The following is a 143,065-nucleotide window of genomic DNA, read 5'->3' as shown; positions in this document are numbered from 1 at the left end:
CTCAGCCCTTTAGTCCTTATGCTGCCCAGCTCATTTTCATACTTTGGCAGATCACTGTTGCCTTCATTGTCATGATAACAGTTAGTTTTGATTTTTGATTTACCTAGAATTTTTCTAACATCACAAAGGGCCCCCCCCAAAAAAAATAGTAGTGAAAGCAGACTATGCTTTGATAGTCTCCTGTTATCTTCCTTGGGGCCAATACTTGGATACATGACGTTGTTTCTTTACAAAAGACAGAATTCAGATTTTTAAAAAAAGAAAAAAAAAAAAAAAAAAAAAAAAGGTTGGGGTTAGAAGAAACTAAGGTAAGAAATTACTTTTTTTTTTTTTTTGGTCTTTTTCAGATGTGCAGTTCGTATACTTCTTATAAATCAAGGTCTGTGACAAAACAGAATTAGAGAAGATTTTCTAACATAGATTTCATAAAAATAATAACAACTTTGGCAAGAAATGTCCCAAACTATTGCTCAATCAAACATAAGTCATCCATACTAATAATTACCTTCCTCAGAACAAAGTCCTACATTATTTGTGCAAATGTAATGCTGTTCTGATGACTAAGGAATCTAGAGTACTTATGTGATACAACTGAAAACATGTTGTTAAAAGTAAAAACATAAAATTAACACTTATTCTATACTACTACATAACTGGAGCATTTCCCATACTTGCTGAAGTGCTAATTAAATTCTATTTTAATAGGTTTATCTTATATTTTCCTTAAAGTTCTGTCCATTTTACTATAGTATTTAATATTGTGTTGGCCAACAAAATGATGATCATAAGAAAAGGAGTGTGTGCATATGCTAAGTACATATGCCAGGATATGCATAGTTACAGTGCTCTTTAGACGCTACACTTTTCAGAGGATTCTCTCCTTTTTTTTCAGACAGGCTTGAATCTAATTAATTTCATTATAGACCTGGGAATGTAGCCTTTAACTTTTTTTTTTTTTTTTTCCCCAACTATCAGGGTTTGTTTTTTTTTGGAAAGAGCACCACTTACAGGTGTTAAATATGGCTAATCTGTTTGTGATTATATATTCTGCAGCTATCACCTGATGAATATTATAGCTCCTTGTGCAGAAAGCAGCACTTTTTTAATAATCAGAAATTCTGGTACGTATAAATTACTATTTTTATTATGAAAGGTTAATATTTTAATAAAAACACTGACATTTAAAAAAATGAAAATGGAAGGGGTGTGGTCTCTTATACATCCCTGGAGTGATGAAAATGGATCTTCATGGTATCATTTCCACTGTATAAATCAATTAATCTAGCTGCAGGTTCTGCCAAATGAACCCTAGCTGAGCTTCTGTAGTGGTTTAAGATGCCTTTAGCATCTTCATTCATCCTTGTACAGCATAGTGATGGACCAGACCTAGCTGCACAGCTCACAGCCTGAGAGAGGGTCTCAGTTTTGCCTTTAGAAGATGGTGCATGATGATGTGAACTGTGGGGACTGGAAGTAGCCTCTTACACCTGCTCTGCTCTGGGGGCAGCCGTGCCTGTTGAAGAGGTGAGATGGTAGTAAGATGAAGAGCTGGGATGGTAGTGCCTGGGCATTTTCAGAAGAGATTTGCTGTGAGTCAGGCTGCTGGCCAGGAGGCTGGTAGTGGTGGTCTCGGTGCTCTGGAGGATTTTGTGCTGCTCTCAGTTTTAATGTCTGTGTCCCTGGGAGAAGATTTACATATTTCTAGGAGCTGAAAAGGATGCAAAGAATGACAACAGCAGTAGCAAATCAAAATACATTCTGTCTACAGGGTAGAGCTCAAGGATGTAGAGCTGAATGAACAATCAAATGAAAACGCAACATGACTTAATGAAAGGTAAATTATGTTAACCTTGTTCATTGGTTTTCTTGGAAAAGAGAATTGTTTGGTATGGTGTCACCTGGGGTGCAATGGAGAGTATGGTGCAATAACAGAAAGTGACTGAAGGGACACAATGCATCATACCAGGCCCAAAGAGCTGTAAATGGAGTTAAAGCCAGTTGGAGGCCAGTCACAAGTGGTATTCCCCACGGCTCAGTATTGGGGCCAGTTTTGCCTAATATTTTTATCAACGATCTTGATGAGGGGTTGAGTGCACCCTCAGTAATTTGCAGACGATACCAAATTGGGTGGGAGAGGTCATCTGCTTGGCAGTAGAAGGGCTCCACAGAGGGACTGGAATAGACTGGATTGATGGGCCAAGGCCAAGTGTATGCGGCTCAACAAGGCTATATGCCGAGTCCTGCACTTGGGTCATAACAACCCAGTGCAGTGGTATGGGCTTGTGGATGGGTGGCTGGAAAGTTGCCCAGCAGAAAATGACCTGAGGGTGCTGGTTGACAGCTGCTTGAACATAAGCCAGCAGTGTGTGCAGGTGGGCAAGAAGGCCAATGGTACCTTGGCCTGTATCAGAAATGGTGTGGCAAGTAGGACTAGGGAAGTGATTGTCCCCCTGTTCTCAGTTCTGCTGAGGCACCACCTCAAGTACTGTGTTCAGTTTTGGGCTCCTCACTACAAGAAGGACATTGAGGTGCTTGAGTGCATGTAGAGAAGAGCACCAAAGCTGGTGACGGGGCTAGAGAACAAGGCTTGTGAGGGGTGACTGAAGGAACCAGGGTTGTTTAGCTTGGAGAAGGTTGAGGGGAGACCTCATCACTCCCTACAGCTACCTGAAAGGAGGTTGCAGTGAGGAGGCTGTCAGTCAGTTTTCACAGGTGACAAGTGAGAGGATATGAAGACATGGCTTCAAGTTACACCAGGGGACGTTTAGGTTGGACATTAGGAAGAATTTATTCATAGAGAGGGTGGTCCAACATTGGAGCAGGCTGCCCAGGGAAGTGGTGGAGTCCCTGTCTGTGGAGGTATTTAAGAGATGTGTGGATGTGGCACTAAGGGACATAGTTTAGTGGTGGGTTTTGTGGTGACGGTCGGACTTGCTGATCTTTTTCCAACTTAAACTATTCTACGTTGGGAGCAGGAGCAGGAGGAGTTACAGACGTGTTGGGAACTGATTCTACGAGACACCTCCATCCACGCCTTTGCCACAGGCGGGTGCCCTGACACCAAGCCGGGGATCACCGCCGTGCCGAGGCGGCACCGGGGCCGATCCACACCGCCCTAGCGCCGGCTCCTCGCAGGAGGGCGCTGAGGCGCTCGGCCGGGGGCGGCGAGGCGGGGCGGCCCCGTCCCCTCCGGCCGGGCGGAGCGAGGCACCGCAGCCACCGCCCTCAGCCGGCCCCCGGCGCCGCGGCCTGCGCCTTCCGGGGGGAGACAGCGGCGGCGGGCGGGTGAGTAGCGGCGCCTCGCCTTCACCTCACGCAGATAAGCTGCGGAATTTGTGTAGCCGGGAGGGTTGAAGGCAGGCTTCGGGGAGGAGGTGGTGGCAGGGGCAGCGCGGTGCTGGTCGCGGTGCTGGGCGTTAGTTTGTTCACATCCACTTGGGTGCTGAGGGTGGGTTAGGGGGTGAGGCTGGGTCTGAAACCCCTGCTGGTAGTAAGCCTGCTTAATTTTGCATGTAAAAAGATTATTTATTTATTTGTTTTTAAAGTGAGTTTGGGATCTGAAGCTCAGCCTCTGTCAACCTCTTTGTCTCAGACCAATGGGTGAAGGGTCAGGAGGTGGAACTGTGCCCCCGCTGCCTACTTTAGCTCAATAAAAAGGGAAAGCAGGGGAGCCCTCCTGTCAGGAAAGGTTTGTGGTGCACCCGGATGCTAATTTTTAACACCGTTTACTTAACCAGGTCTGTGCAGAAATGCTATTTCTTGAACAACTGCTGTGGTCGCTCTGCTCACAACTCTGAGACTCTTTTGGACAGCGCTGAGCTCCAGGGTGGCTCTCTGTAGCTTTTGTTCCAGCCTGTGTGCCAGCACCAGCAGAAGCTGCGTTTGATGCTTTGCTTTCCCCGTGGGGCACGGTTTCGTGTCCTTCCTTCAATGCCCACATTTGCTGAAGGAGTTTCGCATCGTGTTGGTGCTGCTTTTTATACTGCATCACAAAACGGCTTTTTAGGTGCCTGTGGTTGTTAATCTGGGATGTGTTGTAGCCAAATAGTACTTCCCATGACTGTAGTGCTGCTATCTACCAAGCTGCATGTGGCTGAAGTGACGGAAGGCATTGATGCACACTGGGGGAACTTTCAGAGCAGAGGTGCATGAGATAAGTTTTGCTTCTTGGGATCTATATGAAAGGAGATGAGTGCTGGCTGCCTTAGGACACTTCCATGGCTTGTTTCTGGTTGGGTTTTGCTCTCGGTAGCAGACGTGTGGCAGATGCTGTCCTTTCAGGCATGGCATGCACAGACCTGCTGTAACCAGCTGGATGTCTGGGCTGTCTCATGAGTGGAAAGCTGTGGTGGGGTTTAAATGCACATGCAAACCAAGGCCACTCACCTACCTTCATCCTATATCCCAGAGGAAAACATAAAGGAAGAGGCTCCCTTTTTATTGTGGGTGTTGACAGAAAGTTGCAAGGACCCTGAAGACCTGTGATGTTAGCAGGATGCTTTGTTTTTGTGATAATGATTGGCCTAAGCGCTTTAAAAGCCAAACCAAGCAAGAACACATAAAAACACCTTCTCCTTCTTCTCTTCCCTGCCCCCCCCCTCCCCTTTTTTTGAGATGAGTTCCTTGGGTTTGTGTATAGAAGGTACCAAGGTGGGAGCTTCTATCCATTTCTCCACAGACGTGGGGATGTGAAGGCTCTTTATCCTTTCAAGGCTAAAATGTCAGAAGATCCTCTAATTATGTGCCTCTGGGCTAACTGGGATTTACAAAATATTGTGATACTCCTGATGAACAGAGAACAGGCCAAGATGAACACGTGCAAAGGATTTACAGGTCTACTAATAACTTTGCTACAAATTTATTTTATGTTCTAGACCACAATGAACGTGGAACATGAAATTACCCTCTTAGTTGAGGAGATTCGGCGACTGGGAACCAGAAGTAAGTATTGTATACCTCTGAACATGCAAATGTAATCATGTTATACCAACCTGTTGTGAACCTGGCAAATTTAGTTAAGCAGGTTCAGGTAACTTGAAAATATATATTCCATATATATGTATTGCTAGATTGTGCGGTGCTCCCTGTGTCTTATCCCTTTAAGCAGTCCTGTTGTGAAGTTAAACATTTAAGCCTTTGCAGCAGAGAAGAAGCAGACCTGAAATCCTGCCCCCACTACATTTTTAGACAAATCTAAAATTACCTTTTTTAGACAAAGATACTTGCTGCAGTCTTCAAAGAAATGGCACCTTTATATTTCACCTCCTTTCTTTGTAACTTCTGTTTTTCGAAAGTTGTGTTCTTCAGTTATATTCATCACAGTGTTATTTAGAGGGAATTGATCTGTATGCCTGAAACTCTAATCCAGGAGTTACAGTCCCTAACTTTGCTTAAACTTATATAAAATATAGATTTTTATCTTAAGATTGCTTTTCATTGTTAAAGCTCCACTTTCTTTACAAGTATTTGTGCAATTTGTGGATGTAGGACCTGCTCACATATTTAAATTCTGATGCAGTTTCATTTAATTACATTTCTTTTTCAAAACCTGATACATAAATCTTGTACTTGATATGACTGTTTAAGAGTTTGCTGCTTAAGAAAAACCTAGCTAACCTTTTAAAATTCTTTCTTTGTGTGATAAATGACTTCCCATTATACCTTCTTCATAAGGAACCTTAAATATTAATAGGTAGGGGAAAAAAAAAGTATTTAAACATTTTAGGTATTCAAGACAATTTTCCTTCTTATGCTTCAAGGAAGTTTGATAGCCTGCATTGTTCATAGGCTCCAGAAAGACATCAGTCTTTCATAACATAAACATAGCAGATATGTTCCTTGATACAAATTTCTGGGGCGGGGGGGAAAGGAAAGTCTTGACAGGCCGGACCTTTGTCTACCATTAATCATCAGCATTCGTAGTATGTTTCCCATTATGAAGTCAAACCTTGTGGAAGTGAAGTTAGGTTACTCGCAGCTGGGAAATACTATGGGGCTTACCTTCAGCACTCTGACTGCCTATCAATTCTGTTCCCCCAGTCATCTCCTAACTGAAAGAGTATCTGCATGTGCTTTCATGTTGTGTCTTTGATTTAGATGCTGATGGACAAGTGAGCGTGAAATTTGGTGTGCTCTTCGCTGATGAAAAATGTGCCAACCTCTTTGAAGCCCTAGTGGGAACTCTTAAGGCTGCAAAACGACGAAAGATTGTCACTTATCAAGGGGAACTGCTTTTACAAGGTGTTCATGACAATGTTGATATCGTACTACTGCAGGACTGATGCAATCTGCATTTCAGTTGTGTGCTAATTGGATTGTTTGAGACAATGACTTGCAACATCCTCTGAATCAGGCTGATCATTCTATAGTGTTTTTGATGTATTTTCTATGTCTTTATAGTTGAAAGGAAATGATCCTATTTTGGAAAAACATTCCCTTTTGTAATTCTTCCTAAAACAGTACTGTACACGATTAAGGTAAAAAATGCCAGTTCTTTTTTTTTTTTTTTTTTTTTTTAAATCTCAGGTAATACTCCTAAATGTACTTGATGGTTATTTTCAATATATGAAGAAATAGAACTGGTGTCTTAATGTTTACAAATCTAAACGTGCCATGAAAGTATAAGATAAAAGCACATACTTCGATTTATATAATTATTGCAGTGGTTGATTCTCTCTTTATTTGCGATCGGAAATGAAGGCAAACTGAATTTCTATAAGCATCATAGTTAAATGACTTCACAGGCAGCATGCCAGCAAGATAGAATGTTCTTTCTTTGTTACTGCTCCTCACTCCAAAGAATGGGCATTCTTTGACTGAATCACGTGGCAAAATTATTTCCAAGAGTTGGATGTGTAAGTAGTCTGGCTTCATAACAGGTTTGTAAGCAAACTGAGCACGACATATTCAATGAAGCACAAACTAGTAATAATTTGCTTCTGTGTGGCAATCACAGTTTACTTCCCACACTGCTGAATTTCCTCAACAGAGTTTGCTGTAACCTCCAACCCTTCCTGCCCCTTGATGTTCCTCCCCTTAGTGTAAGGAGGAGTGGCTAAAGCAAACCAGTGCTGCAGCAATTCCTCATCACTCCCAGCTCTGTCAAAGCAATGGCAGTGAGGAATGCAGTTTAAGGCAGATGTAAAGCTTCTTCAGTTTGACAAGGGAAAGAGCACATAAACGCACAGTAAGCACGGGTTGGTTTTCCAGCTAGAGTTTCCAAACTCATTGCCTTTTAATTGCAATTTTTGGTATTGTCTTGAATTTTTCTCACGGATCCTTAAGAGACAAATGCTCACTTGCTTGCATCGGATTTTGTTCAAGGACCAGATTGTGCACAGAAAGCCATGAATAATATTCCACCTTGTTCAACTCTAGCAACGTGGCAATGTAATATGCTTTGTATTTTTTCCTTAGACTTCTGGAAGAAGTGGGTGTGGAGCTCCCTGAATGCTTTCATGCAGTCTTCACCAAGAGGGGTGCAGCAACTCTAGGTTGTGACTATTTCCCCTCACAGAAATCTTAGGTTCTTTAGATCCCTCCAAGAGAGGAGAGGGGAAAAAAAGCCATTTTGAAGGTTTTCTAGCTTTCTGCTAATCCTTGGCAGACAAAAATACTCCGTTGTGTGGGGAGAAAGTTGCTGCATGGGGAAAGCAGCAGTGGGTAAGCAAGCAGTATGCTGCTCTGTGCTGCCCATCCCCACAGCTCTTGCAGTTATTGAGTGGGTGAGTTTCATAGAATCACAGAATGGTTTGGGCTGGAAGGGACCTGGAAAACCAACTAATTCCAGCTGCCCTGTCCTGTACAGGGGTTTCACCCACTAGACCAGGTTGCCCAGGGCCTTGCCCAACCTGAACAACTCCAAGGATGGGACATCCACTTTTCTGGGCAACCTGTTCCAGTGCCTCACCGCCCTCTGAGTAAACAACTTCCTCGTATCTAATCTAAATCTACTTTTTTTTTTTTTTTTTAACTTTAAAGCCATTACTCCTTGTCGTATCATGACACTCCCTGATGGAGAGTCCCTCTCCAGCTTTCCTGTATGCACCCTTTAGTTGGTTTGTGTTTTGTGCAGTCTTTTACTTGTCTTTTACAAGTGCAAAATACTTTGAAAAGTCTTTACTTTCAGATGCAGAGAGTGCATGCATGATTATGGATTCTCCACAAAGCTGTGTAAGCTCAGCTGCTGTCCCTTTCATCTCTGTTTGCTCTGCTTGGTGCAACAGGAAAACAGCTGAGATCCTGTGTGCAAACAGATCTGGGCTGCCTCTGCCTGTGCTGGCCTCAGCATCTGGAGAACGTGGGGAAACTTGAGCTGGGCTGGGTACAAGACGGCTGTGGTCAGAAGCAGCGTGGGCTGCTGGCATGGCTCGCTGGTGTCAGCGATTCTGTTTGCAGACCTGAGTGCATGAGTGCACGCACTGCTGTGCCCTGCTGCTGGGAAGAAGCGGGGCAGAGGCCAGGACCCCCGCATTTGGGAGGAGGTCTGGCAACTCTGTGTTACTGGATAACCACAATTGTTTTTCTCTCTGTGTTTTGTCAAAAGCCTGAGTCATTGTCTGGCTTCCCAGGATAGCCTGAGTATGCTGACAAACTGAGTGCTTTGCGGTGTTCTGAGAAGTGAGTTTTGGCATGGAGAGCAGCAGCTCGCCCCAGCCAGGCTATAGTTCTCTGTTCATAGCACCTCCTTAAGCACAGAATGGGCCTCCCTCCGTCTTAAAAACTGAGGCAACTGTAGATTCAGGGCTCAGTGCTGGGCTGGAGCTGAGACAGGATTATGAAGAGACTTTTATGCCTCATTTTAGATTTATCCTCTTAACTGTGCTGATAAATGTATTCAGTGCATCTGGGAACACTTGGTAGCAAGAGACAGAGAAACTTGACACTAAAACAAACCCGGGACAACCAGAGCAGACTGTGACTATGTCTCAGGGGAGCTGAGACTCATTGTCCCTCTGCTTCTCAAAGCAGACAAGGAACAACGTGAACAAGAGTGCATCTCCAAGAACTAACTGCATTGTGCAATGTGTCCAGTGGCCACAGAAGCGTGCAGGCTTCTTTAGGCTCTATGCAAGTACTCATGGCTTCATTTCTAATTTTTTATTTATTTTTTCACGTGTGGGACCACACCTCTGTGAAGGAAATAATTACCACAGCTGACTGCCTGGATACAAGATGTGGTTCCTGGAGTACTTGACACAATAATAGAGAAGCTAAGTATGGGAAAGCCATTACCTATTTTTGCGAGCAACAGGATGATCAGCAGTCCCCTGTGAGGGGTTCGTGACCTTACCAGCTGTGGGTCTGAGGGAGGTTTTGTAGGTTGGCCAGGAGCACCAGTGATTCCAGAACAGCAAGTGTCATCTCCTGACTGTCCTGAGCAGGAAGTCTTTGACAGCAGCATGAAAGAGTGACCAGTAGAGTGGTTGCCTGCATACGATGATGTTAGGAAATTTAAAGAGTGGCTTAACTAATTTGGTTTCCTATCTGTGTAAGACATGAGTGCATGGTGGAATCTGTGAGCAAGGTTAGACAAACAAATCTAGCTGTTGCAATTTAAGATGTTACTACTGTATGTCTTCAGCAGGGACTGTTGGAGTAATTGTGGAGTGGAGCGTGTGCAATCACCTCAGCTGTTTCCATGCAAAATCCAGTGACTGAACATAAACGTGCCTTTCAAAGCAGTTTTGGCTAAGCTGTAAATTCGCTGAGGCACGGGTTGTATAACCTCTGGCAATGGGTGGTAGCAACTTCAACTGTCACAGCTATTTCTCATGTGAGCGTGTTTTTTTTTGCTGAGAACTTGAGCAAACAAAGGGTCAAAATATATGCCGTAATATCTTTCCTATGCAATTTTCAAGCTGGAACAAATTTTGAAAATGCGTGTTGTTTTTGCTTATTTCTCATCTCCCCTCCAAAGCTTTTCTGGAGGTGTTCTTTCCACTTCAGGGGATTCCTCTCAGTGACAGCCATGCCACTTTTGCCATTCATATCCGCGTAAAGCTGGTTGTCTTCACTTGGTTTGTCACAAAAAAACACTTGAATGAAAGAAGAAGAGTAGGAGGAGCAGGAAGTTCGTCTGTGCTAAAAAATGATTATATTGCCAGTCACACTTAGCAGCTTTATTTACACATAGCTGGATGTTTCAGAAACAGGCTGAGATTCTCTTCTCCTCCAGCAGCACCGAGTAGTTAGTAAGCAAGTTTCAACAGTTGCAGAGCTTTTGTTAGGCCACTGTAGCATGAACCAGTGAATGTCACAGGCCTGGCCTTATGACTCGATATCAAAAGATTAATCAGTAATGAGTCATGTTCACCACTGCCTGAAAATCCTCCATCTGATATATGATGTCTGGTGTATGGTGGGAATCACGGTTTCAAGGATTTAAAGCAGACCAGCCAACTAAACAACAACAACAAAAAATGAATATGCTTTTCTTTCGGAAGCTGGCAAAATGTTATGAAAGTGTTCATGTCCTTCTCAAGCAAATACAGCACGTGTTTGCTCTGTAATAAATGGATTTTTTTCTTATGGAGTGTAAGAAAGCAATTAATCCTAATGTCAGCTGTGAAGGGTAGACTTAAATACAAACAATTTAAAGGAAAATGAGCCCCTAGACCAAAAATATGTTTCAATGTCTGACAGCTGTCTGGAACAACGTATGATCTGCCTTGATTAAAAATTAGTTTGGTGACCTGATGACTTATTTAAGTCTAAATACTTCTCAGTACAAAAGTCGGTATGGTATAGTTTGTTTCGCAACCCAGAAGATGATGATATATGCCAAAATACTCTGTTTGTGCTGGCCTACAGACAAGTCTTTTTTTTTTTTTTTTTTTTTTTTTTTTTTTTTACTTTGGAAACCATCCTCTAAGCTAATAATGAAGACCCAAATTTACCCCTTTGATGCATTTAATGAGTATCGCAAAAAAAAAAAAAAAAAAAAAAAAAAAAAGACAAAAACATGAGAACACGAGGACAAAGGAAATACTTATAGTGCTCTCAAATATGTGCAGACAGGATTGAAGTTAAAACTGTTGATGTCACAGTTGACACTAAAAAACAAATCTCTTCCTTGCTCAAAGATGCAACCCTTGTACCAACTTAGATCTTCTGAGGCTTGATTTTCAAGGAAAGGTATCTTCTGCATTTTTAAACCTTCAGCATTCTCAAATAAAATCAATAGTAGGCTGGAGTAGCTCCAGTACAATGATTTCAGAGAATTTGTATGGTCAATATTTCCAGGTACTCCTTTTTTAAAAAAGAATGGTATGGGTTAGGCAAGGGTAAGTGCTTAACAGTGTTTCTAAAAAGCCAGTACGTTTAAGATCTAGTTACATAAACTACTCAATATGAAGTTGTTCTAATAAAGTTTTCCAGAGGGTGGCAGTTCAGTGTAGTACTCTAAGTACAGCTTTAGCCTCAGATACAATACAGATGCATATTTCAGTAACTGAAGCTAGGCTTCTGGCAGGTATTTTGAATAAAACACCTGAAGTCCTATCTTGTGATGCAGCGTAGATATCATGCAGATGATGCTTATTTCAGGCAGAGCACCTGCATGACTCCAGAAGGTCAAGTACCAGGCTGGTACCCAAGAAGGGAGTGGTACCACTTACAGAAGCACCTCCGGACTCTTGTCCCATCAGGTCCAGACCCAACATCCTTTTGGAGAAATGCTTAAAGACAGGTACGGATGTTTTCACAAATGCTGCGGATTCATTTTCATGACCTTGTTCCTTTTTGGAAGTCACTCACATACAACACTGCATGACACTGAAAGTCTTACAGCCACCTTGCCATCCTTAAAGTTGTTTCTCCAGACAGGATAATAGCATCTACCATGTATTTGTATATGCATGTTATGTAAACGTATTGGCACGTACTCGAGAATGGACTGTTTTTTCCTGATGGGGAACTGCACAGTAAATGACAATTATAGGAAAAAAAATATATATGTATAGTGAGCAGCATTTACTGGTCTTTTCTAAGTCTTCTAAATGTTGCAGAAGATCACTCTGGAGGAATTTAAATAATCTGGATGCAGGACTCGAAGGTAAACTAAGTAAGTCTTCAGATGACACCCAATTGGGAGGAGCTGTTGACTCCCTCAAGGGTAGAGAGGCCTTGCAAAGAGACCTTGACAAATGATAGGGCTGGGCAATCACCATCTGCATGAAGTTTAACAAGGGCAGGTGCCAGATTTTGCACCTGACATGGGGCAACCCTGGATATACATACAAACCAGGCAACTAGAGGCTGGAGAGCAGCCCCACAGAAAGGGATTTAGGGATTCTGGTTTTGACATCAAGTTTAACATGATTCAATATGGTAACCAAAGGATCAACCATGTCCTGTGGTGCATCAGGCATGGCACTGAGAGCTGGTCAAGGGAAAGGGTTGTCCAGCTCTGCTCTGAAATGATGTAGCCTCACCTCAAGCAGTGTGTGCAGGTTTGGGCACTAAAATAGAAGGACATAAAACTATTAGAGAGCATCCAAAGGAGGGCTACAAAGATGTTGAGGGCAAGATATATGAAGAGAAGCTGAGGTCCCTTGGTTTGTTCAGCCCAGAGCAGTGCACGCTGAGGGGAGGCCTCATGGCGGCCTGCAGCTCCCTCACGAGGGGAGCAGAGGGGCAGGTGCTGAGCTCTGCTCTCTGGGGACAGCGACAGGACCCGAGGGAACGGCATGGAGCTGGGACAGGGGAGGGTCAGGCTGGGGGTTAGGGAAAGGTTCTGCACCCAGAGGGTGGTCAGGCACTAGGACAGGCTGCCCGGGGCAGTGGTCTTGGCACCAAGCTGCCAGAGTTCAAGAAGCGTTTGGACAACACTCAGAGGGTCTGATATCTGGGTGGCCCTGTGGCCAGGAACCCTCTAACTCAGAATATTTTATGATTCTGTGAATTGAGAGTTTATACCTTGCAGGTTTTCTGTGAAGCTTTGGTGAAAGGTGACATACGATTGCCAGGTCTTTGTACTAGTTAAGAGGCTCTTGTCTGTCTCTGTAGGTCATGTTCTAAAAAACTTTATTTAAAAAATGGTAATTTGAAACATAGTATGATTTTAGTGGATGTCTGCTTTCAGTTTTCTTAGAAAAAAAAAAAAGAGAGAGAAAGAAGAAAAAAAATAAGAGAAAAAAAAAAAAAGAGAGAAACAACTGAAGCTGAAGACAATCAACACCATCTCATAGGAGTTCAGCACTTTGCCACAGCAGAACAGAAGTCAATTATGGAAATAACTGCGTTATTGGTACATTTGGTTGTATTTGAGTACTTAAATTCAAGAATGTGATTCATAGCATCTACATGGTACTCAGGCAGCTACAAGTCCATAGGCATCTAAATTCTGACTGGAAAACTTTCATGGGAACCCAAAGTCGCATGAGACTCCATATAGCCAGAGATATTGCCACCTTATTTGTGTTAGAATATCAAAGTGCTTGTTTCAGATCTACGTCTGTGAGGGATCAGCACACACTCATGCCTGAATTCCCCCAGGATCTGTGCTGGGAAACATGGACACTCATCCCCATACAGAAACATCTGTAATTTTCTTCATGAGGATCCACTAAGAGACTTTTCATTACCTGGGCAAATCATTCTGGTTTGGAGGGGGCAGGAGCATGCTTGGAGCAGGTAAGCTCAGGTAGCTGCTGGCCCTACGTGCTTACCTCCTGCATGGCACGGAGTGTGCTGGAAAACATGTCAGCAGATGGAGAAAGAGCACTTTATAAAAGCTTGTGCCTCAGGCTCCTCGGGGAGTTGGTCAGGGCTTCTCTGCTAACCGCACTGAAGGAAACAACTTGCTCAAGCAAATGCACCAGGGTGAGATTCCCGAACCCCCGTCTTACTTTGCCTTGCAGAAAACAATGCACGCTTTGTGTATTTACATTTGTATTGTATTACGTTTAAACAAGCCCAGGCAGCTGGCTAGATAGAGGGGAACGGCCATGGTGTGGCTTCTCAGAATTGTTTTCTTCTCTATAAACACATTTGGCAGCCTGCAGCCTGCATAAGCCTGGTTCCCTGTCAAATACCTTGCACAGTGAGGAAAAGAGCTCCCAATTGTCCTCGGGACCCCATGCATAAATGCATGCCCTAATAAGAATCTCAACAGTTTTGCTGACATTATTGAATACAAGTCTAACAATATGCAGGCTAGAAAATGAAAGGTTAAAAAAAAATGACAAAGCCACAAGTCGCATTATCATCACTTTGTTTAGGCCTATAGCCAACATACTTCTGTTACATTTTTAAAACAGCCAAACACAGCTGGCTCTGCTTTTGAGTTTAGAAGTTACGCATTCCCCTGAGGTCTGCAGCCCGAGCACAGTCAAGATGCACTGCTGCAGGAAAGCTGGGGTGAGACATGAGGCACTCTGCAGTTCTGCAGAAACGAAATCGAAACCAGCTTATTTCTACAGAAGCAAGAGGAAATAAATGGTATAAACAATGCAAAGTAAATGATACTGTGAATTCTTCCTTAATACATACTGCTAGCAATCAGGCAAGCGCCTTTTTAAAGTTGCTATGTTAATCTCAATTTTAAGTGAAAAAAGAAACATAGCTGAAACTGTCTACAAAAATCCTGATTTGTGCCATACCTTGCAATGTGTGTATGTGTATGTTGCTGTCAAGCTTTATGACAGTCTCCTTTAAATTTAAGACGGAAAACTAATCATCTTTGCCCATCTATGTTATTACAGGCTATAGATGATAGCAACAATCTTGGCCAGTTAATGATGTCTTGAGGGTAAAATGCAGACAGTTGGTGTTTTATCTATTTATAATCATTTTTAAAATGGCAGTGCCATCCCTTCACTCCCACTCTACCTCTCCCACACATACTCAGCATTTTATGAGTCAGGCCGTGAAAATATGGAGAGGCTGATGTAAAGATGAGGTTTTAGAAAGTTCTTTTGTAAAGAGTGGCTGAGTCTCTTCTCAGCTATCCTTTTTTTTCTGACTGCAAATGGGTCATGTCTTCAAGCTACTGTCTACAGGATGAGGGCAAGGTTTTTAAAATCTAAAACCTGAGAGTATTCTATGGTTAAGGTGAGGTCACAAGAAAAATACATTTTTTGCATCAAATTTCTAAGAATATTTCTGGATTTCACAGGACATTTATTTTTGCCAGTGTTTAGCAGTCAATGGGGCCATTCCTATGTTACAAGAGTATGACCATGGCTACAGAAGCAAGGGGACAGTCAGAATGAAAATCACAGATATAATAACTGCATTCATTGTTTATGCATGTCCACATCCTCTGCACAAGTAGTTTGTGAGACATCCAGGCATAATGTCATGACCTTATGGCTTCATGGCCAACCACAGTTAGTGGCACCGTACTATGGATTAGTGACACCATACCATGGGTGGTACCAAGGCCACAGCTCAGACATTAAATAATGTTCTAGATGCAGTCTTTTATTGTGATTTGAACCCCTGCCACGTGAGCAGCCCAGTCCTGCCCGCAGTGATGTGGTGGGGAAGTGGAGTGGGGGACATGGTGTGGGGACACTCACTCTGCTCCTCCTTGCTTGGTGGCATGCAGTGTGCTGCTTCTCCACCACAGCTCTGAGATGTGGCTCATGGGGTGACTGCCCAAAAAGGTGGCTGTCTCTTCCCTCACTGGAAAAAGTTAAAGGTAGCTGATCAAAGAGACAGCCATCTGCCTTTCTGGGTAGCACCAGGGATTTTTGCTGGAAATTCTTTGAAATAAATATTGTTTCTTTGATAAGTCTATGCATGCAGACCTGGATGCAGTACCCCAGGTGGGACCTCATGAGTAGAAGGGGACAAGTGGCTTCATAAAACAGTCATTTTAATGATGCACAATAAAGAGAGGAATATAAATAGTGAGTAATTGAGATGATAGACACCAGGTATTTATGCAGCATCTGGCAGGCCCCAGATGGATTTTTCCACAACATGCTGTGCAGATCCCCTCCATGGAGAGGTTCCTCCTCTTTGGCCCTCTGAAATATTTTCTTTACAAGAAAACAACCCTATTCCTAAACCATGTTCTTATGAGAACTTGTTGCTGCATTCCCAGTCAAAGGCAAGACCACGCAGGTGGCCTAATTGCCAGCAGTGAGTGAGAGATGCCTGCAGGTTCCTCTGCTGCGGCGAGGCAGCCAGGTTTGTCCTGTGGCCTAGGATGTGGGCAGCGCAGCCCCCAAAATCACTCTGTACGAGCAGCACAAGCAGCACATGTGCTGTTGGACTGCTCAGGTTCACTGATGTGGGTCACTGAGTTCTCCACGTAGAGTGGTCCCCTGGTCAGGAGCACTGCAGAGATGCTTTCAAGTCTTTATCTCTTACCGAGTGCTATGAACAGCTACTTGACTCACATCTGATACAGTCTTCTATCTTACAGGTGGTTATAGCAAGGAGAACTGGGGAAGCACTTTCTGTAGTTGTTTTCAAACAAAGTGACTGGTCTTTCAGAAAACTTGCGTGTTTCATACATTACCGTGGAGCTTAGAAGATGTCCCAGGGGAATTTTGCCAACTGCAAATTTTCTATTATGGAAGAACTGTACCATATCACATGGAGTTAGGATATTAATAGCTACATAATCCCACTTGGTGCTGTGTCCTGTTTTTGTACCTTCCTTTTCTTAGATTCAGTCTTGCATCTGACAGATGCTGCAATACTGGCCCATATTATACTGACTCTCATACTTCTTTGCCCTGTCTAAACTGTAGATTCACTGCCAGTGAAAGAGAGTGAGGGAGCTGTGGTTATGGTTGGGGAGGAAGTCTGTAGTAGTTGCAGGCATACAACTGAATTTTATTTTGAAATATTCACTTGCTTTATTCCAAAAGCCATGCTCTCTATTGCAATCTCCTGCTTTTGGTCTTTGCAGAAGTTTCATTTCCTACACGATGGAGCAAATGAAGCAAGGAGCATCATTACTTCCCAGTCTTGCTTCTATTCCTTTTCACAGTTCTCACCCTATGACAAGATCCCTGTGGAAAATATTAATAATAATAATTAAAGGTTATCTCCCATTGCACGTATACAAGAAACTGAACTAAGGCTGTGTGGAAGGTATCATTGATAATTCTGACATGTTTAACCTCAGTTTAGAGCACATTATGTAAGTAGTGTGTTTAGTAAGAGCATATATACATATCAGTATCAACAGTTACATATCGATAAGCATATATACACATGTGCTTACGCGTGCACACACTCACACACAGGTATATTTAATGCATATGCATTTCCCAAGGATATAAAATATGCAATTTCTTGTCTTTGATAGGGCTTCTGCTCAGTTATTTCAGCAGGATCTTGTGTGTGCAAATGCTGATGGCAGAAGGTCTGTGGCAACCTAGAAAATGCTGCTTGTCATCCCAGCTTGAATGGAGCTCCGTGGAAGGCAGGCAGAGCATTTGTCACCATTCCCCTCCAAACTTGCAGAGGCTTGCTACAAGGCAGCAGTAGCGACTGAGCTCCTCCAAAAAGGTCAGACATCTTTTGCAATAGCAAATACTAACTGAGCTGAATACACAGCTCCTCACAACCTGCACATACAAGTCCAGTTTGTTCTCCTACCAGCTTTACTGCTGAACTAAGTCATGGCAAAACGCAGGGAAACTTGTTCAGGAGAAGAATGATTTTGGTATGCTTAGAAATTTGGTAAACTTAGTCTTCTCTGAGGATAAACGATGGTTTTAAGAAGTGAGTGTAATGTTTAAAGCATCCTGTCTGATCCACTGTCACTAATTACATCATACTGAGCATCAATAATTGACAACTATTTGTTCTTGAATCCTGTTTAGAGCTTTCCTTTCTTAAAATTTCCCATTAGCACACTAGAGCTCTCAGGCAGGGCAGGTCTAGCATAAATAACACATAAAACAGTTGCAAGCTGTGCTTTCCCTGCAGTTCTCAAGACTGACTGTGAGCAAGGTTAAAGGACAAAACAGTAAAGATGATGATGTTTACCTGTTCTCCATCTGATGTTACTAGTGGGAGTGAAGCTGCTGTGCTTCCATTTTTTCTACTTCCATTTTATGTAACTTCCACAATTTTGCAGGCATCCTTCGTTTTGCCATCTTTTCCTGCTTATTATAGCCTGGCAATCTTGTGGAAGTGAGAAAAGTGTCACTCTAACTTCTTTCTCCTTACAGAATAAAAGCACTCGTTCACCATGGCTTTGCACCTCACAAAGATGGCAAAATGATGTACAATTATTACTGGATCAAAAGAGGTGTTTTATGCTCAGTTTGCACAACAGTGGTGATTACGCCAAGCGCAAACTGCTGTACAATTAGGCCCAGTGTTTCTAAATACATGCAGAGCTAGAAAGGCTAAGTTTTACTGAAAGTTTTCCAGCAGAAAGTATTTGATCTCACAGCTTGTGCTTTGATGTTTGTTGCATATGTCTCAATCAGAGCTGGAGGACTGGGCTCAGCATATTCAAAGTGGTTTGAATCTTTCAAGATCACGCCTTTTTTCCATTTCCAAAGCTGATGGTTTCGAATCATCACATTCTGCTGTAGCTGAAGTGATTTATATCCTTCAGCAGTGCTGCAACTGCAGTCTTCCAACCTGGAACTCTCCCCACGAGGTATTAATGCTCCCCAATGAGTTCAAATCACTTCGCACGCTGTAAAAAGGGCTATGTGATTAACACTCTTAAAAACTCCTACGTTTGGCAAAGATTTACATTTAAATCCTAGGCATGCAGAAAGCCAGGCTGATACAAACTACAAGACATATTATTTTGTGCATTTGAATGTGAAAGGTATTTCCCAAGCTTTTTGCTCTATCATTCAGCTAAATGTGTCTGAGTCTGTAAAATCGCACTCTGCCTCCTTACTTCAGCAAGTTTTAGTTAAAAAAAAAAAAAAAAAAAAAAAGCCAAGAAAACTGGTGGAAATCTTTTGGCATAAATCACAAACACTGCCTCTGCTGTATTATGCTTACCTAAACCACACAGTGCCTCTGTTTCTCGCTGCCCTTCCTTCTCTCCTCGTTCCTCTCATGGGCAGGATCGAGTCACCCGTTCAGCATGGGGCATTGCTCCTACAGGCAAGGTGGGTCAGACACCATACAAAGCAGATCCAAAGCTGCATTCAGGGATTAAAGTAAATCTCATGGATTTCTCCCTCCTCCTCCCTTTCTATGATCTGGTAAAATGAAGGGGCATAAAGTAAGAGCACGCAGAGCTGGATCAGGGGGTGTCGGTGTGTTGGCTGGAAGCAGATGGACCTTGGGGATTTGTTGCCAATGGATACAAAGGTATTTGCACAGGTGGCCTAAGAAGTGTCCAGTGTGGAAATTCTCCAGTTTTGCTTTTTTATTATTTTAATTTTTAATGCAGAACAGGGTGCCTTTTTTACTTTCCAGAAGGAAATAGGCAGAGCTGATAGCCTTCCCCAGCCAGCTGCAAGCACAAGATGTGTCCTCATTGTCCTTGTGTACACAAACGCCACTGTCACTTGTGCTGGTTCTGTCTGGAGGTGGACTCCTCAGGCCAGGTTCAAATCCCTGTCTCTACCTCATATTCCCTTTGTTGTATCACATTTGTTTTCTCATAGATCCACAGAGTTTTCCCACTGAGCTACTAATATCCACAGAGACCTCCTCATTGTTGTTAGCCCTCCCAAATGTGACAGATTATCTGTACTTGCCTTATCCCATCAAACCGGGGCTAAATTCTGCTGTTGCCACATTGCTGGCTCATTGCTACAGCCAGTCACCTAAAGGGTATCGTGGAAGGGCAATATCAGCTACGTGCAGTACTTGCAATGCAAAGAGCACAGTTTTTTTGATAAAGAGATTCCTTCCTGAGGATGTGGCTGGGGGATTTCAGCCCCAAAGCCAGGACAGCAAACAAGCTGAACCGGACTTTTTTTTGTAGCATGGAGAATTATTGATGTGTTAGTAGGATAAATCAGCTGGTGTCTCCCTCAGAGTTCCAGGCTTGGCCAAGCATTTGTTTTCTCTGCTAAGTTTGATGTTTGTTTGTCTGTTTATTTATTTATAATATTTTCTTTCCTTGTTCTGTTGCAAGAGGGAAGCACTTCAAGGTGAACACCTGCTGGCTTTTTTCAAGACAGGCAGTCTCGTGGGCTTACAGGCAGCAAGTCTGCAGGGCAAGCTGACTTACAACTTACAGGGGCAAGACGTTTGCGTTGGTCTGCCTTTGAAAAGGACAGGGGTGGATATGGGACCTGTGAAGCATCTTCTGTGACACTTGAGTTGAAGAAAAGTCCAGGCTACTGTTATTTTTTATTTATTTATTTATTTTTAATGAGAAGCATTAATCTGCACCTAAGTTTGCATGCATGTATGCAAAATTCTGCAAATTAAATAGAAATGAAACATTAGCTTGTCTTCACAGCTTGTCAGTGTTATTTTTTGTGCCTGCTGCTTTGGTTTTATAGATGCAACTGGAAGCCTCTGTTGCTACTGCATGGGGCTGCAGGGCTAAAAGGCGGGACTTGAGTCATCAAATGTAGACTCCCATGGAGAGAGGCAGGGACCTGCACTTTTATCCAGAATCCCTCACAGAGCATGGACTGATGTGGCTCCTCAAGCCCTCAGCTCCTCCCAACAAGTGATGAATGATTGAGGAGAAGCCAAATGCTAGGAAGCACAATGTGCTCCTGGCAAAGAGGGGGATTCTGCAGGGTCCTGCTGCCCAGGGCAATCCATGGGATATCAGGACAGGTTGGCTGCAACCTTCCTCTGCTGTAGAGGAGCCAAATGGAGTCTGACTCCATGGGAAATCAGTTTTGTTGTCTGAGAGAAGCTGGGCAAGCGCCAGCAAACTTGAGACTCTGGATACCTGTTTCTCAGTCCTGGCACTGGCCCCAGCTCTTTTGGCAATAGCTTGATGACTCGTTTTTCCTGTAGGTAAGGTGAGGGTAACAGTATTTACTAAGGTGGCAAAGTGAAATAATGATTATTTGGTCTTTTTTAACTGTCTGATGTGCAGAGTGTGAGAGTCACAACACATGCATACATCCCCTGGGCTGCTGCTGGCAGTGTGAGCATGAAAGCCAGCAACAGTGGCCAGCCTCCATCCTTCATCCTCATCCTCCTTCATCCTTCATCCTCCTTCCTGCACCAGGGAGCTGCGGGCAGGGGGTGTCTGCATCTTCCCTTCCTCAGTCCTGTGCAAAGGTCTGTGTCTGCCTTTTATCCAAGGGATTAGTGCAGACAGGGGTATTTTGAAACCACCGGGTTAAACTCACCCTATGCAGAGCGATTAAGATAGAGCGGGTGTGAGCTGGCAGCTTTGAGTGCCAAATTGTATCACAGGTTGCCCAGGAATATCATGCTTCCAGCAAGGGCAATGTCTCTCATGAAGACAAATTTCAGTCTAATTGTAACAATATTCAGTGAATATAATGAAACAATACCAAAAGATTGTGATGACAACAATATAAATCAGCACAGCAGTTAATGAGAAAACGCTACAGGCCGTTCATGCATATACTCCCATTAGCTGGTCTTTGTTCTGTAACTTCCTTTTTTTTTTTTTTTTTTTTTTTTTTTTTTTCTGTTTCACTGCAGAGGATTTACAGGCCTGGATGTTAAATATATTTGACTTTTGTACCGGAGCACTGAACAACACTGCAACCTAAAACTAAACTCAATACCTGACACAAGTACTCTTGCTTATTAGAAATGAGAAAACTTGGAGAGAAAAAAAGCTCATTTTTTCCAAGAAACTTCAGCCATCCTCAGTTTTTCCAAAGACTGAAGGTAACTCTCACTCTCTCTGCCCTTCTGATCATGTACCTGGGGTTATCCTCCGTAAAGCTCTGTGGAGTCTTACCACAATGACGGAGACCGCAGCATCCCCATGGTTCCCAATGCTGAGCTCACTTTCCTGTGGTGCCTCCGCCTATATGACAGCAAAGAAAGGAGTCTTAATGATCCACCCCAGGGTCACTTGGAGAAATCAAGGAGTGATGGCATTAGAGAATGAAAAAGACCTCTCAATTTTCTTCTAGTTTCTCCTTTTTGCCTGGTACCAGATTATTTTGGGTTCTAGAATTTATATCTATACTGTGTTTTCCCTATTTTCATTTGTACTGAGTTTGTGCATGCTTCCTGGTGAGATCATCTGTGACACATGATCCACTTTTCCTCTGGAGTTAAACAACAGGCTTTTTCTTGCAGCAACACAGAAGGTTCAGGTTGCGTGGAGGTGTGTTGAGACCCAGCAGTGGCTGCTGTGTGAGGCCGAGATGCTGCTGATGCCTGTGGGAAGTTATTGACCACCTTTACCCAGCACAACCCTACATGCGTCATCCCGACCCACTGCCTGCATGGTGTCCCCATGAGCCCTGCCTGAGAGCCCTGCCAGGAGGGATGGCCAAGGACACGTTTTGGCCTGGGAAAACCTCCCGGGGTTGGAGCTGCCCCTTCTGAGTGGCCACCTCCAGCTCACTACAATGATGTCCACCTCTCTTATCATTAATTGCTCTTCCTGACATAAAATAACTACAGAATCTGGAATTTTGGCTAAGGGTTAGGGTTAAAAAAATAGAAAAAAAAAATAAAAAAAAGAAGAGGAATAGTAATTTAAATGCATGAGGTGCATCTGGTTCTCTGCAGGCATCCTGCAAGATTAATTTTCTTTTCCTCCTTACCTCCTACCTGAGGCACCCATTGTCTACAGTGCATGATTCACTTGGGAATGTAATTATTTTTTTTGAAACTGTCCTTCTTCTATTTCTGTGTGTTTTTTATTTTGTTTCGTTTTTGTTTTCCTTTCCTTGGAACATCCCAGTTGCAGGAAATATTAATCACTTCCGAGTTTGCTCTGATTTGGTCCAAAACTGAAAATAAAAATAAAAAGGCAAATTATAAAAAAGACGTACTGGAAATGTGTTCTTTTCAGACAGCTTTATCTAATTAGAATATTCATGAGTGAATGTGTGTGTTTTTGTTTAATTTTAGGATAGCTTTTGGAGGTTGTTAGAAATCTCTGTGTAAATGCATACTGTTGGTGATTTTTCAGTGTTAGGTTTGACTTCATACACAGATTTCAAGGCATTTTACAAGGGACAGCCACACAACAGTCCTTATTTTAAGGAAGGGGGAATCTTAAGCTAGAGAGAGAGGTTGGCTTGCTCTACACCACACTGCAAACTTGTGGAACTGCTGAGATGAGAACGCTGACCTCCCGTGCCGAGAGCCAATACTCACAGAAAATAGCCAGCGGTCCCGATTGCTGTGTCTCTGCGTGAACCGACAGTTTAATGGGCTGTGTGCGCACATCTGAGTCACGAACACAAGGTCTATTAAAACTGAAGCTGTTTCTGAGTGGGCTCTCGAAGCTGGTGGCTTCATTTATTCAGGGGGTTTATTACTGTCTTTAGGAGCATACTTTTAGTCTCTTTTTTTTGTTTGTTTAGCCTGTAGAAGAAGGTAACGTGCTACTCTGCAGACACCTGAGTCTACACAAAGAACAACAGACTATAGGCAGATAAAACTGGAAAAATACAAAATAACTAAGCTAGCTTTGGCATCTACTGGTCAAGTTAGATTAGCAGGGACAGAAAGGTCGAAGTACTGGCAAGTTCCTTCTCTTAGCTGGGGGAAGCAAGCAGAAATCTTAGGAGCAGAATTACATCCCTTGGTGGGGAAATTTGACTTAGAATAGAATAGACTGAGTTGGGAGAAGGAAGAGGGGAAGGAAAATCTCCACTGGTGTAAGTTAAATTTAACTGGCATAGCTATAAGGCAGTAGGTTTTGTTTCCATTTAATATTCGTGCAAAAGGTTTGGAAGGAAAACTACTTGAAAAATTAAATTAAAAGCAATTAGTTGGAAGACATCTGTCAATGACATCATTGCCTAAGATTTTCCCAGTTTAATTTCTGCCCCCCCCCTTTTTTTTCATTGTTTTCCTACAGCTGCAAATTATATCTCCACTTTTGTTACAAAATGTCTTGTTCAAAGCAATTTTCTAAAATCTCACACATAATGTTTTGGTGAACAGCAGAACTTGAAACCAGAACCAGAAACTCTCTGAAAACACAGTCTTATTTGATTTTTAAATGGGAAACTACGGATTTGATTCTCCTTAAAGCAAGTGACTAGAGACTGGATCTCCAATATGGGCTTCAAAGTCCTCATGACACCAATTTTATTTTCTTTCCTTTGCCACCCATTCACTAGGAACTCCTTAACAATAGCACTATCTCCTCTTTTTGGTCCGTGTCCATGTAAGAAGATGCCCAAATGGGCATTGTCCTTGGACCTTCAAGCTGCCCCCTGCAGACTGGTATTTGGGCTCGTAAGCAGGTCCAAGGCAGGGGGTTCCTGCTGGCTAGGGGGTCTTTGTAGAGCTGGGATGTAGTGCAGGCTCTTTTTTTGGCATCCACCTGTTTTTGTCAGGTACTGGACTTGTGACTGCTGTCACTTGGGATTTAAGTCACGGTTTGAGCCATATGCTGGAGCACAGAACGTGATGGGCGGCTACGGTAGGTTAACAATCCACTACTGCTAATTATTGCATCCTACCAACCCACATCTCCCATGGGCCTGGAGGGAAAAAGAAAAGAAAAGCTCACAGATTTACAAGCTATTCTATGAGAGATTTAAAGCCTGGAATACACATTTCTACAAAATATACTTACCCCTTGCTATACATACACATGCTTCCAGAACAAGCAGTCTGGATGAGCTCTTAAAATAAAATTAAACTCGCAGCAGCAGCCGTAACAGGGTTCTCATCAGCAGGACCCAGACTTGGTGCATGCTGAGGGGAACAGCTGGTGCAGAGAAATTAATAGCCAGGCATTGTCCTTGCACCTGGCTGGTACCAGTTCTCACAGCCGGAGACGATAAACAGGGTGACCACTGAGATGACTGGTGCATTTTTCTGGAGAGGCATAAATTAAATGATAATTGTGGCAGAAATATGAGATGTGTAAGAATTATGCATCAAAGAGCTGTGATGAACACGATCTTTTGCCCTCCCATGAATGAAAGCTTTTTAGCGCTCTTGTCTGAGGGACAGACAGCCGTACATGTGCGAGTGGGGTGCTGCTTTCATACAAGGGGAAAAGGGGAGCAGCCAGACCAGGGAATGCAAATGAGCCTCCCGGCACGCTGGGCTGGACTCTAATCCTCATTATTCTTTGTAGACATGGTGGTGATTTCGGTCATTGCTTTTGATAGCTGAATGCACCCGAAACCTAACTTGTGCATACGGCCCATCTGTTTGCAGGAGCGAGGGTGCTGGGAGCATAGCGAGTGCTGCCCTGCTGCTTGAAGAGCAAGGTGCCCTTACTTACTGCAAAACTCGGCGGTGTCTCCAGAAATGCAGCATGCCATAGCTGGTGGCTGTTACCAACAGGGCTTTCCCTTTGTGCTGGGAAGAAGGTAAGCCTGCTGCAGTGGCTGCGCTCGGGAAAACCCTGTGTCCAGGATGCAGCTGCAGCCACCTGGTCACAAAGCTGGGAAATGCAGCAGGTACCAGGCTCGGTACAGGCTGAACCTCATGCTCCTGCTTTGCTGGAGTCAGGTCCTTCAGTTCTGATTGTCAGTGCTCAAGCTCACTTGAGCACAAGGGATTACACACAACAGCACTTCTCTTAATTTCATGTAAAGCTCCACAGTCCTCTGTAGTTTGCCTTCCGCAGATTTCTAAAACAATCTTCCTGTTCAAACGAGTAACAGCAATTAGCAACAGCAGAACCCATCTCCTGAGAGCTCAGCACAAACCCCCAAACCCAGATGTTTACACGTAGTTAGTTATGGCAGGAGGCTGACCCTGTGTCCCTACCCTCGGAGCCAGAGCCAGACAGCAGGGGTGGCAAATGCTTCCCCACTGCATGTTTTGAAATACATCCCTGTTTTTAAGAAGCAAACACCACAAGAGTAATCTTTGCTGATTCCTTTGCAATGGTTGTTGGTGTGGCACCATCCTGCAGATGCCAAGAAGACTTGACTGTGCATTGCTTGGGGCCTTTGTGAAAAATAGAATCCATTATTCAAGGAATGAGTAACAAGTAACAGCTTACAGATTACATATTGTGCCTTTTTTTTTCTTTTTTTTCTTTTTTTCTTTTTCGGGGGGGGGGGGGGGGGGGGAAGGGGGAGAGGAAGGGAAGGGGGGCAGGCTGTCTTGTTTTTGTTTTGTTAAGAAATGACCAGAAGAAATGCTAACAGAGACATGGAAAACCTTCCAGGTTGTGGATAATTTTGTGTGTTGCAATTTCCTACAATAAGGATATTTTTCACAGACACGCAATATTCCCTTGGAAAATCTGTGAACTGCCTGTCATCTCAGCAATAACTATGTGAAATTGATATAATTTCCTCTAACTTCATCACCTACCCTCTTCTGAATAGCAGCGGTGAAGGTTACAAATGCCACCAATTTTCCCTCAGTAGTTGCAAAAGGCTTGAATGTGCTTCTCTGGAACTGGAGCTCCTGGGACTTAAAAAAATACTCAGGGCTTCGCAAGAGGCTCCATTCAGTCAGCTGCCACAAATCATTTCTGAGCTGAGGCGCTCATATTTTCTGATTAAGCCACTTTTCCCTGGCAAACTTCACTGACCAACTGCAACTAGAACAGCCTGCTCACCATTATTCCACATTAAGGAGAAAGATGCTTTGGGAAACACAGCTCTCATTGTCTTTAACATTGGAAGGACTCGTATAACACTACTTGGGAGAAATTATAAGAGCAGAAAAGAGAGAGCAGGTTGAAAAACCAATGTCATTTCATCTCTCACATCCGCCGTTGCATTTCTGAGTCTCAGCCAAGGCCGTGGAGGACAGGGGAGCTGCTGCGCAGGCGTTCCTGGGCAGGCACCGGGTGCTTCAATAACCAAGGATGGGAGGTGATGCCGAGCACTGCAGTGCCAGTGGAACCACACATGGGGACTGCAGAGGCAGAGGATGAGGGATCTGTTTGTCTTCTGCGGGAGGTTTTTTTTGAAAGAAAAAAATTTCCTGGAGCCTAGCAGTGACTTTTCAGCCACCTGGGTGAGTGGCATCCTGGTATCTGGATAGGGGAAAATGAAAACTAGCAGTAAAACAAACAGTTCAAATTAGACTATTTTGTCTCCTGCAAAGAACCTTTTATTATTTTTTTTTTCTTGGTTATGAGTGGTTTTATTTGATCAGCTTGAAATTGGACTTGAGTGAGCATTTTAAAGTTGTGCAGGAGAACTGCAGAGGTCTGGGTTTGACTTTTCACTGTTTTAACCTTAATCTAATTTTTTCTTTGCTATCCTATGCTTCCACACAAGTGCCTAAATAACAATTTTATAATGCAGTATATTTGTTTTGAGTATTTCAGGCAGGAAGATCACAAAATGATTCACAACCTCTTCCTATTAGCTCCCTTACTCTTTCTGACAGCCATAGAGTAGAATATGGCTTTCTCCCTATGTCAGCAATTTAAGTAAAATGGCACTATTTTATCTACTCCCATTTCCTGTCATTTGAGTCTCTTCTCAGAGTATGACCCTGATTTCAAGCGTGTACTCTGTATCCATTGAGAAAGTTTTGCTTCCTCCTATACCATCGCGCTGATTAGGCGCAGTCATTTATTTCTGTTATGGATACTTTCAGCTCATTTTTAACCTCAAAAGAGATTACATCAAGAATGAAATACCGGCCAATACCAGTAAAAACAAAATATACTACTTATGGGAATTTTTCTTCTCCACAGATGCAGTCTTCATACATTTTCCCAAAGTCTCTTGATCCTTTCTATGTACATCTTTTTTGAAGTACAAAAATGTGATAGTTCTGGCTACTGCAGCTGGGTGTGAAGGTGTTTTTTATGTTCCAAATAAAAAGTCAGTGTGACCAAACAATTTATGAACACCTGCAAATCAGTTAAGCCTAGGTCAGCTAGCCTTTTGTATAGGGAAAAGAATAAAATATCAAAAATTAAAACCATATAAGAATAAAAGGCTGTAAAGTTTTTTTTTTGTTTGTTTGTTGTTGTTGTTTGTTTTTTGTTGTTTTTTTTTTTTGTTTTTTCATGTGTGAACAGCTGTAAGGTTAAGTTTTTCAAAATTTGTGCAAATACTGTAACTAGTTATCTGGCTTTTAAATAACACGTTTCGGAGTGAAATGGTCGGAACTACTCTGTGCACAACTTCTATCACCTTTAAGAAAAAAGGGTGCTTACTTCCTAATTATGGAAAACAAAATGTCTACAAAGGACTGGATCGTGGAGGGGGAATTCGTACTACTGAGTGGTATGGACAAATGTCAGAAAGCCACATCTCCAGGACAAACCCCAGCTGAGGATGCACAGTAAAGACCTGTGGAGCTGAGCAGAGCCAACTTGGTTTCACTGGATGGAGAGCATGGGTCCTTGTGGAGAGGATGGTGCAGACCACTGACCCCCACATAGGGACCACTTGCCCCCATGTGGAGGGACTTCCATGACCTGGTCTAAGTAGGAAAGTGCATGTGCCAGGGGACTGGGGCACCCTAGAAATTAGGCAGCTAAGTGGTAGCATCAGGAGAGTTGAGATGAGTTTACTAATTAAAACTTTGAACCTTCTCCTGCCTGACACTCCTGCTCCTACTCACTGGTCTGCCACAAACTTGTCCTAGGTCACAATTCTAGCTGACAAGTGCCTCAGAGCCACAGGAATTGCTGAATTCCCTAGACAGGTGTATCTACTTAAATCACAGAATGAAAATCACAGAATGAAATCTACTCAAATCACAGAACGAAATCGCAGAGTGGACCTGGGCTTGACCTGGAGGTGATACTTAGCCTAATGTAGACAAGAACACTGTTAGCCTTCTGAGCAGCAAGGGCCCATTGCTGACTCATGTTCAACCTGGTGTCCACCAGCACTTCTAGGTCCTTTTCTGCAGAGCTGCTTTCCAGCTGGGTGCCCCAGCATGTATTGGTGCTTGGAGCTGTTCGTCCCCAGGTGCAGGACTCTGCACTTCTTGTTGAACTGCATGAGATTCTTGTCAGCCCACCTCTCTGAGGTCTCTCTGGATGGCTGCGTGACCCTTTGGTCAACCAGCCACTCCCCCCAGTTTCATGTTGCCTGCACATTTACTCTACCCCATCATCCAGACCCTTAATGAAGAAGTTAAACAGGGCTGGACTGCATCTTGACCCTGGGGGAAAAGGGACCCTACTCCCATTCCCATGGCACAGGTTTGCTCTTGTGGCTGGCCTTACACCTACGCTTAGCAATGCCCACTTTACACAGTCAGCTTGGAGACAACAGACCACTGCAGAGAAATTTCACCTGCTGATACTATCTAGGAACCCCCTTTGGCCTTCCTCCCACTGCTCACAACCCTTCTGCTCCTTGTTAACCCACATACTGCTTGGGTTCAGTAAGTTTTGCCATTTAGCTACAAATGTCTCTTCAGAAATTTTACCAAGAGGCCTTTTGCCCATGATTTCACCCTGAGGAGATCTCACCTACACGTGGCATGACTCGTGCAGGTACAAGGGCTGACTGGATCTCACCTGGCAAACCAGGAAGCCGAAATTTGCACAGCTGATGTTAGAGACATTATGTGGGTACCCAGGCACAGCGTTGCAGCAGTTACTCCTCCAGTGACTCTGAGGCACGGTGAGTGGCTGCTCCCTTGGCTCAAACTGGAACATTTAGTCTGAAACTCCACACGCACTCTGGGTATGAGAATAAGGCCCCAATTTCACTCCCATGGTTAGTTTTTATATTTTGGTTTTATAGGAACATGAAGACTTGGAAAGATTTCCTGATCCCTGTCATGGCAGGCAGGCAGGCACATTTACGAGACTGTGAGCACAGCAGTGGAACAGATCCATTTCTTTGTCTTGGAAACCTGCAGAACTAGGGGTGAGACCTGCTCTTGCCAAAATAAATGGAAATTCTGCTATTGAGATGACTGGTATTAGGATTTGCCCAAACTTGTAGCCTCAGAAATTGGCCACACTTTCTCTGTTCATTTCTAGACAAAAATGCAATTTAGAAGCTTCAAAGCTGTGTGCTAAGGTAGGCAGGACCTTTAGCTACGGGAATACAAGATACTGCAAAGCAAATTACTTCAGAAGGTTTCCACCAACACAAGAAACTGCTTTAAAGTCTCTCTAAAATGTTGATGTCTGCAGGCAAAGAAACCGGGCCCTGTGACTACAAACTCTATTTGATAGCTGCTTCAAAGGGTATTTGAAAACACAGTGGCTAATTTTTGTGGTGAACTAAGGCACCAGCTGCAGGTACAAGGTGGTGCAGGAGGTTCGTCCAGCTTCTGGCAGGAGCATGTTTGGGAACTCTTTGACTGTAGATAAATCGTGACTTACAAAATGTGGCAACTTCGCAATGGACAGACCTCACTTACTACAGTTTTTGTCCCACCCACTCTGACTTAACCTCTGCAGCCCAGACAGCCCAGGTAAGCTCTTTTCTCTGCAGATGGGGCCAGCCACAGGCTGCTAGCTGTGCACGCCTCCATGAGGGCACATTCTTGCACGTCTGGATACTTCTTCCTCAAGGAAATCATGGAAACCTAATCTCTAGGATTTGGGTCAGAAGGAAAAAAGGTTAATTCACGTGCAAGGAAAAGCCTGCCAGGCTCAGAATAACTGTGCAGGATGGAGGTTGGTATGCTGATCTTATGGCAAGCTATATTTTTTATTTTTAGGTTGGTTAAACTGGTAGCTACCTATGTGAGCACACCCACGGGCAGGCGATGTTTGGGAGTGGGGAGCCTCTGCTTGTCAAAGGCGTGCTGCGAGTGCTGTGCTTTGCGGCTGACTGGCAGATCTCGCCTCTCAGCGCAGGAATCTCGGGAATATTTGTTATCAATTTTATACAGTGCCTCCCACCGAGCCTGGACTCCAGCACCCGCCGAGGCTGCCGCCCCTCCACCAAGCCCCCTTCCAGCTCTGCATGAGGCGAGCGCAGCACTTTGACAGCCTCCCCCCAACTTGCTCCTGAAGGCTCCCCTCTGCCACCCCTCACCAGCAGTGAAATTCATTTCAGATCCTCAGCGCTGCGACGCTGAGAGGCTTCCCCCTCCACCCCCCCCCACACACGACAGCATTATTTTGACAAATATTTTTATTATTTTTATCACTCCTCCACCTTCGGCGGACGCTTCCCCTCCCGCCTCCCACCCCGAGGCCTGCCGGCGGTGGCTCAGGGCTCCACCGAGGAGAGGATCCAGGACCCCCCCCCTCCCTCCGCAGCACCGCCCCTGCCTCCGTGAGGCAGCGCTGAGGAGCGGCGGCGGCCGAGCGGGCCCCGCCTTCCGCCCTCCTCCCTCCCCCGGGCCCCGCCGCCCACCGCGGGCGCGGCGCAGCGCAGGGCGGCCGCGGCGGCCCCGCCATGAGCCGGAGGTAGCGGCGGAGCCTTCCGCAGCCGCCGCCTCGCCTCGCCCGCCTGCCTGCCCGCCATGCCGAACCAGAAGGGCGGCAAGGGCAAGAAGAACAAGCGGGCCAACAGCAGCGGCGACGAGCAGGAGAACGGGGCGGCGGCGGGCGGCGGCGGCGCCGCGGCGGCAGCGGGAGGCGGCGGCGGCGGGGGCGGCGGTGGCGGCGCCGCGGCGGGCGGCGGGGCCGGAGGAGCGGCGGCGGCTGCGGGCGGCGGCGGCGGCGGTGGCGGAGGAGGAGGAGGAGGAGGAGGAGGAGCGGCGGCGGGCGGCGACGCCAAGAGCGGTGAGCGGCCGGCACGGCCCCGCGGCCTCCTCCCGCCGTGGCGCAGGGCCCGGGCTGGAGGAGGAGGAGGAGGAGGAGGAGGAGGAGGAAGGGGGGCGCCGGGCGGTGCTGGGGGGCAGCGCCTGGAGCGGCCATCCCCGCTGTGTGCTGCCGGGGACAGCCCTGCTGCACAACGGGATTTAAGGCCAGAGCTGGGGGTAGGCTGAGGTTCCCTGTAAAGCCATAAAAGAAGATTCCCACATCCGACATTAGCTCTGCGGAGCCCCCTCGTCTCCACTTCTCCCCCCCCCCATCTCCCAAATCTAACGCTTTTTGAGGGGTCGGTGCGCCTGGCTCGGTGTTTCCTGGCAGGAGTTTTGCCTGGCTGCTGCTGGGCGGTGCTGGGGGTTCCAGGAATCCTACTGCGGGTGTCGAGGCGCCCGGTTCCCGCGTGTCGTTTAATGGAAACTTCTCCCTAGGAATATTAGCGATTAATCGCGCGCTGCTTCGGCCCGTAAGGGCTTGGCCAGGCTGCTTCTATGGGAATACTGCTTACTCCAGGGAGCCATGGGAGATGCTGAGAATTTCTTTTTGTCCATTTGTTCTGAGTGAGCAAGTGAAAAAAAAGAAAAAAAACACATAGAAATCAGCAAGAGTTGGAGGATTTCTAGAGCATTTTTATCGTGACTGCAGTCCGGTGCCATGTACTTCACAGGTAGAGTCTTGCACGAGACAGCATTAGTTGGTGTGTTGGCTTGTCTTTTGAGGTGGGGAGAAACGGTGTTCCCAATTTTTGTCTCTAAAGCACAGCAGAAAATGGTGCGTACAGGTGCGGATGCTTTGTGGGGGGAGCACAAAGCTGTGTTGCATGTGCAGTTTCCATGGAAGGTGCTGCCAGTGAACACACGTATCTCTACGGCTTGCTGGTGGGACAGGTTTTCTGTCTTCATCTGTAAGGCAGTTTGTCCCAGGTGCCTTGCACATCCTTACTCTACACTAGCCAGACTCCTATGGAGTCAAAGTTGCATTTCTGAGAGCTAGCCTGAGATCATAGAATGGCTTGGGCTGGAAGGGACCTTAATGACCGCCCAGTTCCACCCCCTGCCATGGGCAGGGACACCTCCCACCAGCCCAGGTTGCCCAAAGCCCCATCCAGCCTGGCCTTGAGCACCTCCAGGGATGGGGCACTCACAGCTTCTCTGGGCAGCCTGTGCCAGGGCCTCACCACCCTCTGAGTAAAGAATTTCCTCCTAACATCTAATCTAAATCTCCCCTCTTTCAGTTTAAAACCATTTCCCCCTGCCTTATGTCTATCTGTAAAAAGTCTCTCTCCATCTTTTCTATAAGCACCCCTTAGGTACAGAAAGGCTGTGATGAGGTCCCCCTGGAGCCTTCCCTTTCTCCAGGCTGCATGTCCCCGGCTATCTCAGTTGTTCTCTGTAGGAGAGGTACTCCAGCCCTCTGATCATCTTTCTGGCTGTTCTCTGGACCCGCTGTTAGAGCAGATTAGAGCCCCACACCCATCTTGTGCTGGGAGCTCCAGACCTGGACGCAGCACTCCAGGTGGGGCCTCAGAGGGGCAGAATAGAGGGGCACAATCACCTCCTTCCACCAGCTCTCACCAACCTCCCTCTGTTGATGCAGCCCAGGATGCAGTTGGTCTTCTGGGCTGCAAGCACTCACTGCTGGCTCATGTTGAGCTTTTTTGTCCACCAGAACCCCCATGTCTTCCTCTGCAGGGCAGCTTTCAGTGAGTTCTTCTCTTGGGCTGTGCTCATGTCTGGGATTGCCCCGGCCCAGGTGCAGCACCTTGCACTTGGACTGGTTGAACCTCATGCAGTTCAGATGCTTTTTTATTCTCTCCCTTCCTGCTTCCTCATGACTTCAGTGGTCAGAAACATCTTTGTTTCTTTTGTCACCCCTCTGCTCCTTTGTTTTGTTGTCCTCACAACAGAGGTATGAAGTAGGTTTTGGTATTTACGTGAAGCACCTGGTGAGCGCACCTGATCTGTGACTTGTCACTGTGTCTAGCTGTATCTTTCGTTTCAGGAACTCCTAAAGCCAGGAGGAGTAGGTGTGGCTGCTAGCTTTATTTTTACCTAGGTTACCGCCCATCAGATAATCCTCAGCTGGAAGCTTCACAAATTGTGTTTTTACTGAGACGTCCAAAGCTTTCAACAGATTTGGTTTGGGAAATGAAAGAAAAAGTGGCTCCTGTCATGCAGCGAAGCTGGGAATCCAGTTCTCATGTGCAGGGAGAAGACTAGATGATGATAATAGGTTCCCTCGTGTCTGTAAAACTCATGAATCCGAAATGAAGCTGCGTGGAATAGCTGGGCCTTGGAGGCAAGTATCCCGTTACCAGACTGAAGATGTTTGTAAGAGGCTGTGTGCTTACAGTTAATTGATCACTAAGCAGTTTACCGAGGACACGGCCTGCTGCGGCGAGTTGTGAGGTTAATAGAGTTCTGCTGTACACAGTCAACTCTCGATTATTCATGGGAGATTATCTGTGTTGAGGATTAAGTGTGCTGGGTGCAGGGAGGCTCTTCCCTGTGCTGCTCCTTGTGTGGGCCAAGTGAGCCTTGGCTTTGCATCGTGATGTCAGTGTGACAGCCTAATGACGTGGTCACATCAGGACCCTGCTTCATCCAAGGAAGGGACAGTGATGCAGATTTATTTTTTTGTCTAAGCCCTCATTGTTCTCTATGTGGTCCGTATATTGTTTCTGCCTCCCATCCAAACGCCAGAATGAAACAGAAATTTTAACTTCCCCTGTGCTTCTCTCTGCAGCCAGGACTAGCAGTGCTGTGTTATGCAGAGCTCCTCTTACAGCAGCCCTTTACAGCAGCAAGGTGTTGCTCCCTCTTACAGTTTGTCAGCCAATTTTTGGCATGGTGATTGAGAAACACAGATTGATCTTCTTCTGCCCAGGAGGGCACTCATTTGGTTTTGGTGGTGTTTTAATTAGTGCATATTCACAGCTCAGACCGTGGTGGAAGTCAGCAGAAGGGTTCAGGCTTATGAGTCTGATTTTGGATGGTGGGGATTGAGAGGATGGGGCATAAATACTGACGGGATGTGACGACTCTTCTCCGTGTTGCACTGAAACTTTTTGGCAGCTATTCTGATGAAGTCCCCAAGGAGCATTTGCAGTCTGTAGCTGTGCCTTCCATTCCTCTGTTCCTCTTGCTTCTTTTTCTGTGCCTTTCCACCTCTTTTCCTGGAGAATTCCCATGCTTCCCTCAGAGCAAGGAGAAATTCTCCATATGACAGCCCAATCTTTCATGATCAAAGTGACATCTATATTCTGTGCTGAGCAAGGTGCAGGTCATGGTGGGCTAATGGACTAATTTACCAGTGTCAAAATGCACAAGGAAACTGAAGTTTGGTGTCATGGGAAGCCTCATTAGTTAGATTCCTGTCTTCAGAAGTAGATTTTTGTCTTCAGAGTGGTTGAATTCCAAATAAAGTTGTATTTTTCTAGATAACTTTCTAGGTTAGTTTTCATAATCAAATTGGAAAATCTCAGCTATTATATAAAATTACATTGGTAGCTACCTTGGTTTATGCCTCAGTGACTTCAGCCCTGTGGCTTACAGGAATCCCAATAGCAATACTTGGTGATCTTCATCTGCAGACATAAATGAACGTGGGGAGGCAAGGTATTTTGTGGATCATTTGCCCTGAGCAGCATCAGAGGAAGGACCTTCCACAGGGCTTATGTCAGATGTGATGTTTCTGAATAGCAAATTCCTTCTCCATTTCTGCCCTGATGAGCTTGGGAACTTTTACTTCATTGGCTCCTGCCAGTTTACCATTTATCCCTCTTATCCCATAAACTCCTTGATCCAGACCCCTCATACAGTTGTTTCTGTCCCTAAAATTCTTTCTTCCATCCATTTTATTTGCCTTGCATTCAGTTTTGGTCTCATTATCCAGTAGACCCAAATCCTGTTCCTCCTCTTGCTGGTCCCTACCTTAACATCTTCCAGGTTTGTTCCCATGTCCTTGTCACTCCAACATTTGTTCTGTCCAGCATTGGTGCCATGAGAAGATGAGAGAAAAGAATAATCTGTCTGTCCACCCTCCGTGTCTATAGTTTTCCCCTTTAACAGGGGGTTCATTAGAGCTAGCTCAATTAAAGGAAAAAATAAAATGGTGTAGCTGTCTCTAAATTGCCACCTCACAGTGTATTTGGTGTCATACTTTTTCCCCACTGGCAAAGATGAGACCTTAAACTGCAAAACTGGCCTAGCTGGCGAATTGGTAGGCTGTCTAGTGGCATTGTCAGGGTGCAAATTTATGTAGGATCCTCGTCATGAAAGTCCTTCAGGGGAGGATAGGCAGTGGGGGAGCTGATGGAGGTGGGTGTTTCAGGTCCCGTTGGGATGTCGTTGTGCTGTGCCAGCTGAAGGGTTGTGTGAGCGGTGCCCATGTCGATGGGGCTGGGCTGCTTGGGTCCCTGCCGCACCTCCCGGTTGTGCTTCTGTGTCGTGGTTCCGCTCGAGTGGGCAGCCGAGCTCCACCACAGCCGCTCTCTCACTCCCCCTCCTCAAAGAGGAATGGGGAGAAAATATGTGAAAAGGGCTCAAGGATTGAGATAAGGATGAGAAAATCACGCAATAATTATTGTAACGGGCAAAACAGACTTGGCATAAGGAGATAGTAAGATTTATTGCCTACAACTAACAAGCGAGAGAAGTGAGAAAACAAAGGAAAAAAAAAACCAAAAGCACCTTCCCCCCCATCCACCCTTTTCCACCTCCTCCCCCCGAGCGGCGCAGGGGAAAGGGGAATGGGGGTTATGGTCAGTCTACAGCACTTCTTCTCTGCCGCTCCTTCTCGGTCACTCTCGTCCCCTGTGCTGTGGGGTCCCACCCACGGGATGCAGTCCTTGATGAACTGATCCGGCGTGGGCTTCCCACAGGCAGCAGCTCTTCCAGAACTGCTCCAGATATGGGTCCGTACCACGGGGTCCATCCCTCAGGAGAAAACTGCTCCAACCTGGCTCCCCTACGGGCAGCAGCTCCTGCCGGGTCACCTGCTCCTGCGTGGTCTCCTCTCCACGGGCTACAGGTCCGGCCCGGAATCTGCTCTGGCAGGGGTCTTCCACAGGCGGCAGCCTCCGTCGGTGCAGGGCCACCTGCTCCACCGTGGTCTCCTCCACGGGCTGCAGCGTGGAACCCTGCTCCACCGTGGTACTCCATGGGCTGCAGGGGGACATCCTGCTTCACCATGGTCCTCACCACAGGCCGCAGGGGACTTCTGCTCCGGCGTCTGGAGCACCTCTCCCCCTCCTTCTACACTGACCTTGGTGCAAGGCTGTTCTCTCACTCCCTTGACTCTCCCGGCTGCTGTCTGGCGCAGCGTTTTTTCCCTGTCTTAAATATGCTCTCACGGAGGCGCAAACAACATCGCTTATTGGCTCGGATCTGGAAAACAATGGGGCCCTTCCCAAACATGGGGCAGCTTCTAGATCTTTCTCACAGAAACCACCCCTATAGCCCCCTGCTACCAAAACCTTGCCACGTAAACCCACTACATTCTGCCTTTATCGTCAGGAACCCCCTGTGGATCATCTTGCTGAGGACCAGACCCCAGAAGGACACAGCTAAAATTACAATGTGCCTTCCTCGTAAATGACTTGTCCCTGAGAGCTGTGCAGCAGGTACACTTCACGCAGTGGGCGGATTGGAGTATACATCTGCTCTGTACAATGTACTCTGTACCAGAGTGAGTTGAATATTTATAACTTCTCAAAGAAGAAATTCTCCAAGAAGCTTAAAAACTGTATTTTAGTATCCTTGTGCTCATATGAGATCTCTAGGGAACTTTTTCCTAGGTACCTGGCTTTCAAATGGCCAGGTGGGCTTCTGCATACTCTTCGCCTGTGTTGTACAAGTTTGTAAGGCTTTGATTTACTTTCAAATAAAAATGTTAACATAATACAAGTGTATGGAGAAAGCAAATCATTCAGTACTGTGGTGACTAATATATAGAAAGCTGTGACTAGCCAACCAGTAAGATTTCCACAAAAAAAACTTATATCCTGGAGGAGGGGTAGTTAGAGGGCCAGAAGATTTGTCAGTGCAATATTCAATTAAAAAATGTATTTTTAGAGCATGAATCACTCTAATATATGTGTGGATTAGTATTTGCTGATGAATATTCCCTGCTGCATATAACATCTAATTCCAGCTTGGCAGTCTAGTGATGTTGGGTGTTGGAACCTCCTTACTATTTAGCTTGAGGGAGGGAGTCCCATTGATACCGGTGAAGCCACCTGGAAAATTAGGTTTCTGTTTGGTTGCAGTGAGTGTCAGAATCTAATTCGTGCACACTTTGTAAAGGAGAACCATTTTTCTTCCTAATTCCGTTGAGTTCTTCTAACTGCAGAAATCAGCTGAATGCAAATTCCACTGTCTTGATCAATGCAAATTGGTTTTGAGAGCACTTTATCTTAGTTTGGGAATTTTTAAAGCTATGCAGTTACATCCTTTTGTGGCAAATGCAAGGCATTTGCAAATGGGATCGTGTCTATGGTGTTGCTGAATAAAATAAATATCCTTTCATATGAGCAAGTACGCATTTAATATTTTTTTTAAGTTACTTGCTCTCAAAATGGGTATCAGGGCCCAACTGTGCTCTGTGTTCGTGTGATCATTCAGTCACTGGTTGAAGCATAAAGCTTACACGAGTAAGGGTTACGCTCGATGTTTGTTAGGTTCCATGTGAGGAAACACAGTTTTTGAACTGATTGCTTCACTTTGTGTGTACTCATCCTGTTTCTTCCTCGTAGTGATCCAACAAGCAGTGACAAAACAGCTTCTAGTCCTGGGAGACATCTGTAAGTTTTCTTCAGCCTTGCTTACAGCCTTGCATATTGACACATCCTTTGATATGAAAGTAGCATAAAGACTGGCAGGCATCCTTCCTTCTCTGCTTTTCTTCCTACAGCACATGCGAGGAAAAATAGAGGTAAACCTTGCATATAGCTCAGGGAAAGATAATCCAGCTAATCTTCGAGGTATCTGAATTACAACAGCATTAGTAGGGCATGGGCTTTCTTTAAACAGTTTTCATAGAAATTCAAATAATTTCAAACAGGCCTCTTGAAGTAGTAATCTAGTCACTGGAGTGGATAATTCCATTTTGAAAGCTGGCAGGATTTTGAGTGGAGTGCTCGCATTTCCCAGTAGACTTCAGTGACATTTATCTGGAGAGCATTCACTCTAACCTTTATCTTTCTCTCTCTCTCTCTCTCTCTCGCGATGGCAGAGCCTTTCAGTCCTCCTGCCAGGGCTTGAGTGGGATATTGCTGCTGTTCCCGTCTCGAATGCTCGCTGGGAGAGGAGATAGCTCCAGTCAGAGCCTGGCTGCTGAGTGTGCCTGGCATTCCCCGGCTCCGCTGCTGTGCTGCAGGATACCATTTTGGGAGCGGCGTGCAGCTGAGGCCTCTGCGTGCTGCGCGGGTGCCAGAGGTGGCACGCAGGCCGGGCTGGGAGCCAGCACAGCGTTGTGAGAGGGACGTCGATTGGAAGTGACAGCTCCAGCCTCTGGAGCCGTCATCGCGCTGAGACGCTGGATGCAGCAGCTAGGGAGGCTGCGTCCCCCGCTTCCCACTGAGCTTCTAGCGGCTGCTCAGCCTTTCACATGAGAGTAAAAATACCGTCCTGTTCAAACTGGGAAAGTATAGACCAGTGGTACAAACACCCCTAGACTTAAAGCTGGAAAAGATACCATTTGATTCAGCCTTTTGTCCCTTTACTGTTGTGCTTTTGGGCAGGGCCTCGTGGCTAGCTGGCTGATTCTGGGCAAATCCAGTCCATGTCTGTGCTTGGTATTAAGGCATCTACTTTCTCACTTGCCACATTTATCCCTTTATTCCCAGCTTAAGGTGGAATTTGCCACTGAAAACTTGCTAGGGCAGGTGCATTCTAGTCTGCTTTAGTTATTAGGATATCTGTTTCATCAGACATGAGGGTGAGTTTACTGTAACATTTCAAGGTATTGAAGGCTGTTGGAAGGCTACAGTAAAAGAATTTATTGGTGGAAATGCTTCGCTGTGAGGATGATTGTATGATCCAGGTGTGGACAAAGCAACAGCCAAAGTTCAGAAGACATTAAAGCCCACCACTCTTGGGATAATCACCAATCTCTGCATTCACCATGATAGAGGACACCGTAAACATCCACTTTACATGGAGCAGTGCAAGGAGTCTTCTTGACCTCAGCACAATTGCTTGTGGCACAGAGGGGACTGCTCCTTACCTGGCCTGGCGATGCCAACCCAGGATTTGTGTGGTAGGATCAGGAGTGTGTTGGCGTTAGTTGTCCTGGTGGGTCTGTTCTCCTTGGTATGGTGGACTGGTGATGCTTTCAGTTGGACTGAGGGTATACATCAAGTCAGGGCAGGATTTTTCCTATGCAGCAAGACTCTCTACATCCTGAACCAAAGCCAAAGCTGGCGATTGAGTTGTTCTGTGTTTTGATGACTAAATGGAAAGAATTGGCTAGGTTAGCTGGATGATGATAACCTTGCAGATTCTGGTGATTTCTTTAAGACCATATGAATTCTTATGATGGGTTTCAGCTGTGTAGGCAGAGTTGGTCCAGCTTGGAGCACAGATGGCTGTGCAAGCAAACTGCAGAGCTACTGTGCTGATGTGGGTGCCTCCCGTCCTTAGTTTGTATGGTTCTGCTCTTGATTTTCCTGACTTTGGTGAGGTGATGGCTGAACTGGGAGTGGGTGGTTGAGTGAGAGCCGTAGATAACAGCAACTGTGTATCATGTGCTAATCGCAGATTTCATAAACAGGCATTTGTTCTGGCTGTGCTTCAAGTTAGCAGGTGTTAACGTGACAGGTACGACTTCAGCCTTCATGATTTCCATTGCCTCTGCTTTGTGGTTAGGCCTTCCTCAGATTTTCCGGGGGAAGAAACTCCTTTGGAGGCTGGGCGTGAAGTCAGTGTAAGTGAAGTGCGTGGAGGTGGTTCTAGCATTTGCTGTACACCCCAGGACTCTCATCATCTGAGTTTCCAGCTGAACCAGGGTTTAGTAACCCCAGCTTACCTGAAATCCTCCCTCGAGGAAGGGAAGGTGGTCACTTCATGTGACTACTCGCTTGTGACATCCTGCCCGTTGGGTGAGCTGCCAGGTAGAGCCAGGCTGCTTATGGCTTGTGTTCTCTTTAAGACCCTTTTTTTTCTCTTTAAGACCCTTCCAAGTGTAAATATTGACCACTGCTACTACACTGTGCCAGGTGAAATGTCAGCCTGCGCTGTCCTGCTCTGCTGATGGCTGAAGATGGACTTGTAGTGTTGGCTTTTCTGTCCAAGAATGTTACAGGGAGTCTCATGAGAGAAAAAGCCTGTGTTTTGGGTGGCTTAGCAGGTACTGTTGTCCTGTTTCTTCCCCGCCCTTCAAGAGAAAGTCTGGAAACTTTAATGTTAATCAGTCTGCGTAGATTGCCTAAGAAGTTTTGGATAGGTATCAGTCATCGTCAGTGAGCGTTTTCAATGCAAGCAGTGAGCCAAGCTGTTTTGAAAGACTTTTTGTACTGTTTTTCTGCTGCTATATGTTGTTGCTGCTGCTGCACTGAACATCCAAGCCTGCCTTTTGGATCCACTTGTGAAACATTTTTTCCCAGTGTATTCTTCCTGCTGCGTTCAGGCTTCTAGGAAGATGAGTGATCATTTCTGTAGTGCTGTATGATTTGTGCTGTTTAGCTCGTTATGCATATGGCAATACCCTTTTGTTACTTCTTGGTAATTTTTTGCATGTCAGATTATATTTCAGGGTTTACCAGAGCAAACACATTGGGCAATTAATACAAGTTTTCAGCCTGTTTCATTGCTGTTGTCTTTACTTTTTTTTTTTTTTTTTCTTTTTATAGTTGCACTAGCACAATAGTATTGCCTGACTTCAATTAAAATAAAGCTATCCTGATGGTAGGAGAAGCTCTCAAGATTCATGCAGGTGGTTGGTGGGGAGTAGCCGTCCACAGACAGGGCTCAACTCCGGTTCGGGCTGGCAGGGTGAACAATTTTTGGATGTGTAGGGTTGTGAAGAGAGCCCTGTTCATGTGAAGGTGGTAATGTAGGTTAAAGTGTAATGTATGTGCCCCACAGGTACCCTTTCTAGCTGAGGGAATGTGCTGGCAAAGTGTCCTTGGCATAGATGGTGAGGTGCTAGAGTGACGGTAGACCAAAACCAGGCTGTAGTAGGTGTCTTGCAGCTGACTCAGTGCCAAGACCTTAGCTTTTTTTTTTTTTTTTTTTAAACTACTTTTTCCCAGATCCGTAAAAACCTGTTTGCTCTCAGTTGCTTTACAATGATAATAGGACTGCCTCTTCCAGCAGCACCACACTTTTTCTTCCTCTGCCCCAGCCTCACACTGTTAATACCACCCCTGAGCTTCACTGGCACTCCTAAGTGTGTGTGTGTATGGGGGGGAGCTGAAACCTACGCTGGCGAGTACAGGAAATAATTATCTGTTTCTGTTCACTGACTGAAAATCTCTGGTGCTTGCACAATGGGTAATGTGGGAACATGGGGGGAAGAGCAAATTTTGCTTCAGGCATCTGCATTTAGGATTCAGAACAAATGAGAGCAGTCATGAAACTGAGGCCGTAGAGTCATTGCGTTTGGCTTGCTGGTTGCGTCTTTGGTTTTCTGATGGGTGTGTAAACAGAAGTAAACAACATTCTCCTCCATTTACTTCACCAGAGAGACGTTCCTCAGACAGTTGTTATTCTGCTGCTTTCGTTAGTGTCATTGCATGGCAAGGGTGGCCTTCATATACTGTATTAAAGGCTTTTTGTTAAATGTAGAAACAGGTTGATGCCTTCCATTTTGAAGGACATTTATCTCAATCCTCTGTTTGTGTTTCTGACTTCTGCTGATGTTTAAACCTGAACAGAAAATCTGAGAAAAAGCCAAACACCCAGGCCAGCTCCTTGCAGTCTTCTTTCATGCTCTTGTTTTTGAAAGAAAAGTTAATTTTATGGCAGTTCTGTCAAAAATACAACCTTGTTTAAGTAGTCAGATATCTTTGCTTAGATGTATGTTTGTTTGGAATATTATTTCTCATTTCTATTTTAGAGGGCATGTGTGTGCTGCTCCATACACCGAGTTTCAGAATTACTGATCAAAATCACTACAGAGGAATATGAGAAAACATCTATTGTGGAACCGTAACTTCTTGGACAAGTCATTGTGCAGCTGTGGTTCCAAATCAGCAGCCTTTCTGCTACAGCAGGACACTTGTGTCTAAACACCAGAGCTGTTCTGCTGCACAAAGCTACCTGCTGCCTTGTGTTGTTCTCTCAGGCTCTGAAAGACATCTTGAAACTGAAAGGTAAAATAGAGGTACTTTTATGGTCAGTGAGGCTTTCTTTCAAAAGGGTCTGCTAGGAGAATGGATGCTTCTCTGATACATGTTAGCCTTTAATTTTTCCTGAAGTTTATTTTTTGTAACTTTGGAAACCAGAAATCTGATGAAGTGTTAGGTACTTGGAGTCCGGTTATATTTAGGTGACAAATCAGCTTGGGGCTGCCATGTGTGGATGGGCAGTTTGGCTCACGTGAAATTCTCTTTACACAGAAGAGGCTTATTGTGGGTCGCTCTTGGCAGTAACTGAAGTACAGTTACCATAAAACATGAGTGCAGTGATCTTACCTCTGTCTTTCTGAGGAATAATCTTAAAAATCATTTCTAATTGATAGGAACTAGAAGGGCTTGATAACGAGAATGTTTAAAGTTCTGTAATTCTGTAATAAGTGCTTAGTCTCATTTATAAAATGTTGATGAAATAACGCAGAGCACTTTGAAGGGTGTGAATTGATGGGAAGAGCTCTTCACATTTGCTAGTGTGGATCCCATACTAAGTAATCTGAATGCTGGTGTTTCTGCTTCTACGAATTATCTGTAATTTTGGTGCCACTGATTAGCAATTTGGTGGGGTCTTCTGTGTGGGATAAGACTCTTTGTTTGCTCTGTTGCTGTCTTCTGGCTATCCTACGCTTGCTTCTGCTATGACGGTTGTGTGACCAGCTAATTTACATGGAGTGGGTAGAAGATGAGGTGAGGAAATGTCTGATAAAGTTGTTATCTAATTAACTTAAATATGGAAAAAAAGGCATTGCTGTCCAAAAACAGAATGTTTTTCTTCCTCATAGTTATCATAGGTAGCAAATTCTTAGGTAATCTGACAGCTTTAAGTTCTCAAGGAAGAGCTGGAGAAGATCACATTTCACAGTCCTGGTGATGGACCAGTACAAAGGGGAGGAATCTGTTGAAAGTCACACTTTAAAAGAGCCTCTAGACATACAGAACATTATAGTAATCAAATAGTTGTGAGTACATTGAGGGGAATACACAGACTGGTTTGTTTGTTTCCCTGCATTTCAGCCACTTTATTAATCTAATTTCTTGTCCACATGACAAAGAGGCAGTAAACTTCTTAGAGGGTTAGAGATCAAGTATTTTTTTCCATCCAAAATCAGGACTGTGTTCAAAGTCTCATTAATGAAATGCTTTTGTTTTCTAGTCGGTTAACTATGCTGGTATGGATGAACAAGTGCAAAGTCTTTATTCTTAACTGGAGGTTCTCTAGACGTGGCTGTGTAGTAACTCCCTGGGCTGTCAGCTATAATTATATGCACGACTGTTAGAACATTTACACTCTGAAACACAGGGGGAGCATAAGTGGATTGTTGGCATGTCCTTTCTTCCTGCCTTCTGTCAGTGGTGGCAATGAATATGGGCTGGAATAGATAAATGTGGGAAATGCATAGTGAGAGCTGTTCGTAGTGGTACCTCTCATATCTTGCAGCACATCTGACTTTCGATGAGGAGCTTTGAAAGGTTTCAATTTAACTGACTTTTCGGAGATAAACTGCATCAGATGCTACTATTGCAAACTATGCTTTCAGATCCTAAGTATGATAAAAGAACGGCAAATAGCGAAAAACTTTGCAGAGATGCTTGGCGTGGCGTGGTGTGACTTGAATCAAAGGTAACGGCCTGGGAGAATGGATGGAGAACTCTGTGAATTGGTAAAATGACAGATTTTGACTCCAAGTAGATAAATTACTCACTTTTGCATTTAGACAGTGACATTACACTCAATAATACAGAGTAAAAACACGGAGGAAAAATTAGTCATTGGTTGCCAATACAATTCATACCTCTCAGATGACATCCCAAAGCCTGTGTGTTCTCAGCATGCCTTTTGGAGACCTGAGACAAGCAGCAGGAATATCACGTTGCCTCTATAGAAGGAACTTCCCAAAAGTCCCGAGGCAATGCTTCTCTTATCTAGCATGTTCTCTCCAGTTTGGTAACCTGTCTTCTTTTCCTTTTGAATGACTGAACGAGTCAGTATTTTGAACTGAAACAGGCTTTTTTTTTGCTTCAGGAGAATGTTCTTGGGAATGCACCTTTGTTGCAGTTTATAGTCAGTCCCTGAAGGAAGGGTATTGCGGCGAGTTCTCCTTGCAACTGTGCTGTTTCTGGTGTGTGAAGCAGAGGCAGAAAAATGAGTTGAGGATGTAGCACGTTCCAGGGGATGGCTTGGGAGAATTTTCTTGTACTCCTTGTGCCTGCGTGTTCTGGGTAAATAAGTTTGAAGAACTTCCGTGGTCTTGAATTTACTGAAGGTGTTTTGTTTGCTTGCTTGCAGAATTTTTGGAAAGGGGTAAAAACAGTAGCATGCCAATGACCTGTTGCTGCAAAATATACTTTGTGTTGCTGCTGTGTGCCTATTATTTAACGTCTTGAGTACCAGGAAAGGAAACAGCATAAAACCTGTTACCTCGGTGCAAATTATGTTCTATTATTCACTCAAGCAGTGATGAGCTGGATTAAGAAGAACACAATTGAGGTTTCTTTTCCCTGTTCATCAGGTAGAAGCTTTGAAGGAAAAAGACCCAGTTGGCAGCAGGCTCTTGTGATGAGGCTCGGTGTGTCTCCCTTGCAAGTCCTGGAGCTCTGAGCAGGATTCGGGAGCTCCTGGCAGCTGTTTGTGCTGGGTGAGGCAGCACTTGACCGGGGAAAACCCTAAAGAAGTGTGTGATTGTTTGAATGCAGTAATGCAGAGGTAAAAAGGCAGCCTGCCAGTCCTATTGGAGCGGTGTCTTTTGAGGAAGTAAGACGTTAGAAATACACAGAAGAAATCTTGGTAATATTTGACTAAGCATCTGAGAACCTTGTTTTGGAGTGGGAATTAGACTCACTTAAGATCCAATGGAAAGTTCCGATGAGAATTTCCTTTTTTTTTCTTTTTTTTTGTGCCTTGCAGCTACACCAATGCAGTCAGAAATTGGAGTAGTTTGTGATCTGTGGCACTTAGGTGAGGGAGGGGAAAATGTCCTTGGTTGTAAATACAGAACATCTTTGTGTAGGTGATACTGTTACAGGGAGAGAACTGAAATACTCTGTTCTTTGCTCAAGGATATAGCAAAGGCTGCTGTTTTGCTGATAAAAGACCACGTGGCGTTTGGTCTTTATCTGTGTTACAGAACTATTTGGTTTGTGAAATTTATCTATCAGGTAGGTCAGTAATGGTGGCATATCCTGTGTTTGCCTGAAAACATAACGAAGGGCCTCCTTTTTGTACAAGAAACATGATCTGTTTGTCTCGCTGTTCAAAGTCCTCTGCTTCCCGCTTCTCTCCCTATCCATCGTCCCTTGCTCAGTCCCAAAGACAAGATCAATTCCTGCCTCTCCTTATGATCACAAAGCCCAGTTGTATATCCTGCTTGTTTTTCAAACAAGCACTTCTATGTGTTCTTCCCATGTTGCCTCTCAGGCTTCAAAGCAACCCTCCAGAAATGTCCACAAAGCTTTCTCCTTACTTCTTAATGCTTGGTTTGCAGCAGTGTCCACAGAGCCTCGAGGAAGGTTAAGACTTCTGAGGTGCTTTGGCTTTGAGTGCTGAACAAGCTGTGTTGTCTTTTTGTTTTCTTCTTCCTTCATTGCTTAAAAAAAAAAAAAAAAAAAAGAGCTATAGCAAAGATTATTTGTTATTCTGACCCAGACCTAGTGCTTGCGGGCTCTTTGATAGTACGGATCATGCATAAGAACTCGTGTTTGTATTTGGCACGACATTTAAACGAGTGGTGTGATGTGCAGGCCAGGAGCAGCCTGTTATTAATCTGTCTGCTTTATGTTCCACAGAAGCCCCTTGTGCTACTCCACTGATCTGCAGCTTTGGAAGGCCAGTGGACCTCGAGAAGGATGACTACCAGAAGGTCATATGCAACAACGAGCACTGCCCTTACAGCACCTGGATGCACCTTCAGTGCTTCTACGAGTGGGAGAGCAGCATTCTGGTCCAGTTCAATTGCATCGGCAGAGCGAGGAGCTGGAACGAAAAGCAGTGTCGCCAAAACATGTGGACAAAGAAGGGATACGACCTCGCGTTCCGCTTCTGCTCCTGTCGGTGCGGGCAGGGTCATTTGAAGAAAGACACTGACTGGTACCAGGTGAAACGAATGCAGGATGACAAGAAGAAGAAGTCTGTGTTGGAGAAGAGCACGGGAAGGTCTATGGCGGAGTCAGCAGAGGAAGCCAAAAAGGGCAGGCCAGCCAACAAGCCGCAGAAAGGCTTAAGTCACGACATCCAGCGAAGGCACTCGATGGACAGGCAGAACTCCCAGGAGAAGGGTGTCATAGGCGGGAGCTACGCGGTTCGCTCCCCGTGCGTCTCTCCCGGCCAGTCCCCACCCACCGGCTACTCGATTCTTGCCCCCACCCACTTCAGCGGCCCCCGTTCCTCGCGGTACTTGGGAGAATTCCTGAAGAACGCCATTCACCTGGAGCCGCACAAGAAGAACATGGCCGGTGGGGGCATGTTCAGGAACGCGCACTTCGATTACGGGGCAGCCGGTTTGCAAGCACATCGATCGGGACACTTTGACGCCCCCGTGCAGTTTCTGAGAAGGCTCGACCTGTCTGAGCTTCTCACTCACATCCCCAGGCATAAATTGAATACTTTCCATGTGCGAATGGAAGATGACGCCCAAGTGGGCCAAGGGGAGGACCTGCGGAAGTTTATTCTTGCTGCTCTTAGCGCCAGCCACAGGAACGTTGTAAACTGTGCGCTGTGCCACAGGGCACTGCCAGTGTTTGAACAGTTTCCGCTGGTGGATGGAACCCTGTTCCTTAGCCCATCAAGACACGATGAAATTGAATATGATGTTCCCTGTCACCTTCAAGGTACAGGTTGTCTGTCAGTCATGCTAGGTTTCATTCTGTGATGGGACTGCTTCCTCTTCCATCTTTCCTCACCCTCCCCCCATTTTAGATTTTCATCATGATTCTGCATTTCTGAGCAGTTTTGTAAAGGCTGGAGTCACATCTAGATTATGGTGTGGGTCAGGCTGAAATGGTTAGGAATGAATTACAAAAAGCAAATGTGTAGAAAGATCCATGCCTTGCTTTTGGTTTTAATAACCAGCAGACATTTCATCTAATTTCTAAGTAGACTATAGCCACCCTGTTCTGCAGTGCGTACGTACTGATTTATGTGTTGTGAGTTTTGCTCCAAGACATACATCAGCCTTTTAAACAACTTTTTATGTTAAGCATGCTGTACTGCAGCATCAATGAAAGTCATATTTGTATCACCACTTGTGGCTCTCATCTGCTTTCAGCCTAGAGAATATCAGTTTCATTTTATTGCACATAGTGTTTTGTGTTGTTTGTTTTTGTTTGTTGTTGTGTTTTTTTTAACATGGCAAGGACTGTAGTTTGGCATGTGTTAGTGCAGTCCTGGCAAAGACTATTTCTGTGGCCTGGAGAAATTAGACAGTGAAAGTAAGCTTTTATTATGCTGGGATGAAGTGGCGTTGAGGTAGTGGGGGCTTTAGATTTGGTCCCAAATTGCTGCCAGTTTGAGCAGCATACTGACCATGTCCCAGCTCCCTGCTGAGCTGGGAGCAAGGCATGTATCATTTTTCTTCTAGAGCAAAAAAACCAAAACAAAGCAACAACAAAACATGAGCTGGGATGAGCTTCAGCTCTTCCTGAGAGGTATGTCTGAAACTAAGTGATCAAGGTGGTACATGGCAAAACACATCTGTTCTGCAGTCTGCTGGCAGCCAGCATGGCTAACATAAGCCATAGAAACTATTCCTAGGTTGTTTTTCAAAAACATAAACTTATATGTTGAAAAGTGTTATGGGAATGCATTAGCAGGAGGTATTTTAGCATTTAAGTTTCTCTCCGTTCCATAAATTTGTTATGTTTCATGCATGGTTATAACATCTATTATGTAACATTCCTTTGCTCAACAAGCTTTGTATTTTTTTCCTTTATTTAAATCATGGCGTGCTAAGTCACTGAACTGTATTCATGCTAACATTCTTGTTTCTGTCTTACCTAATGTATTTTCGAGGGGAAAAAGTGACAGACAAACATACAAGCTGAAAATTCTCCAGGATAAACAGAATATACCTGTGTGAGATAACCGTGCTTGTTTGCTTCTGTGAGGAGGCATACACAACATGCTTGTGATCTTATCAGCGCTAATAGATGGTTTAGTAATAGTGAAACTTGCCACTTCTTATTGTTTGCCACTAAGAATGAAACTGCTGAACTATTTTTTATTTTATTTTTTATATTTTAGTTAATTGCTTCTTACCCATTGGATGATACACCTGAAAAACTTGCTCAGACAACGTGCTGTGAATAATTAATTGTTAAAATTTTTACCTCCTTGTCCTGGGTAAAAGGGTTTATTATCAGGAGTATGCTTTGAAATGAAATTACGCTTGAAAGGGTGCTGTTTCAGGGTGTTATTTTCTCTTCAGTAATGAAAATCACTTCTGATATCTTAAACATGCCTGATAAAAGGAGTCTCATTTCCTATATAGCAAGGATTGTGAAAATCAAGTGGTGGGGAAATGTAGCATCTTAATATGCAGAAGCAGAGAACTTCAGTTCAGGAAAATTATTTGTCTTCCTACTCAACACAAAGCTTTAGCACATGGAGTTATTTGAAAGGCTCCCATCTCTTGTTGTTCACTTTAGAAACAGAGCTTATTATATTTGCTCTTCAGTCTCGTCACATCACATTCTCTAGAGCTGAACAGCCTGATGTGGAGTTACTGAATTTATCAGCTCATACTGGCAACTGTATGGTTTATATATATTTTAGGTAGAATCTGATTTTCTTTCTCATTTTTCTAAAACAATCGGCTTAAAAAAGAAAAGTTAATAAACAATCTGTTATCTTTAAAGTACCTAGTTACTAGTCAGCAATTTTTAATATTTTATTCCATATATCTAGAAAAAAGGTACACCATGTGTGTGCTCCTTAAATTACGAATTGTGATGTGTGCAGGCCTTTGGTGCTGAAGGGCACAAATCGTAATCCAAGATAAGCACAGTCTTGTTTGTAACTACATTACTTCCTAACTTTTTCTTGTATAGCAGTGCAAAACCTGGTATACTACAGAATTATACTCTGCATCAGTCCGCCTAAAGCCCACTAAACAACTAGCCACTACAAATCAGGCTTAATCTGGATAGCAGATCTTTGTAGTTTGTGCAGGGCTTTTTGTTTTGTGGGAAATTTGCATGTTGGATTTCAAATTGTTGAGTTCAGTGACCTTTTTGTGCAGAAAGTATTTCATGTTGAAGTCTGAACCACTTGATTTTTACAGAAGGCAGTATAACTCAGCTTTTGAAATCATTGTTTGTGCAGAACCTAAGTTCATGGGAGAGCTCGATAGATTCATCGTTCTGTGTGGCATGATAAAATTGTATGTGTAACATATGTTTTCAAATATAGTTACTGCAAATGAATCAAGAGGAAAAAGTACAGGAAAGAAAGTTCTTCTGGCTGTTACTTTTTTTCCGTGAAGAGTATTAGGTTCTTAGTTACCTGTTTGCTGGAAGATTTTGGCAAGTTGTTAGATGAGTCTTATTAAAAAGCTTCAACACTTCTCCACTTCTTCTGTCAGGTGGGGATGAAGCTAGGGTAGTCGTCTTCATGTAAAAATGGCAGCTGATCACATAGCTTAATTTGGCATCTGCTCATGTAGCTTAAGCAACTTCTTTTACAAAATACTTTGCTAAGGTCTACCAGCAACTAAAGGAATGGGGTTTAGAGTGGGCAGGATGATGACTGATTCCTGAATTTTGCATTAATGGAAAATAGCTTCAGTTAAGTCCTATGTGTTTGTGATTGAGAAATATTTTTTACTTATTGTTCACCCTTTTCAAAAAGATCTTAATAAGGTGTGATTTGTAACACTAAAGGGCAAATAACACATTGCAGGAAATGTCTGTTTTAATCTTCTGTTACAGTCTCCTTAAGAAGTGTGTTTCCTGTCCACAGGAAGGCTTATGCATCTCTATGCTGTTTGTGTAGACTGCTTAGAAGGGGTTCACAAAATTATCTGCATTAAGTGCAAGTCCCGATGGGATGGAAGCTGGCATCAGCTGGGAACTATGTATACCTACGATATTCTGGCAGCATCTCCCTGTTGTCAGGTCAGTATCCTCGATAAGTAAGATTCCTAAGGTGAGATTCCAATTGATGATAAATAAAGCAAAGGTTTGTGTTTCTCTCCTCCCTTCCCTTCCTCCATCCTTCTTTTTCAGCCTATGCGTGTAGTATAAGAAAGCAGAGCTCATGTCCCTTTATCTTAATTTACATAGCATGAAGGCCTATAGCTAGACAAAAGCTAATGTAACAGTCGGTGATTACGTTTTTTTTTTTTTTTAATTAAAGCCCCTTTAAATGCATTCACAATTAAAGCTGGTGCTTGGGATGATCATTAGGCATTACCTTTGGCATCAGGTAAAATTCTAGTAGTATTTTAATAATATTTGCACATTTTTTTAGCAGATGATATGTGCATTCAAGGTTCTTCTAGTTGCTTGAGTTGAGTTCTGTCATAAGATGATCATTGCAAAAAAGATGAGGAAATCTAAAAGTCTAAGAGTCTTTGTGTTTGGAGATTACCCATCTCTCCTTAATCTTTGCTGCAATTGACTGTGCTGATGGTACTCTGCTACAGCCTGAAGAAACCTAGCTTTCATTAAGTGCTCACCTCATTTATATCTTGCGTGGGAAAGAGCCTCAGTTTACTCCAAAGTAGGTACATGCCTGATGCAGCAGGACCATCAGCAGTATTCAAGACGTTTTTCTGTTTGAGGTCTCAAAGCTCAGCAAAGTTGTGTTGCGGAGGTAGGGGTGACCCATTGTAGGCAGTCGTGTGAATAGCACCAGGTGTTGTTTTTGTAGGTGCAGCTCAGTGGTTCCTTCTGGCATGTCAGAAGGCAGTGGCTGGCTCCTGACACGCAGGGTTTGTAACGGGGTTAGAGCAGGTGTTCCAAGAATGGTCACTTCATGGTTTTGTGAATGCTTTCCATAAAGATTTGCAGTCTCTTAATTTCTTAAGATTAAAAATTTCTAAGCTCTAGCAGTCTTAGTTCTGAGTGAGGCTTAAAAGGAAGACAGTTGCTGCCCTTGAAGATGTGGCAATACGAGAGCAATCTCTAATAGAGCTTTACCAATATGTGACACACTGTTTAATTTTAAATTTAACATATTTACCAAGATGTGTTGATCACAAGACAAGTGGAGTTGCTGGTACTGGATAAAATTACATTGTTAATGACTGCAACAAAAGGCAGAGATGCCTCCCTTTTTGTGCCTCTTGAGATTGCAGCTTTTTTTAAATAGGGACTTTTAAAGATAAAACACAGATGCTAACTTACTAGCTCTGTAAAATTCAGGAAATTTAAATCTGAATTGCTTCTTTTGAATGTACAAGACAGGAATTAAGGTCTCATTCTAAAAGAGTCTTAATTGTATGATTAATGGACAGTATGACAGTACAGGGTAAATAATAGATCTGAATATAAAACCACTAGCTTCAGCTACTGATTGCTGGGTAATGTGTGTCATTGTTTCACTGGTATTGTTACAGATGATTCTGCATATAGAGGAATGACATTTAAATATGGTATATAATTTAACTCTGAATTGCCTTGCTAATTTCTTGTTTTGAATAATTTTATACCTTATTTCAAAATATTTCATTATACTTCAAGAATATGTGTATAGGATAATGAACTACATCCACTGTCAGGTTGATGGCAGCTAGATGGTGGGCTGGACACCAGCAAGGGGAAAACCCACATTTTAAGAAAATCACCATAAATCTATGCCCCATTAGACTGCATTTCTCAGAATTTCTGCTTGTCAAGCAAAGCAGCTATCTGTGGACTTCATGCTTTGCTTCTTTTTGAGTCTTGTCTCAACAGCAGTAATACTTTAATAATTGCTTCCTGTCCTCCTCCCAAGAAAATCCCTTAAGTCAAGGTTGCTATAGAAAATCATTTGGTGTTCTTTTCAATGAAGAGCTGAAGCTTTTGTTAGCACGTGAGGCTGAGAGGTTAAACTGCGGTACAGATCAAGCCCACACTGCTCATTTGCCACCTTTACTTCTTAACCTCCTTTGTGGTCTTAAACCTCCTGCTTCTCCTGAGTGTTTCATGCTCCCTGCTGAGCTTTCACACTGCCTGTTGCTTTCTGCACAGAAAATGGGCTGGATATCTCAGCTAGATGTCTCCTGAAGGCTCTGTTGCTGTTGTTTCTGTTGACCATGAATAGCTCTGCCTCTCCTCACCCTTCACCTTTAATCAGTTCTCCTACCTATTCAGTTAATGTTGGTCCCGTCTCAGCTGGAGAATAGTTTGTGTTAAGTTTATATAACCTGATACGTATTATAAATGTTTAAATAGATATTTAAAGTGATACAACGCCATGCTGATAAAGTAGATCAAGTTATACATTTGTTAAACCAAAAGATTAAAATGCTGATATGTCTCATGGAGAGATCATGTTCGAATGTAGACCTAAACAGGTACGCAGTGGGAACACTAAGGTAAGGATTGCATGGTAAGAACGTAAAGTTTCACAAAGGTGAAGTTTATCTCCTCAATTCAGGGCTTCGTTTGTGGCTTATTGAGACAGCACTTCTTACGGTGAGCACATGAATTTATTCAGAGGTGAAATTGCACAAAACAACCTATACATACATATATATATATATATATATATGTATATATGTAAGCTCTGAAATTCTGTACCTCCTGTCAGAGTGGGAAATAACTCACTCTCCAGACTTTGCTGGGCAGTAGGTGCTACCTCATGTGACAACCATTCTGTATGCCTGTAAGTTACTGGTCTGGGTGAAAAACGTCCTTACCAGCAAGGCCCCATGGTTGTCATTTTCCTGACTGAAGCTGTGGCCTTGCCAGAGGCTAGGGCTGAGTGTCTGTTTAGCAAAGGCAAGGAATGGAGGTGAATCTGGTTATTTCAAAAGTGTTTTTATTTTTTTTCACAGGCTCGACTGAACTGTAAGCACTGTGGAAAGCCAGTAATAGATGTACGGATTGGCATGCAGTATTTCTCTGAATACAGCAACGTCCAGCAGTGTCCTCACTGTGGAAATCTAGACTACCACTTCGTGAAGCCATTTTCTTCATTTAAAGTTTTGGAGGCTTATTGACGAAAGCTTTGCTTTAGTAATAGCTATTTTATGGGTATTTCAACTTTATTACATATCTTTTTATAGGATTCATTCTGTGATGAAATTACTTTCTTTTCTAACGAAAGAGCAGCTTCTTTGTCTGTATACATATGAATATGTATATATACATGTTGTTAAACCAGAATCCTCCTGACGAGATCTCTGAAGGTTGGAGGCAAGCCAATTTAATGGCCTTTGAATATATCCCAAGTGTGGGGTAAAGTTCAGCTAAAATGATTTGGCTTTATTTTTCGTATTATTGTAATACAGTTTATAAGAAGGACATGGGGAGACATATATGGGACAGAGAAATACGTCCAGTTGGAAAGTGGGTGTAACTGTGTAGGCTTGTTGTCCCTCTAGCTTGGTGGAAATGGGGAATCCTTGGAAGGAAATCATCCTGTAGTTGTTGAAATCATCGAGTCCCAGTGGGCACAGGAGCTTGCCCCAGACTGTCATCTTAGTGGGCTTTCTTTCAGGTTTCCCAAGATGGGATAAACAAAGATAGTGTGACAAGTGAATGTAAATCTATGCCAGAAAAGGCAACCTTGAGTTATTTTTTGGCATAGCGTCTTCCTGCCGTATATGTTTGATGTGTGTTTCTCTGACGGATTGTACGGCAATCGTACTGCTTCCACCAGTGTTGTAATGTTAGCGGTCAGGTCATTTGTTTATACCAAAACAAGCTGGAGATCTTAAAATGCTTTATTTAAAGGTATTTCTTCACAGATATTTTAGGACCTTGTGATAAATGGAAGGAACAGGCTGAACTGAACGGGGATGTTTGTGTGTGTCTGCTGGGACTGAGGCTTTGCTGCCTACTGCAGACTGGTGTGACTGGCTTGGAAAGAGGACCATGAAGTGGGGTCTGGGCCATCAGACCAGTAAGATCTGAGAGGTACTTAGTATGACATATGGCATCAGTTTTTAAGTCAATTAATTGCTGCACCTTTGTCTTTCAAAATTATGTAAGTCCAGGATCTAAAAACCTTGGAGACTTTTTAAGAAAGCAAACTTAGTGTATTTACTTTCTACATGCCTCTGTGCTGTATATAGTAGTCAATGCGTTAGGCAGTGAATTTGTGTCATAGGGGTTGGCCCTGTAGAATCTGCAATTTTTGTTTCTTGCTCCCAACTTTTCCCTTACATAAATAAAAGTTTTAAAATAGGTTGTTAATCTTTTACTTGGCTTCTAAAGCCAGCTGAGATTTTTGTATTTTTTTTTTGTTGTTTATGGAGTGATTGGTCACTCAAGGTATGGGTTTTGTTTCTTTTCATGAGATGGGATTATTTTTTGTTTCTTCTGAAGTTTCTTGGTTTTCCCAAATTAGAATCTCAAAGAGTGTATCCGTTGAAATCATGATCTTAAAAATGTCCCTGATAATCTGCACACCCTGGGAAGGAAAACAGAAAAGTCAGAAGCTAAGAAAGTGTTGGGTATACTGGACAGAGTTACACTTTCTGCTAAGTTAAGAAATTAACATGCACATAAAATTCAAACTGAATATCCATGTTTCTCTGTGCGTAAAAAATGCCAAGTTCACAGTTTTATTTCCTGGCTGTCTTCACTGCAAAATTAGCTCCTTTAAGCGTTAGCCACTCTTCAAGTAATACTCTGCATAGAGGGCTTATGTTGGCACACATCACTTACTGCTAACTTGAGTGGTAATGTCCTTAGAAGCTAGCCAAGTCAAGTTAATGATTTTCACATCCGGATAGGACCGGACTGTCTCGTAACGGTTATGTTGGTGGTCCACCACCGCTGGTCTGAACAGCAACATTAACAGGCTGTGATAGTCTACATCACTGGCTCCCCCCTTGCTCTGTCTTCTCTTCTGTCTGTGTGTTTGTGTCTGGAGCACATTCTTGGGGTTATGTGTAGTTGTTCCTTGGGGGTCTATTTGTGACAGTTTGGGGAAAACTGCTTCCTTTTTAAGACAAATTGTGGGAAGAACTTTGGGGCACTTCTAACACTGTTCTGGTGTGGCTATCACAAACCAAGTTATGCCCACTCCAGTTACAGTGGCACCAGCACTGTAACCATTGGCCATAGAAACAGGATCTGGCCCAGGTGTACGTGGGCTGGAAGAAGTTAGCTAGCAGATGGATAACCTGGTTAGCTGTGCAGTGTAGATTTCCCTTATGGAGAGCAATCAAGTTATAATTCAAATTAATTCATTGGGGAGGATGAGCCCTTCACCTTCAGTGGTATATTTCCACAAGCTGTTGGAGTTAGGGTAGTTTGGAGCTGCATTGTCTGGCAATACCATGGGTACCAGATCACATACATAAATACTGGACTCTTGTAGCAGTCTGAAATCACACAGCAAAGACAAAGCTCCTGTCATGATAAAAAATAAAGAATACATATAGTATTTGATCTTGAGTGCTAGTCACTCACGCCTTGAGCCTAAGGCCCCACATGCACTGAAAGGGTAACAAAATAGTAGCATTCTGTACCCATTTTTTTCACACATTTGGTGAGGGGAGGTGTCACTGCAATGCACATGGTAGGGCAGAAATGGGATGTGGAGTTCTTCTAAGTACTTGTTCACTTACTTTCCTTAAAGTAGCTTAATTTATAATTCTTTATCTTCTTAGATGCCTCTCAAGATATGTATGTATGACAATCGAGAATGAGTAGAAGTGGAGAAAAGCAATTTGACCACTTCTTAAAAACACAAACATGTTAAAGGTTATACAATATATTCAAGTCAAAATTAAGAATGCAGCAGACCGAGAAAGTGGGGAGGGGAAAGCATGTTTAAAGTCTTAATAGCAACAAGAAGTTGTTTACAAATCTATCCCAGGCAACAATTTAGTTCTCAATCACCTTTTCCTTTTAATTCTGATTTTAAGTGAGTCTTAGCTACCACTTGAGGAAATACCTTTTTTCTTGCAAAGCACATCTCTCAACTGCAGGCTAGCAGCACATGTAGTACTGTAAAATGATTCTCAATGGAAACCAGCTGAGCTATAGAAAGATTCCTCTGAACTTTTCCTCTAAAGTAAATTGTCCCTAATTTGTAGGGAATACTTTCTCTGCTTCTTGCTGATGCTGAAAACTGGTCTTGTGTTACTGCACAATGCAAGTAAGATTTATTTTTTTTAATAAGATGCATCAGACTCCAGTCAAGCAGACAGGCCCACCCTTTGGCCATGAGAGTTTTGGCTAGGCGTTGCATAAGTACGAAGTCAGAGTGAACTTTGGGACTTAATGGCTGCTTAAGAGGTTGAACTAGACAACAGTTGGTTTGATATCTGTCATGACAAGCATTGGTAGTAGTCATTGAGCTTTTAAATGTGTCAAAAGGGAAATGATTTGTCAATGTAGGGAGCTGCTTGCTTTGCTTGTTGGCTAAAGTTTACTCTTCACTACCTTTCATTTTTCTGATGCTGTGTGTTCTTTTTAGTCTGGCCTGTGGTCGGATTAAACTGTGCCTGAAGTATGTTTTGTAAACGAGAATACAGTCCTCTGGATTTGGAGGTTCATTCTACTCTTAAATGCACGATACTCCTTGTGATAGTAATAGGAGTTGCATGTGCAAATGCTTTTCTTTCCAGTAGTTAATGATGTTTTCCATAGGAGAGGCTTGCATTTAGATAGACTTAATATTTTGGATGTGTAAATGAATTCATCCATTGATAGGACGTTTAAAAGTAAGTTTTGATAACCATAACTAACACAGTAGACATCTTTTACATGCTGATACATAATTTGACATCTACCAACGTGAGCAGGCTGAAACTCATGTTCTGTCTAATGCTGCAGAAACATTAAAATTACAGTGCTCTATAGTCCATTGACTATTCCAGTCTATTTGCATTCATGTGTCCAGTAGTGAGCAGTGTATTCATAATGAATTTAGTTGGGAAAATAGGGAATATTCCTACGAGGGAGGCATCTAACACAATTTCTTTTTTTTTTCTTTTCTTTTTTTTCCCCCCCATGTACTCTTCATTTTGCTGTACCAGGTAACTGAGAACAAACATGCTGTTGTAAGGCCACCGGTGAGAAAACCCCTCAAAAATATACTTGTCCGTAAAGGTTTCTTGTTGAGACATTTTTGGATTGCACTTTTGCAAATGGAAGAATATGTACATAGAAAATGAATGTTGATGAAATTAAAATAATTGGTTATGATATCATTTGCGTGTGTTGTTAGAGAATATTTTGTTGTGACTTCTCTGTATTAAAAAAAGTAATAAATACCAGACACCTAATAGTGTGGGTTTTTCTTTCCCCGCTCTTCTGTCAACTGGCTTCTCACACCTACTGTTTTTTGAGAGACTTAATCTGTTCACCTTAAATTTAAAAGCTAAACAGTTCTTGGGTGTCATTTAACAAGAAGCTTAGATGCAGTCATTTTGAAGACTGCTGCACCAAATGGGAGTGCGACGAGTCCCTTTGCACAACAGAAGTACTGTTTGGCGTGTTGACATTTGAAATGCCCTTCCTGCAACCTAGTGTGATCCGTGGGAGTTGTTTCAGGAGTGCTTGTGTGCTGCCAGGAGGGATGAACAGGGAACAGAGTGCTGAATCCTTTGCTTTTTGTTGCATCTGTTAATGGGAATGTGCCCTCTGGTGCCGGAGAAACCTCAGAAGGGATTCTGTGGATGGCAGTGCAGCACAGTAGTCCTAGGCAGAAGGGCTTCCCGTGTTCTGACTGAACACTTCATCTCATGTCTAAGGTTCTCGGCAGTCTGACTAATCATCTAATCTAGCAACCCTTTCTCCATATGCTTACAGCAAGATTTTTCAGCCTTTGCATATTACCACAGAATTCAGGAAGGATATAAGTGATGGAAGCAATCCAAACTTACAAAAGGTAAAGCAAATACTGCTACGGGTGAAGGAGGGCCACAGCTCAAAAGAGATGAGGTGTGATTAGGAGGTTGGAAACACTCTCTGAAGAGCTGGCTGTAGCTGTTCAGATTTAATTTTGGAAGCAAATGCTGTGACTGACTTGAATAACATTCAAGTTGAATAACTGCGTGTTGTGTTAATTGTAGAAAGCACTTTGGATACCTGCCTCTTCACATACGAAGATCTATTTATGAGGTGGAAATGTAAATAAGCCACAGACAGGTAATTGCAAGTACATGCAGTGATTCCATATTGGTATTTTGCTAAAGGGATCTTAGGTAATGGTTTAAGCCTTCAGCCTGAGTGGGAAAACAAAATGGGAAGTAATGCGAAAGGGAGACTGTTCTTCCCCTGGCTTAATTACTGCAGTCTCTGCCACTTTTTGGGAGGCATATGGTATTGAGCTTTAAATTGCAGAACTTCGGGTTTGATCTGGAATGGTAATTACTGTGTTGCTAAAAGAAACTGAATAGCATTGGGAGAATGTGGAGGAAAGAAAAAGTCAAAGAAAAAAAAAAAAAGCCCTTTTCAAGCTGTTACATGATATAGTATGTAGTTAAATAGGGGTGGCACTGGCAAATTGGGTTAAAAGCAAGCCTGGGCTCATGTTCTGGCTGGAGGCATCCGTAATTGTATCAGAGGAGGAGAACAAACTATTCAGGCTGCATATGTGTGTGGGTGTGTGTACCTAAAAATAAATGTCCAGGTTTCACACAGCTATATTCACATTTGATTTCTATCCTGACGGTATTCTGTGAAACAACTTCTGTTCATTCTGATGCTAGTAAAACCTGGCCATATAAAACAAAACCTGGTCTCCTGTTAAGGCTGCAGCTGCTGTGTTGTGTCACTGACTTGATACATTAGTATTTTTTGGCGTTAAATGCATGTATTAGTCACTCTGTTTGCTGCATATTTTCTTTTCATTCAGTGATGTCCAACCAACATCAATGGGATACGCAGAGAAATTATGGCTGCTGGTATAGCTCATTAACCCAGAGACAGCCTGATGCTGTGCTCATGTGAGCAAAGCTTCTGGGTCTAAACTAGCTGTGGTGGCATTCAGGAGCAGCTCTTAAGCTATGGTTCAAGAAGAAATTTGTTCCTGCCTCCTATGAACAGAAAGGTTTAGTTTTTCTAATGGACCTGCCTGGAGTGCTATACATTGAAGAGTTTACATCTGGGTCCGTTATATAACATAACCCTGAAGCTACTCCCTTTTGTTAAACATGCATTGCACTTGTTTTCTTGTGAGAAAAACACGTGTGCAGATCACATCCATCTTACTGCTTTCTGTGTCCCATTTTCCTGGCTACATACTCATTTAACAAGCATTTGAAGGAGGGGGAAAAAAAAAAGCTCCAGCAGGATCTTTTCAAAATAAAAATCTCCCTGGTTATCCAGATAGAGTTACAGAATAACAAATCAATGCTGCCCTTTGTGTAATGCCTGCATGACTCTTACTAATACAAGAGTCATGACTGTGGAATGGAGTCTTTGGAGATGGAAGGTAATCCGGCCGTAAAATTGAGGAGACTTAAATAATAATGATATAGAATTGCCAAATGCGTCCATCTTTTTTTTTTTTTTTTTTTTTTTTTTTTTTTTTTCATTTTCAGTGCCTAAGGTTTTAAATGAGTTTGGCTCCAAACTAAGTATTACCTTGTTTGGAATGTGAAGAATAGTAGGCTCGGTTTAATTGCCTGAGACTTGTAAGAAACATCCCTGCTAGCCGATTACTTGTATTATGTTCACAAACGTCTGAATCCCTGCATGACAATCTGATCCTTTGGTATTCGTATGTTTTGGAAGCATAATTCTATTAATAATGCTGTTAGCACAAGACACATAGTAGCTGAGGATATTCTGCGGCTCTGAGCTGAGCTCTTCCTTTTCTGTGTCTCCTACAAAACCTGCAGGCAGACAGCACCTCTGAGACCTGAGACAATAGGAAGATCAAGAAGCTGAATCAGAATCAAGGATCAACATTTTAATAACAAGGGAATTTTTTTTTTTCCTTAAAGCTTTGTTTAAATGATTGCTATGGTTACAGGCCCGGTAACCAGGATACTCTAGTTACACAAATAGTAATTGAGTTTAGCCTGCTTTTAATCTCAGTTTTCTGCCAAAGAATATATTGAACCGTGTGGGAGTCTTTCCTCATCATCGGGCAGCCTTTCCATTCAGCGCAGCCCGTGCTAGGCTGGCTGGCGGCGGAACAGGAGCAGGCCGAAGACCTTGGCGCGTGGTAATGAAGGACATCAGCAGCTAATGGGCAGTAGCAACACATTGCCTGAGCTGTAACTCACTGCTGAAGTCAGTGTGGCAGCCAGTTCTGTTGAGAGTGCAAGTCAAGCGTTGTTCCTAATGTTTCTGTAAGCAGTCCTCACTTAAAATGTGGTAGTGTTTGTTGAATTTAACTTCCCCATCAGTACCTCTGGGTGCATCTGGAAGGGTCCCTGTTCCCCTTCTGCTCCTCTTTCCTCGCACCTGGCCTGGCTTAGGGCCAGCTGTGGTAGGGCCAAGGCAATGGTTACAGCTGGGAAGAAGGGCCTGGCTCCTTCCAGACCCACTGCGCTGGCTCTGCACCTCCAAGGCGCTGAAGCAGGCGCAGGAGAGAGCCAGGGTGGGTGTGAATTATTCTGCCTCTGTGTTCTCCCTCCCTCACCTGTAATGTGCTTGTGACATGCTTCCGAGGACTTTTTATCTTAAAGTTTACGTGGAAAATGAAAGGGAAAAAAAAAAGAACATTTAACTGCCTTCCTGCCACATGTTGACAACGTAATACCTGTTGCCCATGGGAATGAAAAGCATTGTGAGCTTGCTCAAGTTCCCCACATCACAAAGCCTTCTGGTGAGGTTTCTTCCGTAGTCATGTGCTGGAAGAGGATCAGTGGGGATGCACTCCTGTGTCTGTGGTTTGACTGCTTCAGCTGAGGTGCCTGGAGGCTGAGCAGCTACATGGTAGGTGCAACAGGAGCCCAAGCCACCTTTCTACCTGTGGAGGTCTTTATAGATGTAGTTTTGCTCATTTGTGGCTAAAACAAATAAAAAAGGTGTAGTCTGCAGCAGAGCCAGGAAGCTAAGCCAGGATTTTGGCAAAGTAGCTGCCCTCTCTCTTCTCAAGTCTGTGGAGACGGTGGTGTGCCTGTTTAAGGCAGAAGAGAGTTTCTGCTAGTGCTTCAGTTTGTTAACTGCTGGACATCAGAAATTCACAGTACTAACATTGCAGAGAGTAAGTGATGTATAAATTGGGAGATTTCTTATTAACGTAGAATTCTTAATAAGAATCATAATGCTGTTACTAATGAGGAATTACACTTGTAAATCCCTTTCATGGGAAAAAAAGTCTCAGAAGTCTGATTCACAGGGCAAGGTGAGGACGTTTGGCTGAAGGCATGCAGACCAAAAGAGGTGATGGGAGAAATGACATTCCAGTTCCCCTTCTGGGCAGTGTACAACAGAGCATGGTGAGAGGGAATGCAACAGATGGGGAAAAAAAGGTGGAATTAGCGTTTTGGTGAAGACTGGGAGATGTTCAAACAAGGCATTTGTTGCCTAGATTAATTTACCTGCAATGAAAAATTTAGCTTTGGAGAAACCCTTTTCAAATCCAAGAGGCTTGCTTTGATCTCTTCTTGCTGTCATTACCATCATTAGAGCTGGCATGGGTTAACACTGTAGTATTTGGCAGAGGCCATTGAAGAGTGCCTTGAGAAGGGAGGAGAGCCTCTGGGTTTCACTCTGATTTTGCATAGGAAGGTGGCTGCTTTCTGTCTCTCTCCTCCTCTGGGATGGCAGTGTTGTCAAAGCCTTGCTGGAAGTTTGTTATTTGTGTGGATTTTGGCACGCTCTGAGTCTGACCTTCTCTGATGAAAATGTACTGGCAAGAGAGGAGTGTTGCATAGCCCAGCCCTTCTCTGCTCCTGGGCTGAAAGCTCTGCCATTCACCACACAGGGGCCAAGTCTGTGCAAACACACACCTATCCTTAAAGCAGCTGGACTCTCCTCTTTTCCTCCTGCACTCAGATGCTTGCTAGTGGAAACATAGCTCTGGGAGCCAAGCCAGAGAGACTGGGCCAAACTCTGAAGTGGATGTGTATAATCTCCAGGAAAAAAAAAAAAAAGGTATAACTGTAAACTCTCATTTTCTTCTGATTGCTTTGAAAAAGGTCAGGGCACAACAAACAAGCATGTAAGAACTTGAACTGGTTTAGCTGCATCAGTTTGAAAATGGATGGGCATGAACAAGACCCAGAAACTCCTGTGTTGCACTTCTGAAAACCTGTGGTGTCAAAGGGAGCCTGACTTTCTTCCCTAGCCCCATAACCCCCTCCGACTGCCATAGCTGAACACTGCACTGGCACAGTGGAAGGTACCTTGCCAGGTTTTGACTCCTGGGGTCAGTAGTGCAAGGGCACAATGCATATGAACTTACTCATAGTGTCTTAACATTTCTCCTGGCTTTTGGGACCAAGTAGCAGACACCTCACAAGTCTTACTAGCTAAATATTAATTAATTGTCACTTGCTAATCATCGTCTGTGAATGAGACTTTTAGCTAAGTTATTTCAGCAAAAATTTAAAACGAAAATGTATCCAATGGTCATCATATGCTTACTGTTTAGACTCTGCTGGCTGGAGTAGCCCTGGGAGATGTACAGCCTGGCATGCTTTCTAGAATGGCTTCTCTGTGATAGGCAGGTATAACGAGACTGGCTTTTGTCTTTATGGGACTGACTTAAGCTTCTTAACCTCCGAGGTTTATAAAAGGCTTTTGCTTGCTTTATCTAGTTGAATGTAACGTGTATGTGTAGGCTTTCCTCAAGTTCTCAGTGATGCTACAGTTTGCTTTGTATTAATCTTTGTGACATTTTGCATGGCAAGTAAGAACAGAACATGTGGGAAGTTCATACACCTGTGTAAATACTGTTAACAGTTACTACTCTGCTGAGGATTTGGGATGTTTTGTCAAAGCCTCAGGAGAACTTCATGAAGTGTAGGAACCTGAGCTGGTGGGAGGTGGAATCCAAGTAACGGATGCTGTGCCACATGTCCTTTTGGAGCTGCAGGTGCAGGGGGTGAGGAGTTTGCGTTCCTGGTAGATCTGGATAAACACATCCACTTGCCAAAGGTTGCTCCTCTAATCTGCCAGCACAGCTGCCCCATAAGTCATCCCACCAAGCAAAGCCAGGTGAAGATGATCTGATTTGCTTCAGCATTTTCATACTAAATCTAAAGCCACCTGACACAATTTTACCAAGCTGGGTTAGGAAATGATCATGTGAGCTGTTACAATAGCAAAATCAGGGGTTAGGAAGGGGAGGTGACCTCTAGAGGTCCCTATCAACATGAAGTATTCTATTATTGTAGATTTTTTATGGCTCTTTATGTTGGATGAAAGCAATTAATCTTACTGAGAAGTAAATGTTGATAAGCAAACTTGCACTCCAAATAACTAGCGACCAGGTGTGTTGTCCCAGTTTTACATGCAGGAAGCTGAGGCAGAAAGATCATTTGGCTGAGACAGGGAGGCCCTAAGAGCAGGGATTTTGTATATAATACAAAGATTGCAGGGGTTCCAGGTATGCAGCCTGGAATGTCTCTGTGCCTGCCATCTGCCAGCGCTGATGAGGCTGTGTAGGGTGCCACCAGGATCCCAGGGCATCCCTAAGTGGAGCAACAATGCTACAGCTTCTGCTACTGCTGCTGCCCAGGAGGTTGCAGTGTACCCCTGCAGCTGAGGTGTTACAAGGCTGGAGGCACATGTTACAGCTCTGCAGGTCTATATGCTTTATAGCTGTGACAGAACATGCTACATGAATTACATGTGGTGTGTTACATTAATATATAGTTAAGATGTTAGTATACGTTAATTCACTGGTAGCTGCAGATGGAAGCTATGTTCCATCAAGAATCTAAACTAGCATGTGTTTAATATAGATGTAAAGATAGATAATGGCAGACAAAATAAACCAAAAATGTCGAGGGCCTGAGTGGGTAAATGAGAGCCGCTGTTGTGCTCACACAAAGTAAATAGGGTCCTACTTTAGAAGGAGAAGTTCAGTCTCCCTTCTGGTGAAGCCAACTGTTTGTAAGTTGAGGTTATTTTGATCTGTATTTTAAAGTGATGTGGGTGTATTGAATGATACTGAAAACAATAGGTGAAGAGGAATGGGTTGACCTAGGCACTTGGAGAGAAGTGCCGCTGACTAAGACATCTTTGTGGTGGCAGGTACCTCTCTTCCTGACCCTACATCATGCAGCTATTTCTGTCAGCAAGACTGCTGTACAGGCTTTAGCTGTATGGAATAGCACCAATCAAGTGTGGTTTGGTGCAAGAGTCTGGCAGTCTAGCAATGGTCTAGCAGCTCAAATTTAAAACCAACATGGTCTCCAGTTGAGGTCATTCATCTGTGACCCTGATTTCAGGAGGTAACACACAAAAAAGGTTGCTTCTAAGACAAATACCATTGACCACACCATTTTTTTTCCCTTTCCTGGGAACAAATGCCTCATCTTCTTTCCATTACATTCAGTCTCTGATGTAATAAAAAGACAAGTCTTTGGTGTTCTGTGGTCTATAGACATCGATTTAATGACATTTAGCAGTATGATAAGCAAAGAAAGAAAGAAACTCAGCCCAGGGTGTCTGCATCAAAGCATGATAGTTTTTATTTCCTGTACCATCAAAAGATGCAAAGAACAGCCCCAAACTGTGTAGTTGCTCACTATCAAAGCAAAATGTATATTGCATTTTCCCTGTCTTTTGTATAGCATAAGATTCATTTTTAAAATACAAATTTCCCTCTTCAAATTCAGTTTTCAGTCTACAAGTAGTGGAGGTTTCTGCAAAACAATCAATGGAAATGCTAGTATTAACTCTGAGAACAGCACTATGCTCCAGAGTTGACATCCAAATAATGCACAGCTGCATACATTTGCCTCCACTTCTTTGATGGAAAGACTGATGAAGTTCAATTAGCAGTTACTTTGACCAGAATTTAGGTCATAGCTTCACGAGATATTTTCATTTAAAAGGAGAAAAAAAAAAAAAAAAAAAAAAAAAAGAACCTGCTATGATCTGAGTTAAAAAATAGCTCTTCTTGATATGTGGGGGGAATTTTTAACCCAGATTTTTTGGGTGACCTAGTTGGAGTGCAGCCACACATCAGCACACTGGGGAGGGCAGGGGGTGTAGTGCACAGGCAGGAGCAATGCCTTGAGTGGGGCAGGAAGCTGCAAGTCACATTACTGTTAATGCCAGTGTTTCATTCTTAGTTCTGGGGAACGGGGTGGAAACACCAGGGAAGAGATGGTAGCTGCATAACACGATGGCTAGTACAACTTGGCTTTCCCCTTGGAACTTACTTAGGGTTTTCCTTTGTAGAAGTGCTGTGACACTGGAGGTGTTCAGCTTTTAACATTTTTTTCTTTCTCCTTCCTCCTCCCACCAGAAACTGAACTACCTGGCAGTTTGTAGGCTGCCCTGGTTCACAATCTGGAAGTGATGTGCAATAAGAATGATCTGCTGGGGGAGCAATTCATGACCTTTCGTGACCTGTTGTTGATATGCAGGGTCACAAGAATGCTCAAAAGCCCTTGGCTCCTTTCAGCTTCTTTGCTGAGCGAGGCACTGGCACTCTAACCACATAGTAATCCAGTTTAGGGAGCTACATTAAGAATTTGTTTATTTATTTACAAAGTAATGCCATAACCTAGTGAGAGGAACAGGACTTCCCCCTTCATGGTGTCAGTGAGTTGTTGCATCTGTAAGCTCAAACCATCTCGTCAGACTTGACCTAGATCTGGTGTGAAATGAAATCTAAAACTAATCATATTTTGGTCTAATATTAACAAGGTATATCCAGCAAGCTTCAGTAAGCAGAATGGGTTTAGACTAGTCATTGGGTGGGAGAAGCGTGAGAAAGAATGAAGCGCTGCAGGAAGTGGTTATAGTGGTTCACGAAATTGTGCTCTGTCCTTGATCGTCTTTGAGGAAAGGATGTTAGCTGGAACACAGAAGCGCTTGATGTTTGGATGAGCTGCAAGGCTGAGGCCATGGCCACCTGTGGTCAATAAAGATTGCATCTTGGCACTTTTACTAAAATAGGTTCATTAAGTGTGACATGTTGGCCAAATTCTAATTGAGTAAATCCATTCTGACTCTCTCAGGGCCCCTGAAATATCAACTGGGTAAAATGTTCACTCACAGGAACAGAGAACTTGCTAATGGCTCAGTAATTCAGTAATTGGAGTATATTCTCATTTGATGTTAATATGTGTTGCTCAACTGGCTCCAAAGGAGCTGCTCTGACTTACACCTGCAAAGAGTTGGACCTTTGTTTTCTGCTGATAGCAGTGCCAGAATTATCAGAGCAAAATGAAAAAAAAAAAACCAAAAAAAAAAAAACAAAGGCAATTAGGGAATAAACTGATCATTGCAAATGTTTCTTTCTGATACCAGGCAGGTACTGGTTGGGTTCTGCTCTGAAGGTTTATATCTAATAAGAGCTTCTGCCCAACTCTATTTCTGCTGTGCACTGCTGCTGTATTACAGCCCAAAGCAGGTGGCTCTCCAGCCTGGAGTGAAGTCATTCCTCAATGCTTACAGCTTGAAAAGCATTTTAGGCTTCTCTGAGATGAAAGGCACTCCATGACATATTTTGGGAATCAATGTATGAAATGATTCATGCAAATAAGAGGGCTTTCTGAACACCTTTTTTTTTTTTTTTTTTTTTCTTCTTTCATAAGAAGGAATATTTTACTATTTCAGAACTTTTTTTTTCTTGTACTTACACTTGTTTTTTATTTTTTTTTCAGCAAATGTGAGATGTTTTCCTCATCTTTTCCTTTTCTCATGACTCATGGCTGCAAGGTATGACATTTTAGTCCAACTCCACAATCTTTTTTTATGCTGAGCATATCGTGTTTTTCTAAGGCTGTCCTTATTTCAAGCTGGATTGCAAGTGTTTCATCTGCATCTCAAAGCTGAATCCTAATAACTTTGTCAGAGACAGACTTGCAGTTAAGCCTCTTCCTGATTTATTTATCTTTTTAAGCATAAAAATATTTTCAATCAGATATACTAAGAAAGTAAGCTACTTTGCTGGTGTAGAATTGTACATGAATGGTGTGCTTCCTGGCATCTTTCTGGCCTTTCTCCCAGGGCCGGCTGGTGACATTTCTGGGTCTTCCTAGAGGTTTGACATAGCTGTTTTCTCCTCCTCCATCTTTGAAAGTGATGCACTAAGTCTTTTCTCAGTAGACAAGACAGCATTGCACAGTGAACTGTTAGTGCAAGCTGTTGAGGGCAAGAGGAGTGGCAAACACCTTTTCTCCATCTGCCCTCCATACTTCCTTGTCCAGCCTCCTCCATTCCCTCTGTTTGCCCCTTTGCTAAGCAGAGGTAATGGTTGAAGGTTAGTGTGAATGGCAATGCAGTGTTAATCCGTGGGCCCAGGAGAGAAACGAGTCCTGTTGTAATTCTCTAACAGAGCAAAAAGCCTAAGTGCCATACTGATGAGTGCAACGCTGCTCATTGCAAAGAGAGAGAGGTGGCATGAACATCATCTGTGCCTGGCTGCAGTCTGATTGACTGTGAATTTAAAGATGTTGTTAACAGTGAAGCTTATGAAAACATTGCCCCATATTATATTATATTATATATCCCTGTTCTGCGCTGCCTATATTGTTGCTGAAGTTCAGTCATCTGGATTATATATTTCCATGCCTGTGTCTACTTCTGTTCAGTTTTTGTTGGAAAAGTTAAGCTGTTTCTGAGACCACAGTTAAAAACTATTTTTCCTGAGCTGTAATGTTCCTTACTAATCTCTAGCCAACAAGATTTACCATTGCTGCGGTCTGCCACAGTGATCAGAAATTAGGTGAGAGGGCTGTGTTAGCATCATGGATGTGATTTTAGCTGTCGTCATGAAAATCCCCTCACATTTGGATAAATTATGGGTTGTTGAAAAATGTTGTTTTACATGTTCAGCAGTGGAGCTGTTAAATTTTTGAGGTGACAAAGGTCAGGCATGCAGAATAGAGAAATATTATGCTTCTTCATTTGCAGCTTTTGCAAATCAAAGGCCGTGGGTGGTTTGGAAGCACTGCAGCAATGGGTGGTTTTAGCAAGGATACAGAAGGATACAGCTACCATAACCCTTTCCTCCCCAAAAATCTGTGCTGGACGGTATGGGAAAAATTATGTGAAATAAAAGGAAGACTAAAAGAGGGAACCACAGCCCGCACCAGCATTGATGAGACTGGCAATGTCAGTAGGAGAATGATGATAGGAATGAACCATGGGGAAGTTACACGTGTCACTGCTACTTACTGCCTTCAAGTGACCACAGAAGGGTGCTGGGGTTTCTGTGTCTTGAGTCCAGAGGTAACCAAGGGATGTGCAGCAGAACTGCTGTACTGACTGCAATCCCAGAGGTTTTTCAAGATGACACTGCTACCATGCAGAGGCAGCTTTTGTATAGGGCACCAGTACAGGAAGAGAGCAAGAGGAGGCCGGCAGTCAGCATTGAAGAAGAATTTGAGAAAATGGATTCATGCACGGGAATCTGTGATGGTGATATTGGCTTAAACTTCAGTCTGATGCAACAGATAATGAACAGGTACATGGCCAGATTTTCTAGACTTTCCCTGCTGAGGAGGCTCCCTCCCACAGACCACAAGATTACAGACAAAACACCCCCCTGGTGTGACTGTAAATGCTCCGTCCAGCCTGGGGTCAGTCAGAATCTCCCCTGCAACTCTTTCTGCCATCTCTTGTGAACACGAGGCCAAGTTCTGAAAGCAGGGAGATGGCATCTCCTGTGCTTTCAGTGTTGTAAGTATTGAGTACGAAGAGGAAACTGCTGGGATAAAGTGCAGAAGCAACAGGTATGTGGGTAGAAAATCATGGAGTAATAAGAATTGCAGGTATGTGAGTACAATTTTAGATGCAAATATTAAAAAAGGCCCAAATGAAGAAGGAGGGATTGAGTGGGAGTGATTTTCCCAGAAGGTTGTGTAATTCTTCATGAGGGATGAAGCTGTAAGAATCGATCATGACTATGTAGGAAGGTTTTATCTGTAGGATCCTCACCTCCCTGCTTGCTGAAGTTGGAAGGTATGAGATAACTATTATATAATTAAAGACGTGGCTGTAATGATTAATGTAAAATGGAACCGAGTTAAAGTTATGAGGACATGTTGATCATTATTATTATGTAATTGAATATTTGACTGTATGAGAAAACTCCAACAATTAAAGGTATTCCAAGGGCCTACTTAAAGAAAAAGAAGTTGGTTACATGCTGGCTAATACCACAATGGCAACAGAATCAAACAAGACCAAGAAAGGAAAAAAAAAAGTCATTTAAATTGAATTAATTTTAAATGCCACCCTAAAACCAAACAAAACTTATAATTTAAACTAGATTTCTAAAAAATTAAGTTAATAGAAACTAAAGTAAATAAATCAAGTGAGTATAGTTTTCTGTTTTAGGATAAAGACTTGTTACAAGTTAATGTTTTCACAGGCACACAGGCTTTCATTTCAGAGGATGATTTGCTTAGGGCCTTGAAGCTGAATGTCTGGTGAGATTCCTCTTGCCTTTTTTAGACACCTAATAATCATCATTTTTAATTTAAGCTAGTTGTCTTAGGCTAGCCCTAGAATCATTGAAGAGAAATGGCACCTTCAGAGAGAAAGTCACTTTGCTCTGTCTTGGATGCCAGTCTTACTGTAAGATGACTTGTCCTTAAAAGATGCCTATTCATCTCAATTACTTATAAAAGGAGCTTAAGATAACTAAGACTTGAATAATCCACTTTCAGGTGATTAAAGACATGAAATAAATCCTGCCAGTCTTGGTATTGAACATAAGGCATCTACATTTTTAAACTGTAGCCCAAATAGCTACTTTGTAAGGCCATATCAAAACAACCTACAGTTGCAAATCATGGTCTGTATCCTTGAAGGGTTAGCTCTTGAAAAGGTTGGACTAGCAGTGCAGGCACATGTTGGCAGGAAGCAAAGATTCAAACCTTGCTTTTGGTGGTGTGCAGGAAGGACTCTGTGAATTGTCTCCCATGCTTTGCCAAAGTGGCATCTTTTCTCTTGGTTCAACTTTGGGATTTATCTCTAAACATGTGTTTGTTTGATTGTAACATTTCTCTTTCCAGCATACGGACATCCCATGTAATTGCCCTTTTCAGGTTCTTAAGCTGTTCAGATCAGGATCCAAAACATCTAGACTGAATTCGGAAGAAGGGGATGAGAAACAAGAAATGTGCCAGCAGGATTTTTTAACCTTTTTCTCTAAAGCCTTCTTACTCTTCTTGCTTGAGACTGTACAGCTGTCTTGGTACGTGCACTCTCTTACCTGATTCCTTCCTCACCCTTGTTCTAGATGCCAGAATCAGCATTTCTGGCTTGGCAGTTCTGACAAGGTGGCAAAACTGTTTGCTAATGGTGTGCTGGCAGGCAGATAGGAAGGGCTGGTTAGACGAGAGAGGGGATGGGAATGCAGCTGGTTTCCCGAAGGTAAGAGGGATTCCTGCTTTCATGGTACCTATTCTCTTATTTACTTGGACAGGGTGACAGGCCTTTCTCCTGGGTGCATCAGTACATGCAGCAGGGACAGAAGAAAGTTTCACTGAACATGTGGCTGTGAGGAAGATTCACTGTTCATGTGGCTGTGACCGGGAGGGATCACACTCTCCTGAAGCACGCCCACAGGGGGTTCTTCTGGAGTACCTCCTGGTACCTTCTTGTGTAGTTTGGTTCCCTTTTCTGCCCCTGGCCTAAGTTCCAGGATCTGCATGCTACTTCTGAACTTCCAAACTTGTTTGCTGGCTGGAAGAAGGCATGCACCCCTCTGTTGCAGCTGTGATCTCAAATGGTAAAACAAACCAGAAAACTAGTTTCTGTTGAATGCAGGAGAAGGGTTGTTATCCCTATCTTTGGAATTGCCATCAGTTCAGAAGTTGCTGTTGTTTTCAGACATTTTATGAAGAATATAGAAAATATATTTTTCCTTCCCCCATTGTTCTGTTGGTAACAAAACCTCTTTTTGAGCACTAATCAGAAAAAACAAATCCAGAGTAAGGCTAAGGGTTTGTGGTTGTAGAGTCCACATAGCACCGAGTGGTAGTTTACACTTACAAAAATTCCCCTTTTGTTTTTACACATCACCTTGGAGCTGGCTGACCACATCGATGGTTTCACTATTTTACTTTATAATCACAGATTTCTTTCCCCTCATTTATTGAGATCTCTACATTTCCAAGTAGGGCATCTTTTATGCAACATCAAACCGAACAGATACAATTAATTCTGAGACTTTAAATATATGTATGAGAATTGCAATGACTTTTCAAACATGAAACTTCAACAATTCAAAATTATTTTGCTGAATGAGATGACTCATTGTGCCTGAGAAAAAAGATACTGTAATTTTGTTGTATTTTCCTGTCATTAAGAAAATATTATGCTTCAAGCAGATGAAGGACAGCAAAATATGCAGACTCAATATTAAAGGATAGTGGTAGCAAAGAGAAGCACTTTACGTTCGCTCACAGGTATGTATGAGTGTGCTTTAGCATCTACTTTTTGTTTCTTTAGAAAGAAAAAAAGATACCAATCTTGGGGAACAAAGTAGAGCTGTGGTTTGTGAAAGGCAGGCCTGAACACATCAGTGTCTTCAATCTACCGCTTCCATGTCTGTATCCCCTGTTTGTTCTGCAGGCTGACCTTGGGCAGACTGCTCTGCTAGGTCTTCCATACGTTCTGCAGCTTTTGGTGGACTTGTTGTGGTTGCTGGCATATTCCCAAGGGGAGCAGGTATGTTTTGAGTGGGTGTTGGCATGCTTTCAGGGGTTGCTGGCGTGTTTTCAATGGGTTTTGCCTCATTCCCAGTGAGAACTGGCATGGTTTCGGGAGGTATTGGCACACTTTCTGTGGGTGCTGGCACCCTTTCTGGGAGTGTGGGCATGTTTTTGGTGGGCTTTGGCACATTCTTGGTGGGCGTTGTATTTTCAGTGGGTGCTGGCACATGCTCAGGAGGTGTTGATGTGCTTGTGCTGGGCTGCTCATGGAGATTCCCAGCCTCTGACCATGGGGTGAGATGAGAGGGGAGCTCTGGCTCTGAGATGTCATTACATGTTTGAGCATCATGAGGCTCTGGGTTGCTGCTGTTGCTTGGGAGGGACTCATCCACCTTGTGGGACACCCTGAAAGCCTCAGCCAGCTCCTTTAGCATGCTATCATCAGTGGCACGCAACTCAATGCTTGCCTGCTCAGAGGAGGAAGGGTTTGTATCAGCATCATCTTCTTCTTCTTCTAAGATGTCATTTCCATTCACCTCTTCAGGGAACTGTGCTTGTTTTATTTTTTTGTACAACTCATTCCTTTCTTCCTGCAGAGCTCGGCAAAGGTTCTCTAGTCTCTGGATTTTCAGCACAAAGCACTCATATTCCTTGGTCCTCATGGCTTTCTGTGGTCAAAGACATTAGACAAAGGCATGGGCTAAGTTTGTGTGCATGCAAATCATTGGTGGAATTGGCAATTAGAAAATAATTTGAGATCTAGGCAACCCTCACAGGACTCTTTGAGGTAGCTGGCTTTCACTAATTGCTCTACAATAACTATGATCTGAGGCTGCAAGAGGAAATCCACCCCTGTTAGTATATCAAAATTCTCCATACAGATTTAGATCAATTTCATCCCCAAATGTTTGAAGGAATACCCTTTGATAACCTGTACAAATGGAAGAACATACTATATGTTCATATAGATATGCACCCAAAAGCCTACCTGGGTTTCTGGTGGGGCTGGATGTGAATTTGGAAGGGGGGTGGGGAAAAGTTGTGTTACGTTTTTATTATATTTTTCTTCTGGGTGCTGTGAGAGTAGCCTGAAAAGGAGTATTTTCTTGCTTTTACACCCAGTGAGGAACCAAGAGATACAAAAAAATCCATAAAAATAAATATAGAAAAGAGCTTCAGGCTAACCAGCAAGACCTGGCCCAAGTTTAGTGTAAGTCTGGAGTGAAACTTCAGGCAGCTTCTTATCTTATTTGAATGAGTTCCAGCATGCTTACTAATTTCCTCTGCACCGCCTCTGTAAGAGCATGTTTCAAATTACAATGAGCCACAGTGCTTGCTTTTGGCTCTTAGAGTTTGTCTACACCAGAAGTTAACGAAAGGTGTGAATGTAAAGTTCATTAGGGCACGTTAATTCCCTGGGTGGATGCTCTTATGCAAAAAGAAAGTAGCATGAAGTGAACTAATGCCAATTTGCTTCTCTGTTACAGTGTTCACAGTTATGCATTTTTAGAGCACTTAAAATTCACAGTTACATAATTCAGTTTCTCATGGACATAATGCATATTTCTGCACAGTCTAAAAGTCTCAGCAGATGTGAATTTTGTCTTTCTCTTTAAAGTGATCTTATTATCAAGGTAGCTTGGAAAAACAACAACAACAACAACAAAAAAAAAAACAACTCTTAGAATCAAGAACAGTTTTAAATTGACTTTTGGCAGTTTCAGATCATTGCATTTCCCAGTTAAAGCATTATATGGTGGAAGGGGTGCATCATGAGAAGAAAAAGAACACTCACCTCTTCAATCATGTCCAGTAATGCTCTGTTACAGTTCTCAAACCTGGATTTCCATGTAGCAGTATCCTTTTCCAATTTCTTCATTTTCTTTGTCATCTATATAGAATCAGGAAGAAAAGCTAAATCTCAACAGGGATCCCACACTGCAAATGTAATTAGGGCAGCCCTTTGGCTGTACTCATAACTCTGCTCTCCAAAATATGCAGAAATGTCCTCATCCCAGATGAAATTATTGCAGTGAGAAATACCAAAATTTAAAAGGAGAGAGCCAAGTACAGAGCTCAGATATGAGCAGCTACTCACTTTCTCCATCTCCTGTTTGAAAGTGGCAAACACTTCATTGCTTTTGGTCAATGTTTTCTGAAATTCTTCAAACCTTTCAGAGTAGAGAGTGATCTACATCAATGGGAAAAATAAAAACACAGAGTGATTCCAGAGACACCAGAACAGTGCACTGAATGATGATACTTCGCTTTGTTAGATAATAAAAGGGGTATTGTTTTTTGCCATGTAAATGTTTGGAGACCACGAAGCACCAACAACATAAGTGAACTGAAACTCTGTATCTTTTTAAGGTGGCAAATTATTATGATGCCTCTGTTGCAGAAAGACAATCTGAGGAAGAATAGAAAGACACAGGCCAGTGATTTTAAAAAGACCTGGTAATTATGCATGCTGTATGTGAATTTTTGCAGCTGTGGTGCCTCTGTGCAGGTTGACCAGAAATGAAAACTTCCCTAGAAGTGGAGACTAGTGGAAACATTTCCCTAAGTAACTCCTTGGAGACTTCAGGAGGACAGCATTAAATCTGAATGGATTTTCATTCCCTTGCTTTCCTCACAAGTCCTATATGCAATTGTGGCTGAGATCTGCAGGAGAAGACTCCTAGGATGACGTACTGAATCAAAGACAATGTGATAACTGAGCCATCTCTGTGGGTGCACTGGACTATGGGCAGGGACTATCCTGAGCTGTTCTGACCACTAATGCTGTGCAGGACCAGGCAGTGGGGTTAGCTCCAGGTAAGAGTCAGAGCTGTGCCCGAGCTAACATTAAGCCCTGCTTATCCACCTGTTCACCCAGCATCTCGATTACCTGACAAACCAGGCTGGGAGCTATGTGCCAGCCTAGCTACACTGCTGCTGACATCTGAACAATCTAGGGGTGAGGCATCCCTGCATCATGTTGCAGCCACGGTTTCCCCTCTCTCCAGTCCCCATTTGCGGAACAAGTCATGGACAGCAGTGGCATCAGGCAGAGCTTGATGCTTCACTGGACAAGACCTCAGAAGGAAAGCATTTCTGCTCTCCTCCTGTGTTATCTGACATGGGGTCAGCCCTGCTGCTGAGTGAAGCCCACCTTGGCATCATGCCACCATGATCCTGCTCTGGGTGCTGCTGACCTGCATCCCAGCACCATGACACAGGAGAGCCAGGAGGGCACCCTGTCAGCTCTGCTTTGCAGCCTGTGTGTGTGCTCCAGCTGCAGGCAAGGCCAGCAAAGGTGGAGAAAATAATTTCCTGGCAACCTCTTCTGCCAGCTTCAATTCACTTCATAAAGCAGACCAGGAGAAAAAAAAAGAAAAAAAAAAGTTTTTTGTTTGCGATGTGCTAGCATTTAAGACTAGTAGGGGTCTGTATTTTGCTTATCAGTTTGCCTCTGGTAGCCATGTGAAAATTCATCTGTGGCTGCATTTTGTCAGTAAACCATACTTCCATGTTCTTCTATCTAAAATCTGTGGATGTTTTCGAATAATCTGTTCTGAAGATCTGAGACTATTTTTTCAAAGTACTCTCAAAGCTCCAAAACCATGCAGGATGCTATATAAAGTACATCTGTCGGCTTTTCTGAAAAGAAGACGACCAGTCCCAGCTCAAACACTTCATCCTGGTTCCCAGGCATGCCCAGCAATGCTGAGGTGATCAGACAGTTCGTCTGTCCAGCCTGACAACTCTCATTAGAGATGGTGAAACTGGCATGGCACACACTGCCTGGGACAGGGTGGACGCAGAGGAGACGGGGACTCCAAGCAGCCAGGGAGCTGCCACCCATGGGGAGCTGATGAAAAGATTAACTGGGAGCTTTATTTCCTGTGGTGCCAGCCAACACACACCTCCCCTGGCACTACTGTTCAGTTACTGAAGAAAAGAGGATGTAGAAAGTGCTGCTAATAATGGGGTAGGCTTAGTTCTGATTTTCAGACTGGATATAGTTATGTTATGATTTATGTTCATTCTGGTTAGCTGTTACAGAGCCCCTGGGAACACGTCATTGCCATAATTGCAGTGTTGCGTGGATATGCCCGAGCTAAGCTTAAACTGGGCAATTAGGGTCTCGGTGGCTGTGAACGCTCCCTGGCTGCAGCCCTTCCCTGCCAAGTTGTGTAAATGCATGGGAGGTTAATCACTGCCGAAAATGGAGCTCGCTGACATACAGCGTACCCCTGAGTATTTATATGAGGCTGTAGCCAGAGCTGGGACACATGCATTAACAGAAACTCGGAGACATTTACTTTAGCAGCCTGGGTGGGACCTGATACCAAGCAGGCCATTTTCAGCAGACTGGCTGTCCCTATAGAGTAATGCCTGGTGTGAGGTGATGGAGCTGGGGTGGGAGGCAGCCCAGAGCCCTTGTCTTGAAAAAGCTCACCTCAGTTCTGTCTCTGCTTTTCCCTCCCAACTTTCACCTATTGTTTAATTAGATAAAAAAACCTGTCAGGTTTGAACAGGGCCAGCTCTGATCTCAGCTGGGGCCCTAGGCAGTACCAGGGCACAAAGAATAGCTGCTGCACTTTAAATTTGAATAATAAATGAATGAATGTTTTTACAGTGGCTGGGAGCAGGCCAAGGGAGCTGTCTCTTACAGGAGCGTGCACTCACGCTCCATGGTCTGGAAGACAAGGGCCAAGCAGCAGATGAGGACCCCTCCAGCCCTTTTGTGAGGTTCGTGGGCAGAGCAGAGGGAGCACTGCTGCAAGGGGCAGCTGGTGAGCACATGGCTTCAGGAAATGGTGGTGTTTGCACGTTTCCATGCTCTGAGGCTGACCCTGGTATGTTGCTACAGTGAGGGCTCCCCTTCATCTCCTTCACATTCCTCTCAGCTGACATAGTCCTGTAGTTGTGTTATGCTGGCTACCAAAACTGGAAGGCCTTGGCTGACTTTTATCGTCTTGCCTTGTTTCAAAACATGATGCTAAAGAAGTCCACATAAGCAATGTTCCTGGGGAGGGTGTGCATCTTCTGGGAGGTGCCACCACAGTTTGGGTGTATTCCTTGAGCTGGCGCCAATGCCCTGCAACCATTTGGAGGGCTGGATTCGGCTGTCTCAAACATGTTGTGCTGACCAGAGACAGGACTGCATGAAGCTGTTGTCCTCAGGTTCCCTTCAGCTCAAGGAAGACCAGGGTGTTCCATCACCTCCTCTACGCTGGAGCGTTATCTCACTCAGCACAGCAGGCAGCAAGAGCTATATTAGGGCTTCTAATTGCCTCATTGACCAGGATCTTCTCGTAAAGTCCATGCAGTCATTTCTCTATTGGTTGTTTCATGCTGTTTGCATCAAGGAGCTCTTTGTGTTTTTTCTGTTCTGCACTTGTACAGCACCTTGCACAATGGTGTCTGGTCCGTGTGGGAGGCCCTTTGGTGCTGCCAGGCTGTAAATAATGCTAATTATTGTTATTATTCCCAGTAATTCCAAATGGAGGCTGCTGTGTAAGTGACAGAGTGTGCATGCGTGAACAGAACACCTAACTGCATGTTTCATTTCAGCAAGTGAACCCCTTAATTTTCATCTAAACAGGTCTTCAAGGGGCACATGTATTATCAACGCCTTTGCACACTTGTTTGACTGGATTTTTCTAAAAACAATTTTACCATTTCAAATGTATGCTTAATATACTGTTTTTTATCGATATGTTCACCTTCATTAAACTGGCTACAGAGGTCTGCCTGCATGCAAAACTCTTTTTAGTTGACCATAAAAGTTTAATTAAAACCACTCTGAGAAAATTGGGACTGTGTTTGGGACTGACGCAGCCAGAGGCCTTTGAGGTTTGATTGCAGAACCTGTCCAATTGGTGTCAGCAGCAGTTCACCTGATATCCTTCGGTGTGCTACCTGCTTATCTTAGCCTTTGAAACACTACATAAAGGACAACATATTTCCGGGTTGTCATTTTAACAGTAGCCCATCTTGACTGATCAACAGGTAGGAGTTAGATTATCTACAAGAGCTAAACTTGAACAATTTAGCAGTATGCTGAACTGTGAGCAAGGGCTTTGAAAGTACTTGCTGGTGGGTGAGGAGCTGAGTGGCTGCAGGACTGACTGCCCCAAAACTCTGCTGGGAGGGACCATCCTCACAGATATGTAGATGAAGATAAGAATCCATGACAGTTCCTGTAAGTGCAGGAAAATCTACTGGTGCTGTCTTGGTTTGTTGTGAAAGTCTGTCATATCACCTAGCTTTCTCATTTGTATTCAAGGTTGAATTACTGCATTGCTTTTAAAGTGAAGGGGGGGAACTTTTTTCTACCTATTGCCTGTCTTTTGCTCCAGCCTGACTTTTAATATAATTTGGGGAAGTCACGCTATTTTATTGAATGTTTCAGAGTCTAAGTACTGAAAGCCTAGAAGCTCCTTCGTATAAACCCTCTGTATGCAAAGTTCAAGCTAAAGTTAATGAAAACTCTGCTGTCACACCCCCATCCAGAAAAGCGCATAGCACATCAGCTCGTTTGGTAGATATGTTCCAGTATATGCTCGTACCTCAGTGCTTTGCTGGTTAGAAGCATGCCTGAAGGATAGTTCTGGTAAATAATCAAGCCAAGGCACCCACATTGTTGTGGGGTTTAACACTGTAAACACTCATAAGTACCACAACATGATCTGCAGCATGGGACATTGCCTTAGAGTCAGCTTGAAAATAACCTGTTGCCTTCACTGTAGCCTGCGTGATGTCAAATGAGACTAGAAGGAATACACAGAAAACAGTTTGTATACTTTACCTGAAATGTGTCTCATGGGCTAAAAGTGGGCAAACAAAGGCACACCATGCAATCACCTCTCCTACGTCACCTGTGCCTGCAGGACAGTCTCTTGTTCCTTTAACATTTTGGCCTGGAGCTTCCATTCTGCAGCTTGGTTCAGGAGCTGTGTTTTGGGCAACAGAGAGAAAATTGTTAGATCCCTGTTTTTTCAGCTGAAAATCCCCAGCCTCCAGCTACATATGCTTCTGTTGCATATGTACCTTGGTAAGGAATAATTTAACTCTCAGATGAATGTAGGAAGAGGCGACAGGCAAGATCGAATATTTATTGCTATCCTCAGGAGAGGAATGGGGCATTTTGTTAGAAAAGACATGTCTGAATATTAGTTTAAAAACTGCTTGGAATGAAGCGTGTAGTACAGTATGCTCTAAGAAGTATGGTATTTAAGCATATCTTCATGTGACCTGTAGAGTGTGGTTATGACACCTTCTGGCATTGTCATTTTAGCATGGCTCAGGCTAAATTTCAGCTCTCCTGTGAATGGTAGACTCCTTTTTGCAATAATGATCAAGACTTAGCATACAGATGTGGTCAAAGTCAGGCATGTCTCAAAAAATCTGCTAGCTTCCAGAAAGGGAATGCACAGTAAATGTCATGCAAAATCAAGCTCTGGTGTCTGTTATCTTACAGCTCCATTTGCATTGACATGCCATCAGCAGAAACTCCCAGCTGAGGGTGATAAATGCCTCACTTAGATCAAGGAGGCAGCCCAAGAAGAGTTTGATTGCAGTTTCATCCCTGGCAGCTCCTGGGAAGATGTTATCTTCCCAGGCATTAGCAAATCTTCAAGGCATTAGCAAAATGACATTGGGACATGTAGACTGCACATTGGAGGTTCAGCTGAGGGTGAATGAATTGTAGGAAAAGGTGTATGGACACTTCTACAGGTTGCAGTTTGGAATCAGCACTTCCAAACGATTCTAACAATTGGTTTATTTGAACCCAGGGAACATTTATTGAAGTGTTAAAGAAACTTCTAGTGCCTAACAATCATGTATACAGTGTTACTTTTACTGGTTAGGCTAAATGTATTTCAGGAAAAAAAAAAATGCTAATGATAGCTTGAGAAATGAAATATAAACAATTTCATTTGCCACGGCATTTTCTTCTGTTGGACTAAATTGTACCATTTAAAATGGCACAGTTGGGCTTTGAAAATATATTGAAAATTACTTTATAAGTCAATAGAACCCACTCGTACTGGAAGGGAAAGGTGAGTAGAACCACATGCAGAAAATGTATTTGATCCTAGTAAGAACCTTGATTCTAAATATTTAGTTAGAAATAACACATGTAAACTACTTGAATGTCACCTGGCAAAAGGGCTGAGGATGTATGCTATAAATGCTGATTAAACAATATAATGACTTCTCTCCTTCTCCAGCTATTTGTGGCACAGAAACTGAATTACACTTGTTGCATATATATACATATAAATACGTAAGCTGTAAAAGATCCATTTTCTCCATCCATTTGGCCTTTTGATTCAGAACCACTGAATTATAAGCATCTACAATTTTGAGAATAAGAATGATTTGCAGCTTACCCATGCATTGTATGAAGAAATACCATGTGCTGTTAGTTTTATATTTGCCTCTTAATTATTATTTTAAGAATTTAATTTAATGTTTGTTTCAATTGAGGTAAGTCAAATTCTGAGTTTAGATCTTGTAGGCTAAAATTTCAAGATTTCAAATAGGTCATGTCAGCATGTCCTAGCTATTAAAATGATGTGATAGGAAGAGGCCTAGGTTAAATGGGTCTCAGCATTTGTTTTCATGGGAGGATGTTCCTTGCACATAAAAATATTTTTTAAAGTTTGAATGAAATCTGTATTTTTAAATTTCAGGTTTCTGTGATACCTACTTGGTGATTTTTTTTTTTTTTTTAATTTTATTTTCATTTGAGGATTTATAGGGTGTCTGGGTCGAATGTTTATTGGAAAGTTCTTTGAAGCTCTTCAGAGCTACCCAGTCTCCAGGACAGTCAATGCTTCCAAGAACTTGGCTTTTATTTGTATTCCTTAAATCTTGTCTTAAATCTTATCTTGTGTGCCTGGGATAATGAAGAGGTCTTGTCTCCCCTGCCATGTCTTCTGCCACAGTATGATAGATGTGAGATGGGCAGAGAAAGCAAAGTTGCTTCTTTTGCCTACTAATGAAATATTTCTTCTCCACTATTGACCCACATAGCTTCTGTAGCTAGTTAAAATCCAAGAGTTAATAAACTCTTCTGTAAGGGAAGCAAGCCACAGAGAGGTTTGCTCAAATTAATGTGCACTCTTATGCAGCTTGGGGTCATCTACAAACACCAAGCTGAGAGAAACTGCACCAGGAGAACTGACACATTTATTAATTGGCTATGAAGTGGTAACAAGGAGGCTGAAGTATAAAGAAATGATTAAATACTGCATGTGGTGTTTACAAAACAGAACTTCTGTGAAGCCTGGTGTTGTTAGACTATATCATTAGAGCTACGATAGCTGCTGGAGACTCAGGCAGTCACATCATGCTCTGGTCTGAAAGAGACAGTCCCCAGGAACACACATTCTCACTTAATGACATGGACCTAGGGGCTGGTTTAGTGAAAATTAGGTTTCCCTTTTTTTTGGTGCCAGATTTTGCACTATTCCGATTATGTAGAAATCTGATCATTGCCTTCCAGTCACACGCCTGAAGGCCACAGATGCTTTAAACTGCAGTTAGCTACAAAACAAAGTTTGCTTTACAAGTGCTAAAAATGTCTTGTATGTCAAGGAAGTCCCAGGTAGTGCTGACCAGTAATGGGATGATACTAAAACTGCATCTTTAGGTCAGGCTGACCGTTTGTGAAGGCCACACAGCAAAACAAATGATTGCTGCTTACTCAGGAAATCACATTCTTGTTGCATGTGAAGAATGAATTGTGTGAGAATGAGTCAATCTGCCTGTTGAGCTGTGATATCCAGAGGCTGCAGGAGAGGACATCTCTCCCTGAATGAGGTAAAGGAATTTTTTATAAGAGCAAAGATTCCTACATGGAAGAACTGCACAGAAAAACATCAAAGTGAGCCTCTAAGGAGAAATCAAATTGATAAAACAGTATAAAAATTCTCATTTAAAGATATTTGCAAAGTCCTGCAGCAAACTGATGCAGAAGGATGTCAAAAAAAAAGGTATGCAGAGAACTGTTATGTACAGGATGCTGGAGTGCAGCAAGGCTCTGACTGCACATTTGAGCTGAAGAGAGAGCAAGCTAATGAAAGGACTCAGTCAAAAACACCTTAATTTCATATATATATATGTATATATATATATATATATGTGTATATATATATATTCATACCCCCACATGATAACTGGGTGGGTGGGAGTAAGAGCTCAGCAGTATGACTGAGGGGGTGAATGTGTAGGCTAGCTCTCAGTGCTGGGCTACCTGTGATGAATTTTGACATACTGGTCATGCCTTGTCTCATGGCATGGCTTTTGGCCAGTCACTTAAGTTTTCCAGCTAAAGCTACCTTGCTCTGAGGTGATGTTAGTAATATATCACCAAGCTACCTCAAAGGCAGAGTTTTGAGCATTAGCTTGGAAAGTATGAAAAAAAATCTTTGAACACAGTGCATATAATTATACACCCACTACTTAAAGTCTTTGTATCTTGTTTTCGAACCTGTTATTTCATAGGTGCTAGTCATACATTCAGCACAGCCACAAAGGAAATCTCCCACTCCCAAATGTAGATGAATAAAACGCAGAGGGAAGATTTGGCTACAATCAGGGCCAGGCACTGTAGCAGACAGCAGCAAAGCTCATATTCTCTGAGGCACTGCAAGAATGGTCATTGGTACAAGGCTGTGTTTGTGAACTTTCCACAAGGTCACTCTGTCTTTTGGATTTTATTTTATTTTTTCAATATTTGAAATCTGGGACTTGGTAGCAAAACTCATAGTGGCAGTAGTAAAGTAAGCCCAACTTTGCCTTGTCATTTTGAAGGATTTCTTAGAAATGTTCCCTTGGGTTTGAACCTGCTTAGGATGAACTGTCATGCATTAAATTTTGGACTTTGGCTTTAAATAGACCCCACAGTGAAAGGGCACTCAGCTGGACCATACATTGTCATGCAGAGACATGTGTATGTGCACCCGGAGAAGTCCCAGCTCCTCTTCCCCCTCAGTTTTTTAGCTGGCAGTAGCGTTTGAGCAGGAGTGGGTGTCCCAGCCACAAGATCCGTGCAGAGAAAGAGGATAAAATCTCTTATGAACAACTTTTGGTGAGAGGTGTTTGCTATGTTTCCCTTGTGTGCTGTCCACAGGGCTTAGAGCCCCACAGTTTCATCCACATTTTACGGCATTTTGGCTATGCTTGTACTAATGTATCTCTTTTCTGACAAAAAAAAAAGGAATAAATATTCCTTCAGAGCTCTCTAATGCAGCTCCTGAGCTAGCTACAGGACTGGTAAGGACTAAAGGTTTCCTCAAGCTGCTGAGAGCCTGATGCTCCCCTGTACGTAGCCTCAGCTGCTGCCACCACAGAGAAAATGATCTGGGTGCCAGTGGTGAATGCTGGTAGATGTTAGAATTACTGTGAAAATACCAGGCAGCCTGAGGAAGTGAGTTTTGGTCTGCCTCAGGCACAAGACATGTGAGGCCAGGGAGGGGTGTCCTCCCCCTGTTCCAGTTGTGCCTGTGGGGACATCCTGCCTAGAGCTGCTCTTTGCTGTCCCCCTACCAGAGGTGTCCCTCCACCAGGCAGGGAGGAGCAGCAAATGAGTCTGTGAAATGAACCTGGGCTCTACTGGACAGACCAATGTGGGGAGGGAGCCTCTGCAGGAGAGAAGGGGGCCCTGATGCTCCCGTGGTCTCTTCCATTGGCAAAACCAGACCCACAGGAGGGCGTCTGGGGAGGCTGAGTCTGGGGTGGGTACCAGCCTTCTGCTGATTTAATCACATGTCCTTGTTCTTCTTGTTCTTGTTTAAATGTGCTCATTCACCATGTGAGGAGCTGGAGCATCCAATATCAGAGCCGTTTGGAAACTAATGGCATCATCTGACACAACATCATGATGAATCAACTGTGCAGTAGCGATGAGTTAGCTGGAGCAGACTGTGCTCTAACCTGCTGCTCACAGTTTGTTTCAAAGGCTGTAAACACTGCTGAAAGCAGTCTTTCAGAGGCTGTTCTTTTACATCAAGCACTAACAATAGCATTAAAAACTTCTCTTGTGTTTCTCTACTACTGTGTCACAGCTTTGACCTGAAGAACTGACACATTAGTGGAATATCATGCAGGGCTCTTTTTGGCCTGAAGCTAGATAAAAGACAAGTTAGTGAGATAGTTACATATTCCTTTTCTTTCTGGTGTCGCTCCTCTGCTTCCTTCATCATTTCCTGAGACTGCTCCAACTTGGCATCCACCAATTTCTGTTGAAGTTCCCTGTGCTTGAATATTTTATCAAGGTGCTGTAAGAAAATAAATTCTGCTGAATGTGCGGGCTTAGTTATGTACACAGACCTTCGTGCTCATGCATGTACAGCTATCTACCGGAACAAGACAAGACAAAAATATTGCAAAACAGGAAGACTCCCAACCCACTGCAGTTACAAAAAAGCTGTGGTGCTGATAAGAAAAAAACTGTGCCAGAATTTGCATAGGAAGGGAAATGTGTTTACATGATCTATTTTGATTTGTAACAAAAAAAAAAAAAAAGGGGAGGGGAAGAGAGAGAGAGAGAAAGAAAAGCCTCAGCATCTTTGCCAGTTTTATGATCTAAATATAAAGTCATCAATATATTCCAATATGATTAAAGATAAAATAATTGGCCATCAATAATTAACATGCAAGGAATGGACTTTTTTGGAGCTGCTAAGGGGCCAGTCGATCTAAATCACCGTGCAGATAAATGTGTAGACACATTGCACCTGCAGTACTTGGGAGTGTATGCACATCTCCTACTGCCCTCTCTGTAAACACATGCCCTGTACATCTCATTTGCTCTGTCCTCACATGCATAATGTGGGTTCGGAGGGCTTGGATAAAGTGGGTGAGTGGGGATGTGGAAGAGATCAGACCTGATGAACCATAGGTCTCCTGTGGCCTGTAAAACTTCTGGCTCCATGGTGACCTTCAGGAGTTAAGTGTTGCTGATAGCCCTCCTAACTTGTGCTGCATTTAAATAAGACTAAATATTCTGAGCACATCCCTCTGCTTTACATTTTCCTTTTATAGAAACCACAAGACAGGAATGTACATTCCCTTCGTTCAACATACGGCTTCATACAAGATGCAACAGATTTAGAAATGAGTGTATTGTATCGGGCATTCCAGACTGTAAAGACAGGTTACTTATGTTTTATTCAGCATGATAATGTTGTCTGGTTGCACTGAGACTCACAATCAACACATTTAGAAACAATAAAAAGACCCACTGTGATATGTGTTAGCATTTTCATAAAATCAAAACAAAAATAGTAGCTTGGGACTTTTCCAGAGTTTTTTTGTTTTGGTTTGTTTTTTTTTTTTTTTGGTGTCAAAATTATCTGACCTACTCTAATATTTACATTTAATGCAATTTTTCATCTGTCTGTTATCTGCTAGTTTTTATGGTAAACATTGTTCCTGCAAAGAAGGATATATTCCAAAGCAAAGGGCCCCTCACTCTCTTTTGTTATTAATTTTCTGCTTCTAGGAAGAGTGGAAGCATTCAAACCAGGACTCTTCTCATCAACCTGTGTCTTGGGGGATCAGAAGTGCATCTGGCATACCAGTGGACCAGACTGCAAAAAGATGGTGCTCAGTGGGGACTTGGGGGGTCTTGGGGAAGCTGTGAGTGGGCTGGGGTGCAGCTTAGCAGGTACCCTGCTGCTTGGGCACATTCATCCCTCTTCCCACCCATCATAGGCAAAGATGCTGTGGGTGCTGCAGGCAGGGTGCTGGTCTGGACAACTCTTCACCCACGTTCACCATATGGGATCCCACTGGCTCATTGCATGCATAGTCCCAATCAGACTGCAAAGCACAGTGGAAGTCGCCCATGAGATACCCAAGCGATATCATGCAGGGGGACAGGTTGGCAATGCGTTCTGCTTTCCTCTGGGAAGCTGGGTTTGCTGCCTGTCTCCGTGGGTGTTGTGCTCACCTCTTCCCGCAGCTCATACTGGTCAATGATGCTTTTCAGCTTCTCTGCCAGCTCTGTGTTCTCCTGGCAGAGCTTCATGTTCCTCTCACTTTGCTGCTCGATCTGAGCCTGGATTTCACTCAGCGTGCCCTGGAAATGATTAGTAATTTCTTTCCTCTTCTCATCTTCCTCCCGTGCCCTCTGAATCGTTTCCTCCTGTTAAATGGGAGAGAAGGCAGTAATGTAAGATGCATAACAAGCAGTTCCAAAAAGATACTGTTTCAGAGTAGCATAACGCTATTCTTTGAAGGGTTTATACATCTTTGCATTCCTCTTTGGAGATTTTCTTGCTTTCATGTGCTCCAGCATTAGGCACGATTCTAAATTTACAGAGCAAATTATACAGCAGTCTTGAAAAAATTACAGAACTAAGAATTTGCTTTTATAAAGATGGATGTAGAACAGAGTTTCAGATCAAAGTGATCCTGGAAAAGGGGACGTTCATGCATGTCTTAATTCATGACACTGTAGCACAGCTTTTGCTTTGGAAGATATTTTGTGGAAGTAGTCAAAAGCTCTTTTATCAGAATGCTTTTTGATTGAATTATGAATTCACCCTTTAAAATGCCTCCATTTAACTAGAAACCCTCATATCAAATTTAAGGAATTTGGTATTTCCATTTATTAAGAGGAATTCCTCATTTTCTGTAGAATCCCTCCCCATTCCTCACATTTCGCACCCTTGCTTTCTAAGTGTCACTAATATTGGGATGAACTTACTAGGTGGTGGAATCAAGGAAAGCTTGTGGGCTAGTTCTTAGAGAGTCAAAGTAGAGAATCAGAATTTGTCTTGGAGAAAGATTGATGGATTATGTTTTAACCAACGGTTGAAATTCTGTTTTGAATTTCTCTTTATATATAAAAGAGAATGTGGAAAGAATCTAGATTCTTTGCTTTCAATGAAGAACTGTGCACAAGTTTTATTTCCTTTTACCCGTTTGCTTCCAGGGCAGTGTGCCCTTCTGAGGAATGTAATCCTCATATGCAGTGGCAAGTACAATATCTACTGTCATTACGAATCATGCCAGAACCATTTTAAGAAACCTCTCCACAGCATGCAAATGGTATACTCTAATAAGGTTTCAATTGGTGTAGTCATTTACATAAAAATCTCTGATAACACTACATATGAATATTTTCTGTAAATAGATCTGAAGAAGGCTTTCACTAACTCTAATGAAGTATAATTTATATCACAAATGTGACATAAAAGGTGTTGGTTCAGGTCCTGCTCTTAAAGTAAGTTGAATACCAAGTGACCCAATTTCTGCTTAACATGCAAATCACAAGACTGATCTTGAAAAACTCCAGCTCAAGGTAGAGGACGTTTGTCCTTTTGCTGCTAGGAAGCAATAAAGATGACAGTGCTTTGGATGACAGGAGGAAACTGTTGGAGCTATGTGTGATAATAGTACGGTAGTGGACAGAAATCACTATAAAACCCAGTTGTACTCTGAATTTTACAAAAGAACATGCATGTGTGTTCACTAACAGTGTAAAACATAGTGTGAGCAAAGAACTCTTAAGGGGAGGAAAGAATGACAGAGGGAGCTGGGAAAATGGCTGAGAGGTTTCCTGGTTTAATACGTAGGGTGGAAATTGAACACACAAAAAATACAAAGCAAGATGAAAGAGAAATTCTCTAATTTTTATTTTTAGAAATTGGTAAGAATGATTTTTAGTTATCCTGAAATATTTTGCTTGATGAGAATTTGAGCTGTGTTCTGTTTGTAGTTTCTTTTTGTTTAACTCTTTCAAGGATGATTTTAGAACAGAAATGCTGTTCCAAAATAGAGAGTTTAAAATGCTACTTAGAAAGTGTTTTAAAACAACAGTTTTAGCATTTCCAGAAATATATTTATATATATATCTATATGTCATCCTTTTTAATCTTGTTTGAAACTTTTATTCTTGTTTGAAACTTTGCCAAATTGAACTTGAATTCCTTGATGGGTTTAGTCAGAACTCCGTTTTACCTTTAATACACTGTTAAAAAAACTGCTCATGGCTCTTTCTTCTCCATTGCATAGGTACAGCTCTGAGCAGGGAGAAGACTGACCAGGTGCCTCCACTTCAAGTAGTCAAATGCAAGAGTGAAAAACTGAACGTGTTTGGAGTCCTATTCCTGTGGCTTCAAAACTCCCTTCCCCCAAAATACTTAATTGTTTCAATGGACCAAACAGTGTTATAACACAGTGTCACTGCTGTGATTTAAAGCTCACTGGAGTAATAAATCCATCTGAATATAAAATAAAAAAATGGTGTCTTGCACATAAGTCACACTGAACGGCTCTGTTACAAGGTGAAATGAGACATCCTAAGAGTAGCAATCATGCAAATATTTAGAAAAAGAAAAGTGCATGTGTTACGCAGAAGATCTTATTTTCTGCTCATCTTTTTTTTTTTTTTTTTTTTTTTTTTTTTTTTCTGAGTAGAATAATTATACAGAGAACAGAGAGAATACAAATGTTCATGGTTATAAATGCTGAGAATGAAGGTGCATTTTGTTGCTGGGCAGCAAATTTCTCTTGACCTCGTCTCCTTTGCAGAACAAGCCTATGGGGGCTGGGGTGTGCCCTGGTGAGTTCCTCAGAGTCCCTGTACCAAGGAACAAAAGCCCTCTGTGCCTGATGCTGTGCCATACCACGGAGCTGCCTGTGATGCTGCTGCTCCCGTCTGATGCTAGACTGTTGCCTGGGCCTGAAGTAATACAGGTTCAGCTTCAGAGGTTTGTCAGCAGTACTGAAAATACCATGGGAATAGTGATGAGTGGTGGAGGTGTCTACTTTACCACTGAGCCTTTACTAGCTGTGAAAGCTGAAGGCTGAGGTTGCACCGGAGCCAGGGAGGGGTCTGGATGCCCATGCAGCCCTGCTCTCCTGCCAGGTCCCCTTCACACACCTCACACTGACAGACTCCGAGTCATCAGCATCACAAAGATTTTATTGTCACAAGGCCACAGCTGTTTCTTTAGACCTGGCCCCCTTTTTTTTTTCTTTTTTCATTTTTCTTTTTCCAGTAGGTTCCTTAGTCCTTCCCATTTCAAGACTCCATACATACTGCAAAGTAAAATCCTTGTAAAAGTAAGGTTGTCCCCTGATGGAAGATAGAAGACTGCCCTCCATCCAGTGTTATTTCTGCCACAGCTGAATTAGCTGCACACAGTCTGGAGCTCCTGCCCTGCTTGGTTATAGGGAGCAGAGATGAGAGCATTTGGGGTGGTGACTTCTCAGCATCACCACAGTGAATTCATAATGTGTGAACCACACTCCTGAACTCTCTGTTTATTTCTTTTAACAGTTTTAAATTAAGCATTCGGTTTTAGTGAGGGGGGGGGGGGGGGGGGAGGGAGGGAGGGGGTAAAGGGGGAAAGCATTGCAAATTCTTTTTAGATTTCTGGTTGCAGAAGACTATTTCCAGCCACTAACTATTGTTTCTTTCCCTCTGCCCTTTCTTAATCTTTGTACTCTGTATCCACCCTGCTCCTGCACTGCTATCACTCTCATGTGTTTTACTGCTAACAATGTAAAAATGCATTGAACAAAACCTTGTAAAATTAAGGCAAGGATATTTTTGCATTTTGGGATTTAACACTGGAATGTGAAATAATTTGCAAATAGAAGGGCAATGTTATCTCTGGTCCTCATCTCTCTCTAGGGCAAATCAAGACAACTGTTAGCCTGCTGAAGCCATATCAGCAGAGATGATGTGAGTGCAGACTCCTCATTTTCAGTGAACTGCTCTCCCCACTCTCAGGCAGCATGGTCTGAGCCTTAGGTCTGCAGTTTGGAGCCGAGCCCATAATCAAAACTGTTGATTGTTGTGACATTTGTATGAAAGTCACTGCTTAATGCTGGTAGCAGAAAGGACAAGGGACCTGAGTTATGTGACTACAAGACACTAAGTAGCCACCAGACTGTCAGCTAATTGGCAGAACACTAACACAATGCAGAGAAATGAGATGCTATTGCTCTTAGCAGAGCTATTCTCCACTGCAGTGGGAATATGTTGTTACTTCACGAACATTTATTTTGCTTTTCTTGGAGGGAGAATTAAACATCTGTTTTCTGCTGTGAGCTGTAACTGTGAGGAAATAATCTGAATAGCTGGACTGTACGTAAGTGAAATTTTGAGGCCAGTATCTAATACTAACCAGAAATTCTCTTCTCTGATCTGCATTGTGGATTTTCAGCACAGCTCCGCATTGCATATTCATCACCACTTGGCTGCACCAATCTCCAATTAATGGGAGTTCCACACACCAGATGAGTGAAGACGACATTTACATGACATGATGTGCATATAATGTACCACATGGCAAGTCAGAGGATATTCGTGATCTGGATAGGCCAGGCTTCTCCTTTGCTCTTAAAATGACACAATCTCCAACAATTTTTATTTTCTATTCCTTTGGAACATAATCAGAAAAGCTAATTCCAAATGTTAAAAAAAAAATATGAATCAGCTTCTCCATCCTGATAAAGCCAAAATAAAAATTCCTTAAGCATGGGTTTTTAAAAATAACACACAATAGCCCTGTTTTGAGCCCACTCAATACAGTCATAAGCAAAAGAAAATTACACTCATTTAAATAAACAGAAGATGAGATTCTGGATATTCACAGATCTCCAGAAGCTAAAGCTTAAAGGCAGATATTCCAAGAATTGTGGTAAAATTGTTAGAGAGACAAAACCAAATAAATATATTGAATGTCTTTGTTTATTAATTTATTCTTAATGCATTCTGCAAATAAGTTTGTTATACTGTTTTTACTTTTTTTTTTTTTTTTTTTAATGCTGAAGACACAAGAAACAGAGGAAAGCCAGTATTCAGTGTTTCTTAAAGGTTCTCCAGCTTCTTAGAAAGAAATGCCCAAAATTCAAGCACTTCTTCCTAAACTGAAATATCAGCTTAGGTACCTTTCCTGGCTCCCCTGGCTTAAGTACAAGGGAAAAAAATCAGAACTGAATGAATAATTGATGATTTTATTTAAGGGACTTAGTTGCAAAGCTGCAGCCCAACAAGTGGGAAGATGTTGGAAAGAGACTTTCCTAAATGTAAAGATGAAATGCATGGCGAACTATTTGTATGCAAAGAGAAAGAAAAACTGTTATTCTCTACTAGTGGGATTAATAAGCATATGATAGCTGGGAGATAGTGCAAGTCATTCAACAAGACCTGTTTCAGGTACGTTTTCTGAATATAATTAGTTTTTCCCTATACCTTTTTCCACTGATGGGCATATGATTTGATTGCTTTAGAAAACTCAGTTAAGTCTATACAGAGAGCTGTAGTCTTAAATCACTTTGAAATTGGTTTGTATTTTTGCTGAGAGATTTTGCCAAAGATGGTCTGGTACATCAGTGTGGATCGATACTGAGATACAGCTTAATATACACCAGGTTTGCTACAAATGATAGGCAAGAATTTATTTGACACTGACAGTTTTGAGCTACTGTAACTGAGCACACGGAGGTATGCTTCCTGTCTGTTAAACTACTTTACACCTACTCATGCATAGCTTGTGTTTAGACAAGGCTCTTTCCTCTAACAGATATATTCTTATCAACATATAGTAAAAGTTAAGGCTAGCCCCTGAACGCCCACTCCTGAGCTGGTGGAAGTGAATGAAAAACTATTACAGTTAATAGAGGTTATATCAGGTGAGGTTTTTGCTAAGAATTCATATGTTTTATTCTACTTGTAACTATACCTCCATAAAGGATTTTGAATAGAGCAAGCAGAGGCTTTTTGTATAACACTACTTTCACTAACATATTTTCAAAAGTAAAAAGAAAGATCACAACAGAAACATATATCTTGAACCTAGAACTTTTCAAGAACCATAATCAGATTATAAATTTCATATTTAAATGGCATGGTGCACCAAGGCAGATGTGGTATATGGTGCACCAAGGCAGATGTGGTATATGGATCCCAGCCTCTTGACACTCTTGAGGATTTCCTTTCTGAACTGGTGCTTGTAATCCAGACAACTTCCACAGTGTCAGCATCCTTGGTGTTTCTAGGCTTGATGTCTTGAGGAAAATGTCCTGACTGACAGACATCACAGATCACTTGAAAATGCCCAGGTACTCAAATAATATGAAAACAGCTGCTGGCCTTCTGTGAGTCCTGTACAGCAAATCTGGTGTTCATATAATTCTGGCCACACACCTGTATTCACATTTGCAGTCTCAGTGACTTAAGAATGTGCCTTCTGGAAGACCCAGCTGCTACAGCTTAAAAAACACCCTTCCCCAGCTGCCTGCTCCACAGTTGGCCCTTCCATGCCAGCAAGTTGAAGCTGAGCTGAGAGCTGGGGCAACATGGACACTTCTTGCAGCTAGGGCTGGTGCTGGATGACTGACCCTGTTGGGAGGGAGAGGGTGACCTGTCACAGCAAATTTGGCGTAGCTGATCTGTTGGCACTACTTATTTTTCCTGTGCTGGACTACCTGGTAACACCAGAACAGGTTACAGCTAATGTAGGTGAACTCAAAATCACAAGATCAGACTGGTTGAGGTTGGAAGGGACCTCTGGTGGTTACCTGGTTACATCACCCTGGTAAAGAAGGACCACCTGGAGACATGGTCCTGGGCATCTTTCCTCTCTCTGCTGGGCATCTTGGTAAGGCCAGCACTCACCTTGAGGTTTTTGTTGTGCCTCTGGAGCTCCCGGCACAGGCTCTCGAGTTTGCTGCGGGCAAGGATGGCTCGGCTGTGCTCACTCTGCAGCTGGTCCTTCTCCTTGGTGATCTGGGCCTGCCTCTTCTGCAGATACTTGAGCTGCTTCTGCTCAGCACGATGTTCTTCAAGCTGGGCAGGGGATGGGGGTTAAAACAGATGAAGAGGAAAGAAAAGAAAAATAATTTATTTGAAGGGCAGCTGTGAGATTTTATTTTTGTTTTAGTGTTAAGAACAAGAACAGTTGGTAGCTCTTAATGCAATGAGATTTCTCCAGATCATCAAGATAACTCACTAGTAGCTTGTCCTGTTTTGCAACTTCATGAAAAAGAAGTCCCCAGTTTTCCTAGATAACCAGAAAGCTGTTGAAAACAAAACAAAACAAAACAAAACAAAACAAAACAACAATGACAACAACAAAACAGCAGAAAAGGTGCTGGACACCAAGGATAGAGTCTGTGTGAGGGCTTTGCTGCTGTTGGAGGCAGAAGTCTTTTTGTGGTTTAATTCGTCAGGCAGCTAAACACAACACAGCTGTTCACTCACATTCCCCACAGTGGGATAGGGGAGAAAATTGAAAAATGCACAAACTTGTGGGTTGAGATAGGAACAGTTTCTTGTGAACCCCAGCCTCCTACCTGGCAGAACAGTATGAGAAGATGAAAAGTCCTTGACTTGTAAGTGCTGCTCAGCAACAACTAAAAACATCGGTGTGTTATCAGCATTAAATCCAAAACATGGCACCACACCAGTTACTAGGAAGACAATTAACTCTATCCCAGCTGAAATCAGGACAAAGCTCTTCAGGGAAGAGTTTTCCAGAACAAACTGCAGACACTTCCTCTTTGCCAGGCTTTTCTCACTTGCAGACATGTGGGAGTATCTGCCATTTATCCCCTCATGGGGGTGGCTTACAGTGAATCAAGCCTCTTTCCAGCTCTTTGGCTCCATGTAATTGCTGAGGAAGCTATGGACAGTCCATGCAGTTCACTTAGGAACTGTTTCTGTGGATGCATAGCTCCTGTGTTCCCGGAAGGGCTGGTGGGGAGAGTGACACTGAAGATAGGATGAGAGGGAGCAACAACCTTGCTAATGGACTGGTCATTTCTTCTGATTCATGCCTATTATTGGAGAAATTTGCTGCACTACAAGTTAACCGTAACAGAAACGTCAAAGAACTGTTTCAATTCTGAAGCTTCTAAAGATTTCTTCTTCCATTCCAACCCACAGTATCCCTCCTCTCTGTATTAAAGGCATGAATGCATTGAGACATTTCTAAAGTCCAGATGTTTTCCAGTTATTCACTAGCTGCAATATGCAAACTTTAATAATAATAGTTATTAGGATATATTATGTAATAATATGGTATCACTGGTATTAATTATTAATCCCAGTATGACTGGGAAAGTTTGTGAGTGCAGAGGAGCAATGTGCAGCTCAAACAAGGCAGACGACAGAAATAATATGTTGCACTTTCTCTGCCCAAGGATCTGTTTTCTGCAGATGTTCTGTAATTTATGCTTACAGTACAGAGCTCTGTGTATTATCAATCAAATCACAGCTAGTCATACCACAAACCAATGCAATCACCAGCTTGAAGTATATTTACAGTTTACGCTCAACTTTCAGCATGTGTTTTGTGTATTTTTACCCCAGAAGATTAGAATAGGGGCCTCTACATCTAATCAAGCTGCACTAGCTGAAGTAATTTTTCTAGTATTGTACGGGAAAAAAACAACTCTCTGTAATTAAGGCTGAGATTTGCTTTTTTTTTTTATAAGCTTGATTTTGGCCCCTTCCCCTTTCCTTATAAAAACACACACAAAATGTTATTTTTGCTTCATTTTGCATGTGCTGTCTGTGCTTAGCAGTTAATGCTTTGTCCAAATTTTAGATGATTCACTCAAGCTGTGCTTGAGGTAGGGGGCTTAGAATGAAACTGATCTTAATCATGATAGGAAAAGCCTTCCTAGCATTTTTTTTTTTTTTTTTTTTCCCCCATAAAAATGACTTGCTGTAGAAAATTATGTTTGAAAGTTCTCAGAAATATCTAGGATATGACATTACTTTTGCACTGAAGAAGGATACTCACAAGTAAATAGGAATGACACAAGAGCACTAGAGTTTTTTTTTGTTGTTGTTGCTTTGTTTTTTTAATTGATGAAATATTAGCTAAAATTAACTTCAAATAGAAGAAATTCTGATTTTTGAAGGATGACATGGTTAGATGAACTCTCAGTTTAGGGGGAAAAAAAGTTTTATCTTGATTCTGCCGCAGACTGACAATACTTATGTCTATGTATTAGTGTATAATTGCTGCATACAGAACTTGAGAGACACTCAGGGCTTCTGAAAATAGGAAAGAATGAGGATTCTGCTCCAGAGATGGTGCTGAGTGAGCGCTTGCAGTGTGTGGGGCCAGTGCTTGAGAAGGGTGTGTGCTGCAGCGGTGGTGGAGATGACTTGGGCATTGGTTCTTCAACCCATGCAACACTGGCACAGGTTGCCCAGAGAAGCTGTGGATGCCCCATCCCTGGAGGTGTTCAAGGCCAGGCTGGATGAGGCCTTGGGCAACCTGGGCTGGTGGGAGGTGTCCATGCCCATGGCAGGTGGGTGGGAACTGGGTAATCTTTAAGGTCCCTTCCAACCCAAGCCATTCAATGATTCCATGAATTCTATAACAACTGTTTGTAGGCAAAAGCTAAAATGAAGCACAGTCTGCTCTACCAACACGAACCACTCTGACTACATCGGTATCAGTAAATAAAACCTTCTCTGGCAGAGAGTAGTGTGGTTCAGCTTGTGCCCAGGTGACTAAACTGCCTTTCCTCCCTGTCCCTGCAGGTATGGCTTTATTCACACCAGCACCCAAGCTATTCCCTGATGCTACCCATTTTCTCTTGTACTTATTGCTATACACCCTGCTAGGGCTTATCCTAACAGTTAAATAGCATATAGCTGGGTGGCTGTGGGGACATGCTGCTACTACATTGGGTCCCCATGTATGAGCAGCATCTTCAGCCATAGCCACCAGCAGCACCACCTAATGCAGCCGAAGCCATTGCCAGCACCCGGCTCAGCCTGGCATGGCACTGCACTATCTCCAGAGCTGTGCTGCAGCAAGTGCTTCTGACACCACATGGTTCATCGGACCTGGAAGCTGATTCATCTGGAAAAGAACTCAGCAAAAGCAAAAAGTGACCTTCAGTGTGTGATGGGATTGGGAAAAAGGACAGAGTGGCAGCTACTAGTGCTGACTGCTAACAACCTGTTAACCACACTAGTTCCGCACTGTTCCTTAGCTGTGCTGAATAAGCAGTGGAAGGTTTTGTTTGTTTGTTTGTTTGTTTGTTTTTCAACAAGCTTTTAATTATATAAATTAAACAATTCATTTTAGTGATATTGCACAGAATATCAAAACTGAATACACAGTATTTTTGTTTTAGCACTATCCTCCTGCATGGATTATTGGCAATATGGGTTTTCTTTTATAAAGTATTCCATCAATGTTTGAATGCAGTGGAGAGTACATCACACAGAAAGTCCTATTTCAGTTAACTTGTTAGCATGAAGTCCCTTTAGGCAAGGGCTAAGCTCTGAACTTCCAGAGCCCAATTTATGAAGTCAGGGAATTTTAGATTAAAAAAAAAAGGAAAGCTGAACTTCATATTATGATAAGACTTGAACACATCTGTGCATAAAACTGATTACAAAGTCAATGGCCTGTTTGGCACATTTTTCAGTGCTCAACAAAATGTAAAATGCTGCAGCCATTTCATTTGTAAGATTTCCATTGCTTATGATCATAGAGCCCTTTAACTACTGAGACGAAAATCCTTCATCTGAAAATAACCCATCTCAAGCATGGAAAAAAACAGAGAAGGGGAGTTAAGTAGCTGGCATTATTACAGGGGTTCTATTATGGTGGCAGAGAATTTGACTGTTCATTTCACTGTTTTGGTTTCTCTGATGATTAGCTTCAGTTCCCTATTTTCTACTCTCTAACATTTTGTACTAAGCCTCATGCTGCTTTTTTGTTGATCAAATCACTGATATGTAATGTAAAGCAACACCTGCATGCAGAGGTATGCAAGGCACCTTGCAGAAGGGGAAGGTGGGAGCGCCAGCCATTCTGAGCTGCTGTGGGCTGGCAAACCAGAGCCTGAAAGCAGGGCTTGTGCTCATCTGCAGCACGTGGGTTGGTTTGGTGCTGTGAAACAGCTTCACATCTCTATTTTTCTTAACCTTGCAAATCTATCCTGTCTTTCTTAGCTATCTGGACATGTTAGCAGTGCTTGAGTGCCAGCTTGAAAGCTGTGCTATATGACTTGAGCCTATTGCATCCCTACTGCCTGCCAAAAAAAGGCAGTTTTAATATGATGTATGATGTATGTACAAGGAAAAGGAGGATTGTATTATTTTCAAAAGATGGTGATAGAGAAAAGGCTTTTTTTTTTTTTTTTTTTTTTTTCCTATGTTGAAATATCTAGGGTTTCAAAATTCATTGGCCTATTCCAATACCTGTTACATAAAGATTTGGTATTATATGAATTCCAGTGAATACTCTAGGGATGCATAAAATGAATATTTAGTCTAAAATAATCATGGATAATCTCTTAACAAAAACAGTTTCTACAACAGAAGAATCATACAGGCCTTGAAGAAGGAAGAGATGTGTAGAGGATTAGAATAAAATCATCTTCTCCTTGAAAAATGAATTATACTTACAGTATTAAAATATATATATATCAACTTATGAAAACTATATTAAGAATAATGGTGAATAAACAGATTTAACAAAGAGGTGTTTTTTGTTGTTGTTGTTATGGCTATAATCTCTCATTTAAGTGATGAACCTATGCCTTCAGTTAAGCTTAATTCTACCAGAATTGTTTACACAAATTTCCCTTTAAGTACGAATATACTGCCTCATCAACTTTTTAGCCCCTTCCAAATTTAATCCAAAGTCCAGCTTGTTTTCCTTACTTTTTTTTTTTTTTTTTTTTTTTTTTCCCTCCTTCTCACTCATAATTGGTTATTTAACATTATGACAATTATTTTTGGATAAAATTAACAGGAGAGATGCTACTACAATGTGAGGTTTGACCATGCTACATGGCATGTGTGTTTATACTTTCCTGTATAGACAGTTATGAGAGGACCAGTGCTGTACTAACCAGCTCAGCATACTTCTTAAACAACAGGTCCAGCTTCTCCTCTGGGGTACTCAGCTTGTTCAAGCTTTGCATCAGCAGGGTAGCTTCCTTCCCTTAAAAAGAAAAAGAAAATATTTGATGGTAGATGTGGTTTGTACCTGATGTGCTGTCATGATTATTATTATTATTATTTTTTTTAATACATGAATCCGTAAAAACTCACAGTGTTTTGGAAGGAAAGGAACTGTTTTTGCTATGAATTTATTGTTTGTTCCCCTGTACAAAAAAGTATGCTGGAATTTTCTTCCATTTCAGACCTCAGCAATGTGCTGTCTTCTAGCAAAATCATCGGCAAGTAAAATGACTTTTTCCTGTGTAATCTGTTTTTCATTTCATATTTTAGTAACGTGACTGGATCACACATATGGTACACTTGACTCAAATAGGATGCAAAGGGCCTGGCCCCAAAGATCTGTTTGCAGGAACAAACAGATAAAAGCTGGTGTACTCCTGTGCTGCTCAACCCATCAAAGATACAAGGAAGATTAAGTTAGGTACAGAGACTATGGTGCACATGGACAAAAACAGATAGTGGTGGGTATTGCTAACCAGGTGTGGGCTGTATGAGTGTGGTGTAAATTAGTTCCTTCACTTGGTATAGAGAATATGGATACCAGAGACAATGTATTCACAGTCCAATAACTATATTGGCATACATAGTTAAATCACCATGTAGCCACTTGGGTATTGCTTCAATGTTGATGCCATTGGTATTCATTTCAGCCCTCAGTGTGAGCTGGAGTTTGAACAGCACTTGGTCTTAGAATACAAAATATCCCTGGCATCCCTTGGAGATGAGGATGGCTGTGGTGCAAAGGGTTTGGCTGAGCTTTTCCAAATGCACCTCTTTCCTGAAGGCTGTAAGGACAAATTGCTTTCCGTCTTAGGCTGGATCTGTTCTACTTGAAATCTGGTGCAGTCCAGAGGTACTGCCTGTGGAGAAAACCCACAATTTCAGACTAAGTTCTCTCTACAGTTCTGGTATAACTAAATGTAAGCTAAAAACAATCCTGGATTGAAAACTGTTGCAAGTGGAGCTGGAGAACTGTGCTTTGATAGTGTTTCCACTCATCTTGGAGAGGTACCACTAAATGCACCAAAGCCAAGGTCATAGAAACAGGAACTTTATTTCTGCTGGATATTCAAGGAACTTGAAAAACAAAAACAAAAACAAAAGCAAAAACCTGTCCTCCTGTCCTGCGTTTAGTCCCTTTTCTGTAAGCACCTCCTGCAGTGAATTAGTAGGATTAGTCTACTGTTGGGTTTGAGTTTTCAAGCGTAAGAGAAGTATGAAGATCGGCAGAAGTTAAGTGTAGGAAGGTAAACAAATTACACATTTGCCAGACTGGGATGTAGCTACATTGCTCTCTAGTGGCTGTCCAGCAGAAAGGACAGATTTTACAAACACTTATTAAGACTTCTTTCTAGCTCAGCTAAGAGAATCCTGCAGTGGCCAAGGGGCTCAATGACTGTGAGAAGCACAGTGGCAGTGAGAAGACTGATGGAAGAAAAATAACCTGAGTGTGAAAGTGAATTTGTTCTGCAGATTCCCTCTTGACCACTCCATGTAGTAGCACTATTGGCAGTTATGAGCAGTGAGAAGTCATATCTGAGGAAGCAGGGGAAGAAATAAATGCACAAGGGCATAAACAAGAGATCAGATTTCTCTTTCTTCATGAAGCAGTTTTCTGCAGCGTGTCATCAGACTCACAGTTTTGGCTACTAGTTTGGGTGGCCTAGGAGTCATGTGATAAGATCCTAAGCTTTCCTCTTTGTAGGATTTATGTCATACAGCCTACTGCATTTTTTTTTTTTTTTTTTTTTTTGGGGGGGGGGGGGGGTAATTATCAAATAGAAAAGAAGTTATAAAAATTACTGTCATTTTCAGGAGTAGCCAGAAGTCACTATCAGCCACAGTAGGTGGTTTTGTTTCTGTTTGCAGAAGGGCTATGTATGTATATAACCACTTGCCTAGACCTTTCAGGATTTTCTTCTCCAGTTTTTGCTCCTTGCTAGTACTGGGCTCCTTTGCTCTAGAAGCATCTCCAGGAGCTGGCTTTTCTTTCTCACTTTCCTCATTTGCATCCTCATACTCGGCATCCTCCAGGCTGCCTGATTCTCCCTTCTCAGGCTTGTCAGTTACTGTTGCAGTGCTTTCCTTCTCCATCAGACTTGCTGCAGATCCATAGGTATTAATGATGTCCTCCAGCTGCCGGCTCAACTCCTCTGAGATATCACACACGGCCACCTCAGGACAGGTGTTTGGCTGGTCCATGGGGGCCTGGGGCTGTGAGCTGGGGACAGGTTTCTCCTTGCTTTGCCCCTGGACATCTAGTCTGGGTGAGATGGGAGCTTGTGGCTGCTGCTCAGTGGACTGGTCATTCTCCATGCTTGGTGCAATACCTGATAAAAAGCAAACACAGAGTTAATTGAAAAACAGAGGAATTAGTCTTCTTGCTGATTACAAAGCTCAGCCAGGATGTGAGTGATTTGGTGTGGAATTTGGGAAGGCAGATCATCCTCTGGCTCTGGCTTGATGAATACATCACATTGAAACGAACCACCAAGGTGATTTACCTACAGGGACAAAAGCAAATTTTACACCTGCCAAGAAGAGAAGCCTGCCCAAAGCTAATACTGAAAAATCAAAACCTCTTGTTCCTGTTGCCAGTGATAAAGCACAAAATGGCACCAGAGCCATTCATACTACTTCCCTCCCTGAACATACTGTTTGCCACTTCCTTGTTTTTCTAGATTCTTATTTATTTATTTTTTTTTACCTGCTAGGCTGCCTACCCACATGGGCCTCTTCACATCATATTTGCATCAGTTTCATTTCCTGTTTCTTACCCATCAGCACATCTTAAATCAATAATCAGGAAAAAAGGAAGAGTTTAAATGAAACTAAAGAACTGAAAATTGTACTGTACTCTTCGAGGGCCCAGCATGGTGCTTGATCTATGAGTAGCCTGGTCTGGCACTGCCAAAGTACCAGCAATGAACAGTTCATAATAAGATAAACAACTATAAACCACTTTTCTCTTGTACTTGTGGTGTGCTGCTGACAGCTTGTCTGATAAGGTACAAAATACGAACTAAATAACAGGATTGTAAAAACAACCAGGTGTAACATGGGTTGATAATCTATGGTGGATTCTGGTGTGAATTTCACATAGTTAGCTCTGAATTTGCAACGGGAACTTTACATTTTTCTATCCCTTTGAGCACTGCAACTAGTACTTACTTCTGCTCAAATAAAGACTGTGCTAATTACTGCCATGAATCCTTTCTCTCTCTTTTACAGTCTGATTTTATTCCTCCTTGTAATGATATGATACATGATAGTGTCAGTCAGGTGGGTAGTAGAAGTCAGGTAGTGTCAGTCCCTGGTAGGGACTAACGAGAGGAAGATTGCTTTGTTTGTTCTGTTCCACTGTCTACGGTACTTTCTTGTTTTTGAAAAGACAAGTTGTTTAGAAAACATGGAACTGACAGAGAAGCATTTTGTTCCTTCTACAGTTGGCTGTAATGTATATTTTCTATGGTGTCTGAATTTCTGCAGCTTTCAGAATGATAAACAGTCGGCCAAAGGCAAAATAAGATGATAAGAGAGTTGTAATTTATTGTAATATATGACATGGTGTTTGTTATTAAACTCTCCCCAGTCAAAGAGATGCTTGGTATTGCAGTGATGACCGTTACTAAGGCAATATTTTTCAAGATTCAGTTGGTGAGCTATTTAATCAGGATAATGGATATGATATCCAAATATTATGTTTTGTCATCTCTAAAGCAATTAATTGTGGGACTATATTTGAAAGCTTTGAAGTGTGTATATTTGAAGCTCTGTGTGGGGCTCTGGATGGGCCTGAAAGCCAGTATATAAGGAACCATGACCTGACACAGGTAAAACACACCAGCAGCAATGGCTTGGGAAGGCAGATGGCCCCGATCTCGTGAATCCTGTCAGGCAGACGCATCTGATACCTTCCTTCCTACTTTTGTCATGGTTGTTATACTACCACAAAGTATTTGTAAAATCGTATCAGTCTGATTTGATATCCTGTTGACTTTAATTTACACTGAAAGATTAGACCCCACATGTGCAATTTAGGTAAGTAATTCCAGTTAGCAAGAATGTTAGACTAGAGTTTGTGATCTTATTTTAACTGGAGTTAATTGACTGTCAATTAATTCCAGTTCAGTAACATTATGGTAAATGCTAAGCTAGAATTTCCACAAAATATGTGTTTGTTTCTGACATGTTTACACTAATATTTACAATCTGTTCTCATTAATTTGAGCTAATTGGCAATTGGCAATCAAGCAGCTAGAAAAACTAGAATCATCAGCTCTTTCTTAGACAGAAAAAAAGTTTCATGAAGTACATTCCCAATCTAAACTAAGTAGTTTTGTAACATGTTCATCATGGAAGGAGAATTGGACCACTAAATGCTTAATTTCCAAATATGAATTTCTCTTATTCCTATCTCCCTCTCTTTGTAAGAAGGCACAGGTTGATGTTCCTGTGGTCAGGGCCCTGTGCATCCCTGAGGTCTTATTGGTGAAGTGAAGGAGGTTGGCTTTGTCCCAGCTCAGCTCTTCTTCACTAGGAGATCTTGCAAAGAAAGCCAGAAGACAGGACCTGCCCCTGCTTTCCCTCGGGACCTGCTTTTCAGCTGTGGCCATACCACTGCCCTCTCCATCGCAGTCAGGTCCCAGTGACATCCATGCCCATTTTGAACCTCCATTGGCTCCAGCCCTGGCCTGGACCCAGCACCAGAGCTTCCCAGCTGGCCAATGGACATGCCTTGTCACTGTGAATGTGTTGGTGGATTTGCAGGGTGTATCTGTCCCAGACCACCCCACAGACCCAATCCTGACGCTGACCTGCTGCCCCACATCCTGGCTCCTTGTGGGTGAAGTTCCAGTTCCCATCGACTATGTCATTGTTCTGGCTCCAAGCCCCTCCAAGTCCTAACTCATGAAGCAGTGCCGTCTGGCTTAAGTTTTCCTCCTAAGAGAACCACTAAGTCTGCCTACAAACACAGTAGGCTCTAAATCAACAACAGTGATCAAGTTATAAACGGTGTTTCTCAGTAATAAATGAAATGTGGGTGAGTTGAAGAGAAACTTGATGTTTAAAACCAAGGACACAAGTTATTTAAAGGTTGGCCTCACAGGAAATCTTTCCTAATATAATCTATATCATTCCTGACTAGAAGGGGATTCATTATAATCAGTCTCTGAAGCCACGGCAATTTACAGTTGCTGAGGTTTAGGCCACCAGCTTGGAATGTTAAGCAGACAGAAACCACAGAAATATGACGAACCACAATGACGAACCTTTAACTCAAGGGTTCCCACCTGCTGGATCATACTGGGGATCATGTTTACACAGACAAGTAAATATTTTAATGTTTTTGTTCATGCTCCTTTTAGGCAGATCAGAGATCTAATAACTACTTTCAGCACAGAGACAATGTCTGTTAAGTCTTCTGCACCTTGTTTTGTGTAATGGCTTCCATAGTGTCAGAGTTTATATTTAGGAAGACAGGGCAGCTTTCATCTGCTGAGAACAGCTTTTGTTGCTGGGAAATTTTACTGCATTTGGCCCCAGTCCTCCTCTTGCTCCAGCCAGCTTAACCTTGATATACATCAGGAATCCTTTCTTATCAGGCCATTGAAAACTTACGATGTCATTCTCAGTACAAGTGTTTACATTAAGTGCTGTCTCAGACACAGTAATGCCTAAAAATTAGGTGACTGAGCCAGCAGAGAAATTCCTTGGCTCCTTGGCTTCAAACAGACTGATGGAAGGGAAACACAGCCTGATTTAAATGACCCTCCTCTTGACTTTTGTGACTCCTACTACCATCACTGTTGTCTCCACACACCTGAATTTCTGACTGGCCCTTAAGCTATTTTATGGTGAGGGGGAGGACTGACCTCTGATTGAGTCTGAGTGTTGGGTCTTGTTTACTCTTTTCCTCCTGTGTTCCCAAATCCTGGACTCATTCCACGACCCTGAGATCAGTATCTTTCTAAGCCCTAATTTTGACACAAGACACCTGTAGTTTCTACCTACAGGTACTCATTTTGATGGGAAAGTACAGTTAATACAACCATACAATATGTTTCCCCTATATCAGCCTTGAAGTTTTTAGCTTGAGATAGCCATAATGAATTTCAAACCCAGATCCCAGGTAGGTGTTTCACCTTGATTCTTGGCCTAAATTTAAAACCCTAAGTCTGTCACTCACAAAGTTAGAGAAAGTCAAGGTCGAGTCTCTGGGGGGGGGCAAATTGCAAGTCACTGCTGGGAGGAAGTCTAGGCATTGCAGTTAACTGCACCTCAGCCCTTGACTGCCCTGACCATGACTCAGGGCCTGGCTCCAGAAATGGTCCTCCTCTCCACCACTGGGAAGCACACTGAGAGCTGACCATGGCAGAGCCTCTTCTCCATTCCCCTCCTTCCTGCGTTAAATGTTTGGCATAACTCAAAACAACAGTGGACCTCCTCAGGACACTGCCCCTGTCTTGGGTGGGAGGTGACAGCTGCCAATCTCAGGCCGATGCCTTTCTGTAGGAGGACTCCTGGCTTGTACTGAGACTGGTGCCTGGCACAGCAGCAGTCAGCAGGCTGACCACAAAGACACACAAATGGGGTAAGCATACAGCATAGCCAGAAGCAACAGAAAAAAAGTGTGCATATTCAGTCTAGTGTCATGTTGAGTTTCTTTGCATCTGACCATATCCATTAGCATTTCACGTTTATGGCACAATCTGTGTTCACCATGCTTTCATATCAGCCTGTGCTTCGACATCAGTCTGTTTTTCCAAGGCAAAAGGCCAGTCAGCAAGAGCCCACACATGACTTAGCAGAGACACAGTAGCCTTGCTGCTGCTGCTGATGGACAAACAACCCCTACTTCTGGACAAACAGCTCCCAGGCAGCACACCGCATCAGCCCACCTTGCACTGCTGGGGTGGGTGCTGCCACCGTGACGGGAAGCACTGCCCCAGCACGAACAGAGCACAAAATAAACATCCTGAGCTTGGGCTTGCATGCTGTTGCAAAGTTTTGTTTATCGCTTTTAAACAGAACGTTTCTCTTTCCTTCTCTTGGGAATTTTTTATCCTTCCCTTCTTGCAGCCTGAACTTCTGGAGGGTTTACTACATTGCCTATATTTAGCTCTTGCCTCCCCATGTATCCAGCAGAAAGACACATGGCACCTGCTCTGCAGCCAGAAGTTATTTTAAGCACTTCTAAAATGGGCAATGGTATTTAGCACTTTATGCTCAAAATTCACATACTCTCACACATAAATTCCCCAAAAACAAAGTGTTCCACATAATTACACCAGACAGCATATGCTGATAAAGCCTAAAGCTTTACCTCGGTATAACACCAGACTGAGGTACAGTAACACCTCAAAACAGCAAGTATTAAACCCTGGAATGGCCTTCACTGCTGTAGCTCCAATTACCCTCCAGAAATATAGAAGTGCCTTGTTATAATCTAGACACTCTCATATATATTACTTCTGAAAGTTGTGACAAAATCAGCTTTATCAACTACATGCTACACTTGGATAGATTTATAATTTATGTACAATTTTCTAGTACAAAACCACACAAAACTTTGGTAGTGTGGTGGCACATTTTCTTACAGGCATGGAAAGAGACCAGATTTGGAGACTTTCTGATGCCACCTGCCTCACATCTCATGTGGCATCCAAGTCTCGATCACTTAGTGTTGTATCAGACCAGCCCTTACTCTCACTCAAAAGCAAGTTCTACCAAAGTTGACTTACTTACTTTTTTTCTTTCTTTTTTTTTTTTTTTTTGATCACTCATTAGAGAAGCATTTATTAACTTCACATTCACAAACATCCTCACATACTCACCTATTTTCCTCACATGCCACAAAATGCCCAGGTTTTTAAAACTATTACAAGAAAATGTAGGCTGACTGTCTCGAAGGGAAGTACTTAGATTAAAGTCCTTGCATCATGCCATCAAGAAGTGACAACGAGGAAGCTGTTTGTCAGACTTACCAGAGCAAAGAGAAGAGCTGAATGGAGAAAAAAGTCAGGCAGAAAGCTCAGACAAGGGCACAACAGCCACAGGACACTGGTCCTATAATCCTACCACCAAGAGAAGAGGGACAGGAGGACCAAGCGAGGAGGGAAGGACAGAATGACACAGCAGGAGCAACCGCTGCAGAGACTGAATGCACGCTCTGCAGGGGACTGGCTCTGATAGGCGAGCAGGGAGGCTGCCTGCTAGTTGGCAGTGTAACCCAGTTATGTTGGCTATTCCCTTCTCTGACAGAGATAGCACAAGAGATCAGAGACTCAAGCCCTTAGAAAGAGATAATACAGGAAGGATTCATATACAGCTGCTATCCTTGAAAGCTAAGTCCAAGTCCTTCAAAGATTTGATGTGTTGTGCTCTGTGAAATTTGTCTGTATTGGCTGTGGACTTGTCAAACTCTGTTTAATTCTTCTATCTGCACCAAAAAGACTTGGTTGCCTTTCTACTATATGAGCTTACACCTATGACTGCTCTTTGTAACCCGGGATTTGGACTGAATTTATTATAAACCTCACTGATTCTGAATCATAGACTCACAGGCTGGAAGGGACCACTGGAGGTCTCTCATCCAACCTCTTGCTCAAAGCAAGCTTAACTGTGAGTTCAGACCAGGTCTCTCAGGACCTTATATCAGTCTTTAAAATCTCCAAGGATGGAGACTACATGAGCTCTCTGGGCAACCTGTTCTCCAGCTTGACTGTCCTCATGGTGAAAAAGTTCCTCCTTATATCTGAACTTCCCATGTCTCAGCTTCTAGTTCTCCCACCTTACACCCTTATTAAGAGTCCATTTCTGTCCTCTTGGTAATCCCCAGGTAGGTACTGTAGGGCTGCAGTTTGGAGTCCCCAGAGCTCTCTCTTTTCCAGGCTGTACGTCCCACCTTACCCAGCCTCTCCTCATGGGCAAATAACCCAACCTGGCCACCACAGTTTCCCTCCAATAGATGTACCCATTTCTGCCACTGGGGCAGCAACACTGGTGGACCTGGCTGGTGTAGTCACCCCTCTGAATCCATCAGTTCTCAAATAAATGTTTTCATTGCTGCCAAGGTAACCTGTCTGGCCTACTTTATGCATGTTACCATGCCAGCTCACATTGGTCTGAAGTTGTTTATATAAACAGCAGAGCACTCCCCAGGGAGTTCAGCTGCATACTGTTTGTCCAGTGACCAGCATCTCCCAGTTCTGTGACCCAAAGCTGCTCAGGCAGCATCTTGAGATGCCAGATGGCCTAAGGACCGTCTGCTGTGCACTCCCCAGGGAGAGATGTAGGTCAGTTTAATGCACAAAAATGCAAACAACTGGGAAGTGATAGGCTGGTGCTGGAAGTGGCAGGCAGTGCTATGAGAAAAGAAATGTGACTTTGGTTTCAGTTGAAAATAATAAAGCTAAGAACAATGATAGGACAAAAAATATGTGTATACTACAATGATTTGGAGTAATTCCTTAAACTGACCCAATGCTGACTGTTGTGCATCACTAGAGGATCCAGAAATGTTCCATAACCATATTTGATTTATAAGGGATATAAGAGAAAACTGCACTGGGCAGCTCATTATCCAGAAGAGCTGTCTCAGAAATGTTCAGTACATTAGGAGCATCCCAGTCTTTCACTACTGAGGTCTAAAGGTGTAGTTATATTTGTAGAAATAGTTATCTGCTTGGAAAAGGCAGCTCATATTATCTGGGGATGTGTGGGTATTGTGGTTTAGTGAAAAAGCAGTTCTTCAAACCTTCTTCAGACACTAGTGGTGGCTCAGTAGTGCTCTTGAAGAAGTCACAGATTTAAGGACAATCAAAAGGAGCTTGCAAGGTCAGGGACTTCTGCTGAGGATCTTTTGGACGGGTTTGGAAACTGGCTGGAAATGTTTTGAGAGAAGATAAAACTCTGGTTTGTTATATGGCAGAGTGAGTGAACAGAATACAAGTGAAGATAAGAGTGTGCAGTCTCCTTGTTTTGCTTCTGTCTTGACTGGAGAATTCTCCTGTTGCAGGCCCTTGTTCATTTTTCTTTTGAAATAAAATCAGCTCCAGGGTTTCTGGGATCAAAATGCACAAATGATTTACCAAGGAGCTAAGCAACAGCCGAGCTGCAGAAAGTCACTCAAGCATATTCTCACTCCTTGGCAAACATAAGGCAAGACATGTTCAGCTTCACCCTCTTTCACTGTGGTTAAGGCTATTATGTGATAGCTTGTGTTTGCAACCGACTAACAGCATGTACACGGACCGTTTTCACAGCTCAGATGACATGCAAGTATTCAGTATGCAGTGGTAACTTGGTTATGTATCTGAGCCATTAGAAAGTATTGATAATAGGAAATTAGTTGAGACCATCATTATAAAAATTAGCCACAAGAAATCCAAAGCTATGTGTTCTGAATTGTTCCTAAGTATCCAATAAGGAAAACAGCTTCTGGTAGTCAGGAAATGGAACAGGGCAAACAAAATCCTTGTTCCTGAGTACGTGGGTAGCATGTATGTGCAGGTCCTGAAGATTATAAGGGATCTGCTGGATTTTGGCCTGTGAATTGAAACAACCACCTTAAGAATGAAAAGGGGAATTCAGGCACTGAGAAATTTAGAGAGCGTGTTGAAACTGTCATCCAGTCAATGTACATGCTGAGAATGAAGGCATCCTGAATGTGCATGCTGGGACGGTTACATCTGATGAGCTGAGACTAAACCTGAGGAGAGAGCATGATGCAAACACTCTCTGTAAAACCTGCACTGCTTTTGAGGTTTCTGCTTTTGGAATGCCTAGGGCTTTTCATGTCCCTGTTTAGGGTAAAAGAAAGAAAAGCTTTCTCTAATCCATGCGAAAGAAGAAAAATGTACCTTCCTCATTTTAAAGATAGACCACTTCTTGATAATTTCCTGTAGTGAGGCTGAATTTTTTTCTTTAATTGTGTTCTGCCAGATGGCTTACACATCCATAACCAGCACTGTGGCATTTTTACTGATGTCACTGGTAATGTTACACAGAAACTGCTCACCTTGTAGCCTGTGTCTGGTTTAAACATAACCATCAGCAGTATAAAGCTACTGAAGAAACAGATTTCCCAGGGGAAAAAAAAAAAAAAATCTAATAAGTAATTTTTACCTACACTTATCATTTGCTTGATATGACATTCAGTGAATTCAGCCTTACCAAGTTCACCATTAAGTAAGTCACTGCTGTTGAAGATTTTTGATTTTCTTTCCATATATGTATATATATGTATATATATACTTTTTGTCTTTCTTTCCACAGGCTGTTTTACTTACCTGCAACATGCAGCTCTCACTTGCTGATGCTCCCCTCTCCCACCAACACTAAAGACATTGGTATTGAAATGCCTACTGCGGGGGACGGACGGACGGACGGACAGACGGTTATTCATTTGGTGTGCCATGGGAATCTTCAGGTTCAAGACCTAAGTTCAAATGTAGAGTCTCCCTCTCAAATGTTCAAGAGCTTTACAAAAACGTAGACTCTGTCTGCAGACAATACTGTGTTGGTTAAAGTCACTTAAAAACCTTTGAGGGTTTTTCTTTTTCCTCCTGAATGAAAGTTTATCTACCACTTAAGCCCTAATATCCCCTAGAAGCCATATGGACTGATTTGGCCCGCAGGCCTGTCTCTTTATAGAAGGTGAAGAGGCTGCATAGGGTCTCCTGCCTTCTGCACTGGCCAGAAGAGAGCATTTGCACCCCTTTGCAAATTATAGCTGCTTGCTAGCAGCACAGGAAAATCTGGAGACAACTGTTCCTTATCAAGTTGTATGGGTTGTTGCAGACTGCAGAGGACTGCCATGGCCTGGCACTTCAATGCCAAATCTGTATCAGGGAGAGTATCATTTCTGGATTTTAGCAAGGAAACAATATGGAGGAGTTCTTCACTGCTTTCCTGCTGAACAATTTTTTATTTATTTTTGGGGAGATACAAGTATTTTGAATTATATTGTGCCTGGGCAGAGTAATTTCCTGTAATACTACCACTTCACCTAATTATATTGGAAATAAAATTGATCCATTCTGTTTAAACATGTACTATAATATACTTACGCTATTATATACTTTCATAATATATTTATACCAGGATAATAAACCATAATATGTAGTAGCAAGCATGTATGTAAGATATACAATGAAACTATAACATAAAGTAGTTTGGAAATAGCTCTCATAAAGGTCTTGAGAGATCATAGTGATATGTACAAAAAGCGTACTGATATGTACACAGTGGTCTAAAAGTCAGAATCTTGCTGAATCTGGCAGTGTTCCCCTGCTGTGGAAAAGGAGTGTTGTGAGAAGAGTCCTACAAGGTCCCAATGCCAACTCTGTCAAGACTGATCTCCGCTGGGTTTAATTTATTTCTATAGAAATGTTGTAAGCATCTGGACTAATCAGACATTTTGCATGGTGATCTCTTGAGAATCATTTCTCTCTTGATTAGTCCTTTGTCGAAAAAAAAAAAAAAGACACACCAAAACTAACCAACCAACTAAAAACAAACAAACAAACAAAAAAAACCCACCCTATTTTCCTTTATTTACATACACAAAGCAGGTACTCCATACTGCATCCATTTCCTACAGATTCCCTCACTCCAAATCAGTCTCAAAAGGGTTGAGAGGTTATGATTTGCCTCCTAATAAGATTTTATGTCCTGAAGGGTTTGTCATATACCTAAGGTTTGCCAGGTTTTCTCTTTACACCTCAAAGATCCTGGCCACAAATTGCAGTTAATAACACAGGCAAATTAGCTGACACAGAAAATCCCAATAGGCAATAGACATAACTATTTTAAGCAAATAATTTAATTCTTGATCTACATCAGAAAGAATATAATTTCTGAATTTTAGCAAGGAAACCTGTCTAAGAATCTGGAGGAATTCCCCATGGATTGCCTTTAAACAGTTTTTGATTTATTCTTGGAAAGATTCAAGTCTTTTGAAACCTTAAGAGCAAACAAAATCAATTATCAGGGTTTCAATTTTCTCCAGGCAATTTCCACTGCTTCAGCTTGCCCAAGAGATAGAGTCTCCATAAATATATTATGCTATGCACTATTTGAAGAATTTGGCAAAGTGGAGAATAGCTTCACTTGAAAAATCACACTTGAGGTAAAGGAATCCCTCAGGTGAGGCATGCAGTCACACCTGAATGCATCTCTGCAGTTTGGAAATAGCTCTTCTCCAATATATACAGATAATTTATTGGGAAGGAAAAGAACAGTATTATCTGTTTCCAGTTATCCTGGTACTGCAGTGAACTTACTGCTGATTTACACCATTATAAGCTAATACATAATCTACTATGAAACTTCAAAAAGGTACTGAATGCTGAAACTATCTATTTTTAATTTAATCTAATTTAAAAATGATGCCCCTCCAGCTAGAAATGACCTTCTATCAATAGACAGTGGGAGCAGAGTTGGGCTCAATCAATTGTCAACCCTGAACATTTTGTGATCCTGCCAGGGGAAATCTCTGGGACCAATTCAGATGCAATCATGCTGTAAATCACATATCAAATATAATTTGGAAGTCTTTTAAATGTCAATGGTACATCAGTTAAAGATGAGTTATAGAGAATAAAATTATCTATTCCAGTAAGATAGGGTAAACTGACTTGCCTCGTATAAGGTTGCTTTTTCTCTTTCTTTTCATAGCCCCTTCCATTTGCTGGTAATGTTCACTTGCGCCAGTTTTGCTATCAATATGCAACATTTTTTTTTTTCCTTTTTTTAGATTGCTGCTTTAACTGGCTTGTAAAAATTAGAAATGGAAAAGACTTATTAAAGGCTCGGTCCTGCAGCTGCTCCGTATGTGGAGCTCCCATTGATTTCACAAGCAACACCTGCTGGTGAGCAGAATAGAGAATAAAGCAAATTAGAAATTGAAGGCTAGCTCTCTCAGCTGTACAGGCTGTACAAGGGTGGTAAAGCATTTCATAACTGGATCCAAACATCTTTCTCTGGAAAGGACAAGGTCCGAATTCTGCTGACAATCCTAAGTAAGCTGTGGGTGTGGTGGGCTGAGCAGCTAGCTAAGAATACAGGAGGGAAGAATGGAGACTGACACAATAGGAATGACACAGACTGAGATAATACTTTAATGAAGCTTGGAAGTGATAGGGACATTTGTGCTGAAAGATAAAGGCATGTAGAAAGAAGAGGAAAAATAATAGAGGCAGATAGCGAAATAGGTCATAATGAGACCCTTATTTTATAGGATAATGACAGAGTGGCTGATGAACTGTTATTTCAGAAGGAACCATGCAGTGACTTGCAGAGCTGGCAGTACTACTGTGTAATGTCTAAAATAACCATTGTAGATGTAAATACTAATGACCTATTTTAAGACATGCACGGAAGGAGAATCACTGCATGGAAAATGTGAAGGGATACAAAAGGTATATTGGTATTAACAGTTCAAAACTATGAAATGGTTTTAATTGTATGTGTGGATAAGTTTTTTCTAGCCGTCTTCTAGCCATCTTCTTAAACATGCCACATTTGGGGAACTAAATAAATAAAGACAGAGGAAGAAAAAATATCCCAACATCTCTTGGGAATAACATAAATAAGAAAACTGGGGAAGAAAATAAAACCCAACATCTGAAGGGGTGAACAAAGAAAAGATAGAATGACTTTCATATTTTTCTGAGCTGAAAGACAAATATGACAAAAGCAACAATGTCAATAATTTTGTTAGAATAGAGCAAATCTTCATTTTGTGTAGATAAAAAGTCTATGTAAATCATATTTATTATGACAGATAAATTTGGTCCCCAACTTAGATCATAGGCTTGAATAGGAGTATACAGATAGATACCTTCAGATATGCCTTGGATACCTTCATATATACTTCCAAAACTCTACTAATACATGGATTTTATTTTTGTTTCCCTCTTAAAACATTTTGAAAGACATGTTTTTAGATTTCAGTGCTTCTAAATACCCTCAGAATTATTCGGACAATGGGTGTGTAAATCGGACACACCCAAACCAGTTGGAGTATGGAGAATTGCTGAACAAGGGAAAAATCAACTATTTATCACCCTCCTTGGAATCAAAGAGAACAATTCTATTTCACTCTGGTGCTCTGAAATCACCTTCAGCCATCTGCAATATTGTCTGTGTTCCTATAGCATCAGACACCATTAGTTACTGTTTATCCTATTATTATTTTTTTTTGGTGTTATTTATTGTTTTCTGAGTCCAAAATGTATTTTACTACAGATCATGGTTGTCCATGGTTAAAATATTTAAAACAACCTTTTTAAATTAAAGATATAGGAACAAAATTCTGTGGCAGTGATTTATAGTTGTGTAGTATCTTGCATGCAAGCATCCAATATAATCTATTAAGCAAGTTCAACCTCAAGCAGTAATGAACAATAAAAAACACATTGTACTCATTATTTGAAAGGCTAAACTGTGACAAAAAGTGTTACATGTTAATACGCAATAAATAAAGACTTGCCCAAGGTCATGCAGATGGGAACAAGATGTGTTCAGATTTTTTTCTACTTAAATTGTGGTGTGCTTGCTTTATACATGAGGATTGGAGTTGCTCACTTGGAGTGAAGGGGTGTTCCACCTCACAAAAATGGTCTTTGTGTGCTTTTACTAATTGCAAATGGTTTACATTGGTTGTCAAATTCACAGGGTCTGGCTGGTCAGCTTGAATAAAGACAGTCTGAAAACCACATTGCTTTGTACGAAATAGGAGGGCTAAGCTAGGTAAATGATGTGACTGGTGGGCCTAAATGTTAGTCAGTATAAAGTAATATTACCTACACAAAAGAAATGTCCTTCACATGACCACAGAAAATTAATCTTCTAATTTTCATTAAATTCATATAACATCTAGAGATCTCTGAGTCATTTTTTGGGGTTACACCTATGACAACCTAGCCTGGTCTGTCATATATTCTGATAAACTGATTAACTGATAAATACATTTTCTCATTTTTTTCCCTTAACATTTGTTCTTCCACCTGTCTTTCCTGCCTTATAGGATAGCCAGTGGGCAAGTTCCCCAGTGCCAGGGCCACCCTTCTGTCACAAGCATGTACTGTACCAGCACCATAGGCTCCAGCTCCCTGATTTGACCTTTAGGCTCAGGAGCAGCACAAAATAACAGCAACTGCAGCAAGCCACTCGTTCTCCTTAGTGTTATTGTCTATTGCTCAGTGAAATGGTCCTTTAAAATTCTTAAATCATAAAGTTAGTTAAATTATGAAGAAGAGGGGGTAGAATTAAAAACTGCACTTACAAAAAATAACAACAAAACCATGCATTTATTTAAAAACAAAAAACAAAAACAACGCCCCCCCAAACAAAACAAAACAAAAAAAACAGTGTGCACTTGTATTAAAAACTGCACTTGGATTTGCATTCATTCTATCTGCACCTCTTCCATGCTAGCTGGACAAAGTTTATTCCTTTAAAAATGCATCATGATCAGCAACTTTTTCTACAAACCTGCCAGGCACCTTAAGCATTGCATTTGAGAACATTATAAAGCTAGAAAATACATGCACCCAGAGTTATTTTGTACAGTTTTTCTGTCAGAAAGAGGTCAGTGGTGAGTATTCCTCTATCCTGATGTTTCACACAGATCTTGGGACTAATTTTGTCCAATATAACCTGTATAAAGCAGTCTGCCAGTGTCCAGCAGTACCAAGTGGACATTTTTTCCTGGTATTAGAGAATTCACATGGAATATGTGAATTCTCCCTGTGTCTACACAGGCTAGATATAGCAGAGAAAAATACTGATGGCATAATCCTTTCTCACAGTGAGATCATCCCATAGAGTAGGCAGGAAGGATAGTTACCATTTGTAAGTTTGTGGACTGTTTCACCAGCCAGAGCATGGAAAAGAAAATAAGTCCTTACTCCTATTCTTCTTTCTAACTTATTTGTTAAACAGACATAAAAAAGAAAAAGCTATCAGAGGGCATGTTGGGCAAGAAGCCCTTGAGAATATACCAGCTACCCATGTGCTAGCCAACACCAAACAAGAGCATACAGATCCTTTATATCTGGCTTGCTCCTTATATGTCACCAACTAGTGTTTGTCTAGCTGTGTCCTTACAACACTTTATCAATTTCAAAGTCCTGTTCTGTCATCCTGTTCCTTCCTAGACTGTCAGGTGTCGAGGATACACACAGGTCATCAGTCTTCCAGGTAACCTTGATCAAAACGTGGAAGAAGAGCAGAATACAGCATTTCAGAGTGATCATCCATCTCAGGCAACAAATGCTGAGGAATCATGAACCCAGTAACTGCTGCACAAGCAAGTATAAGCTGGCAACTTGCCTTTTCAAAGGAAAGTATGAAAATCCTCTGATAACAATGAATGCTTTATTGGCAACCTGAATAGTTTGGAATACTAAGTAAGACATACATCTACTCTATTCTTCATTAATTTAGCAGAACAAGCAGAAAAAGAAAGTATCTATACCCCTAAGTTGTGACATATGTGAAAGTGAAGACCTCAGCATACATATACTTAAGGTTCCTTAAAAAGTAACATGTAATTTCCTCAGAATGAAAGAGGATGGCAGACGCCACTGACCAAAAGCAGTTTGGAGCTCTCCACTTTTGTAGGAAAACAAAATGACCACCAACACAAAACACAAACATTTTAGGAAAAAGTTAGTCAGTCAGATTTAGTAGAAAACATCTAACAGCTTTCCATCTACCTTCCTTTCCTTTTCAGTAACTACAGGCAACCTGCTACTAGGGTGATGCAAACAAACAAACAAAGCAAACAACAGCAACAACAAAATTAGTAAAAAAGACATTTTCAGATAATTTCATTTTATGCAGAGGAAAAAAAGTTCCACTAAGTCAATAATAGTATGATTATAAAATAATTTAGAACAATAAACTAATGACAGAGGAAAATATGGATTGAAAAATATTCCATTCTATTCCTGATGCAAATGCCACACTAAGAATATACTCAAATATATGATATTATACATGAATTCAGTCAATAAGGACCTTGGATTGGCTCCTGGTCATCATAGTAATTGTGAATCCTGACTTAATCCAGGATTTTGATCATAATTTTGATCATAACATGAGGTGTTGGAGTTATAGAGGATGGTTAATAGCTCTACCTGTGTGCTGTGCTCATGCAATGTTTTGGCTTGAGCAAAAAAGAGACTAGTTTTCAACAATACAGTGTGCCCTGGCCAAGTCATGAATAGTCCACTTAAAATGAACAATGGTTGCAGAGCACTTCCAGGCCCACTGACACTGGTGGGTGGCTTAAGGGGACACTGAACAACTGTGTTAGACTCAGAATATGCAATGCCGTCTTGTCATAAAGTACTCCAAAAGGGACCCTAAAGGTATAGCTTTACTGGGTAATCTGCCAGCCAAGCTTTGATCTTTGACTTGGACACCACTGGCCAAGCTCAGAACCCAGAGAATCATCTATCTAGATTTTGGTGATGAAGTTTATCTGGGAAAATCACAGAGGAATGATGATCTTAATTCCTGTTAATCTTCACAATTCACAAATCAAGATCACTGTCTTTTGAAAGCTAACCATAAAACAAAACAATAAAATAAAACAATTATATGGGGAACAAGCCTCCTGAATTTGTCTTGCACACCAGGTCTTTTCTTGCTTTGCCTTCTCTCCAATCAGAGCAATGAGGAATGAGGAAGGATACCATTCAGGGTAAAGCTGTTATGTACAGCAAGAGGTAGAGAGACCTGAAAAAGAAGCAAGGAAGCAAAATGTTATCCCTTTCTTCCTTAGGTCAAAATAAAAACTGAGCGTTAGTTTAGGGTTTTAGAAGTGCTTCACTTTACTGGTTTCTCTGAAGCCACTCTCCTCATTGAAATAGAGCCTCTGGTAATAGCATCTGGGGAAAAGACACAACCAAAACCAAGCCTTCTAAAAGGTTTCTATTGTCTTTTCTACATGCCAGAAGGATCTTTGGATTAGAAGGTTAGGAGACAGGGTTCCTGTGCACATTAATCTATTTTTGTGATGATATTGCTGCATGCTTGAGATGCAATTCTCGCATTAGGTGAAGGCTCTACTCTATAAGCATTTATCACTTTTCATTCTGACTACCTTCCATTCAGTTAAAATATATACTATAAATCAAATTAAAAGGCTTCTTTTTTAGACTTTAATCAATAAGAAATGCAGAGTTTCAGCTACACCTAGTGGACAAAAGCCAAGTACTGCAGCCTTTCCGCAACCATTAGCTCATCTGTCATGTTAAATTACCCCTGCTTTGTTTCAATATTTAAACTGTGAATTGAACCTAAACACCTCCAGGTAAGTATCAACAATTTAAATAGCTGCTTTGAAAAATCCGTGTGATTATCTGCACACCGTTGTCTTTAATGTGAAGTGCTTGATTAAAAGTTCTGGCAAAGAGGACCTCATCTCAGGAGGTGAGAGCAAAGGAAGGGAAAAACAACCCTGACATGGGCACTGCTGCTTCCATGGAAGCACAACCGGTCCCCATCTGTGCACCAGGGGACAGGGCGAGATGCCCGTCAGTCTGCTCTTGGCCTTATTCGGCAAAGTCACACACAAGGTGACCTGTGGTAGATCAGCTGTCACCCTCCCCTGCAATCCTAGGGCACAGCTGCGATGAACCACCACACAAGCTCACCGTGCATCCCAAATGCAAACACCGCCACCTCAAAACACTCTCAATGGCTTGTTTGTGCCCTGATTAAACTGAAGCGAGGACAAGGGAAAACATAGGCCCTGTGATGCTTCGGGCCACCAAAAACCAACCTTGCCAGATGAGACTGAAATACTGGGTTACAGGGGATTTAAAAATAGAGAAAGTGTTTTTTTAGAAGGATTGAGCCCTTCAAGTCCATGTTTTGGATAAAACAGCTTTTAGCATGGTGACTGACTTGGGAACAGGACTGTTTCCCAGTCATCTTCTAGCAGCAATGATGCCCATCCTTGAGAGCAGAGCAGCCAGGACATGTTTGCAGGCTTCATTGGCTTCATCCAATGGCAGTTTCACTCATACACCTCCATCAGAGTAAATTCAGATTTATGTTGTAAATACTGATCTGTGAGGAAGGCTAACATCATTTTTTTTGAATAATTCTACACTTATCTGGGGTACAATTTTGTGCACTGTCAAACATTAAAAGCAAAACTAGGTTGTTCCAGTCATAGGCACCTTTTTTCTTGGTGTTGTTGGTTAGCCCTGACTGTTTTTTAAAAACTTTCTAAAAACTTTCTCTGTGGTGATTGTAACTATTTTTCTTTCTGCCTACCACTTAGAAATGCTTTATACTCATCTCCACACCTTGTTCATACCTTGTCCTTCATCTCCTTGTTGGATCACATGCTAGCCTTAGTGCAGCCTGCAGATAACCAACCCAGCAGCCTGCCTCTAAGCAACACAAAATATAACTATTTAGCTTCTGCACAAAGCAGACGTGCAGAGGCTTGATGTAATTTTCTATCTTTGGACAATTCCAGGAATCCATTCCTGCCTTCATAATATATACTTTATGGCATACAAAGCTGATGGAGGACAGATATATTATATCTGTTTGTAGATGGATATAATATCAATTATTGGGCTAAATAATGTAGTTTGAAGAAAACAGAAAGATTTTGAGTAACTAGCCTTTAAATACTTATCTCAACAAAGGAAGAGGGGAAAAAAATCTGAAAACCTCTGTGTTACTTATGTTTAAGTAGCAGCAGATAAGACATTTTATAGACTTTCAAGAACTCCACCCTCTCCTGGGTTCATGTTAGCTAAGTAGGCTGCAGCATAAAATTCACGGAGCAATTGTTAGGAGGCTCAGTGTCAAAACTGCAGATAAGTAGGTGCAACTCCAAAATCTAATTGTGATGAGTATCTCCTAAATATGTAGCTTTTGTGTTAAGAAATGCTATGTACACACTCTGTTATCTTCAGCCAGAGTTTTAGATTGACAACTCTGAAAGTTTCTTTTATTTTACTTTATGACTGATAAAGTAGGGAATATATTGCCAGATGAAAACTCTAATAGACAAAAATAACAAAATGTCCTGGTAAAAGAAAAAGGTGAGAAAAGTTATTTTATGAAGCTTGATAAGCTGAAAAATCTTTTGCTTATTTTTAATATGCTAAATATATATCTTTCAAAATCAGTTACACGTTTGTGATGAAATTGCCCCTCTGTAGTTTTTTACTGGGGGAAGGGCACAGCAGATGGACTGGGACTGAAATACCTGATCTATCTCTATTAAAAACCTGGTGATGCAAATTTATTTCTAAAATGAGGCAGAGCAAATAACAGAGAACCTACCATAACAGTAGCTCATCTGTTCAGTCATTTGATGTATCTCGTTATTGTTGCAGCTACTGCAACAATATTGTTGCAGAGACTCTGCTTTATCTTGTAGCATGAGCACAATAGTGGCACCATATTGAAATGTGTAAATATATTTTAAGAAACTATGTAAAACACCTCCTCTGTACTGACAAAATGATGCACTTAGAATACACAAAACCCCGAGAAAATGCTACTGCCTTGAGTTCCCAATTCCTTTGATTTGTCATCTTAGTTTTATTGCATATGCAGTGTTATCTGACAAATATATTTGCCTGAATATTAAAAAAAAAAAAAAAAAAAAAACCTTCGTCATCATTTAAACAGCTCTTGTCAATGTTACTTAGTCCTTGTTCACACTTCTTCTATCCTTCTATCCCTAAGAGTGATGATACAGAAATAGATCAGGTTAAGGTCAGTATGTGTGGCCCAGATCTGTAACACAGGCATTTCTTATTCCTGTCCACGGTAGCACTGCAGCAAGTATTTCAGAGGAAATGAAGGCTTCAGAAAGGATAGCCGTAAGGTCATGGGCAAAAACTGCTTTTTCTGACATCATTTCCCTCCTCTCCGTGTCCCTGCCCACCCCCACTTCTGCACAGGTTTTGAGCTCAAGGCAGAATCGGTCCTTTCAGTACCAGCTCCCACGTTAAGCCCTGCTGGGCAGCACAGCCAGGAGGGAGCGGAGGCAGAAGGCAGAAACGGGAGCAGGACGGCTGCTAAAGTAGGACAATGATGCAGAAACCATCCATGCCATGGAGAAGCGTAACCATGTGGCACCACAGATACATGCTGTAGCCTTCGGCCAAACACCAGTGATCCGCAGTGACTTTGGCATGCAACTTCCCTAGCAGATCTGGTGTGTGGAAAACATCTCCTGGGGAAAAAAAAAAAAAAAAAAAGGAAAAAAATGAAAGAAAAAAATAAGTAAAAAAAAAAAAAAAAAAGAAAGAAACAAATAAAAGGAACGCTGCAAATCCAGATGTTGGAATTTTCCAATCCCCCTAGCAAGACAAGATAAGCAGGGGATAATCCTCGTTTATATAACTTTTTTTTTTTTTTTTTTTTTTTTAAATAAAACCTGAGACCAACAGGCATGTTTTCACAAGGTTTGTTTGCTTATTCTCTAAAAGCCACAGTGCGAATTTTCGGGAGGCCCCCCACCGCCTCGGGCAGCCGCGCCGCGCCGCACCGCGCCGGGTACCGGGGAGCGCCGCAGCCTGCGGCCACCCCTCGTCCATCCTGCGGGCTCTCGGGGCAGGTGGTGCCGGGGACCGAGCCCTCGAAGCCCCCGGGCCCCTTCTCCTTCCTCACAAGGCCGAGGGCCTGGCCCCCGAGCCCGGCGGCGGCTGCGCGGAGCCCGGCGCCGGCGGCCGCCCACACGGGGGCGCCATGTTGCCGCCGCGCAGCCCCGCGCAGGTGGCTGCGGCGGAGCCGGGCCGGGCCGGGCCGGGCACCCCCGGGCCCATCGCGTAATGGCGGCCGCAGCGGGCCCCGGGGCTGAGGGGGGGAGTCGCTGTCGCCGCCGCCCGCCGCAGGGGCCGGCCATAAATTCGGCATTCCCAGCGAAAAAGGCAGATGACGGCGTCCATCGGCACCTATTTTTCTGCCTGGCGTGGCGGGGAGGCTTAGGGCTGATGTGCGTTCCAAATAAAGCCGCACGTCTATTTATGGAGGTGGCTTAAAGAGGAGCAGATCTCGTGTACCATGGTGGAAGTTTTTGAAAAGCAGCCAAAGTACAGAGGTCAAGTTTCCTGTACTAAAAGCAACTTAATGGGACGCGAGGCAGCAATGTCGTTTGCGAGTATCTGGCGGTAGCTGGAAAACTGGGTCATCATGCATTTTTCGCTAACCACCGGGTTCAAATAATAAATTATTTTAACTTATTTATAAACAACGTAGAGGCTAGATAGGATCAACTCAAAGGCCTGTTACTGCTTCAGCTGTGAGAGCCATTGGGAGCATCGCCAAGGGGTTCAGCTCGGGAAGATTAGGGTCAGGCCCCCAATATTGTTTGGTAGATGGTATTATGAATAAGAATATACAGAACCATGATATCCACTGGGATCTGACTCTTCATTAGAAATTAAGGGACAATGTAGCCAATATGATTGTTTTACAGATTTCCCCAGGGTCTACTTTTAAGAAATCACAAAAATCCTTGACAATGCCTTGCTCAAAGCCAGCGCTTTCAGTAGCTGCTGTTGTTCAGAGGCAGCGGCTCTCAGGAGTTTTACAAGCAGTTGTACACAAAATAGACTTTACCAGCATGCCTGTGAAACTGCCTGTTCTTGGAAAAGATTATATGGAAGGATTTAATGTTGACAGACTTAAGTAGTGATGTCTCAACTGTGAAGAATCTGTTGCTTAACCAACTTTATGAAGCAAAAGCACTTTATCATTAAAATTAGAATATTCCCTTTTGTTTTAGGAGATCATGTAGGATTTAAACATCTACACAATTTGGTATGCACAGAATTTGATAGTCTGTTTTGCAAGAAGTTGATTAGAATCAGAATCACCCTCCCAAACTCTAGCAGAAGAAAGCGATGTGATGTGTGCAGATCAAACAGGCTTAAAATGGAAAAAGGATTTATATAGTGGCAAGATGGGCAATGGCTCTTAAAACTACACCTTTATTCTTCTAAACACTCTTTTATGTTACTGGTGAGTTGATAAATTAATATTTACTCCCATTTGATGTTAAATTTACTGTCATAAAACATTAGCAATCACTGGCTGAAACCAGATGGTTGTTTTTTAAATTCTTGGGTACTGAGAGTTGTCTAAGAATGGGCCGTTACCAACTACAGAGATCATTTTATCATCAGATTTTCCCAGAAGTGTACACTTCACAATTTTTAATTTTGTTAATACTTTAGTACAAGTATTATTATTATATTATTTTTTTTAACATAAAACGTATTAGCTCCTTCATGTCTGTGTTAGGCGAAGAAGGCCAAGTATCACTTTTCTCACCAGCTGGGACAATTTTAGCAATAGTAATCAGTTTAATTTCCCAGCTTGATTCAAAACATTGCTATTTACGCTCCCATTGTGTGGTGATATTCTCCCCTGTTTACGTGTCCAGGTTTAAAATTTAACTACATCCACCATGCTGTTTTTCTTCCTAATAAATTCAGAACACAAGACTGAAAAATTAAGCAAAAAGAAAGCCCAGTGGTATTGGTCCTATATTGAGCTTGGGAAGTGAGGCTAAATGGGATTACGTGTATTATCAGGGTCCCGATCCTGCAGTCCTCACTAAAGTAATAACTTCTATGGGAGTTTTGCCAAGGACTGAGTGGGGCCAGAAGGCTGCAACAGTTGGCACTTAAGGAACAAGATGTCAATTGCCTTATAATAACGGGCCTTTTTTTTTTTTCTCCCAAATATTCAAAGTAGATATTTATAAATTTGTCTCAGTGGTGTTAGTTGGTAGCAATTTCTCAGAGAAAGGTTTTAGAGATGTCCAATGGTGGAATACTTTTAGGAAGATGTGCTAGCTACTGCCTCCTTCACCTAAGTCACTAGAAATGACACGTAGTCCTGATGCGATGCAGATCTGGATTGCACTCTTCTGTGCTAACTATCTCAGGGGAGAGAGAAAGGAGGAAGCCCACCACCCTCTTTTCCCAAGTTACAAATACTTACTGTATATTAAACACTCATTTTCTTTAAATAGTTCTTCCAGGTGAGATAATAAATATACAAAAGAACAAAATCTACTATATAAATGAAAGCAGATTTATAAAATTACAAGTTTAATAGATAAATATAATAAATACTTTATGCATCATAACTCTGGACAACTACATTTAAAGCAAGTATGTTGGCAAGTCACAAAAGTTGCACCTCAGCAACTTTAAATTTCATAAAACCACACTGACAGGCATATTACAATGTTACGTATGAGGCTTTATGCTGTAAGTATGTTTAAATCCCGCTCACCTACTGAGTTCACCATGACATATATATGGGCGTAGTATACTTTATATGTTGGAATGTCTTTTTGAACACCGACATGGTAGTACAGATAGATGCTCTACTTACCAGGGACAGTGGGGAGAATTTTGAAGAAAAATACTGGTAAATGACTTCTAGAAAAACTAAAGCATTTCTTAACTTTTTATTGACATTGGCAAATTAAAATAGAATAAATTAACAATATTTTCTCAAAAAAATGTTTTGTACAAAAATACTGTCAAAATTTCCTGAAAAGCTTTCAACACAGTAGTATCTTTTCATGTACTGAATAAACTATATTAGCACAGTGTCAAAATGCTGAAGACAGAAACAAAATAAATCTAACTAAAAAAAAAAAAAAAAAAGACCTGTGAAATGTTTGCCACTAGTCAGCATTCCATCCACACCATATTATTGTCTGTACATATGGGGGAGGGGGAATGGGTAGCAGACTTTTAAGTAACAGTATTACTTTTCCTGATCTGGAAAGGTTTGGCCCACATCTGTTAAGCTTCCAGTTGAGCATATTTGGAAAAAAAAAAAGAAAATTATTAGTTGCACTGCAATGCATAGTTAAAAATTAAGCAAGATGGCAGCATTTGTGCAGTAGAATCTGCCCTTCAAAGTTCATGCAACCAACTAATGTGATTTTTTTCCCTGTTCACTCAGAATTTGAATGCAGTTCAAGTCAGTGGAAATCATCGTTTGCAAAATCCACAAGATTAAGCAATTTGCCAAGATTAATATCTAACAGTTCAGCACTGTGGAAATTATGGGCATGTTACTGCGAGGAAATAAAGAGAGAGGAGGGGAGGGGGCGAACAATGTAAAAAGGCAGAGTTCGCTAGAAATTATTACTATGGGAGGGGGACGTGAATGTCAAAGCTACAAAAAAAAAAAAAAAAAAAAAAAAAGTGGCAGCAATTAAAAGAAAAACAAAACAAAAAAAGAATTTATACAAGCGCATAGTTTACTCTTGCTTTCCAGATTCTCACCTTTTCAAGCACTGAAAAGTGAGACACCGCGTCTAGGGGAATGTTTTCATTCACACCGATAGAAAGTCCTTTGTTTGTTTTAAATGAATCAGCAGCTCACCCTGCTGGGCTGCTGTTTGCAAACGAAGTCTGTCATGAAGTCAAACTCGTTCTGTCCCAACCACAGCTCGGGGAGCTCCTTGATGCGATCCAGCCCCATCTCGATGACTAAGGACATGAGGACCTCCTCGTCGATGAAGTCAGTGTCTATGACATTGGGCGGCAGCATCGCCGCGGGGACGTGGGGGACGGCGGGCGGCAAGCCGCTGCCGCTGCCGCCGTGCTTGGGGTTGCAGTCCCTGAAATGCTGGCTGCTGCCGTTCAGCTGGTGGCTGCCGGGGTGCAAGTCCGGCATGTAGTGGCTGTGGGGGTACGGGTGGTGGCTGAAGTACTGGTTGTTCAGCTTCTGGAGCTGCATGCTGGCGCTCAGCTGCCCTCCCGGGCTGCCCACGGGGGGGGCCAGGAACTGGGAGCCGCTGAAGCGGGCGGGGGGCGGCATGCTGCCGGCAGGGTGCCCCCCGGCCACGCCGCCCGGCCCCATGGCGTGCCGGACCCCGCCGCTCGCGTTCATATTCCCCGCTCCGTAATGTATATGGTCGCCCATCAGGGCGCTGAAGGCGTGCGGCTGCTGCTGTTGCTGCTGCTGCTGCTGGTGCTGCTGCTGCTGGTGGTGATGGGGGGTGGGAAACTGCCCCATGCCCAGCCGGTGCGCAGGGTGGTGGTGGAGCCCGCCGGAGCCGTCGGGGAATCGCCCGTGGTTCATGGCCATCATGTGCTCTGCCATCGCCCACCTGGAAAGTTAGCGAGCGAGCGGGTTAAGGAAAGCGCCCCCTCGGACATCCAGCCGCCCGCTCTCGGACCCGCTGCGGCTAGCTTGGCCCTGGCAGAAGCGACCGCGCCGGTGCCGCCGTCCTCGCTTTGGGGAGGGGGGGCGGGAGGGAGAGCAAAAAAAAAAAAAAAAAAAAACCTCCTACCGCGACTCCGCCGTGGAGCACAAAGGGAGAAACGAAAAAGGAAGAGGAGCCCGCGGCACGAAAAGCCCGGTCCCCTCGGCTCATCCAGCCAGCAGCACGCCTTCCCACTTCAACTTGTGCATACCTATCAGCGGGAAGTGTTGCATACGGCAACAGCCGCCTCCTCCCGGCCACGTCCAAAACGCTGCCGAGCCCCCCGGATTTGTCAGCGAAGGCAGCGTTTTTAAAAGGCACTCTTGCTAACTTGCAGGCAACGAGCAAGGAATTAGGAAGTCCCACCTAGCCGCTGGCAGCAACTTTTGCAATTAAGTCCCGATTAAAAAAAAAAAAAAAAAAAATACCAGAATGCACGGATAAGGAGATTGAGCCAGGCAGCCGAGAAACACCTTTCCTCGGGTATTTAACCGGTCCCCGTTTTCCTGTTGCACACAAAAGGGACACACAGCACCAGCTACACAACCTCCGCACTCACCTCCCGGCTTCTTTCTTCTTTTGCTTCAAAGGTGGCGGTGAAATCAGTCAGTAAAAGTCACCCAGCATAGAGAGGGCTTCCCTGGCTCTCTCCTCGGCGCTTACGTGATGGTGATATTATCGCTGCCGCTGCCGCAGCCCCAAAGCTGTTTTTCACTCCTCGGCGAGGCTCATCGGCACTTGCCAACAATGAGCTGTGTTTCTTACCCAGCTTTGGCCACAGCTAATATAGGATTTCAGAAGGGAGGAGCAAAACCCTTACAGGCAACCAGAAGTAAAACCTGGAGCAAGCGAGGGAAAAAAAAAAAAAAAAAAAAAAAAAAAAGAAACAACACCCAGCACACACACACTCGCAGGGCACACACACACACACACACACACACACACGCACACGGGGAGGCTCAGGAAGGGGCCAGGCGGGGCTGGACGGCATCCAAAGGGCCCCGCTCCTCCTCGCCTGGGCCACACGTGTGTGCCTGCGGGTCGCCCTCGCCCCTCTCGGCGCCTCCCCCCGGGAACAAAGCGGGGCTCCGCGGCCCGGAGCGCAGCCCCGGCGCAGGGCGCTGCCCGCCGGCCCCGCTCCGCTCACGGCCACCCCCCGGCCGCGGACACGCGTGGGGCCGGGCGCCCCCGCGGGGCTCCCCGCGCCCGGCGCTGCCCCTGCTCCCGGCGGCATCCCGGCCTCCAGGTGCCCGGCCCCAGCGCCGTGGGACCCCACGGACCCCCGTGGGTGCTCCCCGGGGCCGGCCCCTCTCCCGGCGGCGAGATCCGAGATCCACCTTTTTCCACAGCCGCGGGCGCCGCATGCGGGAGGCGAGGGGGTGCGGGCACACGCAGCCCCTCCGGCCCTGCCTGCCTCCTCTCCCGGCTTTGGGCCGCAATTTAGCGGCCGCCCCAGGTGTGCGGGCTGTGGTCGGCTTTGTGAGGCTTCTTATTGTGAATTGTTTCCTTGCGTTGGCAGGAAAAATAAGATAATACAGACCGTGGGGAAGGGCTTTGTAAACGTGCTCGTCCTGGCTGGGCACGGCCCTGCCACCTATGTGGTGCCCCGCAGTGCTGTGGCGAGACTTGCCCTGTGCTGCCCCACCAGGGACACGCGTGTCCCAAATGCCCCCGCCATCAGCGCTCCTGCACCGTGCGCCTCTCGCCCCAAGGCCACCAGCTCCTCTCAAGGGCGGCCGTGCTGAAGTAGCCGAGAAGATGGGGGCAGGCCTGCTGCACGGATGAGCTGGGTGTTGTCCTATTTTCAATAGCATCTTCATCTGGCTTTCCCCCTCTCTGCTTTCCCCCTTTTTCATTTGTCCTCTGCCAAACGAACAAGGAGGGGGAAGCGGTAGGCAGGACACCATCCCCGGACACGAGGCTCGTCTTTAGAGGTCAAAGCAGCCATCATGAAGGCTGGGCTGGAGTTTCTGCCCCTCCACGTGCTGTGCAAGGACACAGCAGTGGAGGACATGCACAGAGTTTCTGGGGGGAGACATCAGTAAGGGCAAAGGGGATCCTTGGAGATGCTGGGCACACGGCAGCCCTCTTGCCCCCTTTTGGGCCCTTACCTGGCCACAGTGAATTACGGAGGTGAAACCAAAAGGAGGGGTAACTCCAGCTCATGTCCACTGTGGTGGAGGCAGAGCTGGGTTCCTGAGTGCAGAGAGGTGTGATGGAGGAGAGGAGAGGGACAATCCCCTGCATGGCTGCTGCAATCCTCATGCATACAAGATACCAGAAAAACACCCCACTGAGCCCCCAGCTGTGAGGCACGGTAAGGATGGAATTAGAACCTTTGGAGGACAGGCAGCTTTGCAAGTGTCAGAGTTACCTCAAGGAAGTGACTTCATTCTGCAGCTCTGTTTCCTGCAGGGATTACGTACAATGCCCACCATGATTTCATGTTTTGGTCTTCTGATGTCTGTGAGTAAGTACACTTTTGGGAAGGCACCTACTGAACCAGGGCCTGCAGTCTGGCTAGGGGTGGTCGGAAGAGTGACACTACCTTTCTGGAGATTTTTCTTTCTCAATGTTGTGTAGGTTTTACAGGGCAAAACAATGAATAATAAGAAGATCCCGTTCCATTTGGCAAGTAGTCAGCTGTGTATCATGACAAGTGGTTTGTTTAATGTCACATATCCATGGTGATATTGGTATGCCTTTTTGCTCTCCCATGCTTTGAGTTTGAGATCCTTTTTAAAGCCAGGCACACATCATATCACAGCCCTGCAAATGCCATTTCCTATTTTCAGCTTTCAGATGTTGGAAGGTGGTATCAGATGCCAAAGTGAGTTATGGAGAATTGGCAAGAGACTGCCAGAAGCAATAGTATGCATGTCACAGCCTCCATGGCACCTCACTCATATAAAACATATCTCCAGGTATTTACAGCCCGTATGCAAAGAAGCAGGCAGGATGGAGCTTTCTTCATTGGGGGTTGCAATGTGGTCCAGATAAGGCTCAGCACAGTGGTGCAAGATGAGCCAAGTTTTTCATTGTTACAGGCTTTATGGCCATAGCAAAATGGGAATACAATCAATTGGTTGCTTTCCAGGAAATGGCTGGTGACAGCCATTCAGGAAATCACTTGGTGACAGGCGGCTAAGGGAATGCAGGACAAAGCATGAGCCCATCACCACGGAGCTGGTAGCAAGCTCTGAATCTCCTCTGTTTGCCACTCCCGACCCGAGCCACAGTTATTTAAAGCAATATTGTCACCCATAGTCCACAGAGTCATCTGCACAACTGAGTTGGTTCTTCAGGCAAACAACAAGAAAGCAGGGCAGTGCGTATCAGGAAAACTCTGGAGGTGGCCAGGGGTGGGAATGAAAGCAGACAATTCACATTGATGCTCCTCAGTGAAGACACAGAGTGCAGTTGAAAGCAAAATGCAGCTTCTATGCACATTTAGGAAGAATCCCTGAGAACTATCAAACACAGAAATGGAAAAATGAGGAAAAGATGGATCCTCAGTTGGGTGTTAACATTTTAGATGAGAAGGTCACACAGGAATTGATGGATTCCGGATGTGGCCCAGTTCACTCCTTCCAGGCCTGCAGCGCGTGGTGGAACAGAAAGGAAAATTATAAAGGAGAATCCCAGATGGTGTTTTTCCAGGTATTCACTGGAAATGTTCAAGTCAACTGAATACTTGTGGTTCTAGGGATCTGTCACTGGAACTGGGAATACAGAGCAATGAGCTTTGGAAGGATTTGGATCTCTAAATTGTTGTTTGCAACTCTGAAAATATAATCTGTAACTCTCTGTGACTTGTTTCTCCCACATCACCCCTGGATGTGAGTTTCTGTGTGTTCCCTCCCACGCTGACACAAAGCAGTCAGGAAAACCTAGTTCATGACATCTGCTAGGGTTATCTGATAGGAAATTTTATATTAGAATGATATCCTGGAAGAAATGCCCCTTCTGTAGAAATGATTAAGCTATTCTATTGAGATGACAAGCCATGATTTTCTGGCTGCTCTTACTTCTGACCTCGTCACTGCTTCCTTCAATCCCACCCTTCCCTGGGGCAACTGTGGCACAGCAGGGTCCCAGCTCCTTGCCCTACCAGCTCCAAGGGTGCCTGCTGCGTTTCACTGCCCATCCCTAGGAAAAACAATGAACTTGACAAGTTTCTTCCAGATGGGCACCCAGGAAGCACAGAAATCTGTTTCAGTCTCTCAAAATGCATTTTTTTTTTCTCCCCTGGAGTTGCCTTTGTCAGGAGAACAGTGGGTTTATTGTCTGTGGGGTGAAAACACAGGGTTTTTGACTAGGAGGCGGGTTCCTTTTTCTGACATGCTTTACTGAGAGACCTATTCTTCTTAAATGGTTTTGGGGGGAAGGGCAGACACGGGGTTAGCTATGGGCCTGGGCATGAGATCCTCCAAGTATCCAGGTGGGAAGGAATGACCTTGGCAAGTTCTGCTGTTTGTCAAGCACCAAAGTCAAGACTATGGTAGAAGACATAGTATTAATGCAGTTAAATTCATTCAATACGAGCTTCCTAAAGCCATCACAATTCCCAATGCTGATTCCAGGCACCAGCCAGTCGTTCTACATAGCTCAGCATAAACCCTCCTATTCTAGCAGCCTTTTCTTCTTGGGAAGGCTGCAGTTTGGTGAGGTGATGTACCTGTAATGACCGCACTGATGGTGACTTATGTTAGAAGGAATTACTGGAATGATGTCAAAGCAACAGAAAATTTGTGTCATCCTCCCCACAGCTGGCTAGTGTGGGAAGGTGGGTGGCAGGGTAGGGAGGAGCAGAGCATGTGCTCTCCATTAGTCAGCACAGGGCTCATTTTCTCTTTGCTAGGCTTCACGAGGTAATCGATCACTGTGCTGATTAGAAGAGGTTACTCTGCTGAGAACAGTGGTTACCATCCTGTTTGTTAGCAACAAATCTTTATGAAAAGCAAAGAATTACATGGAGCAAGGAACTTGCTGAGCCATTTGGGAGTACATTAGAAGGTTTCATGGGCTCGCATCCCATGTTTGTGTGCCAGGAACTGAAGATGCAGTCATCAAAGCAGTGTTCTAAATAAAGGAATATGGGCTATGCAAATTGTGTTGCTCTCTCTCCACTCACCATTTCCTGTTTGTTTAGATGGCTCAAGATAGTAATATGCTGGTATATTTTATATTGGTGACAATGAATGTGGCTTTGCACCTTTCATCCAAGTTGTTTTATTCATGTGAGAAAGTCTTGGTGATAGGCTCTGTTGTTTTACTGTTACGCCCTCTCAGTGCAGTGCTTCAAGACTGTGTAATCACTGCTGAGGCTTGTCCATAAGTGTAATTTTATTGCAAGGTATTTTCTTTGAAAACAAAATTCTGGAAAACATAGGAATACTTACTAAGAACATTATTTCATGAAGAGGTCCAAGAGAATACAAAAAATAAACACATAAATACATCTATAATTGATGAAGAATCACTTCATTCTGTTCTGTCACACAGAACCCCAACATGGATTTTTTTGCTACTCTTTACTTTTGGGTATCAGTGGGAAGTACAAAAAAAAAAAAAAATAAAAAAATCCAGAAATAACCAAATAACAGAAATAACAAAAGGAAAATGTTCATGTACCTTTGGAAATGTGGCAGTAGCTTCTGTAGTAAACCAAATGATACCAGGTTCAAATTAAGCACAGAGATTAAAAGCAGTCACCAGCAAGGCTGTAGACACATAATCTTGTTCCATTTGTTCCATTGGTGACTGAGCCAACTAATAATAATACTGTTTTGGGTCAACAAAGGCTTTTAAAAATGTTTAGATAGAATTAAATATTTTATTTAATTAAAAATTATTAGAAAGCAGAGTACATACTTTTAAGTATGTATTAGACCTGGATGATTACACCTAAAGTGTTCACTGCGTACATTCTGTAATTAATTGAACTCATAGTTGACAAGTAATTTATTTGAAGTCCACTGAATAATTGAAGTTTATTATTAGAATGAATTGGAATTTTACAAAAAAAAAAAAAAAAAAAGAAAAATGTTTATGATTACAAATATAGGTCCCAGTCCAGGATACATTTGTACACATTTTTTAGGCAGATCAACAACAACATTTTTTAGGCAGAACATTTCTCACAGTTACTTTACTTTCTTGCATCTGCATAGAAATACTGTGTTTAAAATCAGTGAGTCTATGCAGGAAGTAAGACACTTCTCAGTATGAGTAAAGGTGACAAAATATAACTTCTCATACCACCAACTGACCAAATTGATGCAACTTAAAGACAGTGATGGTTTATACTTGGGGCTGGATTTCCAGGTGGTTGCATCTTTACAGCACAACAGTATGCATGAGGCACTGATCTGTGTGAGTCTCTGGCCTGGAATCTAATACTATCCAATCTAAAATCTAATTGTATTATTTTATTGCCTTTATTCTAAGTCTACATTTTCCCTTTACACTTTCAATATTTCTGAAATGAAGAAAATGTTAGTAGAATTAACATAATGTTTATACAAGACAAATGTTCTGTTACTATACTGAACATCAATTTAGATTTGGGTAAGCACATACTTTAGGAATGCTTAATGGACCTCATGGTATCATATGCAGGAGAATCTTTCTAAATCACAGGAGAAATACTGACTCCCATGGGACTCTACAAGAGCTCAGTACACAGCAAACAAATATGTGTTAAATCTGCATTGTAGTATGTAGCAAGTAATTCTATAGTATAATCACAGTGGTCACTAAGGCTTCTCCAGCATCCTTGCCATTTTTAATTTTATTTAAATAAATAGGGAAGTTTAATCCTCCCCATGACAATAAAGGGTTACAAGCAGCTGTGGTGTTGGTCACGTGTAGCACATAGTCAGTAGACAGTTGCAGTTTCAGTTACATTTTCTCCTTTGATTTGATTATGTTTTTCTCCTAAATTAAATAATTGTAATGTGTGTACTATGTGGTAATGGCAACAGCATTCATTCCAGGCCTTTAAGAATATGCAGTGGTTCAGGAGAATTTATAAGCAGTAAACCTCATCTCATTCAGCATTTTAGGCAACTTTATTCGTGTATACCTTCTCTAGTTTCGTTTCCTTTTACAAGCATGAGGGATCCATGAATCATTCCAGTATGACCCATCTTTTCAGTGGATTTACACTGCATTACTTTAGTTGAAAACCTGTAACCCAAACCTCTATTTTTAGTCTTTATATATCAACTTGGGTCTCATCTCAATCCAGTACTTCACATCGTCTTTCTCTGGAACAGTGATATCTTATCTCTGTTCTCTGTGGCAAGGGTTAATCTTGCTCAGACAGGCCATTCTCAGTGTAGAAGATGCCTATCTAGGCTTCTCCCTTCCTGAATGCTTGCTGCAGACAAGGCTTGCTGCTATTCCTCTCAAGATTAGTTACACGCTTTCTATGCGGATTACTTCCTGTTTTCCCTCAGCCTTTCATTTTGGTTGGCACCAGCCAGGGCTGTTTCCACTTGTGCAAGTGGCTGTTTCGTGGGCTGTGGGATTCAGAAGCAACAGACCCAATTTCAGTACCTTTCAAGTTTTGCTCTGAAATGTGTACAGTGTAAGTCAGCTGAAAGCCTGGAAAACAATGAAATATCAACAAAATAAATGTAAACATTTCAAAATGGTCTATTTCCCCAAATTAGTCAAAATCCAAGTTTCTTAGCTGCTTATTTAGAATCTCAGAGATTAACCTTCTTTTCTTATCAGGCATATCTTCATGGCTTCTGCAAATTTATGATACACTGATATTTTATACTGATTAATTTGGCTTTAGGATGTTTTTAGGAAGGCACAGCAGATGTACAGGATTTTTCACACTTTGCTGTTTTTGTGCGTCAGCCTGATGATATCATACTCAAGCACTAATAATGCTACTAATAATGCTACAGCCTTTTACATAAATTAGCACTTTACAGCTCCAGTGCATAATACCAACTACCTAATTACTCTAGAATTGAGCACACAGTCTTTTCCTTTTAAAGGAGAAGCTGATGGATTCAAATGCTGATATGTAATCAGAAAGGAAAAGAAGCCCTTTAGCAGCCTGTTTAGTGGTTTCACCAACAGACCAGGAGCCAGGGTATTTGTTCTCCTCCCCTCTCCTCCACCTTCCCAATTACAGCAGTGTAATGAAATTCAGTCTTAAGCACCTAAATTCCTTTCTCCTTGTGAAAGTCTCAAACACACCCTATTTTGTCTTTCTATAAAATGGAAAAAAATAAGACTCCCCTCCTAGAAAATGCCTAGTGGAGATCTTGTTGGTGTGAACATGTGAATATTATTACTGTGGCCATGGATATTTGATGTCAAAGATTGTAAAGCTATCCTATTTTGCTGCTTTTATTTTGGATCATGAGTCTGGCAACCTTAATGTCAGTAGAAAGTTATTATCATCATAAGCTTCGGTGGAGGCAAGGTTCACCTGGCCGCTTTGAATATCACACTAAAGTTCTTTTCCAAAAACCTCTTGGCTACAGTTCCTTGCAGCACTCACTCCTGCTCAAGCAGCAGGACAAAATGCTCTCCACCCTTCTTGGCCTTCCCTGTGTCCTAAGTACTCTGTTCCTAGGGCCTCTTACTGATTATCCCTGCAAGACTCTTTGGAGGCTTTTGCTTCCTTTCTGCTCCAGGGTGAATTATCTCTGCAGACTTTCAATCCTCATAGCTCTTGCCCAGGAAGATCACAGAAATTTTCCTTCAGAATAGCCCCTTTCCTGCAGCTACATGCAACACCTTCTCCCCAAAAACCTTCTCACCCAGCAAGTTGCAGAAGTTCAACAACATATTATCCATGATTGTGAAGTTGTAACCTTTGATAACTTTACATAACTGCGTCCACAACCTCTTTCTTCCCTCCAGACTCCGACACCCCAATAACCAATTTCCATTCATGCAGCAAATGTTAAATCCACTTTCCCTGACTATAACTTCACATACAATAAAACAAATATCCTGTAGTTTTCTCTATTATGGAAGGTGTGCAGTGACAGAATATGTGTTTTATGTATGTCTGAAGTTCTCCTCAAGATCTTTGGTGAAATATTTCCTCAAAGTATGAGGCTGACCTACCCTTCTACCTCCTGATATTGCCTGCTCTTCACACCTCTACTTACCAGTCCCATGTCAGGGCAGGAAGACTACTAACTGTATACATATAGCTTATACTCCTCCAAGAGCCTGAGAAATATTCACTACTCTGTATTTTCATTTACAGATTTTCTGGAAGTCCTCATATTTGAGGATAAAACTCCTGCCAGTTTACAATGTTTTATGAATGTTTCATTCATTGTCTTCAGTGTATAAATCTCAAGGCTACTTGATTGCTTGAGAATATTTATGTCGCTTGTGGAATAAAACAAACAGCTCTGTGACTAATACTGGCTTAAATTGATTGTATAGCTCTGATTAATGCTATTTTTAACTGTAATATTAGGTTCATTGCTGCTCATGTATTATGGCTAGCTATCCCTGGCTCAGTTTTTGTTAGCACAGCACAAAGGAACTTGATTTCAGAAAGAACATATAGCTAAAAGGATATCTGAAATTCAGTCACACATATTTTGCCTGAAGATAGGTACTCACAGCACAGAAAAAGCTGCTGGTACAGTAAGTTCAGTATCTGCCTACTAGCAGTGCCAACACTAATGTCTTCTAAAGAACTCATAATGCATCAGGCACTGAACAATACTATAAATTGGGGAAGGATTCCTTCATGGCCATACAACAGAGAAGACAAACCTACAATACAATGTGACTAGCTAGTTATATCACCACTGATAGAGATGTAAATCTGAGGGATTTCTGTCTTAACCTTGTCGAGTTTTGAACGTTGTAAGATGAAGGTTCTTGTCATTTTTATTTTCTTTATAACAACAGATGAAATGGTACCTCCCTGGCTTGTATAATCAGTTCTGCTGATTACAGCAGTTGATGGACTGACTCAATTTACATCAGCTGAAAGACTATTTCCTGCTTTTTTTTTTTTTTTTTTTAATGTATGTGTCTCCATATTTCAGTGGTAAACTAGACTCTTTCCCATAATAACAGTTTATGACTAGTTTTCCACAGATTAGTTATATGTTGCATTGATAAACTATGTCCTTTTGAATGTTTTATTACTATTGAACAAGATATATGCTATGTCTGTTCCATCCTTCACTGTATAAACTTTCTTGTAGTCTTTCTTCAAAAATTATGATTCTGCTGTGTAAAGATGCTGAGAGCCTAAGATGCCCAGTAGTCAGTAACAGGGGAGATAATGTAACACTTGTAAGGACTGACCTCTGCAAGGTCATTTGGTTTATTTTGTAGGCATGTTTCTCTTCTTCATCCTTCTAAGAGTACTTAAAAGAAACTTTCTATCATTGCTTTACATAATCACATTACAGTATTTTCTGTCTTTTTCTGTCTTTTATTTTTATTTATTTATTTACTTTTTATTACAGCTTGTTTTCTGGGTTTGACTATTGCAGTACACTGAGCAGATATCTTCATTAAGCTGTCCGCACTGATGCCTCAATCTTTTTGTTGAAAGGTTACAATTAATTCAGAACCCATCTGTGTATACAAGTAGTTTAAATCATGCCTTCCATGGCATGTTACTCTGCACTTATCTACACTACATCCCATCTGCCATGGCATTCCTTGATAATTTGACTTTGTCAAGACTTTCTCAGGTGCCTTGCCTTCCGCCAGCCTCATCTTGCCTGCCATGCCTACATATCTAACCTCTCTGGTAGGTCCTCATGAAGTGTGTTGCAAAACACCATGGTTAGTATTGATCCATGGGGTACCCCACTAACGTTTTTGAAGAGGACTGAACAATTATTCCTACTCTGCTCCTGTGTGCTAGATTTGCATCCACCACTGGCAGGATGTTACCTCTTCTGCTCCTGTAAACTAGCTTTCTTTGGTAGTCCTCTGTGAAAGGTCTTTATTGAAAGCCTTTGTCTGTTTAAATAACTTCCTTTGATTACTCATTATCTCACATTTTGCTATCACTTCACAAAGTTGCTCCAAAATCCAAAGGTCATTGACCAAAACCTTCTTTGGTTTTACAAACTCTTGGTTGACCCAGAGGCTTTCATTGCCAAGGGTGTTGTTATTCCAGTGTCCTGCCAAGGCAGGTGAGCTTCAGGAACATTTTACTGCAGTGCTGCTGCGAAGGGGGGCTGCTTTGTAAACTGAATTCACCCAAAGGCCTGATTGCTTCTGTGTGAGTAAAAATGTTTTCAGAAGCAATTCTCTCAGCCACTTGAGAGTATCAGGAATAAAATAAAATTGAGAAATTAGGCTTTCTCAGCAAGGACATATCCAAGTACTCACATCCCAGTTTGGAGCTGGCTGAGGGTTTGCTTTTAACTCAAGGGTCCCATGCTTGTACAGCTAATTCTGATGCAGGCCACTCAGCAGCTATCACTCCCTGTGGGGCACATTCACCTCCAGCCCTTTGTCCTGGTCCCCTCAGTGGCCCACTGCCTGCCTGCTCGCCTCCCTCTGCCCCTCACTGTGCTGCTGTGGCCTGGAGGGCAGGGGAGGCACGTCTAGGGCCTGCAGGGGCCTTGTGGGGAGAGGGAAAAGGGCTGGACTGACCCCAGGTAGGGCCAGGCTGGGTCTGCAGCCCCAGGGTTATTGCAGACCCCCATCAGGCCAGGTGTTCCACCAAGGGCTGTGAGGGTAAAATGTAATGCAAAGCCAAAACCTCCTCTTGGGGCCTCGCTGTTATGATTCTGTTTCACACTAGTGATCATTATTTTGCTCCCAAAGCCAGGAGTCAGGATCACCAAATCGACAGGTTTGTGTAAGAGGAGCGGTATGATTTATGTTGTTTTTTTTTTTTTTTTTCTCTTTTTTTTTTTCCCAAACTCTTCTTCATAGGTATAGAGAATGGAAAATTACTTTAAAAAGAGGAAGGAGGGCTCAAATGATCACCCAGTGCGAAAAATAATGGCAGAAAGTAGTATAGACCTGTGACAATCCATTGGAAGTAGAATAGCAACTGGAAAGAAAAGGTGCTCTAAAATTAGGTGACAAGCTTAATCTTCCCTAAGAGATTTTTACTTTCTTTTTACTGGTGGTAGTGTTGGATTTTTTAGTGTCTTTTTTTTTTTTTTTTTTTTTTTTTTTTTTTTTTTTGACCTTAGCAAATTTAGCACTTCAGTGTCAGGCCATGAAGTCTCAATGGCAGTGTTTAAAATACGGGCAGCTAGGGAACTTCATCTAAAGCTGTACTCCCAAGCACTGCTGATACAGATGGGGTTAGGCTGGCCTTGTCAGTCCTGAGAGATGCTAGAAAAAAAACTTATATAGACAAGGCCACTGTGCCCCAATTGGCAGACATTGCAGTTTTGAAGGTTGCTTTGTTTACTACTTGCTGGCTTTTTCTAGCAGAAGATAAGAGGTTTAAATATGCAAGCACAGCTGTGATTCTAGTCAAAATGTGACCATTGTGCCTCCAAGGGCAGGAGGGAAATGGAAGTCTGGTGGCTTGAGAGAAGGTTGGATCACCTATTTTGCTGGCTTAAATGAAGTGGAGCAGCTGCATTATAGGATGCGGATCCCATCAAGTAAAACATATCCTGATACCCTGATTCCAGGTAGCATAAAGAAGAGAAGCAGCATTTCCTCATTCTGTTCCCTCAATAGTATATGCTTTGGGCATATACATACTCAGCGGCTGGTACTGTTGGTATCAACTTGTTTTCCCAAAGCTTTTGGTTCATGGTGTTCTAGTCTGGTGAACAAAAATTTTTAAAACTTTTTACATTTGCTTTCATGTTAACCTCAGTCAAGACCTGACAAATCTGACATGCTGAAAATAAGTGATACTCCTTTGGGTTCATTTTAAGGCATTCTTAAAAAGCATTAGTTTTCCCCCTTGTGATAAAAGAATTTTGCAGTTGGTTTCAATGATATATTTAAAATCTTGCTTTGCTTTTGAGGTTCTTTTTGTAATCTAATTTAAATTTCTACTGCTTACAAGGCCTGCTAAGAATTCCTAATTGCTGTATGGAACAGTAAATATAAAATCAAACGGCAAAGATCAGTGAAACAGAACAAACCAGCTGGAATGGAATTTATTGCCCCTCTTCTAGCAATACAAACTTTTTTTCTTTAACTGACTGCTGTGATTCAGTTCTCTTCCATAACCCTTTACCCTCTTCTTACACATATAGGATTTTTATTTTCTGAATTATTTTTGGAATAATGGTTCTATAAAATTTGATTTCTTCTTTTCACACCTCTATTCCTCTCACAACATCCTTGAAGCCAATAAATTAATTTATTTCTCTAATAATTGCAATGTGGAGTGGAGATGATATCTTAGGCATTCAAGATGCAAATGACAAGTTAGGTCATTCAGCAGTGTATCTGCACTGTTTATGCCTGATGATTCTTGACACTTTAACATGTTCTCTACTGTTTTTCCAATCTAATTTTATAAATTTTGTTGATTTTGATTTAAATTGGGAAATCATTCTGTAATACAGTAGATATCACCAAGAGGAATGTCCTACATATGGGAGAGAGAAAGGGATTTATTTATTTATTTTTTAATAAAGTCAAGTTTTTGTTTTATAAAGTTTTAAAACTTCTTGTTAACACCATATTGAGAAATGTAAAGAATCTATCTAAGAACACTGGAATGGTGATGCAGCTTGTAATGAGTTTGAAGGAAAACTGAGGATTAATCTTGTCAATAAGTGCATTATGGGGACTGCTTCTACAGCATTTCTTCCTACACAAGCACACATTGCCCGAAATAGGGGTTGCGCAAGTGCAATAGTTGCAAAAATTATGCAGCATCCACTGAATAACAAACAAAAAGTATGTGTAGTATTAATTTATCTACAGTCTGAAAGTCTCTCAGTTGTTTTAGCATTTGAAGTGATGAAGTACAAAATGATTATACAAATGCCTAAGTGGAGAACCATTAATCTAACCCCAGAAAATTTGTAATTATTTGCCCTACTTTGTTTGGTGGAAAAGGAAATAGGCACAAATTTATTTAGGCATCTCACTGAGAATGAGTGATTTCCGTGTGAGCTCGCCATCTAGACAGCTGCTGGCTCCCTTAGACCTTTGTAGCTTTTGGCCTAAATATTTGGCCTCCAGTCCCTTGCTCTAAACACTTCTTCGGAACTTTCTAATTCAGTAATTTGTCATATGAGACATTAGAAAGAATGTACAAGGCTTTTCTCTCTCTATATATATATTAATTAATTGGCCTTTTTATGTAGTTTAATGTTACATATTTATTTCTTAAGACAAACAGTCCATGGGTACTGTTGGTACTTTGCTGCTTTGGAAATCAAGATTTTTTTTAGGTGCCTGAGGCTGTGTACAGTGTTCCAGGCTGGAGCAGTGATGCGGTTTTGAAGTTAATTCCCCAGTTGTCTCTGCTTACCATGCTCTTGTTTAGTTTGTAAAGTGTTTTTGGTATGTGCTAACTAAATTTTACTTCCTCTCAGAGAAACTAAACCAGATTTGCTCTGCTTGTACACCAGCAACACTTTGACAGCCAAGCCTGTGACTGGTTCTTTGAATAACATTTAATCAGCTGTGGGGGGGATGCACACTCTGCTCGAGGGACAGGACTAAGCCTAGTCTGAAGCAAGTCCCCCAGACTGCTTGAATTGCAGATACAGGAGGCCTAACTACCAACAACTTTGATCAACTGATCTGCAGCTATCAAATTACTGGCTAATGATAAACATAGTCTAAGACTTAAATAATATAATTTTGGCACCTCTGGCTGGCTGGCTGGCTGGCCCATTATTTGGATTAGGGACTCACTACATGCCTCTTCCAATTCCACTGGAAGAATAAGTCATCTTTCTCTCTGGCTTAATCACTTGGAAACTACATCATCTCAAATTAAAATTGCTTTTTCCTATTTACAAAACCAGGAATGGTTTCTAAGAGCTCTACTCCTCCCACATTGCTTTATTTTCCAGCTGGGTCCATCATGATTCCAGTGCTCAGATAACAAAGCACCATCCACGGGGTGATGGGGGTGGAGGCACATTGGGTGGGTGTAACTGCCCACCACACATTTAGATCTTTTTTTCAGTGAATCAGGTGAAAAAGATAGTACTTAATGTCTTTAAGAAAGGGCTGCCTGCGTGACAAGTACAAATTATACTTCGTGTTCCTGTAATTTGACCAGTCAACACCTGGTCTAACACAAGTGATATACTGTTAAAAGAGAATTCCAAAGTCACATCTAACACACAGACGTATCATTTACACTATGAAATAAACAGGCAGTTAAACTCCCCTTTGCACCCTAAACCTCCAGAAAAACTCAGACCTCAAAACTTTACAAACAAGATTTACAAAAAGGAAGAAAATGTAGGTCATAGCACGACAATTTACTGAACTGTTCCCTTTACTGCTACTACTACTACTATTATTATTATTATTATTATTATTATTAGTTTGTATAAATCAATGTTCAGTTTTTGAGTCATCATAAACATAGAAACATTTTAGGATAGAACTAGGAAAATAAACATTCACAAAATAGAGTCTCCATTGAAATAAATGTGTTTTATCTCAGCTAGTAAATTTAAGTACTACTTTAGTTTTGAGTATATAAATAAGAAAACTGGAGTGCTCAGATGACATTGGTTTAATAAGTTCTGCTGAGAATTATTCTTTAAATTCTGTTCACGGCCAGAACTGAAAGTAGGTGCCCAGCAGACCAAAAACAAAAAAGTAAATAATTATTCAAGAAAGTACTTTTGAATTGTGGCACTTGGAGTAATAACAGTTTGGCTCTCTATAATACAATATGTAATTGAACCAGGTTGGAAAACAAAACAAAACAAAACAAAACAAACTTGCTGAGGAACAAGTTTGTCTCCATGCATCAGAAACATGGGGGAAAAAAAGAACTGGAGAGAACAAGAACATAAAACCAGGGCAGAGAAGGAAGGAACATGGAAGATTCAGTGGCTATTTAGGAATAAATGAGTTTGTAGGTTGGTAGTGAGGAAAAAGCTCCCTCAGTCTGCTTTAGGCAGTCAGCTGAGTGAGCTCACCTCCCTCCCCCTTTCTTTGCTCTCTGAGCAAAATCATCAAAGCTTGAACAGGCTTGGAACTGAGTCATTTGAGCCCTCCAGTTCTTTGAGGGCAGGGATGTACATCAGAAGAGAGCAATTAGAGAACATTCACACACTTGTCTCCAAATTGAGCATCTGCTCACAGCATTATGTAAAAAGCAACTGCCATCGGCTTAAGAAAAGTACCTAGGACTCTGCTTCACATTGGGTTAGGTATATGTTCTGAGGCTGTTTCGTGGCTGGAGCCAGGGACTGAGGACCGTGTTACGTTATGTTACATTAGAAGTATCTGCCTCAAGAGGTGCCAGGCATGGGCCATTCCTGCTGATCTTGTCAGGACTACTAGTGTGAATAAGGGCTTGTCTACACATAAAGCTATTTCTGATTAATGCCACATGTGAATGCTCTGGCCACACATGACATTAATCAAGAACAATTAATCAGGAACAACTCCATGTGTAGACAAGCCCAAATTTAATGTGAGGGTGGTCACAGAATAGTGCTCTACACAAGAGAGACCTCAGAGCAGATGAGTAATTGCCTGTCTTTTCTATGTGGATAATAATACTCTCTTGGCAGGGAATGAATAGGTATTTGAGAATGACTTCATTTTTCACTGCCAGGTACACACACCCACACCCACCCACCTTCCATCGTCAACAGTACCCAGTACCACGAACATGAGAGTGGATCACTAAAATGGGCATCTCTTACTGTTGCTGCCTGGTATGTTCAGCCTTAGGCTTTGTATTAGGTGTTTTACTAGACACTTGCAGGTGTCTAGTGTTGGCTATCTGTGCAGCTATCTGTGTTGGCTAGAGGTGTGAGGAAGTAGATTTATTCCTTTATCTTGGGAAAGGATAAGCTCACAGAGCCTAACC

The 143,065-nt window shown here is 42.6% G+C and overlaps 4 protein-coding genes across 9 annotated transcripts; 2 read left to right on the top strand and 2 right to left on the bottom strand.

The window, feature by feature from the left end:
* The first annotated feature begins 3,213 nt into the window (after positions 1–3,213).
* On the top strand, positions 3,214–6,653 carry ABRACL (ABRA C-terminal like). 2 transcript variants are annotated; one of them, XM_082757762.1, is made up of 3 exons: positions 3,214–3,285; positions 4,875–4,941; positions 6,097–6,653. In XM_082757762.1, the coding sequence occupies exons 2-3, from the start codon at positions 4,881–4,883 to the stop codon at positions 6,279–6,281; spliced, it is 246 nt and encodes an 81-aa protein (XP_082613888.1). In that variant the 5' UTR covers positions 3,214–3,285; positions 4,875–4,880; the 3' UTR covers positions 6,282–6,653. The 2 variants fall into 2 exon arrangements, with proteins under 2 accessions (XP_082613888.1, XP_082613887.1); XM_082757761.1 differs by lacking the exon at positions 3,214–3,285 and adding an exon at positions 3,927–4,144.
* Positions 6,654–31,089: 24,436 nt separating this feature from the next.
* Positions 31,090–89,026, top strand: HECA (hdc homolog, cell cycle regulator). Of its 5 annotated transcripts, none has more exons than XR_014317105.1 (5): positions 31,090–31,633; positions 46,797–47,837; positions 50,965–51,119; positions 53,987–55,070; positions 88,892–89,026. XR_014317105.1 is itself a non-coding variant. In XM_082755860.1 (5 exons), exons 1-4 carry the CDS (start codon positions 31,372–31,374, stop codon positions 54,149–54,151), a joined length of 1,623 nt encoding a protein of 540 aa, XP_082611986.1. In that variant the 5' UTR covers positions 31,090–31,371; the 3' UTR covers positions 54,152–54,185; positions 58,148–58,389. The 5 variants fall into 5 exon arrangements, 3 of the variants coding, with proteins under 3 accessions (XP_082611986.1, XP_082611985.1, XP_082611984.1); XR_014317106.1 differs by lacking the exon at positions 88,892–89,026 and adding an exon at positions 58,148–58,389; XM_082755860.1 differs by lacking the exon at positions 88,892–89,026 and adding an exon at positions 58,148–58,389 and having other exon boundaries at positions 53,987–54,185.
* TXLNB (taxilin beta) lies at positions 65,688–106,987 on the bottom strand. The gene is made up of 10 exons (XM_082755857.1): positions 106,826–106,987; positions 100,736–101,167; positions 98,726–98,817; positions 93,510–93,680; positions 86,823–87,017; positions 85,027–85,146; positions 79,735–79,809; positions 74,964–75,056; positions 74,661–74,756; positions 65,688–73,533 (listed from the first exon to the last, which is right to left on the bottom strand). Exons 2-10 carry the CDS (start codon positions 101,151–101,153, stop codon positions 72,742–72,744), a joined length of 2,052 nt encoding a protein of 683 aa, XP_082611983.1. The 5' UTR covers positions 101,154–101,167; positions 106,826–106,987; the 3' UTR covers positions 65,688–72,741.
* A 17,321-nt stretch (positions 106,988–124,308) lies between these two features.
* CITED2 (Cbp/p300 interacting transactivator with Glu/Asp rich carboxy-terminal domain 2) lies at positions 124,309–126,890 on the bottom strand. Its single transcript, XM_082755489.1, has 2 exons — positions 126,641–126,890; positions 124,309–125,985 (listed from the first exon to the last, which is right to left on the bottom strand). The coding sequence occupies exon 2, from the start codon at positions 125,976–125,978 to the stop codon at positions 125,244–125,246; it is 735 nt and encodes a 244-aa protein (XP_082611615.1). The 5' UTR covers positions 125,979–125,985; positions 126,641–126,890; the 3' UTR covers positions 124,309–125,243.
* Positions 126,891–143,065: the final 16,175 nt, after the last annotated feature.

This window comes from Aythya marila (assembly GCF_965140915.1).
Source record: "Aythya marila genome assembly, chromosome: 3".
Lineage (NCBI taxonomy): Eukaryota > Metazoa > Chordata > Aves > Anseriformes > Anatidae > Aythya > Aythya marila.
The sequence above is the reverse complement of the archived record's forward strand: the minus strand, read 5'-3'. Positions and strand labels throughout refer to the sequence as shown.

Coding starts and splice junctions, on each gene's coding strand:
- ABRACL (XM_082757761.1), top strand. CDS start 4,115: ATGCACACTGGGGGAACTTTCAGAGCAGAG. Junction 4,145..4,874: donor GGGGAACTTTCAGAGCAGAG/GTGCATGAGATA, acceptor TTTATGTTCTAG/ACCACAATGAACGTGGAACA. Junction 4,942..6,096: donor TCGGCGACTGGGAACCAGAA/GTAAGTATTGTA, acceptor TCTTTGATTTAG/ATGCTGATGGACAAGTGAGC.
- HECA (XM_082755860.1), top strand. CDS start 31,372: ATGCCGAACCAGAAGGGCGGCAAGGGCAAGAAGAACAAGCGGGCCAAC. Junction 47,838..50,964: donor TGTTCCCTGTCACCTTCAAG/GTACAGGTTGTC, acceptor TCCTGTCCACAG/GAAGGCTTATGCATCTCTAT. Junction 51,120..53,986: donor CAGCATCTCCCTGTTGTCAG/GTCAGTATCCTC, acceptor TTTTTTTCACAG/GCTCGACTGAACTGTAAGCA.
- TXLNB (XM_082755857.1), bottom strand. CDS start 101,153: ATGGAGAATGACCAGTCCACTGAGCAGCAGCCACAAGCTCCCATCTCA. Junction 75,057..79,734: donor AGACTGTCCTGCAGGCACAG/GTGACGTAGGAG, acceptor CCATTGATGTAG/ATCACTCTCTACTCTGAAAG. Junction 73,534..74,660: donor TACTGGACATGATTGAAGAG/GTGAGTGTTCTT, acceptor CTTTGACCACAG/AAAGCCATGAGGACCAAGGA.
- CITED2 (XM_082755489.1), bottom strand. CDS start 125,978: ATGGCAGAGCACATGATGGCCATGAACCACGGGCGATTCCCCGACGGC.